Source organism: Lissotriton helveticus, chromosome 4_2, assembly GCF_964261635.1.
Source record: "Lissotriton helveticus chromosome 4_2, aLisHel1.1, whole genome shotgun sequence".
NCBI classification, from domain to species: Eukaryota; Metazoa; Chordata; class Amphibia; order Caudata; family Salamandridae; genus Lissotriton; species Lissotriton helveticus.
In genome coordinates this window covers 116,495,169-116,639,347 of record NC_136064.1, presented here as the reverse complement: position 1 = coordinate 116,639,347, position 144,179 = coordinate 116,495,169, and the positions used below count along the sequence as shown (strand labels likewise).

At 44.3% G+C, this 144,179-nt stretch overlaps 1 protein-coding gene across 1 annotated transcript; it reads left to right on the top strand.

Moving 5' to 3' along the window:
- The first annotated feature begins 38,096 nt into the window (after positions 1 to 38,096).
- LOC144752068 (nicotinamide N-methyltransferase-like) lies at positions 38,097 to 123,440 on the top strand. The gene is made up of 3 exons (XM_078640019.1): positions 38,097 to 38,244; positions 74,523 to 74,730; positions 122,083 to 123,440. The coding sequence occupies exons 1-3, from the start codon at positions 38,097 to 38,099 to the stop codon at positions 122,516 to 122,518; spliced, it is 792 nt and encodes a 263-aa protein (XP_078496145.1). The 3' UTR covers positions 122,519 to 123,440.
- Positions 123,441 to 144,179: the final 20,739 nt, after the last annotated feature.

Genomic DNA, 144,179 nt, shown 5'->3' with positions numbered 1-144,179 from the left:
AGAGTCCCAGGGAGCATTTTGCTTCAGAATTGTCTGAGGTGAGCGTCAGGCAGTTGGTTCTCATCCGTTCTCCTACACCTGTAAGGTAGGATCAGAACAACCCAGAGGGATGGGTGCAATATATTTAGAATTTAGAATATCCACTTTCATAGTTTAATAAGTCCTAGTGGTGATAAACCCTTAAATTAATGCTTCTGGCCTACTTGCCACGTCAGATAAAATTGGGGATTCCTTAGTACATGTATTAAGCTGTAACTACCAAATGGGATCAAGGAGCTATGTCATGTTTGGTGTCTTTGAAATGGTAGACAAAAGCATATTCAATTGCAAAGTCAGGTGTTTTATTACAATTTTGAAACTACCACTTGGCATTTCTATACCTTTAGCCCTTTGTGCCTGCAACCTATCTTGGAAAAACAACAGTTAATGGACAGAATGCAGAACAATGTCATACATTCACCCCAGCATAGAGACTCGGTCTAAATCCATCATTTTTTTGCTCACCATGCCATTCCAGTTTGTACCCAGCCATATGCAAATCAGTCTTGACCCTGTGCCCCGGGGAGGGTATGCCCAGACGTGGGTACCTTGCTCACTAAGCCACTGGAGTCAAGCTATTCTGCTGAAGACGGCTGATAGCCAGAAACCGGTCCTAGGATGCTTGATTCAGGTCCAGGAAAGACATGGCTTGGCAGTTCGGGCTGGACTGTTCCCATAGGCACAAGGTCAAGACTGATTTGCATATGGCCATGTCTGAACTGGGGTGGATTGGTGAGCAAAATAATGATGGATTAAACCCAGATCTCTGCCTGGGGGTGAAGTTTTGCCATTGTGCAACATTCCGTCCATCATCTTGTGTGTTTTGCTGTTCACCCTATGTGGGAAGGGTATGCCCAGACGTGGGTCCCTTGCTCATTAAGCCACTGGAGTCAAGCTATCCTGGCTGCAGACAGCTGATCGCCAGAAACCGGTCCTAGGATGCTTGATTCCGGTCCAGGAGAGACATGGCTTGGCAGTTCAGACTAGACTGTTCCCATGAGGCACATGGTTAAGACTGATTTGCATATGGCCATGTCTGGACTGGGGTGGCTTGGTAAGCAAAATGACAATGGATTAAACCCAGATCTGTGACTGGGGGTGAATGTTCTGCCATTGTGCAACATTCCGTCCATCATCTTGTGTGTTTTGCTGTTCACCCTATGTCGGAAGGGTATGCCCAGACGTGGGTCCGTGGGTCCCGTGCTCACTATGCCCCTGGAGTCAAGTTATTGTGGCTGAAGATGGCTGATGCAAAATAGCATTTGTACATGCTATTACCCTGTTTTTGCTGCCGCAACGGGAGGATATCTGGTTTGTGGCCAAAAAAAGGGTCATACATCTTCCCCAAAGTGTTTAATTGGCTTTATACCATAAAAGTAGCCCCATAAAATAAGAAGAGCATGGGGTTTCACTTAGAAGATTTCACTGTTTACATGGAGAAGGGGATTCTCTGGTGAATTCCTTGTCTTTATGACCTAAACCAGTTTCTCTTCATATAGACATTTTACAGGGCTGTGGAGTTTAGAAACTCTATGACATTGGCCCCCACAGCAACCAACAAAAGCATCAATGTTTAAAGAGATATGTCAACCCTTCTTTCATTGGGCACAAAGGATCTCTCAGATTTTTTGGCCCATCTTTTTTTTTAATCTATATTTTTTAATATTTAGAGGACTGGCTGGCCTCAGCTCATACTCTAAATGCTTGCCACGAGAATTTCTTTCTCATCTCCATCTCGCCTTTCAAGCAATCAAAGTCTCATTTAAGACACTTTGGTTTATGAGGGCAAATTCCTGTATGGGTCTTGACTTTCCACAACTGAAGACAATAATTGAATCAAACTGTAGAACATTGTTTCAAGTAGTCTAATACTACATTATGGTGGCTTTGGAATTGTATATAATGTTTCCTGCCTTAAAACGGTCCTGATGTAAGCGCTGATGAATTTTTTTCAGTATTGTTTTTCCATCAATCGTAGCTGGTCTGTCAACATTGAATCCAAAAAGATTTCATTTCCCACTAAGGCCTACATTGTGAGATTCTTCGTTAGGTGCAATATTTATCAGATCTAATAAATAAAAATACTGTGTTAATGCACTATTTATTGAGTGCAATTTGTAACACCAATTATGGGGTTCACCTAAAATTGAACACCAAATGTAAATGATGATGCTTACTGCATCAAAGTCTGTTTGTTCCAGTATATTCCAGGCCATGTTATTCCCATAAAATTCCATTAGCCTTCATTTAAAAACATTCCGTAGGGGCTGAATGTTTTTATTGTAGCCAATTTGTACCATAAGTTAAAAAACACAAACCTTATGATAGGCCATTCAAAATGAGACGAATGCTAGAGTGCTTTCATATGTTCATTTTATGGGGAAATCTTGTTAGAGATCCGGCCTCAGAGACTATTTCTCTCACAGCCTCCTTAGGCCATCAGACTCACTGGCCTCTGTATACCATCAGATCCAAAGCCAGTGGAAACCATAAGACCCATGGCCTGTGGACTCTAAGGGAGGGCATTCAGACATCAATCACTTAGGAATTACGCCATATTTCTTGATCTCAATTCCTTTCCTGCAGTACTCCGGGGCAAGCATGTTAACGCTCTCATATGCAAAACTGCTGCATTGATTTGTTTAAATAACAAGGCATGAACTCTTTTTGCAGCCAAGCAGGTATGCACTTTGAATTGTGGCTAGACCCCTGAAAGCATCCATTCCTAAGGACATCTGTTTACATATTCAGCATTTGTTTTGTATGCTCTGCGCTGAGTGTCATGAGATGGCCCATCAGCTGGAAAACATCAGGTGATAGAAAAGAAATTCAAAACACATTCTGTACTACAGTGCCAAGCAGGAACTTTTACCCAGCCCCCATGAGCTCTGTGTACTTATCTGAAGAGTTTTCACACACAATTAGATACACTGTAGATATTGAGGGCCTCAGGATATCCTGGTAACTAATATCTCTTTTATCAGCAATGATGTCATTTGAGATGTCATCAGTGATATCATAAATTATGTCATGTAACATGTTGTGAGTGATTTATTATGTGAGGTCATATGCATGCACGGGAAGGGTGCTAGTTATAGTTAGCTTCTCCAACTATGACTGGTGAATGTTTGCTTTTTACTTTATAATGCTAATGTTGTCACTGACATATCCACCTATTCACCTAACTTTGCTCATTTTTAGTGAGTATTTATATATATATATTTGTTCATATTTATATATATATATATTCAATGAAAAAACCATAGGTTTCAGGCCTTATATAGTTAGGAATTAGCATTTAAAAAACCTTTAAAATTCACTCAAAAAAATATAAGTTTTAGGGGTGTTATAGTTAGCTGGGCATTTCACTCATACAAAACCATTGAAATTGCTCATATATAGTTAGTTGTACTAACTATATTTCGCGCACCCGCAATCCACTGCTGATGATGTCACATATTACATCATTCATGACATGGTCAGTGACATCACTGATGACATCTCAAATGACATCACTGATGACATCACTGTGTACTCCAGTGGTACAAGTAGTCAGAAGCAACTGGAGACTGTCCCCACAGCCGCATCTTCTGGTCCTGGTTATAGTAACTGTGATGTGTAGGGAATTTTAGCCGGGGACATTGTATGTACCAATCAGTTTGTCCCTCTCATTGATAGTAATAAAGCTACTGCCAATAAGACCACCACTTAAACTCCACCTGCTCCTGTGGTCCATAAGGCAGAGCCTAGGAGAAGGAATAGACCTATAAATGCAGATACCAGTGCACTTTATACCAAACTGAGAGAACTCAAAACAACTGTTAAGGAACTAACACTGGGAGTGCTCTCACTGAGAAAACTATAGGGTCTCTTACAGATCAGCTTAGTAATGTAGGCCCAAACACAAGCATAGGGAATCGGAATGGGTAACATCTATTAGCAGAGCAAAGATTGGGAGGTTATGAATGACGGAGTCAGGAGCTTAGGGATCAATACACAACCAATGATTTTAGCACCCCAAAATTAACCTGACATTTACTGCACCCAGCAGCATTTCTTTCAAACATTAATGACCCCTTGGTCCATCTAAGGGAAGGTTGCTGAGAAGACCACCACACAGCCTATGTGATCAAGGTTGGGTGTTAGGAGAAATCAATCGAGAGTTAGCACTTCCCTCTGCAAAAGATCTGACAGAGGCCCCCGAACTCAATCCACTCCTTGAAAGACCACAGTATGTTGGTGAAACCCGCAGGCCCTGGGAATTGTACAGAAGGCCTAGAAATAGAGTGTTCATGTCAATTGTACCTAAACTGACAAGCACCTCAGGAGAACCCATCAAAGTCCTGATCAACAAAGTTATTCTCTGGATAAAGCAGGTGAAGCAATGCCGTTCAATCATAAGTTAAGATCTAATAAATGCAAAATGCTGCTCCACAGATAAGGAATTAGATTACATTAAACTGGATCTGGCCCTACCAAATCCTGAGCCCACCAAGAAATGTAGTCTTTTGTCTTTAAATCTAGCAGGCCTCAGGTTTAAAGATGCAAAAAGAACAATTGATGGACAAAATGTAAAACAATGCCATACATTCCCCCATTACAGAGATCTCAGCCTGCTAACCATGCCATTCCAGTTTGAACCCAGCCATATGCAAATCAGTCTTGTCCCTGTGCCCAATGGGAACTATCCAGCCCAAACTGCCAGGCCAGGACCTCCAAAGACTGGAAACAAGCATCCTAGGACTGGTTTCAGGATTTCACACCTCATCAGCCTGGATAGCTGAACTCCAGTGGCATGGATAGCATGGGACCCAAGTCTGTGCATACCCATGCCACTTTATGGAAAGAATGTAGAACAATGCCAGTGCAGAATGTTTTGTTTTGTTCTGCATTCCATCCATCAATTGTGAGTCTTTTTCTTCCTCGCCCTAAGTGCACTGGGTATGCCCAGATGTGGGTCCCGGGCTCACTGTGCCACTGGAATCAAGCTATCCTGCTGGGTCTCCCACTGTATGGATCAGTGTTGACTACATTTGTTATTGTGTACATCAGTGTGTGTCGGGTTGAGTCAATGTATGCATTGATATTCATGTGGCAGTGTCTCTACATGGATTAGTGTGGCCCTGGGTGGATTAGCGAATGCATAAGTGTGTATCTGGGTATGTTAGTATATGAATGGGTGTATGTCTGGGTGTATCAGTGTATGCATCAGTTTGTGACTGGATGTGTTAATGCATACGTCAGTGGTTGAGGGAGACTGACTATATAACTTAATGCATTGATTGGTTATTTCAAAGTACATCTCTTACTTTCTAAGCACATTTTACCCTGCCCTATGGCATACACACATCCTACCATAAAAGTGACATATGTAGTTGAAGGGAAGTTCAAGACTTGGCATGGGTGTTTTCAATGCCAACTTGACCTCACTTTAAAACTGCACACACAGGCTGTGCAGTAGAAGGCTGGAGACATGTTTAAAGGATGCTTGCATGTATAGGTGCCTAAGGGTGTCAGTACTTGAGTAGATAAGTGTATCAGTCCCTCTTTGATTGTGTCCCTAGATATGTAAGTAACTATGTCACTACATGGCTAGCTGTCTTTGTAACTCTAGGGGTCTGTAATTGTGTATGTAAGTAGCGGTATGGATTGCTTACTGACTATGTATGAGAGTACAGGTGTATGTACCTATGTGTGCAACTGGGTCTGTTTCAAATTAGATTTCTTACTTTCTTAGTATATTACATCCTGCCCTATGACATATCTACATCCTACCTTAGTAGTGACGTATATGTAGTAAAGTGGATGTTTAAGGCAGTGAAGGAGTTTTAAACTCTGTCTGTGTCTGACTGGTGTATGAGTTGCTCTATCCTTTTGTAAATAGGGATATTTTCCAGACTGGATGTTTAGCTGTACATATGGTTTTAGAAGTACACATATGACTTACTGAAACCTTAAAGCACATCTTACATGTTTAGCACATAACACCTTGCCCAATGGCCTACCAACAGCCTGCATTAGCAGTGATTTATTTGCACTAGAAGAAAAGTTTAAAGTTTGGCAAAGAGATTTTAAAAGTAAAATTAGCACAGCAGTAAAAGTGCATACACAGGCTCTGCAGGCAGTAGCAGGCCTGTGATGTGGGAAGAGGGCAACTTGTCTGACTCGCTCCGTAGGTTTTGTCTGTACTTGAAAACATATCTAAATGAGTGTCCTCTGCTCAAGTGTCAATGGATATGTAAGTAACTATGTCACTTTATCACTTACAGGCTTATTAACCACTTGCATCTCAAAATGTGTCTGTAAGTAGCTGTCAGGATTGGATCCTTACTATGTTAGTGACTCTTTAGGTATGTATCTGTATCTGGAAGTTACCACTGGATATATAAGTGCTGTATTGGTGAGTGGATGTGTGTGTAAATGTCTCTATCCTGGTGTGACTGGGTGTATGAGCGAGTATATCCTTTTCTAAATTTGTAACTTGCAGTATGGGTTGTAGACTGGCTGCACACATGGGACTGGAAGTGTGCATATGATTCACATGTCTTACCTTCTAAATGCATAGAACCCTGCCCTATAGCCTACCTTACAGGCGACTTTTATGCTTGGCAAAGTATTTTAAATAGAGGTTAGACTGTCAGAAAAACCCCACACACAGTCTCTGCAGTAGTAGGCCCAACACCTGTTTAAAGGGCTACTTATCTGCATGGGTGACTTCCTTGTCTCAGTGCCTGAGTACAAATGTGAGTGAGTGTATCAAATATGGAATCAACTATGCCATTATATGACTGACTCTCTTAATATCTTTATGGTCCTGTAAATGTGCATATAAGTATCTGTATAGATTGCTTACTGTCCCTGTTAGTGAGTGTTGGGGTATGTAACTGTGTGTATAACTGTCTCTGTTAGTGCTCAATACATAAATGTTGTATTGTTACATAACTGAATGTGTAGGGGCCTCTGTCACTACCTGGCAGGGTGTGTGAGTGGCTGTATGGTTTTTATAAATAGGTATCTCAGTGAGAGCATAGACATATGAGTAGTTGTATAACTGGTTATGTTGGTATGTAAGTGTGAATCTAACTCGTTAACTTCAAACTACATGTTTTACCTTTTAAACCCAAACCTTTGCGACCCTATTGGCTACATACAGTTTACACTATTTGAAATGAAATTAAATCACAAGACATTGCATGGAATTACAAATCACAGTTCAACATAGCAGTATAAACTTCAGATACAAAATGAAAAATGATAAGAACCACTCTCATATGGATTGCTTCTTGGGTGTTTTAGTGAGTGTACAGGTATGTAACTGTGTGTGCATTAGTGTTTGCTTTGGTGTCTCACTTCCTCTATTCATGTTTGTTGGGTGTGGTGGTAACTGCATCAGTGTATACCTGGGTATGTCACTATCTGCATAAATTTATGTGTGCGTTATTGTGTTAGTGAATGCATCAGTGAAAGCCTGAGTGTGTCAGTGTATGTACAACTGTGTACCTGGATTTGTAAGTTTGTATAGGTTTGTGTCTATGTGTGTTACTGTATGAATCAGTGTGCCTCCGAGTGTGTCATTGTCAGCATCAGAGGGTGTGTGGGTGTCAACGGCTTTACATGAGTGTGTGCATGGGTCTGTTAGTACATGCATAGTTATGTGTCTGTGTGTTAATGTATGCATCAGTGTGTGCCTTGATGTCTCAGTGTTTGTAACAGTGTGTACCTGAGTGTGTCAGTATATACATGATGGAATGCCTGGGTGTATTATTGGATGCACTAGTGTTTGAGTGGTTATGTCAGTGTATCCATTGGTGTATGCTGGGTGTTGTTACTATTAAACATTTTAACCCTCCTTTGGTGATCTCTGACCTTCTCCTAACTGTCATCACATGTCCTCCAGTTATATTTTCTTCTACTTGTTGTAAACATTATTCTCAGTTTTATCTACCTTATATACAGTGTTTTATTTTACAAACATGTTAACTAAACCTCAATTCACATACCTGTTAAATGTAGTTTTTGATCTCCATTTGTGGGTCTCAGGTCTTATATAAAGGAATCAATAATGGCAACCTTTACAACTTTGCTTTCAAGGTAACGCAGTCAGAAAACAAATCTCAGCATCCCTGTTATATTTAACTTATGGTATATCATGGCTGAATGGTCAGCATTGTTAACTTTTTCTAAAACTCCTCTAAAGAAAGGCAAGTTTGGTAAATGTTTTGGGCAGATTCGTAGATCCTCAGCAGGGCTCAGAGTAACCCCATGTAACTTCACAGTGGATTTGTGAACCTGCGCTGGAGTCCATTAAACCATTTAACCATTTAATATTTACTAGCCACACGACTTCCCCCGCAAATGACGACCCTCAACCATCAGGACCAGGCAAGGTTTATACCAGGTCGTAGCACAGAATTTCATGTTCAGAGGCTGCTGCAAGTTCTGCCTGCGGATTCCTACTGTAAAGAGGAGGCTGCCATATTTGTAGGAGATATAGAAACAGGTTTTGACCAGGCTGAGTTTTGCTTTGCTGAATTCTGCAAAGAGACAAACTCTGCAGAGTTTTGCAAGTGGTGGAGCGCAGTGAGAACTGCTGCTTGTGCTGATTGTCTTGCAACTCAGGTAGAAATTGTACCCAAGCAGCATCTTGCTCTTGCCAACTTACTGTTCGCGAGAGGGAAGCAAACTCTGCGTCACTATGTGGAGTGGAGTTTTCTGCACTCCGTGAGCTCTGTGGAGTGAAGAACACTCTGCAAACTCTGTGAACAGAGTGGAGTTCAATGCCCAGGCCTACCTTTGACATTCTGAAATAGGGATGTCTTTTTAAGGTGATGCAGCTGTTTGGCTTGGGGTTGGGCTTTGTGAGCTGGATGACTCCATTGTATACAGAATCCAGGGCTAGGGTGTCAACTGGGGAAATTATCTTGCACAGCTACCAGGTGGGCAGAGGAAGTAAACAGAGATGCCCCTTATCCCACCTCCTATTCACCCTGGCTTTGGAACCTCTAGCTGCTCAAGCCAGTACAGGTATCCCATCTTGGGGCCTGGAGGTAACTGGTAGACATCACCATATTGCATAACATGATGACAACCTCTTACTTTGATGGGGCAAGGGTTCTATTGGTACAGCTTGGATGGGTATCGGGCATTGTAGTTAATTGGAGAAAATCGTGGCTGTTCCCTACCAAGTTAGATAGAGAAAGGTCAGCAGCAATGGAGGAAGTGATATGGGAACTTAGTTGTCTCCTGCACTTAGGGCTAAAATATACCACAAACTGGGAGACCTATTAGAAGGTAACATAGGGAAAGCCATCCGAGGTGCAAAATCGAACATAGCATTTTCAGTGGTGGGCAGAACCACCTTGTGGAAAATGGTGACCCTTCCACAGTTACTATATTTCTTTGCAGTGCTCCCAGTAAGGATCCCAGAGGTGGTATTCTAAAACTTGAAATCAATCATAATGATCTTTATCTGGGGTACGGGCAGGTGTAGATTGGCACTAGCCATACTTCAGAGACCTAAACACCTAACGCCTAACACTCCTGGACTTTGGGAGTTTCTATTTAGCTGCACAACTACAGTGGCACACACAGTGGGTGGCTGAGATGGTGTGCAGAACAGACCATCTGGACCTTGGTGCACTGAACCTGGGCCTTCTGTTCCGCATAGTGCTGCTGTTGCCCATCACAGAGTGGAAGACACCCCTGAATTGAGAGTGCTGCACAAGTGTTGGGTTAGGAGTTTGCAAAAGCTGAAAATAAGACACCCATATGCCCCAGACATTCCACTGGAATTCCTTATGGAACTGCCACATGGAGGGACTGGAGAGGTTTGAGGGAATAGACTTCAGCCGGAGCATCCATTATCGGTGCACTCTTTGAAGATGGCTCACTATTGCCCTTCAAAGATTTCTGAGTATGCTATGATTTACAACAGGGCCACTTCTTGTTACACAGAGCCCTCACTGCAGCAATATGCAAACACTGGGAGGCAGGGCTCTCTGAAACATCTTTATCGAGCAGGTGTCAATATATAGTGTCCTCCTCTGGGAGGTACAAAGCACTCACTTGCTTATACGGCTGGTTTTGGAATGAGACATCACCCACACTAGGCAATTTGCAATTACATTAGGAGGAGGTTCTGGGGGTTCTCTTTGAAGAGAAAATCTGGATTGATCTGGTGGAATGTTTCCCAAAGTATCTAGGATTGCACGGTTCCAGTTGATAAACTTGTATGTACTTCACAAAGCATACCTCACACCTCATGGATAAATAGATACTTTCTGAGAGAAACCGCAAAGTTTCTGTAGTGCAGGGAAATATGGGACGACTTCTTGCATATGTTTTGGACCTGCTCCGAGTTTGGGAACTTCTGGGGGTCGATGATTGACACATTTGCTGAAGTGACTGAGAGCGAGGTTCATTGTACACTGGGACACTGTTTGTAACACTGTTTCCTGCACACCTCTAAAACTAAAGTGACCAGTAAATTTCATAACTTAGCACTACTTATGGTCAAAAGAGAGATAGCCAGAGAGTGGAAATGCCAGAGAGGGCCATCTGTAGAGGGATGGAAAAAGGAAGTATTACGATGGGCAGATTATGAAGGGGCTCCAATTTGCACTGAGAGAAGCCGGAAGGGGCAGGTGTTCCTTGAAAGAGGCCATGGTGTGGGAGATGCTTGTAACATTGTTGAAGCACCCAGACCCCCCTCTAAGGGGGAGCCCCTAGACACCACCTAATAGAGCGCGACACATGGCTGGCACTTAGCTCAAACCATACTTTTTACCAAAGTTGTTAGCCCCCAGCCAACGAGGTCGAGAAGCAGTGCCCAAGATTAGCAAATATAAATAAACACGGGTCACCACCCCACACCATTAAAATGTTGCAATGTACACAGAAACTGTAGGCTCAGCCAGGACATGCCCAAAGGGACGAGGAGGGAAAGGAATGAGGGTTAGTTGGACCACTGTAGGTTGATTTAAAACGTAAGCCCAGACAATATTAACCTAGATCTGACCAGATAGCCACCCACATTTGTATGGATATGTTGTTGCTAAGAATATGCATTCAGAAAATGATCGACACCTTCTATATCCAGCGTGATTTAAAGGCAGCTTTATCAAGGATAATGAATTTTTAAACCTATATCACAGCAATAAAGATCTCCTTACCTACATTGCTGTCTTTGGTAAACTAGCTACGGAAACCCAGTGGCCAGGGAAAAAAAGATACTCCCTCTATAAATAGAGGATTACGGGATAAATTAAAGGATCCCCTGGCTGACATTGCAGATTTACCATCAGATTGTCCTGAGTTTGTTGACTTAGTTGTCAGGCTTAAATGAACGAAAGGGAGAACAACCCTGAGGGGAACCTTAACTGCTAGTTGGGCAGTCTCAGCAGAAAGATGCAGAGTCTAAGGATCAGGACATACATTTATGTAAAAAAAGGGTGACAAATTGATGAACGCCTATCAAACTAAGTTCAGACTTTTTGAATAGACAGTTATGCCATTTGGATGAATTGCTTGACATTTGCTTTGTCATATATCATTAGTGTAGAAAAGAAAAATAATAGACAATAACAAATTAAAATTTATATTTTGCAGGTTTATCAATCACTTGGCTAATAATATCACTTGTGAATATTTGTCACTTGAGAAAATTGTTATAAAAGGGACCATTTTGTTAGAGTTTTTATGGACAATTATACATTGTTTTTCAAGTACAGGGTGATGTGACTAAATGTAACCAACTATGTTATCCTGAATGCAAAGTCTGCCTCAATGGTGTCTCATAATACATATACAGAATGATAACCTTATAAACCACAATGATTTTAAAGTGATATAAAATAAAATGTCTGCAGCAATAGCAATACCAACTATATATCCCAGTGGATAGAATAGAGATCTGATTCCTTTAATTGGGATGATGAGATCACATATTTCATTGAAAGATAGATTCATAGTGGGAACACTTTACAAAGTTGAGAAGGAATCATACCTGCTGGGGTGGAAACACCAACCAAAAGTGGGAATAACACTGGATTCCAACACTCCAGAGCAAGTCTTAAGTAAACAGGTCTATAATGCAGGACAATTTATCTTGTGAATTCCTGTAACTATTTTGGAAAACCTTGCTTTGTTAAAAAAAACTTCCAACACACATGCATGCCAATAGTACATGAAGCATAGAATGCTCTGTATTTCATGAGACAACCCCTCCAAATGGAATTAAACCATTTCATGGCATTAGGAATAATACAGCAAATTGATTGTGCTGAGTGACTTCCTCCGGTGATTCTGGTCAATCAATCAATCAATCAGAGCATTTATATAGCGCACTACTCACCCGGAGGGTCTCAAGGCGCTGGGGGGAGGGGGTCCGCTACTGCTCGAACAGCCAGGTCTTGAGCTGCTTCCTGAAGGCGAGGTGGTCCTGGGTCAGGCGGAGGTGGGTCGGAAGGGAGTTCCAAGTCTTGGCGGCCAGGTAGGAGAAGGACCTTCCTCCTGTGGTGGCTCTTCGGATGCGGGGGACGGCGGCGAGGGCGTGGCTGGTCGATCGAAGCTGGCGTTTGTGAGCGTAGAAGTTGAGGCGGCTGTTGAGGTATCCTGGTCCTTGGTTGTGTAGGGCTTTGTGTGTGTGGGTGAGGAGCCGGAAGGTGATTCTCTTGTTGACCGGGAGCCAGTGCAGGTCTCTCAGGTGTCCGGAGATGTGGCTGCGGCGGGGGATGTCCAGGATGAGTCGTGCTGAGGTGTTCTGGATCCGCTGGAGTCTCTTCTGGAGTTTGGCGGTGGTTCCGGCGTAGAGGGAGTTGCCGTAGTCCAGACGGCTGGTGACGAGGGCCTGGGGGACCGTCTTCCTGGTCTCGGTGGGGATCCATCGGAAGATCTTACGTAGCATGAGCAGGATGTTGAAGCACGACGAGGAGACGGCGTTGACTTGTCTGGTCATGGAGAGGGAGGAGTCCAGGATGAAGCCCAGGTTGCGTGCGTGGTCTGTTGGTTTGGGTGCGCTGCCCAGGGCGGGGGGCCACCAGGAGTCGTCCCAGGCGGAGGGTGAGGATCCCAGGATGAGGACTTCCGTCTTGTCCGAGTTCAGTTTCAGGCGGCTGTTCGACATCCATTTGGCTACGTCTGTCATCCCTTCGTGCAGGTTGGCTCTGGCGGTGGCGGGGTCGTTAGTGAGGGAGAGGATCAGCTGGGTGTCGTCCGCGTAGGAGATGATGTTCAGGTTGTGCTGGCGTGCGATGGCTGCGAGGGGGCTCATGTAGACGTTGAAGAGTGTTGGGCTGAGTGAGGAGCCTTGAGGAATGCCGCAGATGACTTCGGTGGCCTCCAATCTGAACGGGGGAGGCGGACTCTCTGTGTCCTTCCGGCGAATAAGGAGGTGATCCACTCCAGTGTCTTCTCCTGGATTCCGACGTTGCTGAGGCGCTGTACTAGGGTACGGTGGCAGACAGTGTCGAAGGCCGCGGAGAGGTCCGGGAGGATGAGGGCCGCTGTTTCTCCGTTGTCGAGCAGGGCTCGCATGTCATCGGTAGCTGCGATCAGGGCGGTCTCGGTGCTGTGGTTGGCCCGGAACCAGACTACGAGAGGTCGAGGGAGCCGTTCGTCTCGAGGAAGGCGGCCAGTTGCTTGTTGACGGTCTTCTCGATGACTTTGGCCGGAAACGGGAGCAGCGAGATGGGGCGGTAGTTCTTGAGGTCGGTTGGGTCTGCTGATGGTTTCTTGAGTAGAGCGCTGAGTTCGGCGTGCTTCCAGCTCTCCGGGAAGGTGGCGATGTCGAAGGAGGTGTTGATGATGTCCCGCAGGTGGGGTGCGATGACAGCGTCGGCCTTGTTGAAGACGTGGTGAGGGCAGGGGTCTGTCGGAGATCCGGAGTGGATGGAGTTCATCGTGCGGATGGTGTCTTCGGTGCTGATCGGGGTCCAGGCGCGGAGGGTGGTGGTGGGGGGCGGTGGTTCGGTCGTGGCGTGCGTCGGTTGAGTGCTGAAGCTGTTGTGTATGTCCGCGATCTTGTTGTAGAAGTAGGAGGCGAGGGAGTTGCAGAGGTCTTGCGAAGGGGTGATGTCGTTGTTTCCGGCGTTGGGGTTGGAGAGCTCTTTCACGATGTTGAAGAGTTCCTTGCTGTTGTGTGCGTTGTTGTCCAGTCGTTCCTTGAATGCGGTTTTCTTGGTGGCGTGGATCAGCTGGTGGTGTTTTCGGGTGGCGAGCTTGAGGGCAGTCATGTTGTCCGGTGTTGGGTCTCTGCGCCAGGTTTTCTCGAGTGCTCTGCAGTTCTTCTTGGAGCTCTTGAGTTCGTTGTTAAACCATGGGGCTTTCTTGCTGCCGGGTCTGCTCGGCGGGGTCTTCAGCGGGGCGAGGTCGTCTGCGCAGTCGCTGATCCATTTCGTGAGGTTGGTGGCTGCTTGGCTGGGGTTTGTTGTGCTGGTGGGAGGGTTCTTGCTCAGGGAAGTAGCGAGCTGTTCTGCAGTGATCTTGTTCCAGCTTCTGCGGGGAGCCTGTTGCTGGTGATGGTGGAGCGTGGTCCTTCTGAAGCTGAAGTGGACGCAGCTGTGGTCCGTCCAGTGGAGTCCCGTGGCGTGGCTGAAGGCGATGTCCTTGCTGGATGAGAAGACGGGGTCGAGTGTGTGTCCGGCGTAGTGGGTGGGGGTGGTCACCAGTTGCTTGAGTCCGAGGTTGGCGAGGTTGTCCAGCAGGGTGGTGGTGTTGCGGTCGTTGTTGTTCTCCAGGTGGAAGTTGAGGTCCCCGAGGAGGATGGAATCGGCGGAGGGGAGGGCGTGTGGGATGATGAAGTCGGTGATGTCCTCGCTGAATTGTGTGCGTGGTCCCGGGGGTCTGTAGATGAGGGTGCCTCTGAGGGTGGTCTTGGGGTTGACGTGGATCTGGAAGTGCAGGTGTTCGGCGGGTGCGAGGGTGTCGTCGGTGTTGGTCGTGATGCGGATGGTGTTCCTGTGGATGATGGCGATGCCTCCTCCTGTCTGGTTGGCGCGGTCTCTCCGGGTGATCTTGTAGCCCTCTGGGATGGCGATGGCGATGTCGGGCGCTGAGGAGGCGTTCATCCAGGTTTCCGTGAGGAAGGCGACGTCTGGGTCTGTGGTGTCGAGCAGGTTCCAGAGCTCGACGGCGTGTCTGTGGACAGAGCGGGTGTTGAGCAGGATGCACTTCAGGTGGGTGCTGCTGGAGTTCGGCTTGGTGGGTGCTGGTGTGGCGTGGGTCTGGTTGCAGGTGAACTTGCAGGAGTGGCAGCTGAAGGGTCCGTGGGTGCGTCTCGGTGTGGCTCGGTAGCAGCCCGGGGTTCGGCCGGTGTTGAGTGCGTCGAGTTCGGTGGCGTCGTAGGTCCGTCGGGTCAGCTTCCGGCGGTGGGGGCCAGGGGTCCTGGCACTGGGCGCCGTCCAGGCACGGACGGGCGTAGACGGGCTTACCTTTGGCGCACCTTCGGCGCTCAATCGGTGCTCCCGCTGCGCGGTCGCTCTGGGGGCGTCATAAGAAGGGAGCCGGGAGGGAGGGTCCGCTGGGAGGCGGGGAGCGCGTGGGCCAATCGGCATGCGGGGGGGCGGGGTCGCGGCAGGAACGGCGGGAAAAAACGGCGGGCTTGGTGGGCGGCCCTGCGGCGGCTGGGGCGCTGGATCGGCGTCTGGCAGGCAGCAGGTAGAGGTAGGCAGGCAGAGCAGGCGGGGAGCGTGGGGGCGACCCGGCCGTGGAGAGCGCAAGAAAGACTTTTAGGCAGTGTGTGAATTATCAGGATCTAAATAATCATACTTGGGTAGAAAGGCATAACCTCCCTCATATTAGTGATATGCTTGGTATCATAGGATAGGCATCCTGTTTTAGTGTCATTGATCTATCTATGGCAAATCATTAAGTAGAATTCAACCCTGACTTTAAACCACTCTTGTAAAGAGTTGTGGTTAGTGCAGATCTCCCAGTTGAATTTGTGTTGGGCAATGACCTGGAGAGCTCTCTATGGTCAGAAGTAGAGTACAGGACTCATGCAGAGATGTTAGGGATATCATCACATGTCCTTGATGTGACCAGGTCACAGGCCAAAAAGTGCCTCTCTGGTCTTGGATCCTGGAACAATGGACCAAGCACCTACCAAGAAGAAGAACAGGAGGGTTAAGGCAGTGCCTTCCCACCTGCCTACAAGTGAGGATCAGCCTTCCCAGGAAGATCATCTTGAGACCCCTGAAGGAACTGTCCCTGAAGAACTTGAACCTGAACAGGTTGAGTTTCTGGGGACAGGGGGACCTTCTAGGGCAGACTTGGGGCAGGCCCAGTTAACCTGTCCTTCTCTTGAACCCCTCAGACAGCAGGCTGCTGCTGAGGCTGCTGGGAATGCTCAAGGCACCCATAAAGTGTATTGGGATGATGGGCTCCTTTATTCAGAGGATAGAGACCCCAAGCCTGGTACAACCAGGAGGTTGGTTTTACCTCTGCAATTTAGGGGCTTCCTTCTAATCTTGGCCCATGATAGTCCCTTAGCAGGACACCTAGGCCAGAACAAGACTTGGGACAGGCTTGTCCCTCACTGTCACTTGCCTCACATGTCTGAAGATACCAAGGAGTTTCGCCGCTCCTGTGTAACCTGCCAAGCCAGTGGCAAAGCAGGTGGCACAACAAAGGCCCCCCTAATACCACTACCTGTGGTGGGGGTTCCCTTTGAAAGAGTGGAGATTGATATTGTAGGTCCAATGGATCCCCCTACAGCACCTGGGCACAGATTCATACTGGTGGTGGCGGACCATGCCACCAGGTACCCAGAGGCAATTCCCCTTAGGACCACAACAGCTCCTGCTGTGGCCAGGGCCTTACTAGGAGTTTTCTCCAGAGTGGGGTTTCCTAAGGAGGTAGTATCTGATAGAGGTGGACACTTCATGTCAGGATACTTGACAGCTATGTGGAAGGAATGTGGTGTCAACTACAAGTTCACCACTCCTTATCACCCACAATGTAATGGGCTTGTTGAAAGATTTAACAAGACCCTAAAGGGTATGATCAAAGGATTACCTGAAAAGCTCAGGCGAAGATGGGACATCCTTCTACCCTGCCTTCTGTTTGCTTACAGAGAGGTCCCACAAAAGGGGGTTGGCTTCAGCCCCTTTGAATTGTTGTTTGGGCACCCTGTAATAGGATCCCTATGTCTAGTAAGGGAAGGATGGGAGTTACCTCTCAGAAAGCCCAAGCAAGACATAGTGGACTATGTACTTGGTCTCCGCTCCAGGATGGCTGAGTATATGGAGAAGGCGTCCAAAAACCTTGAGGCCAGCCAAGAATTACAAAAAGCTTGGCATGACCAAATGGCTGTCTTGACTGAGTATCAGCCTGGACAGAAAGTATGGGTGTTGGTGCCAGTGGCCCCAGCAGCACTCCAGGACAAATGGTCTGGACCCCATACCATTGTTGAAAAGAAGGGAGAGGTTACCTACTTGGTGGACCTAGGAACTCCCAGGAGCCCCCACAGGGTGCTCCATGTCAACAGATTGAAGGCCTATGTTGACAGGGCAGACATGGGCTTGCTCATGGCTACAGATGAGGGGTGGGAGGAAGAGAGTGACCCTCTCCCAGACCTGTTGAGACACTTGATGCCTTCCTGGTGAGGGCTGAGTCTGTTCTTGTTCGAGAAATTCAACTTACCGAACGCAGGTTGTCATTAGAACCGTCCTGCCCCCAGAGCAGACTCTCCCTGACTCCTAATCTTATGGCCCGAGCACAGATTCTAATAACGTATCTTCCTTATCCCCCGAACCTATTACCTGTCGTCCACCATTAATCGTAACAGATTCACCTGAGAACTCCGTTTCCTTAATATCTCCGGAACATAGTCTGATTAGACATGCTGTCACAATGAGAGGCCAAAAGGCTAAATATAAACGTCAACACAATCACAATTCAAAATGTCCTTCTACTTATGCCAAGGTTAAAAGAAAAAATAGCCCTAAGCAGAGCAAGAATGCTAACTGCTCGAAGGGGAAAAAAAGGAAACTGGCAGAGGGGGCATGTGAGTTGGGCAGTCCAATTAAGCAGAAAGAAACAGCTAACCCTGCAAATTTAATACAGGACGATGCTTTTTGGGACAAATTGATGTTTATTTTGGTAACTGCTTTGGAACCTATCCACTTAAAAATCTCCAACATAGAATCCCGGCTAACAAAAATGGAGGAGCTAAACCAGTAGTTCACACTCTACCCAATATAGGGATAGAGCTTATCGCGGGCTCATCCTCTAATGTGGTAATTCCAGAGCAAACGAGGAATAAGGCCGTGAATTCTATTATTACCACCAATCGGCCTGACCGCTCTGAGAGTAGGGTAATTGTAGGGGGGAAGGAAGGGGGACGTACTGATGCTGCCACTACTGACAAAAATCAGCAGGGATATTACGAAACTTCTTACGATTCCTCACAAAACTTAAATTTACCCCCAGAAGCAACCCTGTATATGGTGGTTTTGACTAATGTCCCGCAAATGGCTACTAACGTGTTCGAACATTGGTCAACCTTAAGGAATGAGGCTCTCCACTTTTTGACTTCCAGGACAGGCCGGAATGAATGCCTCTTTATGGAATTCAAAATGGTCCGCAGGATTGGCTGGGGCGGCCCCTCCCCTAAATTGTTAAGAGGAGATTGCGTAGTTATAACCTTTAGGGCCCCACACCTGGTACACACCATTATAGAGAGGGGGCGGAATGGGCCTGTTACCTCACGCGACATAAATATTCTACCTTTAGGATATTTTTATCGCCTTTTAGAACCTGTATTAAATCCTGGCCCCAAGCGTGCTCCTGAGAGTCACTGGGAAATAAGACAGCCTAGCCACTACCTACCTACTCATAATCGTTTTGAGGTTTTTAGTGTTCTGGAGGATAACGATTGACTTAACCATGTGCTTTGTCTTAAATCTAAAGAATGGTGCGGAAGTGGTGATTTACAGAGTCTGAACGGCAATAAGGCCATATTGACCCATGACCCTGGTAACGAGCCCGCACATAGTGAATGCGACAGCTGTAACGTTCCAGCTCAATACGCACTTGTTACCAAGTCTCCAACTGAGGACTTAATCTCCCTTGCACCCCTTGAATCTGTGGACGAACACCAGGTCTGTCGTATTGTATCTTGGAAAATCGCTGGTATTGTCTCCAAACTAAGGGGTCCATTACGATGTCGGGCGGATTGCCTCCGCCAGGCTGGCGGTGGCCACCGCCGGCCTGGCGGTGGCAATCCGCCCGACATCGCAAGCCCAAATGCCCCCGCCATATTAGGATGGCGGGGGGGATGGCGGCAGTGGAAAACACCGCCCGCCTGTTTTCCGCCCCGGTCGCCTTGCGACCGCGGCGGAAGGGGAATAATATGGTGGCGGTGTCCAATGGACACCGCCAGCCATATTACGATGCAGAGCTATAGGTGCCTTTCCGCGGCGGCAATGCCGCCACGGAAAGGCAGGCGCTGTTTGCTGCGGGGGGCCCCCTGCGGGCCCCCCTGGTGTAGGCAGAGGTGGGGGTGGACAGGGGGGGACCTATGGTAACCCCCCCATATTTGCATATGCAAAGCGCCAGGCACCGCGCGGTGCCTGCCGCTTTGCATATGCAAATGCGAAAAAGCATTTTTAGCATTGTGGCGGGCGGTGCAGAGTGCACCGCCCGCCACAATGCTAAAACTACAGGATGTGCCCGCCACTGTGGCGGGCACATCCTAATTCCCCCCACGGGACCCCCGCCCTTATAGCGGGCAGTCCCGTTCTCCGATAGGGTGGCGGGCGAACAATGTCCGCCAGTCATCCTAATGGGGACCTAAATGTTCAATTATGATGGGACTTTGTTCGACATTATGAAGTCCTATGTTTTCAGGAGACCTGGGTTGAGGAAGCCATTCATTTAAACGGGTATAGGACGTACCACATTCCTGCTGTTGAATCCCAGAGTGGCAGGGCAAAGGGTGGTTTGTGTGTGTATGTGTCGAACACTCTAAGTTTGAAAATGCTCACTGAGCTTGCTAGTGATTCTTATCATCAATTGCTCGTTCTGGACTTAGACTCAACATTTTCTCTAGCTATGGTGAACTTTTATAATAATATCTCCCCAGGCTGACAACGCGCCGTATTTGAGAATATGCATAAATCATTGAGTCGTTTAAGCAAAAATAATAGGAAAGATATCATGGTACTCCTGTTGGAAGATTTTAATCGTACTGTGCATGTTAATGCTGGGACCAATCTTGGTGGGGCTTTATGTGAAGATGGCGTTTCTCCCCTACACTTTAATCATTCTGTTCTAGGGGACCTACTGAATGAATGTATTTACAGTTTTGATCTTGGTTTTGTTAACAAATTATGTTCACCACCTGTCCCCATGACAACAACTTTTAGCGGTCGGGGTTGCTGCTCCACTACAGATTTCATGTTGGCCTCTAGTAGTCAAGCTCCTAGACTTCACTCCTTGTACGCCTCTGACAATTCCCTTAGCGAACATTTCCCGCTCTGTCTATCAGTCACATTGCCGTTTAAGAATGTTGTAGTTATTAATAACAGAGACCGACTGTTAAAGAATATATCTATTGCCAGCACTAATGGTTACTCTCTGCGTTGGGCAATGGTGAACCAGACAGAGATCCTTAAACAAATTATCGTTAAATCCTTTAGAGATATATAGACATGCCTTAATGAAGATACTCCTCCCACGGTCTTACTAGCATCATTTCAGGAGATAACCAAGGCAACTAGGGAATGTCTTAGCAGACAACACAAGGCCAAGAGGGCACAGGGGGGTGGTTTGATTCAAAGTGCACTAAACTACACTCGTTGTTAAAAAAAGAACTTCACAGGAAACCAAGGATCGCCTCAGAAGTCAAGAGAGCTAGACAAGCCTATAATCAAGTCCTGAAAGACAGGAAGAATATACTCAGGGATGAGGCCTGGGAGGCTCTTCATTTAGCCTCAGTAAATAACGACAGTTCAGGTTTTTGGAAGGTAATCAGAACACCCTTCTTATCTAGTTACATCAACCCTACTATAGAGTCAGCCATACCGGAAACCCGGTGGATAGAGCATTTTACCCAGGTATAATAGGGAGCTGAACCCTCAGTAATGATTCAAGTTTTAAGTGATCCTTTCCATTCTATGCCCTTAGCTTTTACCCTGGAGCAGGTTGAAAGGGTTTTATGCGCCAGACGGGGCGGAAAGGCTCCTGGACCAGACGGGGTCCCCATCGATTTGTTTAAATCAATTACATCTTTGTGGGGGCCTCTTCTTGTCCAGGTCCTCAATGCGAGTTGTATTGTCGGTCCCCTATTGACCTGGGTTGAGTCTGTAATCGTTCCTATATTTCAAAAAAGGAGATAGGAACGACCCGAGTTGTGTCAGACCAATCACGAAGGTTGCAGGTCGGGTTGTGCTAGAGCGTTTTTTTGACTTGACTTTATATAATTGTCAACTATACAATACATACCCAATATATGCTGTGCTTGCAAAGTAAACTACTGTACTGTTACTTTAGGAAAGGGAGAGTTTCTGAACAATCACAACTTGTAGTATTTGGATTTCCTCCGCTTTGCTACTCTGGCACGGACATGCTGTTCGAACAAAGTAACACTCTTCATGCACTGAGCGTCTGCTCTACACATACACCTCTGCTATGTATGATGAAGAAGATACCGTCCAGGCTTCCAAAGTAAACGTCTATCATTCCTCTTAATGTCTCAACTGTAACAACTTTACGTTTTCTCAGCAACCAAATAACACCCTTTTCATTTTATTTGGTAAACCACCGTCTTGACTTGCATTTGAGTTTCACCAAAATTATATATTACAATGCACACCACACATGAATTTTCTGAGTGACACACACAGGCAGGCATTTTTTCTTTCTCCTCCAACCATCCTTGCTTCAAGCAGCCATGCATCTGATTCCTTCCTATCAGCCACCTCTGCCTGCTTTCAGAAACACGTATCATTCGTTAGTCATAAATGTTACGACTCGCTCGTCCTTCCATTAATCCTAAATTCTTTCCCTTTTCATTCATCACATCCCTTAAGTACATCTGATATGAGTTGGCTTCACGATAAAAGTTTCCCAGCTGATTTGAAGTCAAATAGAGGGGGCCATTGCTTACTCGAGAACTACCGCCGCCACTAATGTAATTGCTAAGTCAAGGGTGATTGTCTTCTCCGTGATTGGCTAAAAAAATGTAGTTCTAAATCAGTAACTGTTCTTAACAGTACAGTGTACTTGTAGTAGTGTTTGAGAAAACGCCAGTGTACCTCCAAGTTAGTTACTTTACTCCCTTCGCTATTATAGCATTCCACATATAGTCCATATCCTTGGTCAGTAGCTACTTCCACAAAATCAGTCGGTGTAGACAATTAAAGCTTTTATTTTTGCAAACTTTATGATCCACAGCCGACGCGCGTTTCGCCCGCTTTGGGCTTTCTCAAGGCTAATTGTAGTGCGATCATACATCTCTATTCCTGTATTTACAGGTAGTGTACTGTCAGTGTAGTGTCAGTGTTACTAAGGACTAGACTTTTAATCAAGTGGGTTTGAATACGGGAGCACAAAACTGTAGATGGGAGGCTCGGCATAGTTGCACGAATGAGGGTAACTGTTATGTGCCAAGAACGTATAACTAATGGATATGTACACAGGGGTTGACACATGGGTAATAATAGAGATAACGCTATATGTGTAAATGTTTTTAACTAGCAGACAGGGATGACAAGGAGTGATATATTGTCTAAATCGACAGTTGGGGTGTGGAAAAGTAAATTCTGCCATGTTCTGTGTCCCTACGCGTCCTCCATCATATGTTATGTGTGCATGATTAATATGCATATGTATTCCCCATGTTCGATTAAAGACGCAATTATAGTTGTGTCCACCTCTAGTATGCCAGTTTCCAGTTCTCGTGAATACTACGAATATCAGGCCTATGTAAAGTTACGTTGCCACGTTTCTCAGTGTGCACGTTATTTCATTGTAAAGTTCCCGTTTCTAGGCCTCAAAAGGGCCTGGACACCAGATTTCAGCTTCTGTCTCCTGAGTCCTCGCTGAGGAGCGACACGGCCCCCACCTGTGTTCCTGACCCTTCACTTACTTCCTGCCTCACAGTGCCCGGTTCAGCCTGGCTCTGTCTCTGAGTCTGCCAAGAGTATGTTATGATTCCAGTTATCAGTTCAGCCCTCCTTCTCTGCATTCCTCAGCTACTGAACTGCATCAATAGTTTCCGTCATTGTCTAGCCTTTACGTCTCCATGTAAGAGAAATACTGTATTAAATGGTCCTTTACTATTCTTCATCACGCACTACATGTAGAATAATGCATGCTCCAGTCTTAGAGTCTGTTAGCCTTTACCCTGATAACTTTTGGATTCTATCAACATGTTCTCTAAACATCAGATACTAGATACTGTTTAGGTACATGTCGCCCTGACTCTCCAGACTCCAGTCTCTGCTCCTAGCACAGAGTTCATAGCCCCAGCTTCTCTTAGTAACACGTCATTGCCAACTTGCGCGCACCACTAGGTTAGAGGTCCCGGCTCCTTAGGTAGCCCCCTCCATGTCTCCACCCCATTCATGACATATTCTGTTACGTTTACATCACATGTCTATGTATACGCCTCTGTTACACCTACTTTCACCCTTATCTTTCGCGACTGCTATTGACCACACCCACTGCTCCGCCCATTGTATGTACTGTAATGCAACTGTAATGCAACTGTTTTCGTATATATGCTTGTGTACTGTTATTAAATGTTACGCCAGTCCTTTCCCCAGGCAGCTGCCATCCTATTCCTGTGCAGGTTGTCCTGTTCCTGTCCTTTATGCTGTATTAAACCTGCAAACTCCTACTACCTCGAATCTTGACTCTTATTTATTGAGCTATCTGTTATTACTATGCCTAGACAAAAATAGATCCGGTATTATTTATTTATATACCACATAATGGCGCCCGAATAGGGACTTGCCCTTTCCCCACGCGTCGGTGAAGCCACGCCGACCCCCTGACCCTCTGCAGTCGTGACGGAACTCTTCTGCGCACCGGCAGATATTTCTGCTTCAAGTATCCCTCAGGCCCACGGAGGAGACGGAGGAGGCGGTCCAGCATCCAGACGAGACGGTGGAGGAACGCGGCGAGTCCCGACCAGAGCCCAAGCCGAGAGTCCAAGGTCCGAGGTATCCGGAGGTCCACCCGTAACAGAAGTCCGAAGTCCGTCCGTCCGGCGTCGAAGCAGTCCAGTCTAGTCCGAGGCCTTCCGTTCTTGCTGCCCGGTGAGTACCGTTGCTGGGGTAGTATCTAGACAGGGTCAATTTAATTGACTCTGGTCCGTGGGGTTTGGTGGTACACATATCCCAAACGAAGTGTCCACTTCGGTAGATGCGGGTCCTGACGTGTCTCTTTATGAGACCGGTAAGTTTAGTACTGTTTTAGCAGTGCATCTAGTTCCTGTTCTAGTCAGTTTTGTTCTCGAGAAAATTCATGTATTCTGTTTTCCGTATTCCAGGTAGTATTCTGTTCGAACTGTTATTTTAAATGTTATTCATGTATTTTAATGTCGTGGTATGAGTGTGAAGTAATTATCGTGTTCATTGTGTATTGTATTGTGTCCAGATTATAGTGCAGTCATGCCGCTCTTTTCAAAACTGCGTCAGTTAAAAACCAGAAAAGGTCTGCTGGAAGCAGCAGTTCCTGTCCCTCCTAGGGACAGTCCAGGTCATTTTATGTATCAGAAGCATGGCATAAACGCCATATTATATCTAGATTTATGGGTAGAGTATACCAAGGTGTTAGAAGAAAAGTATAGATGGCCCGTATCAGGTACGTGGGATGCCGAGTGCATCATGAGAGTAGAAGAGGCATTATGGAAAAAGAAAGCCAGACAGTCACAGAAAGATGCCATCGAGTTATGGCGCAAAGAATCTCATAAAAGAACCGAAAAAGAAATCAGAAAGTCTGAATTAAGTAGAGAATCCTTAGAACGAGCACAAGAAAAATAATTAATCGAGATAGGTGAACGAGTTAAAACCGAACAATCAGACAGACAGAGGAACGCCCTCATTAAGGGTATGTATCCTCTTCTTGCCGAGGGCTTGCCAAAAGCGACCCCGGAGGCATCCAGTAACTTTCCGCCACCATTAGTTCCGACCAAGCTACGTCACAAACCGACCGCAGCTGATATTTTCATTTCGTCCTATTTGGACGACACAGTCCCGGAATATGCAAATCCTGTTCCTGCTCCGCCAGTCCCTGTAAATCAGGCACTTCCCGCTCCTCCAGATACTGCAGTACCTGCACCGGCACCCCCGGTCCAGCCCGTCCTACAAGTTCAGCCCGCATTTCAATTTACCACTCTGCCAGCACGAAGAGTATCAGTCGACGATTCTAGTTTAGGGGCCGCAGGGGGAGGTCCTCCAGGAACCCCGCCGCCACACAAGCGTTTAACGTTAGCCGAATTACATGCACAAGCGTCACAGCGTACGCCCAGATATCAGTCTGTTGCAGAAATAAGAAAAGCCCTTACCGAATGTGGCTATGATCCAGTCCCAGGCGAGGATAATATGGTTTTATATTCATTACGCGTAAGAAAGGTGACCGAGTATCTAGTCACCCTACCAGATATGAAAGAAGATCTAGACAGAATATATTGTTTCATCCGTACAGGGAATGATCCAGAAAGTATTAGTGACGTCATGTGCCAAAGAAAAGTTGAAGTCCAGCTCATGCTATTAAAGTTTCTGATTAATTGTCTAATAAGGGAACAAGATTATCCGACCAAAGATCAAGTCGAAATGAGAACCCTGACAAGGTGGAGTGATAATATAGCCGAGGGTAAGCATAAGACCATCAGTAGTATAGAGAGTATGTACAAGAAGATTCGTAAAGAAATAATAAGGATACATGAACAACGCAAAGAAGCACGAGTAAGCGAGAAAGAAAGTAACTCTGATACTGAAGAGGTAGACGACGAGAATCCCGCCAGAATAGCGTATGTAGGAAAATCTAGATTTCCAGATCGCCATTTACGTCTAGAACACAAGCCAGTTTTTCACCATCCAGCACCAGAACAAGGTTCTCTAGAACAAGTATTCCAAGCTACCGATCATATTCTGAAATCACGAATCGGTTATAGCGAGTTAAGTACCGTGCATGAACAAGAACTAGTCCGATCAGCAGTCCGATGGATTACTGATTCTACCACTTTTCCAGACGAAATAGTGGCACAAATGTTTCTGAAATTGCCCCCAGCCGAGCAGCGACTGGTGGGTATGTATATGATCCAGCACCTCATTACATTGTATGAGGGTCAACATTCTGATCCAGGTCCGTTACACGATGTTCTGAACGAGTTACTCCAGTATAAATGGAAAGGTTTAGGTACCGATTTAATTAGTGTCATTCTAGAACAGCGCCACAAATATAGAACGTTCTTGAACCCGCATTTTGTTCATGTCTCACCCCCAGAAAGTAAACCCTTTTATATAGATAGACAAAATCCGTTACGAGAAGTGCATCCAATTAAGACAGACGGTGGTGAAATGCAACGAGTGTTTGTTTACACCCCGATTACAAAGATGGAACTCTTAGAGATGAAAAAGTTAATTCCCTGTCATGATAAAGATCCAGCAGGGTTCCACCGAGAATTAAAAGACATGCTCCGTATGGGAGAATACACGTATCCAGATATTATTAAAATGCTAAAGGTCCTGTTGCCCGCAGGGGTATATGAGAAACTCAAAGAAAAAGAATGGGAGGTGGGAGAGAAAAAGATCGATTGGGCAGTTCTAGAAGCCGAAGATAAGGCACGAGTACCAGGTACCGGTCTTGGAGATAAATGTAAAGAATTACCTGAATTATTGATTCAAGTTTTACCCAGATTATTAACAACTAAAAAGGAAGACTGGGATGCAATCTCAGCCTGTAAACAGAAACAAGATGAAGATATTAGTGATTTTTATTCTAGATTTGAGAAATGTTTTAGCATAAACAGTGGCCTCAAGACAAGTAGTGAATCATACCCTCATCTTTTTGTTACTAAATTAGTCGAGAATTCAAATCCACAAATTAAAAACCGAGTTTTGAAAGTCGAAAGTACCTGGCAAGCTAATACCCCGTCCCAAATGCTCCAGATGCTTCAATATCACCAGAATAGAATCAGAGAAGAACAAGAACATGAAAGGAGACGTATGAAAGACACGAAAATGAAAGTGCTAGTTGCACAATCCGTTCCTCAAGACAGTCAGAAGAGGGGTCCGAATCAAGCCAGTCATCCTGCAGCTCCCGTTAAAGGAAATTGCAATTATTGTAAACAGCCAGGTCATTTTATAAACGAGTGTGCAGTTCTGAAACACAACATAGCTACCGGTAAGACTAAAGAAAGACCACGTCCGCCTAGACAAGAGCAAGTTTCACAGACTCCTCAGCCACAGAATGCACAACAGACAGTTACTGTACCGCAGCCCATCGCTGCAACACAGCATGTTACACAGCAGATGTACCAGTATGCTCAGTCAGAGTATCCAGAGTATCAACCGTATTCATGAAACAGCCTAGAGAGGGAGGTAGGCTTGCCTCTCATCGAGATACCTGTAGATCAAGAAGGTCCCTATGTTCACAGTCAAGTATTAGGGAAAGATAGAAAGTTTCTGATTGATACAGGGGCAAGTAGGACCACTATAAGTCACGCCGAAGTTCCAGGGGCTCCGCTCTCAGGCTCTAGAAATGTTTCCCTTGGATTTTCAGGAAAGCCTATTGTAAATGAAATATCAAAGCCAGTTACTCTAGAAGTAGGTCCATTGTCCCGCACTACTGATCTGTTACTTACTAAGTCATGTCCAGAAAACCTATTAGGCATTAAGACACTGAAAGAGTTAGGTGCAGTTATATGTTGTTCCCCAGAAGGAATACGATTGTTTCTTCGTGACTTCAAGGGTCACTATGTATTACGAGATTTTGATCCTAGATTGTCTAATGTTCCGCAGCATCTATGGGCGCAAGGTCCAACTGATGTTGGCTATATGCAAATCACACCTCATCGTGTGACTCTCAAGCCAGGTGTAGTCCTGCCACGTATCAGACAGTACAGATTGCCACCGGAGGCTGTAGCAGCCCTATCCAAAATTATTGACGAGCTCATGGCTCAAGGAGTAATTGTAGAAACTGACTCCAATGTATGTAATTCTCCGATCATTCCAGTCATGAAACGTACCGATCCAAATGCATCTCCAGTATATCGATTGGTGATTGACCTTCGAGAACTTAATAAATGTATTATTCCCCAGTACCCAGTTGTCCCAGATATCTCTGCCCTATTGACAGCCATTGATTCCGAAGCTTCATTTTTTACAGTCATAGACCTCAAGAATGCGTTTTTCAGTGTCCCCATTCATCCAGACAGCCAGTTTCTTTTCGGATTTTGTTTAAATGGAAGGAGCTATATGTTCACACGCGCTCCTCAAGGTTTCACAGAAAGTCCTAGTATTTACAGTCAAGCACTCAAGAGACAACTAGACAACATTCACATGCCAACTGACACTGCCCTGCTCCAGTATGTCGATGATCTACTGATCACAGCCCGTTCTGAACGTGCTTGCGAGCGAGCATCCCTTACAGTCTTGTATTTCTTAGCCGAGATGGGGCACAAGGTGTCCCCTTCGAAGCTTCAATTCTGTGTCCAGCAAGTGATCTATTTAGGCCGCTTACTGTCCAAGTGGGGTAGGCAGTTGACACCAGACCGTATCCAGCTAATAGCGAGTCTTCCTCAGCCCAAGACCCAGAAGGAGGTACGTGCTTTTATCGGCCTTACTTCTTATTGTAGACAATGGATTCCTCAGTATGCATTTCTAGCTAAGCCACTGATACAGTTAACGACACAGGAGGCAGCCGTATCGACTGTCCTCCCTTGGACATCTGAACATACACTTAGTTTCAATGAGTTAAAGAAAGCCCTATGTCAAGCTCCAGTTCTAGCTACACCGAATTACAGTAAGCCACAGCACTAGCTATCAGACAAAGTGATTCCATAGTATTAGGACACTCCCTGACAGTACAAGTTCCACACTCAGTGGAAGTTCTTTTAAACCGAACACAAACTCAGCACTTGACAATTGCACGTTTAACAGGTTATGAATTGACACTGTTCCAGCCACACATAGAGATCAGACGCTGCAACGTCCTAAATCCTGCTACACTGTTACCATCAGTTACTTCGAATCCTACCACACACGATTGTGTGGAAGTAGTCAACATTATGACAAAACCAAGACAAGATCTGACAGATATCCCATTACCAGATCCCGACCTGACACTTTATGTGGATGGTTCATGTATGAGAACAAGTACAGGAGAACTAGTCGCCGCGTATGCAGTGACTACTGACACCGAAGTTATAGAGACACACCGCATTGACACTCTGTCTGCTCAAGCAGCAGAGCTAGTTGCCCTGACTCAAGCCTGCATACACGCTAAGAACCTGAAAGTTAATATTTACACAGATTCACGCTACGCATTTGGAGTCGTACACGACTTTGGAGTGCTCTGGCAGGAGAGAGGTTTCATGACTTCTCATGGAACCAAGATTCAGCATGGTCTCCTTATTCAAGCTCTGTTAGATGCCATACACTTACCGACATCCATTGCTATCATGAAATGCAAAGCACATACGAAAGTTACTGACATTATTTCTCAAGGTAATGATCTAGCAGATCGCACAGCCAAGCTTACAGCTCAGACTCCAGACATTCCAGTTAATTCGACACAGACACATACTCCAGATCCGACTACATGTATGACAGTTAAGGACCCTACTCAAGATGTCATAGATATCCAGTTACATGCTACTCCCGATGAAATCAAGAAATGGTCTGAACAAGGAGGGGTCCAGACAGATCAGGGATGGGTAACGAAGGGTAGAGCCACATGGTTTCTCCCCGACTCTATGGTTCAAGTCATTGTTAATACCGCACATAGTCCAGCACATTTAGGAGAAAAAGCAATGTTAGACAGTATCCAGAACATTTGGTTCAACAAGCATTTACGAGCTGCAGCCAAGCAGAAAGTCCGTACCTGTATGATATGTTGTCAGTTTAATCCAGGTAAAAGTGTCCCGGTGGAACAAGGTGGATTCCAGCCCCCTGACCACCCTTTTGAAGTCCTCCAGATGGATTATATTCAGATGGAGCGATGTCGAGGTTTCAAGTATGTCCTTGTAGTTGTATGCGCTTTGTCCAGGTGGACGGAGGCATATCCAGTCCCAGATTACACAGCCACGACCACTGCCAAGCAGTTGGTTTGTGAGTTCTTCCCCCGTTACGGACTCCCTAGAGTCGTATATTCTGATAACGGCCAGCCATTCTCATCTGAACTCATGAAGCATGTTTCCCTTCTGTTAGGGTACCAGTGGAAGTTCCATTGTGTACGCCATCCTGAAGCAGCCGGTCTCGTAGAGAGACATAACCAGACTTTGAAAATCCGTATTGCAAAAGTTTGTCAAGAGAAAGGTGTGGACTGGCTAATAGCTCTGCCAGTTGCCCTGTTCTATATGCGCATGGTCGCACATTCCAGATCAGGTCTGTCCCCGTACGAGGTCGTTTTCGGCCGCCCCCCTAACATGTGGGGTACTCCTAGACCTCGAAGTATTACCGATGTTTCAAGTAATACGCTGACAGATTACCTAGCTTCCTTGATGTCTGCCCTCAACTCTTGTCGTTCACAGGTTGCCGCCGCTTTTCCAGACAATACCGAGGTGGCACCGCATGAAATTGTTCCCGGATCCATGGTCCTAGTGCGAAATTTCGATCGTTCAAGTCCGCTGGAGCCTCGCTGGAAGGAGCCCCGACAGGTCCTCCTCGCCACCCGTACAGCCGTGAAGTTGGAGGGACGCAAAGGCTGGGTGCATCTTTCGCACATCAAAACATTTTATGGATTGAAGCCAGTCTCAAAGAACATTTCCGAGCATTTTAAGGACTGCCAAAGTACTATTCTTAAGGACTGTCCCGCAAAGAACAATGATACTGCACCCTCCCTGTTAGAGAAAACTCCGCAACAGGAGTATAAATTAAAACTAAGGTCTAGTAAAATAAGTCAGCCAGTTTGATTGTCTAAGTCCTCCCCTAGGTGAAACGGTTAGACCGGTTTCTGACATGTATAAAATAGACCCCCATAGTGAGAGAGTTAGTCAAAACTCAATCCGATGTATCGTTTTTCTAAGTTTCGTTTTGTTTCTCAGCATTATGATTTCCTGCACTAGTTACGCATTTTACCTGTATTTTCCAGTTTCTCATGTAAATAATTCTTCTAATGTTACAGTAGAGCACACGTTTAGTGATCTGCCTCCTCATGAACTCTCTTACCGCCTCGCTATGCGTAACAATTCTTTTATCCGCATGTTACATTATTCACACCAGACCAGCAATGCCACTAATTGTTGGGTGTGTGGTCGACTCCCCCCTTTCCAGACACCGAAGGGAGTTCTGCCACTCTTTCCTTATCCATTTTCACATAATGGTTCGTGTGGAGCATGGTCCACGTTAACGTCATCCTCAACAGATATGTCTTTTCTTAACAGTACATGTTTCCCAGACAAGCAAGGTCTTCCCCACAGAACAGGGTTAGATCTAGAAAATGAAGTTTACAATTTAGGTAATTATTCTTCAAATTTTATGGTCCTGAATGTTCAGTCTGATTCCACTCCAGACTTACCTGCTATTTCAGTACTACCAGTCAAAGGCGAATTATGTGTTAGAAATTATGGTTCCGTACATGTAGGACATAGTGATTGTACTACTATTGTGAAGTATAGTGACAGTAGGAAATCTATTTTCAAAGCTTCACGTCATTCTTATTTTATTTGTGGTCAGACCGCATATGTTCGTCTGCCCCTCGATTGGGAGGGAACCTGTTACATTGCCTTCCTACTGCCACCAGTTTTCCTAGCCCCATCTGATTATCACAGAAACACACATCTAGTACACATTAGACATAAAAGGGAGATCGAGTCCCCAATTGTCGATTATACTGAAACCACTCTAGAACAGTATACATATTTTAATAAAGGTTTCTTCTTCTTTATAGGACCTGTTCAGAATAGTAAGCTAATCCGTAGGTTAACCAGAACCCTTGAAGCTGTAGTAAATGAGACTGCCTCTGCTCTAGGTAACTTAACCGAAGAGCAATCTGCTATGAGATTTGTCGTTTTGCAGAATCGTCTCGTCCTTGACGTCATACTGGCCGATAGGGGCGGGGCATGTAGAGTCATCGGATCTAGTTGCTGCATTTTCATTCCAAATAACGCGCCGTCTGTTTATTCAGCTATAACCAGACTTCATAAAATTGCCCATCTGTTACACCAAGATCCAGGCACCTGGACATGGTCCGGTTGGTTCTGGAATATAATTTCCGCCTGGGGATGGAAAGTCTTGTCTTTTCTGGGTATTGCAGTAGCGATCATATTCAGCTGCTGCCTCTGTATACAATGTGGCCCTGCGATTTGCGGCATTTGTGCTACCTCTTGTATTCCTAGTCCCCAGTCCCGTTCTAAATCCCGTTCCAAGAAAATTCGAGACGAGCAATTGATGCTGTATGAAATGATAGATGGTATCATGAATATTGATGTTTCCTGATGGAAACGTAGTGACAAGGAGGGAATGTGGAAAAGTAAATTCTGCCATGTTCTGTGTCCCTACGCGTCCTCCATCATATGTTATGTGTGCATGATTAATATGCATATGTATTCCCCATGTTCGATTAAAGACGCAATTATAGTTGTGTCCACCTCTAGTATGCCAGTTTCCAGTTCTCGTGAATACTACGAATATCAGGCCTATGTAAAGTTACGTTGCCACGTTTCTCAGTGTGCACGTTATTTCATTGTAAAGTTCCCGTTTCTAGGCCTCAAAAGGGCCTGGACACCAGATTTCAGCTTCTGTCTCCTGAGCCCTCGCTGAGGAGCGACACGGCCCCCACATGTGTTCCTGACCCTTCACTTACTTCCTGCCTCACAGTGCCCGGTTCAGCCTGGCTCTGTCTCTGAGTCTGCCAAGAGTATGTTATGATTCCAGTTATCAGTTCAGCCCTCCTTCTCTGCATTCCTCAGCTACTGAACTGCATCAATAGTTTCCGTCATTGTCTAGCCTTTACGTCTCCATGTAAGAGAAATACTGTATTAAATGGTCCTTTACTATTCTTCATCACGCACTACATGTAGAATAATGCATGCTCCAGTCTTAGAGTCTGTTAGCCTTTACCCTGATAACTTTTGGATTCTATCAACATGTTCTCTAAACATCAGATACTAGATACTGTTTAGGTACATGTCGCCCTGACTCTCCAGACTCCAGTCTCTGCTCCTAGCACAGAGTTCATAGCCCCAGCTTCTCTTAGTAACACGTCATTGCCAACTTGCGCGCACCACTAGGTTAGAGGTCCCGGCTCCTTAGGTAGCCCCCTCCATGTCTCCACCCCATTCATGACATATTCTGTTACGTTTACATCACATGTCTATGTATACGCCTCTGTTACACCTACTTTCACCCTTATCTTTCGCGACTGCTATTGACCACACCCACTGCTCCGCCCATTGTATGTACTGTAATGCAACTGTAATGCAACTGTTTTCGTATATATGCTTGTGTACTGTTATTAAATGTTACGCCAGTCCTTTCCCCAGGCAGCTGCCATCCTATTCCTGTGCAGGTTGTCCTGTTCCTGTCCTTTATGCTGTATTAAACCTGCAAAACTCCTACTACCTCGAATCTTGACTCTTATTTATTGAGCTATCTGTTATTACTATGCCTAGACAAAAATAGATCCGGTATTATTTATTTATATACCACAGGTGGAGCGTAATATGGTTTCATATGGTGTTTGATACTGAGAAGATCGACTCGATATAACACGTGACTAACATAAATCAAGTTATCCTGCAATAACACAACGTCTGTGCATTTTAAGATTAACGGGACAAGGACACATACAGTATATTTTTTACACTACCTGTGGAAGTAGCTACTGACCAAGGATATGGACTATATGTGGAACGCTATAATAGCGAAGGGAGTAAAGTAAAGTAACTAACTTGGAGGTGCACTGGCGTTTTCTCAAATGTTGTATTGACCTACAGCCCGAATTGAGGTTTGGGCAGGAGGCGATTAATCTGATGCCCTCGGTGGATGTGCACTAATGCCAAAGTAGCACTCCATATTGTTTATTGTGTGTATAATTTGATCGACTTTGGATTTATGAGAACTAATGCTGATGTGCGAGTCAAAATAGCAAATCCACCGTTCTTTTTTCTTTACTTGTAGTAGTGTACTGTCTACTCTACAGTACATCATACACTCATTTGCGACATAGCAAGGCCCTCATTCTGAGTGGATGGAAACAGTGGCGGTTCTTTTATATGGGCGGAGGAGCTACGCCCTCGTCCTTTTTCTGCCCCCTAGTTGTGCTTCTTATTCTACAATTAGCTACGAGTGAAAAATAATTTCTGCGAGTAAACTTCTGACTGTCTGGTACGCAGACATGCACTTCAGGCAGCAGTTCTCAAGTCCGGTTTATGGCAGGCACAAATCATGCTCTCTGAGCATGCGCCAGCAATCCGAGATTTGCCGGGCTGATGAGCTCAGAGCCCTGAGGCTCGTAACGTCACCAGCTCGGCAAAACCATTGTATTACTTGCTGAAGGACCTCCCCCGCAAATAGAGGTATCCCTGGGCGCTGTCTGCTTCAGCTCTGCAGAGGCCAGGGCTAGACGTCAATCACTCTTCAGCAAGCCTCACTGTTAACCCCACCCTACCATGCCCTGTGACCAATCAAACAAGGGCGGGTTAAAGTGAAAATAAAGAAGCTGCGCCATGATTCCTCGCACCTCTGGTAAGTGAAAATTAAAAAGAATATATTTCTAGAATAAAGTGTTCAAAATGCATGTGCCTGTTTCAGCTCTCAGCAAGCCATGAAATCGATTAGCAGTGTTTAACTGTGTTTGTGCCCTCCTGTCAGGCATTAGTTTGTGGCTGGAATCCCGAAGTGCATGATAGCACCGTTCAACCTTAAGGGGCTGTAAACTGTAGCTAGTATTTCTGTATGGCGACTCTTTCGGTAACTGCTCAACACTGGAACCGAGCATTAATTAACAACAGACCGCTAGGGCCTGCTGCGAACTCGGAGGGCACTTTGCTGCCCCACAGCCCTTGCGCCGAGTCCTACCTTTTCTTCATGCAGCTAGACTCCCTGAACTCTGGAAAGTCGTCCGAGGGCTTGCAGTCTTTGGACATTCGTCCCACTTGTAATTGCCCTCACTTCTCGAGTAACTGATACCACCCCAGCTCCCCTAACCCCCCCTTATTGGTAACTGCGAGGGTGGGGGAAATCCAGCGTCATGAGGGCCCGAAGCCTGGCTCAATTTGACAAGTTTTCTTTGAGGTATTTGAAATGTGACATTGATTCACAACTGTGCAAAGAAACAATTAGTCAAAATATTGTTTACTTGAAACGTGACGGGCCAGAATAAAAAGAAGGATCGCTCGCACAGCAAGGCATTAGAGTTAGGTATTAATCATGTATTGAGGTGCTCAACCTTGGACATATGGAGTGGCATATGTTATCCACTTTTCGCAATCTCCTCTCTCTGGGAAGCTAATGTGAATGAAGCTGGCCTCATAAATAGCACTGGTGGTTGTGGATCCGGGGAGGAAGGGGAGAAGTGAATTAATTAGATTTTCACAAGTGGAAATGAATCTTATGCAGGGAAGTTAATCAAAACCGTGCATTAAAACACTAATTAAAATATGTATTACGCATTTCTACAAAGTGCGTCATACGCAGATTACCAAAAATGCTGAAATCCAAATCAGTCTTGGGAAAAAAACTGAATTCGACCACATACTGGAGGCTGCTGCGAATACAGGGTGGCACAGCGGCTTTTGTGGTGGGGTCACTGTGAACTCCAGAGTTTGTGCAGTCAGCTTTGCCCAAAAAGCCTTTTACATTTGAAAGTTTGAATTGAGGTGAAATGTAGGTTTTGTAGCCCTTCTTTGCCGTTATCAAATTCAGATGAATTAATACCACATCACTGCTACTGTATGGCGTAGTAGATTGTAGTTTATTTGTGCTAGCCCCTCTCTAGCACACTTATGTCACTCCAAACCCCCTTTCTGTTCCCATGCTTCCCTGTCTCCAAATGTTCTGCTTTCTTGCTCTATTGGCCCATCTACACTAACTACCGCTTTGAAATGCTGAACATTGGTATTTGAACACATCCACATTCGCAGGATGGTACTGTCCCGTACTTCTTCACAGACAAAAACAGAGGGCATGCGTGATCACATTATTACTACCAATAGGAATTAATCGTGCAATGCACTTCACTTGTGTTTGCATTCAGGGAGTGAATGTCTCCGGTAATGAAATGTTTGAGGCTTCGTGTTGGAGTTTGGCGCCTCTTCCATCCCCTTAAAGTCAGACTGCGGAATAAATAGGATGCTATTCTGCTTTTTCTTGTAAATTACTTGTCCTTACAAATATTGAAATCGTGCAGCACATCTGAAGTGTTTTCTTCTCCAGCATTTCCCTTTTGTGCCACATTTGTTTATTTTTATCACAATCTGTTAAGGTGAATAGGGTGAAATCTGAGCATTTAATTTCTGTCTACAGATGACCAATGTATTTTGCACTTCTTAATAAGCATTCCTTGAGATCTGCCCCCCAAAGGTAGCTTTTCAGCCTCCTGCTCTTTCAAAGCGAATGATCAAGTTAGTAGTTCAATACTTTCTGCATTTCTGAAGGTTTGAGGGGTCTTTGGCAGCAAATGGTCCTCTTCGTACTATTTCTATGATAAAGCAGGTTTATACTGCTCATACAAAATACAAAAAGATGTACTATTCACATGCAGAAGGTAAGAGCCATTCAAGTAACTACAACAGGAACATATACTAGGCATATCCTCTGTTTTACTTGGTAATTTGCGTCCGAAGTGAATTAAGGGCTCAGAGTGTTTCATTATCTGCAGGAATTGTATTCGTGAAAGTCAAGGAATACTAGCTCAGTTTAGTATAAACCACCACTTGTGAAAGAATAGCACACAGTGGCACAGATGGACAGAACATGTGGTAGGCCGGCATCTGATATGCATCAGATTAGACTGACAGTTTTGCCAGTCACTATCTTTGTTAGAGCAGATTCACAATTGCTTTATTAACCTTCCTGCTTTTTCAAATTTGCTTGAAAATGCACCATTTGTACACTCTTTATTCAAAATGTTCTCATCGGGGAGAAACCCCCAAACCCACCCCCCGTAGGTGGAGTACCACAATTATTTTACGCCCTCCCTCTTTCAAATGTCACCAGCCGCCACTGGATGGAAATCTTCCGGGTAAACCTGCCCCCAAAATTACCTTTACCAGGAGTATCATTAATGCCAGGGGACAAAATTACTGGAGGATTGTAAATGGGACCCATATTGGGACCTTATAACTGGAGAACTATTGGTGATTTAGTAATTCTCCATCAAATAGACATGGTAGTTCCTTATTTCTTTGCAGGTTTCAAGCAAAGATTTTGGATGCTCAGAGAAACTGACATCTCCAGGGGAACGTAAACAAATCTGGAGTGTTCCAGTGGATCTCATAATTCTGGTGAGTTTAGTAATTACAGTTACAGGCCCCACTGGATTTAAGAATCCACTGCTAAAGAGGGGCCGAAAAATTAATGGGACCAGGAAGCATTTACCAATCTGTAAGTGTCTTAAGAAATTGAGCCATTAGCTGCTTTCCCTGAGAACCAGGCAAACCACATTTGATGTCATGGTCATACCCTTCTAGACATGTGCTTCTGTCGTGGGTGAAAGTGTTGCACTTGGAAAAAGTAAAAACTCAAAAGCAGCCACAGGCTAAAAATATTAATTTAGCCCTGTGGCCATTGACTCTGACGATAACAGTGAAATTGAAGTTTGATAAATTGCATAAGTAAACATTTCCCTCTTTTTTGAAGATTATTTAAAAGTAACATTTCTGGCTATAAAGCATGACTGCAACTAACCCAGAATTGAGGCAGGAGGAAGCTACACCAGAGAACATGGCCTCTAATCTGAACCTCAATGAGCTCTATGAAAGGTTTTATGATCCACAAAAGATGAAGGAGAGATATTTCACACCTGAATCTGCCTTTTTCGATGATACAGTTGTTCAGATGTTTTCTAATTACATCAAACTCTTCTCATCAGGTAAGTCTTACTCATTTCCCTGCTCATCCACAGACAGTACCGTTTGTATAACTTTTTTGGCAGCAGAGAAACTCAGTGATGTTAATATTGCCTGACATAGATACGTAGTCCCACCCACTTGCTGGCTATACTTACTATTGTATGAGTGGTAAGAGTGTCTCTATGTCAAATACTTGTGTTGCAGCCACCACAAAGGAACAGTAGATACTGCCCCATCATGCTCTTCCTTCTCTTCTTCTCCTCTGTCTTTATTAAGCTAGGGTCATAATACTGAAAAATGACACAGGCCTATGTAAGATGTCTACTCACCAGCATTTAAAAAGAGTCCAGGTGTATTGTGTACAGATAGGCAAATTTAAACATGCCTTTTCTGATGGTTGAAGTACTTAAAATGTATGCATTCAACAATGTTATTGACTGTCATATATCTACCAATCCTTCCAAAGAAACTTTGTCCTGAGTTACATTTCCAAATGTTAATGATTTATTATGGAAGCTACTATTAAGACTAGTTGTAATTTTTAGCATTTTGACAAGAAAGGCATATTGATTAAATTATTTTGCATAGGTAATGAAAGTTACTACAAAAACTAATCATAATAATAGAAGAGTAAAATAACTTTTTACATGTCATGGTCCTAAAATAGAAATTTAAAAAAAGTCATGAACTAAGTATTCAGGTTATGATTCAATAACAATTATACAATTATTACAACAACATCAAATACATAATTGAATCATTTGACCAAGAAGCAGCTCCTTTGCATAATCCATATACATCACAGAGGAGCTTGCCCTTTCACACACCCTCTAAGAGCCAGTCCAATAATAAATGATTGCTGTAGTCCCAGGCCTGTTAACTCAGGGCAGAGGCAAACAGTATGAATCAGTGCTGGGTCATGCTGGTCCCAAGCAGCTTGAAACATAGCAGCTGCTATTTTCCTTTCAATTTGTCTAAAATTCCATAAAGAGAAACAAATGAAATCTAAGGTCCAGAAAATACAGTTCTGGCAAAAATGAATAGCGTAACCAAGTTAAGATTGAGGGATTTACTGAGGGGATGAGCCCTGGAACATCAGCATATGTCTGCTGTTTCTCATGACTTCAATATCATTATGATATGAAATATATCTGTCTTTTGTAGCCACCAGCTTTCTATGCTGAATATAAGATAATGTATTATCTTACAAGTAATTGATTAGAGGACTGTCCACATCAATTTCAGGATTTGGGCTCTATTAATCTTTTTAAAAAAACATATACACCTCAACTTTGAAAAACATATTAGCAAAACATGCTTGGTGCACAAGCGCTTATTTTAGAATACACACTCTGGACATTTTTATACCTAGGCTGTGAAATCAGATTTCCCAAATTAAAGCCTGAAAGTGGAACACTGTGCAGTCTCATCTGTGTCATCGCAATCTCCTGCCTCACCGCAAAAATGGAAAATAGGTTTTAGAGATCATTGTTCTAGAAATACAGTAGAAAACATGAGTTTGAAGTGAACAGTAATAAACCCTTAGTGTATAAAATACTGTAATATGTGGGCATATATGTGTTTTCGCTTTATGGCAAAGGCGCAATTGTATCAATTAACAATGTTGTTGCAACATCCAGAATAACAGCAACAAATGGAAACAAGGTCTAAAAGACATTTTTTAAAGACACTTAGTAAAACAATATGACTTTAAACATGCTTTGAAAGAATTATGTATGTAGTAATATGTGTTGGACAATGTTACATTTATTTTTTGATGTGTTGGTGGTCATTGAATGTTTGCTTTTGTTTTTTGTTTTCACCACGTGTCCGTGAAAATCGTGATGTTGTGGCAAAGATCCCCAAAAACTAAAGGAATTAATACTTGTAAGATATATATTGGGGCATGTTTGTCAATGTGTTTTTTACCTTATATGATCATTTAGCATATTTTTGCATGGTGAGATATAGTTCTTGTGGTTGCAGCTAGCTATGTATACTGTTAGACATTGTGTAGTTATATATCCAGTGATGAATGTGTTTTTGGAAAGATGGCTTGAAGGTATTCATCTATTAGGAAATTGCATATATGTGTACAAGGTGATCTATGTTCATTAAGACTGGGGAAAATGTCATGTCTATGGTGGGAGTGTGTTTTTTCTTTGAACATGGTTTGTTTAAAATTGAAAAGGATTAATAGTGCAGAATGCCTTTTGAGTTCTTGTGCTAGCTTCATTTGGAATATACCTTTTGTTTGGAAAATACTAAATATATGTTTTAGAGTCAGAAAAAGTTTTTGAGAAATGGTATTCAATAAAGGGTTTGCGCTTTGAAAGATTTTAAAATGTTGTATTCCATTTTAGACACCTACGGATGCATGTATGCTGCGAGAGAGTCATGTATGCAATTATATACCAAGTGTGATATCCAGACGTCAGTCAAAGATAGCTTAGTAGAAAAGCACATACATAGTAAATCTGGCAGTTTGATATTGACAGAAGGAGATAACCAATGAGTCAGATTTATAGTCACAACTGTCAGATATCTAACAGTAATGAAGATACTCTCATAATCAGTCAGGAAGTAGTCAGGTACATATGCAATCAGGCAAACACTAGTGAGGTTGTCATCAAATCAGTTATTGCGTATCCATGGAGTTATTCAATGACATAGACACAACACATGTACTCTGTCAATAATGCAGGCAGAAATTATGTAGCCATTCAACTATGTAGGAAATACAATACAATTATGGAATCACCCAGATTTAATTAAGTAAGAAGGCTGTAACTATGCAGGTAGTGTCTCACTTGTTCAGAAGCTATGCATTCATCTAAGCAAACATTCACAAACCATGCAGTCATTGAAATACTGAGGCACATGCATGAACCCAGGTACTAATCATGTACTCATCTAATTAAGCAGAGAGTAGTAAACGTGTTATTTATCCAGTAGCTATGTTCTCATCTAATTACTGAGGGAATACTCTTGAACTAATACAATCACCCCAGCAGTACACTTACTTTCATGCAATCTCTCAAGGTTTAAAAATGGAGTCGTGCAATCACTCAGTCATTAGTCACGCACCCATTGAATAAGCCAGACATTACTGATATACTCATTGAATTTTCCAGGCACTACCCATGTAGTTAGCTAAACATTCAGGCACTACCTTTTTACTGAACCAAAAACACATGGGCAACAGCCAAGTAGTCATGCAATCACTAAAACATTACTCATGCACTCATCTAGGTGCTATGCATGTACTTAAACAATTATTTATGAACTATCCATGCACTTTACAAATCATGTATATACTATCTATGTTATGTTATGTTAAGTTAATGAATTTGTAAAGCGTTTGGCTGCCCCAGCAACAGGGCATCCCAGCGCTAGTTTCAGGTCATATCTTGGGAGGAGAGACTGGGCTGAGTATTAGGTCGGAAATAGCCAAGTCTGCTCAGCCTTTCTGAAAGCCCAGTGTTTCTGGATGTTCCTGATGGTCACTGGGAGAGTGTTCCAAAGGGCCATGAGCTTAGCTCATGACGTGGGATGTATGGAAATATGTATTTGGATAAAATAGGGGGTGATTGGGAAGTAAGACGTCTGTGAGCAATGCATAGTGTCTTAAAGTGGATTATCTATAATGTGGGAACCAGTGCAATTTAAGAATGAATTTAGAGCCCTCTGAAGTCATTTGATCCCCGTTTTATAAGGGCCCAGATACAAAGAGTCTACGCAGGTACCACTGCCAAACTGCAGAAAAGACTCAGCGCATACAGAACGCCTCCGCACGACTCGTCCTGGACATCCCCCGCCACAACCACATCTCCGCCCACCTGAGAGACCTGCACTGACTCCCCGTCAGCAAGAGGATCACGTTCAGACTCCTCACCCACGCACACAAGGCTCTCCACGACCTGTGACCCAAGTACCTCAACAACCGCCTCACCTTCTGCACGCCCACCCGCCAGCTGCGATCGACCAGCCTTGCCCTCGCCACCGTACCACGCAGTTGCAGAACCACCGCCGGAGGAAGATCCTTCTCCTACCTGGCGGCCAAGACATGGAACTCCCTCCCCATCCACTTACGACTGACCCAGGACCATCTCTCCTCAGGAGGCAACTCAAGACCTGGCTTTCCGAGCAGTAACGGACCCCTTCCCCACCCCCAGAGCCTTGAGACCCTCCGGGTGAGTAGCGTGCTCTATAAATTGTTTGATTGATTGATTGATAGTCCAACCTAGAGTACATAGTGGACTGGATAATAATCTGGCATGTCTCTGAGTCAAAGAACCCAAGTAAAGGCTTAACTCCTCATAAAAGTCCAAAACAAACACCTGCCACTGATTTCATATGCACTTCAAAGGACAATGCACTATCTACACAGACATCTAGACTTTTTTACACCCTCCTTGGTCAGAGGCGGTGATCCTAGTGAGGCGGGACACCAATGATGGCCCCCTATATATGGGTATCTCTTCCTTAAAGAAGAATATGTGATTTGTTACCATTTAGCTGCAGACAATTGCTCGAAATCTAATCCGCAATGCTCATCATGTCATTGTGAAATCTGAACAGAGTCTCGTTAGAGTTGTTGGATAGGGAGATCAGGAAATCACAAGCTGAATATCATCCGCATTGCATATTAATGAGAGCCCCCTGTCTTTTGCTACCACTGAAAGAGGTTGTATATAAATGTTAAAAAGCGTGGAGCTCAGAGGCGATCCCTGGTATACCTCATGACATACTATGTGCACCTGAGAGCATTAAGGGGAAGAAACAACCTGAAATTATCTCTCGGAGAGAAATGACGGGAGCCAGGTTAGGATGGAAATTCCAATACCTATCTCCTGTTAATGCTGCTACAGTATCTCATGCAAGTCTGTGTCAAACGCGGCACTTAGATTGAGTAGGATCAGAGCTGAGGTGTTGCCTTCATCTAGGGAGCCCGGCAAATGTTCAGCAACTGCAAACGGGGCTGATTCCGTGCTGTGATATGATCTAAGACCATTCTGAGAACAGTCCAGGATTTCATTAGCCACTACAAATTTGGTTAATATAGAATTGATGTAGGAATCAGTAGTTTTAGCCAGGAAGGGAAGAAGGGAGATGGAATGAAAGTTTTTCTGGTTTAGATACATCCAGAGTAGGTATTTTCAGCAGAGTGTTAACTTTGGCATGTTTCCATGGGGTGGATACCAGCACCATCAACAGTGCCAAGTTTATTAGCTTTCAGCAAATAGTTAAGAGGTGTTCCTGAAATTCCTGGAACTGGTCAGGTATGAGTGGGTCAGCTGGTGAACCGGATTTGGTTTTACTGCTGAAGTTACGTAGTTCTGCATAAGATAGTAAAGGAAAAGAGTGAAGGGCCTGGGGAGCTCATCTGCACCTCTCGACTTACATAGCAAGTAGTGGTGGGAACATATTTGTAGGTATTCTCTACCTTACTAATAAAGTAGTTTTCCAGATCATCACACTACTGAAGTGGGTTTTCTCATTCCGGTAGCAGAATGTATAATACTTCTATCACTTCTTAATTCTTTGAGTACTCTACACAGTTGTAGAGACATTCTTTTTTCTACCTTTTCATTAATATAATTTGTAAAATGAGGCAAATTATATAGTCCATTTAACACTACCTCCACATAACAGTTCATTCCAGATTTATTATCAAAGTGATAGCCTCGTATTTCCTCATTGTGGTCTAGTTTTCTTTTCTTTCCTTCTTGTTGATTTTGTTTTTGTTTATCTTTCTATTAAACTGTTTTTCTGTTTTACACACAGTATTTATTTTTGAACCACAGAATACATGCCTGAATGAGGTGCATATTGTGCTCTTAAGCTATTACACTCCATTACACAGCTCACATCAGCACTTACTTTCTTTTCATCAAAATCAATCAGAAATAAACCAGATCATTTTCTATTTTGTGACAAATCAACATATGATATTCCTTCTTTGAATACACAACTAACAATATTAACAAGACCTCTATCTACACGTAAAACTCGCGATTTGTGAATAGCAATAGCATACACTAAAGACACTGGGAACTGCGTTCGCTGGGCATACGAGTCTTTCACAAGTAGGAAACGTACAACGCATCTACTAATCTGCCTAACTTTAGCAATATCACCAAATTTTATGGCTAACTATTCCAATTCAATTCTTTTTGGATAATAAACACATTTCATAACTTTACCCATTGCACCATTCACTAGCCCTTCTTCAACATTTAAATTACGACGTACGATTACATGACACTTTTTACAGATATGTAACTGTTTTGCTAGTCCTGCAGTTTTCAACACAGAATTTTCTAAACTATCCAATTTTCATTGCAGTTTTTCTATTAGTACCACTGTAACTCCTTGATGTTCTATTTTATCATTTGCTCTCCTATTTTTCCAGTTGCAATATTTGTTCATTGAATTTACTTCACACCTCAAGAATTGGAATTAAACAAACAATACACTTCTCTCCCTTAACACATGTGTACTTTACTCCATAGCTGAAACATTACTTGGAAACATATTTTTGATGAGATAGGTTTGCAATACTGTCTTTTCCTATTTTGTGAGGACTCCCACTCTTAAGTCCTTTACTATATCTGCATAATGCATATCTGATGTTTGCGCATAAATGGATTAACTCTTTGTACTGAAAGTTTTGTAAATGTGTACAATTCCATTACTTCCTAGTGAATTCCTTGTTTCAATATATAGTAGTTTCTTGAATGCAGGTTGTTCTTTTATGGGAGTTAGTTGTGGCAGATCTCCAAAGACTAGTAAGTGTTTTCCTTCAATAAGTAAATCGTAGTCAGTTTTTAATATTTGCTGCATTCCTAAATGTATAAAAGCTAGCATTAGGTTAGACACCATACAGACTTCATCAATAATTAGTAGCTTATATTTCTTTAATACGCTTGCCACTTCATGGTCATCATCACTAGATAATGTGTTGTATTGTAACTTGTTATCATGTTCAACAGGCAGCATTAACAATCATTCAAGGGTTACTCTTTTAACATTATGAGCAGCTAAGCCTATTGGTGCCTATTGGTGCAATGACTACACACAACAGATTGGAATCTGTTGTCAGTACTTTAATAAATAAGCTTTTTCCAGGTCCAGCATGACCACTTAGATTAAATAGAACAGGTGTATATGTATAATATGCACATTTTTTCTTCTCATGGACTAAACATCCTCTTCAATAATTTCTTTCTGATCTGTATTCAATTCCTTCTTTAGTATTTTCAGATCCACAATTCTCTGTATTACTTGCTTCATTGTATTCTCCACTTAGTTCATAGCTATTATAGTTTCATTTCAATGATTGCCTGTCCAGGAAAATCATGACTTCCAGGTGCTGCACTTTGACTGCTCTGAAAACTATCTCTTGCTTTCTCAGCAACAATGTTTTCTTCTTGTTCAATCTCTTCTCTCAACATTTGAAGATACACTTGAAACATAGTTTTCTCAATGCTGTCTTTCACAGCATTGAATGAGGCTTCATAAGAGTCAAATTCTCCATGTAGCTCACTTTTAGTTCACTGTGGCTTAAACGACTATAACAAGGCTAAATAGAAAAACTCTATTTTGTCTGGAGTTTGGCAACTTAGTTATGTCTCCCCAAACATAATTCAAAACCAACCACAGCAAATGTACCTTTATCTAAGTTTTCACTGATATTACTTCTGAACCAATAATGTTGAAGTATGCGGTCCTCTACGGTTAGTAGAATACCTTGCAAAATTAGAAACAGCACTACTGTTAACCCGAATGTTCTTATATAAAGGCTTATTCTATTCCAACAGGTGTGGGATTAACACCATTATTTGGAACGTTATTGACACTTCTTTGCACCAGTATTCTTCAACGAGTCCGTTCAGACCACCGAGCACGGTGAGATCAATTACACAAACGTAGCAGAATTTCTTTTGGTTTCTCCCCTGAAAGCAAAAACACCAGTAAAAGAAAGGATGACTAACCTACCTGTCCTGGTTGGCTGTCCATGTACTTACTGGATGTACTGGATTGAGCCTGCGTTCCGGAATCGGTTACTGTTGTGATGTTAATTTCATTTAAGTATTGCTTTCATACTCTGATTTTGCTTGCACTCAAAAGAAATTTGCCTCTCCACATTTTAATATGTTTTTGTGCCATCTCCGCATAGCAGCAGGGAAATGTTGGCTAGTCAGTGATTCTAAAACCTCCCAATGTCTCATCTGAGACTCAAATAGTTATGGCCTCCTTCGCTCTGCCTTAGTGGCATACTCACCTCCTTGGTGTCTTCCACTGCTCAGCACTTGATCGCCTGATTCATTTCACTTCCTTTCACAAGGGAACATGTGCATTACCTTCAATGTCTCTTAGATGTGGGTATAGCTAAGGCAGGATTTTTGTTCTGTCCCTACAAATGAGATTGGGAAAATATTCCTGTCTCCTCTCCGGGTGCTCGCTCTGTGCGGTCTGGTCACTACATCTATTAAATTATTAAAAACGCTCCCTGATCTCCGTCCTCATTCCAGAGTGCAAAAATAAGGAAACAAGCAACACGGATCCATTGAGGTAATGTTTTTTAACAATATATTCATCATTAACAAACAGAACAATGAAAGACCAACAGGTTTCAGCTGTAGCCTTCCACAGGGTCATGGAGTGTATGTGTACAACCTGTCTCTTTTAAAGAAGCTACCATTGTTTGTACACCATATTTAAAAACAGTTTTTCATCGGTGATGTCACTGACCATGTCATGAGTGATGTAATATGTGAAGTCATAAGCAGTGTATTGTGGGCACGAGTTCTGATTAACTCAGCTTACTATAACAGCTGAATTTCACTGGTTTTGTATGAGGGAAACCTGTGCCTAAACATAATGTCCCTGTAACCTTTGTTTTTCTAAGTGAATTTTTAAGGTTTTTTAAAATTCATATTCCTAACTATAACGTCCTTGTTTCCCTTAGATTTATTTAAGAAATAGTCCCGCTTGCAGAGTGGTGGAGAAGGGGGGTGGGGCTTCTGACAAACTTTCAGGAATCGTGCTGTGTAGGACTTACAAGAGGTACCAGGAGGACTTCCTGCCCCCAAGATCCCTCATGAGTAAAGCAGACTTCATCCCCCAAGCAGTATTGTGTGAGGATCCATGTTTGCAGAATGGTGAAGAAAGGGGGCATGCCTTTCAAAAAAATTCTAGCAATCACACTGTGTGGGACTTACTGGAGGTAACCGGAGAGGTATTTGGCCCCAACAGACATCCTTGGGAGCCAGCTACCCTTCCTGTTACCTCCAGTAAGTCCCACACAGCAGGATTGCTGAGATGTTAAATGTTTGGGTGCATAAGCTTCTTGTGAGAGTCAAACAAATACAGGGGTGGAGGTAGGTTGCAAGACTCTCACTGCAGTCAGTATATAAAAACAAGGAAGTAATTACATAAATGAATCACATAATGTTGCAATAGAGTGGCTCTGACACGATCCTTTGTGTTTATAGTGTGTAATGTTTAATTATACAGAGAACTGGATACCTTCCTTGCATTATTAAGGAAGATCATGTTCCCCACTGCAGTGAAGTGAAATCCATCTCATCTATCGATGTCGTTATGATATATGGAGCCCATGCTATGGTAAAACAAATAAATGCAGATTTTATTTTCATTAACATGGTTCCTGGACTTGCCAATCTTAGGACAAATGTCTTTGAACCACAGACATTTTTGCCTTTGACATATATTTAAATTTACAAAAGCAGTGTAAGAAAAGATAGGCATGGACAGCAATAGGATTATTGGATAGCAGACTCTCAGCTCACCTCAAGCCACCAAGAGTTGAGGTTACCTTCTCCCTCCATTTTGCAGATGGTGAGCTGAACACTAGAGGTCAGAGTGCTTCTGACTACCAGGCTGCCCTCTGGACGATTGTTCCAGGTGGGTACCGTCATCATCCATGCCCTCTTCATCAGTGGTGTCCGCATGAACCACGGACAGAAACATGGCAGCTGGGCCTCATGATGAAACTGACGGGCCACCTGACAACAAGCTGGCCTGCACCCCAGCTGCTCATTATCTCTCGAGGACTCCGATGAGCTGCCCCAGCCCATCTGCCTTTCATCGTCGCATCTGTATCACGCCCATCAACTATGTGGGACTTGACCCAAGAGGGGCTCCATCAGATCGCACAAGACATGGGGACTTGACCGTTTAGTCCCAGTAGCCTAATTCCTGGTACCATCTAGTGCTGCATCAGGCCGGCTAGCTACTGGCTGGACCAATAATGCAAACTTCAGGCAGCATCGGTAAATTTGGTCCAAGCCTACATGGAAAATCTCCGGTGAGGCAGAGGTTAGGCTGATCCTACCCTGAACACAGCCCCATGTGTGGTCTTCTCCCACTGGTGTCCTGCTGTCTGTTATGGCCTAGATGTGAGGGGGCTGAAGCTGCGACCCACAAGTCAGACTGTGGTATCCAGAGGCTAAGGGGAGGGAGGGCGCACATGGCTTCCTGGCAACAGGAAGCCCAGTCACTCTATCAATGACCCATTGCCAACTTCTAATGATATTTGTGTGAAATGAGGTAAAAAACTTACATGGAGGCTTTTGAGCCATGAGCACTACAAGAGAACATAGGCCAACTAGATACATAGCCACTTTCCAACAATCAAAGTTTATTAATGCCCGCACAAGAGCTGTTCTCCTTGGCAGCTCAAACAGTAATGGGCTTATGTGCAATACACCTCGCCAGGCCTTTACTAATACCAGTAGTAGGTGCTTCCCCCTACTAGTTCAATTTCTATGATTAATGTGCAGAAAATTCCTTCCTATATAAGGCATGCAGTGGAGGACTCTTTAAAAAACAAAGCCATTCACTGGATCTGATGCCTGAGGGCACACTGCTCAGTTATTTGTGATGACATCCTCCACCCCAAAAGACCCAAACCAAGAATTCTGAACTATGAACATATAGAACTGTCCTGTTCTAATAATTTAAACATTACTTTTAAGTATCAGTGGGCAGGCAACAGGTCCTCTAGCACCGCTTGTAAAATCTCATGCCCTGCCCTTGGATCTTCTCTATGCATGAATTAGATTGAATGTGCCCATATAGAATTCAATAATCAACTCCTTGCCCAATTTCACCAAAATCTGATATTAGCTTGTTGAACCCTCAGGCTAAGAGCCATCCCTAGGCCATCATACTGAGTATAGCGTTAAGAAAACCCATAGTGTGAATTCCCAACAACACAATGCTTTGGCATGCTCACTAGATACTAATGTTGTTATATCCACTCAAGGGACCCTGGTTCCGATAAGTCCTTTCAGCAAGATTACAATAGTGCACAAGTTGCCATTGGCAGCATTCATCTCATTGAATGTGGTTGGATTTCAGTCAAAAATAGCCCTACCTGATTGGAGCAAGTTCATTGACAAGCACACCATTTGTCTGTTTCAAGAAGAGTGATATAGGTGTCTTAAACTTCCACATCCAAGCAAAACCAATCTTGCTGGGGAGACCCTCTGGAGGGCTAACACTCTGGTTCAGAGCCTCTCTGGATTGTAAAATTCATCATCTCGACACCGAGATCCTAGCATTCAAAAAGAGAATGACAAGAAATTTAGTGTATCTATGCTGGAGGTGTCAAGGGTGATCTGGCATCGACAATTGTCCAATTTCTTGAGGATTACTTGGAATGGAACCAATGTTAATCCATTCTAATTCTTTCAAGGGACAACATCACCTTTGAGCCCCTGGATAGAGATGGTGTTAGATTAGCTTATAAGGCGGATGAGAAATGGTGGCCATAGGATGCTTTACAGTTGAAGACTCATTTACTACATTTTGACGCACAGCAGTGTGACAAGTCTTCCAGCTGCCCTGCCATACGTCAAAAAGAAAGGACAGGAATGTGCTGTATCCAATACTCCTGTCCTTCTTCCCTACGCCGGCATACATACAGCAACAATGCCGCAACAAAGACACCCTTGTGCCATGGTGCAAGTGTGCCTGCATTCCTAGTATGATTGTTGTTCTGCACTAAGGGGCACCTTCCTGCACGAAAAAAAATAACAATTTATGGTGTTTTGCTCCTTGCTATGTGTGCTGTATTCTGCAGCACATTTAAAAAGGGTAAAAAATGAGGAGAAATGAAAGTGTTTCTCCTTGTGGCACCAATCCTATGGGAGGCTTAGGATTCTGATGCATTCCCAGGTTTACCATACTCTGTAAATCTGGGAGTGTGTCAGGTTCCGTGGATGTTGCTTTGGAAAACCCACAGCAACAACCATGGAATTCCCCTTTCACACAGCGTAATGCATGAAAGAGGCCATGAAAAGTCACACAGGGTGGCCTTGAAAATATGGGCAAGCACTCTGATCCACCGGTGCATCTAAAATGTGACAAATCAGTGGTACAAAGGGCTTGTGAATGAGGGCCTTTATCTTTAGAACCAGTGGTCGGGCCCCTAATAGTTGGACTAATTCTGACACAAAGTGGATCTTTACATTCAACAAACCCTACCATATGAGTAGTATTGAGTTAATTTTAGTTGAGCTGAGCCTTAGACCCTATTTCAATTACATGATCATTATGGAAAGAACAGAGAGTGAACATAACCCATTGTGCCTCAGCATGTGGGCACTCAGTGGTAGGCATCCATCTGATCCCCTCCTGCTCTCCCTTATTGGGTATATCGATCTATCTACTGATACGTGCCATCTCAAATAAAGGCAAGCAGCTGCCCTCCCTGATATTTTAACTGTCATTAGCCCTGATTTACACATCATTAAGCGTTCCACGTATTCATTTTTCTAAGCGCATTTTGCCATATTATGTTGTTGTTATGTCCCTCACTCACTCAGCAGAATGCCCACATCCCTAGTACCTGGTTTAACAAGAAATGTAAACATCTGAGAAGACTCCTGAATTTTTGCCATTAAATCAAATGAAAACGCTCAAATCTGTTTTCTAGGAAGGTTTACAAGAGGTGGCCAGGGTGCCTAACTCCAGGCCACGGGGTTCACAGTTCACACCGTTATCCACGATCGGAATGTGGTAGGCATAGCGTACGCCATATGGAAAGTGCATTCCTTTTACCTCTGTTCAAATAATGGTGGACTGAGCATAGGCCACATTGCCACAGAGTACCCTGTTGGAAATTGTGTCTCTGGTTGGCCAAGTATCTACCCTGTCCAAATAAGGAACCATAATCCTATTGATGGTAAGTCATAAGTACACTCTAAATTAACCTAGGCTCACCCTATGGTCGCTTGGCACAGAGCAGGCAGGCTTAACTTTAGAGGGAATGTGTAAAGTATGTGTGCAACACTTGAAACAGTAAAACAGTAAAAAGATAGAAACACAAATTATCAACATCTGCTTAGAGAAATAGAACTTAATTTATTGAATGAAACAGCCAAAATCCAATAAGAAGAACTGAGGTTATGATTTTTAAAGAACTTTTTTAATTATAGTACTTAAAAGCTTAACCCCTTCGGTGCTCATGACGAGCTGAGCTCGTCATGGTATACACCTCTCAGTTGCTCATGACGAGCTGAGCTCGTCATGACCACACCCGTTTTTATTGCTGTCCAGCACAGGAGAAGAATCTCATCAGCAGCGATGTGGTTAAGGTGTCAACTGTGACTTCCTGGTCATGCTTGACCGGGTCAAATCTGAAATTTCAACCCCACTGTGATTGATTGCTGGATGAATACAGAGACCACCCTTGTTCAGCTGGAAAAGTCCCTTGGTTTGAGGATGCGTACGATTCAGAGGCAATGTGTCACACGCAACTCACAGATGCTTCATCGTCGAATCACATTGGATGTAGATGATGTGTCATCATTGAGCCGCACAGCCGATGCATAGTTTTTCAAGTCTAGCACAGAAAATACAACTTCCAAGGGCCCAGGGTTGAATTTGGCACCACTTGGCAGGGCAGGCCACACAGATGACCGAGTCCAGGTACTGTTGCTGGTGTGCTGGAAGTCTTTTGTGTCCCTGAGACTTCAGAATAGGAACCAAGCAGACAGACCAATGGAGTCACTCTGGGTTCAGGTGGTGTAGGCCCAGTCCTTCTCACCCAGGCAGAGAGGGAAGTATGCAGTTCAGCACATCAGGAAATGCAGTTCTTCCGAGGCAGCAGTCCAGCAGAGTGGCAGCCCTTCAGCGGCACAGCAGTCCTTCTTTCTGGGAGAGTATCCACATGTTCAGAAGTATACCTCATGGCATGGCAGTAGGTCTCTGTGCAGAACCGAGTAGGTCTCAGTGGGGGGTCGGATCTTTGATGACTGTTTGACTATAAGACCACCCTGTTTTTCTGCACTCATGAGAAGTTTGCACTCCACCAAGGTCTGGTTGGAAAATCTTAAATGTGAACACTTCCTGAAGGATAAATATATCCATATGGTGTATTCTTGCTGTTAAAACAATGTTTAAACTGACATACTGTTTTGATAACTCCAGGGAGGGATTAATCATTTACTTGTGCCCTGAAGAAAGCCGTGGACCCATTGGGCCGTTTACTGGCTGTTACATTTTGGCACCTATAGGGTCAGAGGAGCATTTTATCCTGGAATCACCCGTTTTCTATTTTGACATCCACCATCTCTCCATGTTAAAGGGATACCTGGAGTGTGTGGTTGTTTTTAATCTTTAACCCCCGTGGCTATTTCTCATAAGAACTCCGTGAAATACGGTTGAGCCACCCAGGCCTTTAGGAGCCAGGGTGAACCTGATGATGAAGCATGACCCAACTAGAGTGTGTGAGGGTTACTATACAAACATATATTGCTCCCAATAGTGGTAGAAAATTGCAAAAAACACAGTTGATGGACAGAGTGCCTGTGTTTTTTGCAATTTTCACCCCGAGTGGGCTGGGTATGCTCAGACGTGAGTCCCAGGCTCTCCACACCACTGGAGTCAAGCTATCCAGGCTGAATGAAGGCTGATAGCCATTAACCGGTCCTTGGATGCTCGATTCCGGTCTGGGAAAGACATGGCTTGGTAGTTCGGACTGGACTGTTCCCATGGGGCACAGGGTCAGAGCTGATTTGCATATAGCCAGTGTCTAACCCAGGGTGGTGTGGAGTGAAAAAAACGATGGATTTAGGCCCAGATCCTTGTACTAGGGTGAATGTATGACATTGTTCTACATTCTGTCCATCAACTGTGTTTTTTGCAATTTTCACCCCGAGTGGGCTGGGTATGCTCAGACGTGAGTCCCAGGCTCTCCACACCACTGGAGTCAAGCTATCCAGGCTGAATGAAGGCTGATAGCCAGAAACCGGTCCTTGGATGCTCGATTCCGGTCTGGGAAAGACATGGCTTGGTAGTTCGGACTGGACTATTCCCATGGGGCACAGGGTCAGAGCTGATTTGCATATAGCCAGTGTCTAACCCAGGGTGGTGTGGAGTGAAAAAAATGATGGATTTAGGCCCAGATCCTTGTACTGGGGTGAATGTATGACATTGTTCTACATTCTGTCCATCAACTGTGTTTTTTGCAATTTTCACCCCGAGTGGGCTTGGTATGCTCAGACGTGAGTCCCAGGCTCTCCACACCACTGGAGTCAAGCTATCCAGGCTGAATGAAGGCTGATAGCCAGAAACCGGTCCTTGGATGCTTGATTCCGGTCTGGGAAAGACATGGCTTGGTAGTTCGGACTGGACTGTTCCCATGGGGCACAGGGTCAGAGCTGATTTGCATATAGCCAGTGTCTAAGCCAGGGTGGTGTGGAGTGAAAAAAACGATGGATTTAGGCCCAGATCCTTGTACTGGGGTGAATGTATGACATTGTTCTACATTCTGTCCATCAACTGTGTTTTTTGCAATTTTCACCCCGAGTGGGCTGGGTATGCTCAGACGTAAGTCCCAGGCTCTCCACACCACTGGAGTCAAGCTATCCAGGCTGAATGAAGGCTGATAGCCAGAAACCGGTCCTTGGATGCTCGATTCCGGTCTGGGAAAGACATGGCTTGGTAGTTCGGACTGGACTGTTCCCATGGGGCACAGGGTCAGAGCTGATTTGCATATAGCCAGTGTCTAACCCAGGGTGATGTGGAGTGAAAAAAACGATGGATTTAGGCCCAGAGCCTTGTACTGGGGTGAATGTATGACATTGTTCTACATTCTGTCCATCAACTGTGTTTTTTGTAATTTTCACCCCGAGTGGGCTGGGTATGCTCAGACGTGAGTCCCAGGCTCTCCACACCACTGGAGTCAAGCTATCCAGGCTGAATGAAGGCTGATAGCCAGAAACCGGTCCTTGGATGCTCGATTCCGGTCTGGGAAAGACATGGCTTGGTAGTTCGGACTGGACTGTTCCCATGGGGCACAGGGTCAGAGCTGATTTGCATATAGCCAGTGTCTAACCCAGGGTGGTGTGGAGTGAAAAAAACGATGGATTTAGGCCCAGATCCTTGTACTGGGGTGAATGTATGACATTGTTCTACATTCTGTCCATCAACTGTGTTTTTTGCAATTTTCACCCCGAGTGGGCTGGGTATGCTCAGACGTGAGTCCCAGGCTCTCCACACCACTGGAGTCAAGCTATCCAGGCTGAATGAAGGCTGATAGCCAGAAACCGGACCTTGGATGCTCGATTCCTGTCTGGGAAAGACATGGCTTGGTAGTTCGGACTGGACTGTTCCCATGGGGCACAGGGTCAGAGCTGATTTGCATATAGCCAGTGTCTAACACAGGGTGGTGTGGAGTGAAAAAAATGATGGATTTAGGCCCAGATCCTTGTACTGGGGTGAATGTATGACATTGTTCTACATTCTGTCCATCAACTGTGTTTTTTGCAATTTTCACCCCGAGTGGGCTGGGTATGCTCAGACGTGAGTCCCAGGCTCTCCACACCACTGGAGTCAAGCTATCCAGGCTGAATGAAGGCTGATAGCCAGAAACCGGTCCTTGGATGCTCGATTCCGGTCTGGGAAAGACATGGCTTGGTAGTTCGGACTGGACTGTTCCCATGGGGCACAGGGTCAGAGCTGATTTGCATATAGCCAGTGTCTAACCCAGGGTGGTGTGGAGTGAAAAAAACGATGGATTTAGGCCCAGATCCTTGTACTGGGGTGAATGTATGACATTGTTCTACATTCTGTCCATCAACTGTGTTTTTTTCCCAATAGTGGTAGAAGCAACTGATCCTCCCTCAGACAGACCCGTTTATACTCCTGAGGCGGAAGCCGGGAGACACACACTGCCCCTGCACAAGCTAAACTCTATTTCAGCATCATTTTAAAATATTGTTAAAAATTTGTGTTATACTATTTCTTTGGCCTTGGTGGCATTTTTAATCACTTATTCCTCACTCGAGTGACTGTGCCGATTTAGGGCTCAGTCCGGCCTCGATCTTGGGAGGCGAAGTGGAAGGAACGCGATGGCCATCTTAGGCAGGTATCTCCCAGGTTGGGTGCAGTCTAGCTGCTCAGGCGCAAGGCACTCGGCGCTAGTATTTAACCAGGGAAACTAATCTGCTCGCGAGACCCGTTTATTCTCCTGAGGCGGAAGCCGGGAGACACACACTGCCCCTGCACAAGCTAAACTCTATTTCAGCATAATTTTAAAATATTGTTAAAAATTTGTGTTATACTATTTCTTTGGCCTTGGTGGTATTTTTAATCACTTATTCCTCACTCGAGTGACTGTGCCGATTTAGGGCTCAGTCCGGCCTCGATCTTGGGAGGCGAAGTGGAAGGAACGCGGCGGCCATCTTAGGGAGGTATCTCCCAGGTTGGGTGCAGTCTAGCTGCTCAGGCGCAAGGCACTCTGCGCTAGTATTTAACCAGGGAAACTAATCTGCTCGCGAGACCCGTTTATTCTCCTGAGGCGGAAGCCGGGAGACACACACTGCCCCTGCACAAGCTAAACTCTATTTCAGCATCATTTTAAAATATTGTTAAAAATTTGTGTTATACTATTTCTTTGGCCTTGGTGGCATTTTTAATCACTTATTCCTCACTCGAGTGACTGTGCCGATTTAGGGCTCAGTCCGGCCTCGGTCTTGGGAGGCGAAGTGGAAGGAACGCGGCGGCCATCTTAGGGAGGTATCTCCCAGGTTGGGTGCAGTCTAGCTGCTCAGGCGCAAGGCACTCGGCGCTAGTATTTAACCAGGTAAACTAATCTGCTCGCGAGACCCGTTTATTCTCCTGAGGCGGAAGCCGGGAGACACACACTGCCCTGCACAAGCTAAACTCTATTTCAGCATCATTTTAAAATATTGTAAAAAATTTGTGTTATACTATTTCTTTGGCCTTGGTGGCATTTTTAATCACTTATTCCTCACTCGGGTGACTGTGCCGATTTAGGGCTCAGTCCAGCCTCAATCTTGGGAGGCGAAGTGGAAGGAACGCGGCGGCCATCTTAGGGAGGTATCTCCCAGGTTGGGTGCAGTCTAGCTGCTCAGGCGCAAGGCACTCGGCGCTAGTATTTAACCAGGGAAACTAATCTGCTCGCGAGACCCGTTTATTCTCCTGAGGCGGAAGCCGGGAGACACACACTGCCCCTGCACAAGCTAAACTCTATTTCAGCATCATTTTAAAATATTTTTAAAAATTTGTGTTATACTATTTCTTTGGCCTTGGTGGCATTTTTAATCACTTATTCCTCACTCGAGTGACTGTGCCGATTTAGGGCTCAGTCCGGCCTCGATCTTGGGAGGCAAAGTGGAAGGAACGCGGCGGCCATCTTAGGGAGGTATCTCCCAGGTTGGGTGCAGTCTAGCTGCTCTGGCGCAAGGCACTCGGCGCTAGTATTTAACCATACGTCCATTCGTCCGTGCAGCGGACGCGCTATGCGGATGCGCCAACATCGTGCCAAAGGAGCGTCTAAGGAAAGCCCGTCTTTGCCCGTCCGGGCCAGACCGGGACCAGGGGCCACGGAGCTAACCTCTGCGTCACAAGTGGGACCCGCTCTCACGTACAGCCGTAATGACCTGTTTAATCTAAACAAGGGTGTAACTCCTAATTGTATCACATTGGGTGCTCTTATTTGCGCCCCTAAATCCTGTACTGGATGTAGATACAATCTCTTTCTCGATAAACCATGTCGCATGGGGGATGGTGTTGATAAATACCGACTGGCGTTACTTGATTGTCGCTCCTTACCAAAACATGCGACTGAGCTCGCGTTGCTTCTGGAGGAACGAGATTTAGATGTACTTTTCCTTACAGAAACTTGGACAAATGAGGGCTCCAGTCGGACATTGTACGCGCTTTACCCTCCAATTATGCCATACTTAGACAAGACCGACCTGACGGTTGGGGAGGAGGGATTGCCATCATATTTAGAAATATCCTAGGATGTCGAACAGAAAACTTCTCTATCTCTGGAGCTGAAAGCCTTAGATTTGCTATCTCCTTTTCTCCCATCTGCACCTTCTCTGGAGTTTTGCTCTATAGACCCCGGGTCCCTACGGCCAATTTTGCGAAGACCTCTCTTGTACAGCAATAAACTACTCTAGCACTATCTCCAACTTTACCATTTTAGGAGATTTTAACATTCATGCAGATGAAACTGATTCGCCGGCCTGCATTAATTTGACTACCGGTCTGGAAATTCTTCATTTGAAGCAGCTAGTTACAGACTCTACACACACTGCAGGACATATCCTGGATCATTGCTATACCAATGTAAACACCCTTAGTTATGACAACGCTATTAGGGTCCCCTGGTCTGATCACTCACTACTACTGTTTTCTATGCCTTTACAGAAGCAAGCTGAACATGCTACATTCGCGAAAAAAAATTGTCGCGTCTGGTCCAAACTTCCAGTAGAAACCTGGGACATTAATCTCAAAAATACCTCATCTAAAATTACTAATGACCCTCTGCAAGCCGATATGTCTTTCACTCAGTGGGTAGAGGCCTCTTTGGACCTCACTCTCCCTAAGACTGAACTATCTCATAGAAGTGGGGACAATAAGAAAGCCTGGTACACGCCCGATTTGAAACTATTGAAGCTAGCATGTAAACAACAGGAAAGACAGTGGAGAAAACATTATTCTGAAACTGATAAGGCCAGCTATAAACTCGCTTTAAAAAAGTATAAAAAGGAGATCAAAATCACTCAATCCAATTACTTTCAGACAAAAATTAGTACAGCCGCTAATTCTCCTAGAGAAATTTTCAAAATTTTTAAATCCTTGGTCACCCCTCCTTCCCCTATTGATGATCCAGGACGCGCACAGGTGCGATGTGAGGAACTGGCAAAATTATTTATCACTAAAGTGGCCATTATATATGGGGGCGTGGCCAAGATGGCGGTGTGAGCGGACGTGTCCTGCTGAGCTCCCGCCGCCGAACGCCGATTTATCGCTTCTAAAGCACCCTCCCGGGTACCGAGAGGCCTCATTGGGACCCCAGACCAGTTGCCAGCTTGGTGCGGACATCTGCGAGGCGGCGCTGAGGTCCAGCTGTGTTGGGCTCGGACCGTTTCTAGGCCGGGACACTGCGGCCTACGGGGACCTGTGGCGGACGGAGCAGCGAAAACGAGGCCGAGAGGGGCGGAGCCATAAAGCCGACGCTGAGGCATCCCTGACGGGAAACGGCAGGTCTGACCCACGCGATTGAGTGCGAGGCCTCCCGCGGCTCCTCCGTGGAGGCTTCTGCGGACCTGCCGGGAAACTACACCAGCATATCCAGGGTCCCTGGCTACACATGCGACTGCTGGATGGCGGAAACGGAGATTGCAGCGGCGACGGTCGAGCCCGGGAAGCGGCCTGAGGTGAGGAGAGGGGGGAGACAGAGACGAACCCCCCCCCCGGGAGACTCGACGCTCCGGGCTGCGGCTCTGGGTCAGCAGTGAGCAGCTAAACACAGCGCCGACCCCCCCGGCTGCGGACTGCCACCCTTGGAGCCTCCCCTGGCACTGGAGGTGATCTATGCACTGAGCGCCGCCATTTTAGGGCCGCGTGATTGCAGTCAGAGCTCCGCTCGAGCGGGAAGCACCCTTCGCCACGTCTGACCGGGGCACACGTGCCTTCACTACAGTCACACGTCTGCCCCCCCACACATAAGGGGGTGCGGGTTGGAACTTGCGTGTACCGCAGCCTTAGACATTGGAGAGGAGCAGGGGTCCCTCCACCCTACGCAGCAGGAAACGAGAGACGGCCGGGGGGAGGTGTGGAGACCCAGGTGTGGTGTCGCTGGTGCAGAGGCCCCCAGTGTGTGCCGCCCCAATCGTGACCTGGAGTGCCCGCTGGGGTGAGGTGCCCCGGGGACTGCCATATTGAGACATCACCCTGCCCAGTTACTGGCTCTCCCACACGGACTGCAACGTCTGGGTTAACGCCCCGAGCACTATCTGAGGGGGGCACGCAGGCAATCAGGACCTAGCAGCGACAGCAATTGGAGCCGAGGAGACCGACAGCGGTGCGAGGGAGGTGGACTTTTAGCACCGGACCGTCTGGTGCCCATCTACAGGTGCTACGACGGGCTTCTGGCCCGGTCCACGCCGGACTATTCAGCTGACAGGCCTGGGAAGTATGGCGAATGGCAGGGTGCGAAAAGACAGGACCATTAAAGACTTGCTTACACCCATCTCCGTGGGGGAGAAAAAAACGGACCCTCACAGCGCTGGAAACCATGCGGCGTCCGCTAAGTCAACGACCGGCACACCGGGCACCAGCCCCCCAAGCAATGACGAGCCGGTCACGAGATCTTTCTTGGAATCACTATTTGGTGGCCTACGGGAAGATCTCCAGCTACTTAAGACTGAATTGAAGGGAGAGATTCGAGAGCTGAGGCGAGACACGGACGCCATCGGCGAGCGGGTAGCGGATCTAGAGTCGAAGAGCAACGGCCGAGACGTCGAGATGGAAGCGCTCCAGCAAGAAATTATCCGCATCCATGACCAGCAAGTCGACTTACAATCCCATGTGGAGGACTTGGAAAACAGGTCTCGGAGGCATAACATACGAATTAGAGGAGTAAAACCCACCCCGGACACGGCGGATCTCTTCAAGTTCACGCAAGGCCTTTTCAACCACATTTTGGGCCGATCGGCTGACTCCATTATCACGATAGACAGAGCACATCGGACTGGACCGCCTAGAGCCTCGGGTGCCTTGCCAGCGGATATCCTGGTCTGCGTCCAGGACTATCGCACCAAAGAAGAGATTCTCACTAAAGCGCGACAGCTGGGCTCCGTCTCCTATGGCGAACACTCGCCGACACTCTATCAGGACCTGGCGGCCATCACCCTGGAAAAGCGTAGATCATTCAGACCGATTACTGCTGAACTGCGACGCCTCGGTGTCACATATAGCTGGGGACACCCGTTCAGGATTGTATTTAAATTGAACAACAAAGTGCACCAGATTCGATCTCTCACTGAAGCTTGCCGGCTGTTAGGCATCGAGGAACCTGAACTAGCGGGAGACTCGCAACCGGGGAACCCCTCGGAGACCAGCACCGCAGGACAATGGCGACAGCAGAAACGACGGCGCAGGCCGCGTCGCCCTCCACAGGAGGAGATACAGGAAGGTCAAAGGGCGGCAGTCGAGACGGCGGCACTGGAACTGGCAGAAACGGCTGATGGCTGACGGATAAACGCTGAGCTGATCTTAATTCGCTTTGGCGGTCGGCGGCGGGAGAGGACTTGAAAAGACTGGACACGTACCCCTGTCTTCTCAGTGACCCTACTTCTTCTGAGCGTTGTGCAAATGGGAACATTCTACTTGTTGCTGGGGGGGTGGGGGGGATGGGATTCTGCAAGGCCAAATTGGGGTGGGTCTGCTGTGGGAGGTGGGGGGACTGTTGGGGTTTGTTATTGAGTGCCAGTTGTTATTGGGTTTGAACGCCGAGGTGCTGCCATCCGAGAATTGGGGGAGTCCCACTAGGTCTGGGATAGGCAAATATCTGTTGTGTCACCTGCCAACTCTCGCTCCTAGGGACCGACGGATAACACTACTGGGCAGCCTTATCGCACACTCTATATATAATGGCAGGTGTTGAGAAAATTACACCACGGTCCGAAACGGCGCGGGCCCCCTTGAGAGCACTGACATGGAATGTCAGGGGCCTCAATGACTATAGGAAGCTGAGAAAGGTCCTTAGTTACCTACGCAGGCATAACATAGACCTCGCTCTCCTCCAGGAGACACATTTGCCTCTCACTAGCAGGATGTTACAGCACAAGGGGTTGACGGGAAATAGTATTGCAGCGGGCTTCACCACACACTCGAGAGGGACACTAATATGGGTGAACCCGCGTTCCAAACTCACTTTACAGTCACTGGAGTCGGACCCAGAGGGGAGATATGTCGTTTGCAGATGCAGGGGGCAGGGGCATGATATGCTGCTTGTGAATGTCTACGGGCCCAACTACGATTCACCTGAGTTCTACACAGACCTGGCCCGGAGATGCAAAATGTATGATTGTGCGTATATGCTTTGGGGCGGGGACTTTAACCTGGTCCTAAACCCGGATCTGGACAGGTCCGCGGGACCGAGCAGGAGCCCGTCGGCGGCTGCCACGGCGCTCCGCACTGAGATGGTGCACCTGGATCTCTTGGATGTGTGGCGCAGTAGACATCACTCCAGAGGGGGGTACACACACTATTCAGCGTATCATGCCCTGCACACTAGAATAGGCTACTGGTTTGTTTCACAACAGCTATCCAATAACATTAGGGACTGTCTCATACTGCCACGCACACTGTCTGATCACTCTCCTCTCCTCCTGCTCCTGGAGTCGCCGGTGCGCGGAATCCCCCCTTTTACGTGGCGCTTCCCCCCGTACTCTTTACTGGACGAGGTGTACCGAGGGGAGCTTGCGGAAGAAATCGAAAGCTTTTTTGTGACGAATACGGGCTCTGTGGAAAGTTTTCAGACGCTGTGGGAGACCTTTAAGGTCTACATACGCGGGATAGCCATGGCCAAACACTCCAGTGTCCTGAAATCCATTAGACAGCGGCTCACGTATTTAGAGGGTAGGCTGAAGGACCTTGAAGGGAGACACCAGGCGGAACCAGAGGGAGACGCACTAGAACAGATAAAACAACTGTTGAAAGAATATCACACAGAGGCAGACAGAGAGGTACAGCACATGGGCAAATATGCCACGGCCCGCGTGTATGGCGAGGGTGAAAGGCCTGGTTCTCTCCTGGCTAAGATGATCAAACATGAGCGGCAATTGCAAAAACAACAAGTGATGGACTGAATGTGGATCAATGTCACACACTCCCCCAGTCAAAAGATCTGGGCCCAAATCCATCGTTTTTTTGCACTCCACACCACCCTGGGTTAGACAATGGCGATATGCAAATCAGCTCTGACCCTGTTGCCCCATGGGAACAGTCCAGTCCGAACTACAAAAGCCATGTCCTTCCCAGAACGGAATCAAGCATCCGAGGACCGGACCGGTTTCGAGGTAACACCTCTCTTCAGCCCGGCTAGCTTGACTCCAAGTGGTGTGGAGTGCCTGGGACCCACGTCTGGGCATCCCCAGCGCACTTAGGGCGGCAATTGCAAAAACAACAAGTGATGGACTGAATGTGGATCAATGTCACACACTCCCCCAGTCAAAAGATCTGGGCCCAAATCCATCGTCAAACATGAGCGGCGGCCACTGCTGATTGGCGAGTTAGTCTCGAGCACGGGAGAGACCCTCACAGATGAGGAGCAGATTGTGGGGGAATTCAGGCGGTACTACTCCGCTCTATACGAATCAAAATCGATGGGGCTGGATGGGGCAATAGACGACTACCTGAGTTATATCCAGATGCCACAACTGTCTGATTCGCAAAGAGAATTCCTTATGATGCCCATCCAGAGGGAGGAAATAGAGGAGGCATTAGATAGTATGAGGGTGGGCAGCGCACCGGGCGCTGACGGACTTACTGTCGGCTTCTACAAATCGTTTAAAGAACTCCTGGTCCCCTACCTCTCAGCATTATTTGATGACATATGCTTAGAAGGATCCATGCCCCTGACGATGCGAGAGGCACTCATCATAACGATACTCAAACCTGGGAAACCTCCCACGGAATGCGGTTCGTACAGACCCCTCTCCTTGATTAACGTGGATGCTAAGTTGTATGCGAAGGTGCTGGCAATGCGTCTCGCTCTCCTCGCCCCTAAACTGGTGGCCCCGGAACAGGCAGGTTTTATCCCATCTAGGAACCTCACATACAACATTCGTACAGTCCTGGGGACGATGCAGCACGTGAAGCCGGAGAATAAGGCATTAGCGATATTCCTGGATATGGAGAAAGCCTTCGACTCTGTAGAGTGGCCTTTCATGTCCAGAGAACTTAGGAAACTGGGACTAGGTGAGACCTTTTTACAAATGATAGGCGCCTTGTACTACAAACCAAAGGCCAGGCTACGAATTGGTGATACGGTCACGGAGTGGTTTGGGATTGGCAGGGGCACTCGACAGGGCTGCCCGCTCTCCCCGTTGTTATACGCTCTAGTAGCGGAACCCCTAGCGTGTGCGCTCCGAGAGTACCACAGCCATGAAGGTATTAATTTCCCTACATACAGGATATGCATATCCACGTACGCCGACGACACGCTTTTGTATGTCCGGGACCCGGAGCTTAACCTCGCGCCTGTACTAAGGGAGGTAGTACAGTTTGGAGCCCTATCTGGTCTAAAGGTAAACTGGTCTAAATCGGTGGCATTCCCGCTGACGCCGGTGACAAAGGAATTTGTCATGGACTACCCACTGCAGTGGTCGGAGGATCCGGTCAGGTATTTAGGCATAAAACTACACCCGGACCCGGAGGTATTGATCAGGGAAAATTACGGAGTGGCTTACATGAAACTGGTTGACGATGTAGACAGATGGTGTAGGCTGCCGCTGTCCCTTGAGGGTCGTATTGCGCTCATGAAAATGCTGGTGCTTCCGAGGTTCTTGTTTCTCTTTTGCAACCTCCCGGTGGTACTATCTAAGGCGTTTTTTAAAACACTGATTCAGACCCTCACGAGACTGGCATGGGGAGGTAAGCAACCGAGGGTTAAGTGGCAAATCCTGACTCTCCCATGTGACCAAGGTGGTTTGGGGGCCCCAGACGTGGAACAGTACTACAGGGTCACGCAAGCGATGCACCTGCACACTTGGATACATGGGGATGGTAATATTCCTCATGTAATTCTAGAGACGCTCTTCACAAAACCCCTCCACCCAGCGGCTACGGTGTTCGAACCGGCCACGCGACGGGTTGGCACTCTGGACTCTATTACGAGTACGAATCACGCATGGCACTCTTTGGCCAGAAGCCATGACTGCACACTGCTGTATTCCCCCCTGGTCCCGATTGAATGGGCCTTGTGGCTTCCACCGCTGAGAGAAAAGGGAGTCACGTGTGCCCTCAATCAGCTAGGCATACTCAAGTTGGGGGACATGTTCAGGGACGGGAAGGTGGTCACCTGGGAACAGGTGGCTCTACCACAGGTCGCTACGACGCTGCTGCATCGTTTCCATCTGCATAGAGTCCGCGCAGCGCTACAGGTGCTGCTGGGGCCGGATATGGAGGAACCCGCAGAATTACCAGAACTGTCTTTCGTCATAAAAACACAGTCGAGCAGCAAGATGATAACGCGACTGTACAGGATGGGGCAGTGTCACCGAAAGCAAGAACCCTCGAAGGCCCGACAGGCGTGGCAGCGAGACTTACAGATGGAGATAAGCGACGAAATGTGGCAATATTGCTGTCAGAACACGAAACGGGTGTCGCTGAATGCTAGACATAGGCTTGTTCATTTTAAGTTTTTACAGAGAGTGTATTACACTCCGGAACGCTTGCACAGGTATGGGCTACGGCAGACGCCGGAATGTGAGCGCTGCAGTGCGTCAGTGGCGGACTTCGTGCACTTGGCCTGGACCTGCCCGGGGATAAACACCTTCTGGGAAGAAGTCTTCCTTGAGTTGGGGCGGATTCTGGAGATGGAGCTCCCGGTGGACCCGGCACTAGCTCTGCTGGGGCATACCAGAGCCTTGCCCCCAGCTACACGTCGCCTGGCTGGCATAGGGTTACTTCTGGCTCGGAGAGCGATAGCAATGAGCTGGATGCGCGGCCCGCTTCCAACTAAAAAAGGATGGGAAAGGGCTCTGTTGTACAGTTGCACACAATCCCAGCTGTATAGTGAATTACTGCCACCTGTGAGCAGACCACGGAACTTCTGGGACCAGTACCTGACATACGTCTCGAATAGGAACGACACGGTGGAGGATCGGGAGGAGACAGAGGAGCAGCAGGAAGGGGGGGGACACCGGGGACTAGGCTATCTCAGGTTACATGGAGGCACCATGCGGGAGGGACATCAGGGTAATGCAGACACCAGAGACCTAGGGCACATAGGTGCATGCATGTGGGGTCCTTCAGGACAGGAACATAGAGTGTATGAATAAATGGAGGGGTGGAGTGGGGGCGAGAGGATTCGGCTGAGGCTAGTGACACGTAACTTTGAGTAGGCAGTTGCACACGGGAAGAGGCACACAGGCAGTTGAGGGGGGAGGGGAGGGACGTTGTGGGCAAGTTGGGTTAAGGGAGTTAGATTTCGACCACGTAGATGAATGCGCGCACTGAAAGAGACTACCAATACAGCGCTAGAGAAAGCAGAGGTTGCCCTCCTGTAGTGCTGGAGGGTATTGACTTGGGACATTTGCGTCAATGCATGAAACTGTTGTAATGGTATTTGAAGCCCAGGTAACTGGAACGGGTGACGCCGGTAACACTTTTAGCATAATTTATAACTTTCTCCCAGTCAGGAACACTGGAACAGCATATTGTATTGACGAGATCCTAGATTGCTGCCGGCCCCAGGGTTGTAGGCGGAAAGCTGTGTGCATGCATGGATAGTGAATAAAAGTTTATAAAAAAAAAAAGAAAAAAAAAGTGGCCATTATATACTCATCCTTTCAAAATACACCTATTGAATTTCCTTCCTCATCCCACATGGCTCTGACCCAACTGAAGGTATTTGATCCAGTAGACCTTCCTACTACTCAGCGTCTTCTAAGCAATTTAAAGTCAGGCTCGCCGAATGATCCTGCACCCCCTACCATATTAAACCTGGTATCAGACACTGTTGCCCCAGTTATTCAGGAGGTGAATAATGCTTCTCTGACCTCAGGCCTGGTTCCGCCTACTTGGAAACAGGCTAAAGTTAAGGCTCTGTTGAAGAAACCTAACCTTAACCCTGAAGACTGGGCAAACTACCGCCCCATCTCCCTTCTGCCCACTATTAGCAAACTCACGGAGAAATATGTTAATTCTCTATTGGCTACTTTTCTGGAGGATAACCATTCCTTCCATACCACACAGACAGGGTTTAGGAGAAACCAGGGCACTGAAACAGCTCTCATATCAGAGGTTGAGGAAGCAAGGAAGATCGTAGACAATGGAAACCATGCGGCCATATTACTATTAGATCTTAGCGCGGCCTTCGACACCGTGAACCACTCCATCCTGTTACACAGGCTGGAGGAAGTTGGTGTCTCGGGCCGCGCTCTACAGTGGGTGCATTCTTTCCTGTCTGATAGGACCTTTGTGGTCTTTGAAAACGAGGCTTCCTTCCCCCAAATGTGTCTTAATTGCGGTGTTCCCCAGGGATCGTCCCTCAGCCCTACCTTATTTAATATTTACATGAGGCCTTTGGCTGAGGTGGTGCTTCCCTGGGGAGTACAACTCGTAACATACGCAGATGACACACAACTGATTATTTCATTAACCACACATGATGCCCCTTTTGCAAACCTCTCCATCTGCCTTAATAGAGTCCGGGAATGGATGGATGAATCCTTCCTAAAACTTAATGGGGCAAAAACAGAGGTGATGATGCTGGGACACAAGGCACCTACCACAGTGGAGGAATGGTGGTCGGATAGCTTGGGCCAACCACCCAAGCCCAAGACTCAAATCAAGAGCCTTGGGGTGTGGATGGACCCAGCTCTTAACTTTTCAGTACAGGCCCGGAAGGTAGCTGCTACAACCTATGCACTCATGAGGCTTCTGAGGAAAATTATCATCCTTCTCCCCTTCGAAGCCAGAAGGATTCTAGTTCAGGCGTTGATATTATCACGCCTAGATTACTCAAATGCACTATATCTAGGGGCCCCTCAAGGGACAATTAAGATACTGCAGACTGCGCAGAACTGCGCTGCACGTATGTTGATGAACGTCCCACGGAGAACATCTGCCAAACCTGCACTCCGCCAGCTGCATTGGCTTCCAGTGCAACAGAGGATCGAATTTAAAGCTCTGGTCACGGTCCATAAAGTAGTTCATAAAACAGGACCTCCATTGATGCAATCATTATTCTGCCCGTATTCCCCTGGTCGGGAATTAAGATCCCATAACAAAAATCTCTTGACAGTCCCTAAAACAAGGAAAGTGCGTATGGGTGGTCGACGCTTCTCCCTACAGGCCTCAAAACTCTGGAACAATCTTCCACTCTCCATCAGAATGGAAAGTAACCATCTTAGTTTCAGGAAAATGCTAAAAACCCTCCTGTTTGTTTAGCCTTGGTGAATGAACGTTGGTCTAAAGCGCTGGGATACCTTCGGGTAGCCATGAGCGATACAAATACGTAATCATTCATTCATTCATTCATTCATTCATTCATCATTCATTCATTCAGAACTGTGCCTACACATTAAGCTTTAGTTCTATTTTATGGGTTGGATACGTATTGATTGTGGATATTAGATAAGAGGATTTATCCCTTCCCCCTTCCCCCTCTTTACCCTTGAGGCCCGTGAGCCAGTGTTGTATATAGACACTATTTCTATAACTTTCCCATGTTCTTAAAAGCCTGTAGCATATATGTACCTGTTTGGAATGGGTCAATACGATGTCAATGAGTACCATGATATGTGCTTGCCCAACAACGGCAATACCAATAAATGCAATGTCAACGTTTGCCATCATCTCAGCCTGCACAACCTTGCTGATACCAAAAGTAGCAATATCAATGTATGCCATAATCCATGTATGAATGAAAATATTATTACCAGTAAAAGGGTTGTCAATGTACGTCACCTAGAAATAAACAACCATGTCAATGTTGGTCAAAACAACACCAATTGACACTATGACAACTATACACAAATTATTGAGAACGTTGATAAAAATGACACCAGTGACTGCCATGTTATTTTCAGGAGTTCCAGTAAACTTGCATCATTGCCGTAGAATTAACCCAATGTGATCTCACCATCAACCCAGAATCATAGATAGGTCATCACAGGCCCTGCGACCCACACCCAAGCCTCTCGAATAACAGTTCACAGGTCGGATTTCTCAGAACCCAAAAGACAAATGCTCACCCAACAGAAACTTTAATCAATCCTACAGGTGGATAGTTGCACCACAAACAGGTCCGCTGAAATTGTCCCCAAACAAACACATTAGGCCAAAGGCTCTCATTCCCCAAAATACCGCAAAGGCAGATACCACATATAGATAGAAACACTCAGCCAATCAGGACATGCGATGCACACCACACATGGTGATCACTTGTTCCTCATGTGGTACCTGCCATGCCTGCGATCAAATCATCCCAGGCAACTCATGGACTTATAGAAATAAAACTGGCCAGTTCAGAGAGATGACAAATTGCAAAACATCTAATGCAATTTACTTAATTCTATGCCCTTGCAACCTTGGCTACATAGGAGAGACTGCGAGAGAATTTCGCGTGAGATTCTCGGAGCATAAATCAGCTGTTAGAACTAAAAAAAACAACGCTCCTATGGTAGCACACTATACCCAATTTGGTCACACAGAAAAGGATATGCGTTGGCAGATCTTAGAACGGGTTCAGTACCACCCTGGGAAAGACATGACCAAACTAAGGAAACAGCGGGAAACCTTCTGGATATTCCATCTAGACACGGTACGCCATGGGCATAATGAAGAAATCTGCTGGATTATCACAGAGTAGGCGCATCAATTCCAGCCCGACCCTTTTAAAATATCAGTGGGCAATGCCAATATGCATAGATTTTTTGGATGTAGATTAAAAATATGCTGTGATGAGTCCAATTTCTTACATCATCGAAACTATGCCATATAGATACATGCCTAGGGTCTGCATATTTCCATTTAGATGGTCCACAGACAACCAGTTGACTGTATTATACTACAACTTTGTAGTTGCTTGATGTAAGGCTTTTTGCCTGGCTAGGCACTAACTGCCTACATCAACAATAACCTAAAACGATGAAAAGACATCGAATTCAATATAATAATCAAATCAGTGGTTAAACCGATCAGACTGGGCATTCAGCTCAATTAAACTCCTAAAAACAAACTACAATTTATAACATAAGGCATGGATATTTAAATCAATAGAGGTATTCTCCATTGTCCAGCGCCATGTTAAAAACTCTACTTCCACACTTACTATGAGTCCCCTCTTTGTGTCGATCAGGTTTCCTGAAAACACACTTGCGCATAGTCCTACAGCTATGTCTATGCTTTAGGAACCGATCCGGCTGTAAACAATTAAGCTTGAGTTACCGCCATAAAAACGAACAGCGCACCAGTGATCGATGTCAGTGGCAGTGACATCGGCCGGAGGCGCCCCTCGGAAGACGTGATTCCATAGGTCCACAGGTAAGCATTACACCCCAGCGCTGCTCCCTCATGTTATGTGATGCCGTTTTTTCAACCCATTTTAAAGTAGAACTCCGTCCTGAGTAATCGCCCTGTCTCCTGCGTTTTAGATAAACATTGCCGGAAAGGAATATGAACAGCTTCACAATAATGGGCTTGGAAAGTTAACATATAGGTAAGAAAAAGAAATGTTGTCGTTTTACGACACAGAGCTCCCTAAACCTAATTAATACAGACATGTGGTAGCCAGTAACATCCTAGTAGGTCTGACGGACCAAAAGGGAGCCTCAGGGGGAATGCAGATCTATTAAACAACACGAGCAATTAGTTGCTCTAACAATAAGAAAGCCAACTGGGGCCTATCGTCTCATAACACTAAGCTAAAAATAATATTACAGCAAAAGAAACTTCATTGCATATATATCCTTGCAGTTTGACAGTCTGCAGGCAATTATGCCAATCTAACTTATCTATTTCACGTAGACAGATGGAAAGGCTTTGTTCAAGATACCAGACCCATTTCCCGCGTGTCTTTATTTATTTCAGGACCACAAATTACCAGCGTCGAGATGGGTAAAAGCCCCTTGAAGTGAACAAAATAGCTAAATAAACAGTCAGTCTGCACAGGATCCAGACTCAAACCGGTAAAACTGCTATAATGATAAACCCGGATACTTTTGTATGGTAAATTATCAAGTCGCATACCGTATTGGGGTATATACATATATATATTTCCTCTGCAGGAAAACGAATCTGCCACCTTTGTCATTATTTTTGAAACCAGTGGAGATTTTCTGCTTGGCCATACTGAAAATATAAAACAAGTCACAGGTAGTTTTACATCTGTTTCTAAACCGCTCTATGACAGCATGTTGCATGAAAGTCAAGCTCATATAAGTCAGTAAAAGAGAAGGGACACAAACCTTTTCTCTTTTTTCCTTTTAAAACTCTGGGATCACCCTATTCTTCGTTAAATAAGGTTTTCTTTAAACTTTGGGATATAAGGTACCATTTGCTTTAGGCACCTGATCTCCCGTCTATGTCTGCGATTTCATCACATACAAGCACATGGCATGTACAGTTTATCGAATCAGAAATGTATATTAAGGATGCACAGACACTAATGATGGAATTTATGTTCTCATTTCAGACAAATGTGAACCCCCTGTTTTTAATAGTATGTTGTCCAGTTTACATGTTGGCCCTGAGGAAGGTGATGTAAAGCAATGATACCACCGAAACGTACGTAGGCCGTACGCACCAGAGACCCTCACACAAACCACAACTATAATTTTGGAGAAAGAAAGAAATATAGTGCGAAAAGACTATTTATCCCTAGTACTAAATTAATATCTTGAGGAGTCTACAAAAGGACACAACATATGTATTCGCCTTTTTCACTGTGTTTGTTATGATAGTTTTGTCAGGATAGTGAGTATGAGAGATTGAGTATGTATGACTGATGGTGTGAAAGATAGAAACAATGCTTTGGGGTTCCGGATAAGAAAAGTATTAACTTTGTATTTTTACATTTATCTGTATATATGTCTTCATGTCACTGTATAAAATATAATCTTGAAAAGATTGTCACTAAAAAATGAGAAAAACAAAAATGAAATAAGAATGATATAAAATAAAAGTAATGAAGAAACTGAACATCAAATATAAGTGAATGATTTCAGTATTATGTTTGCATCCTTTGTAAATTGTAAATGAGCAGTAATGCCTAGTTGTAAATGAATATAGGTCAATATAGAGGTTTTCTAGTTTGCTGCTGGTTTGCCACTCCCTCCTCTAGACCTGAAAGTATTACTGGGAGTACCCTTGTTACCCAAGCAATATCAATGTATGCCATAATCCATGTATGAATGAAAATATTATTACCAGTAAAAGGGTTGTCAATGTACGTCACCTAGAAATAAACAACCATGTCAATGTTGGTCAAAACAACACCAATTGACACTATGACAACTATACACAAATTATTGAGAACGTTGATAAAAATGACACCAGTGACTGCCATGTTATTTTCAGGAGTTCCAGTAAACTTGCATCATTGCCGTAGAATTAACCCAATGTGATCTCACCATCAACCCAGAATCATAGATAGGTCATCACAGGCCCTGCGACCCACACCCAAGCCTCTCGAATAACAGTTCACAGGTCGGATTTCTCAGAACCCAAAAGACAAATGCTCACCCAACAGAAACTTTAATCAATCCTACAGGTGGATAGTTGCACCACAAACAGGTCCGCTGAAATTGTCCCCAAACAAACACATTAGGCCAAAGGCTCTCATTCCCCAAAATACCGCAAAGGCAGATACCACATATAGATAGAAACACTCAGCCAATCAGGACATGCGATGCACACCACACATGGTGATCACTTGTTCCTCATGCTGGATAACTGAACACAGAAACGCTGGCCCACACCAGCTCTCCCCAAGTTTAAGAGCTATCTGCGTCCTTATCAGATGCCCAAAAATGTTAATTTATGACTGAAAAGCTTTTCAAGAATTCAGAAATGGGTTTAGTATACCTCACTAGATGTGAATAAAAAATAGCCAAAAACGCTGTACATAGAGAGACTTTCCTCAGGTGCATTTTGTCGAGACTGCCTGGGCCGCTGTGTTAAATGAAAAGAACTTGTTCCTGTTTTGCCAAACGCCTCTTATTTCATATCTTTAAGGTACATTCATAACCATGCAACATTTTGGTGAGCCAGATAGGAAAGATTGTTTTATCTAGCCCAACTGCTGCTAAAGGACAAGGACCCTGACCCATATGGATTAATCTTTACAAACAAAGACTGGTCAGCAGACACCATAGTTGATTAGAAGTTCTGCTGAATCCAGGAGGTGGAGGTCATCCGGAAGCAGCCATCACAGTGTATTAGACTACATCTGATCCTTAGTCCCAGTAAGTGGTGTATGGAAAACTAGGACAAGTGTAGATAATTTTTTGCTTTTTGTCTAGTCAGCATGCTAGTGAGGGTGAAAGTGGCTACTACTGTTTTGGGACCAAGGGGATGCTTCTTCTCTAGGTGGCATTAGGGGATTGCAAGGACCTTTAGGCATGGATCAGAGGTACGCTTCATCCCAGGTTGTTAGCACGAGGCTACTTTGGTTATGCTACAGAGGTACACATGGGCCCAGAGTGTTATATAGGGCTACCACCGTGATATTACTTTTTTGCCAATTTGTTTTCTTAGGGACTGCTTGTTTTACAACTGGCCGCATCTTAAAGAAGTTAAAAACATTTTATTGTTCTTTTCTGCTTGCACTGCTCATCATTAGGCAGTCAGTACACACTGTCCCTAGGTGGGATATAGGGTATAATTCGGACTCTAGGGAAGATTCAGACTTTGGTGAGTAGGGCATAGCTTGTGTCTGGAATAGAAGGTCAATAATTGACAGGATACTCCTTTTTCTCCACACAAATAGTAACAAACTATCAGGCTCACTGAGCTCTGAGTGTTACACATAGCTTCCTCTGGCCTGAGGCTATAGGGAAAACCTTGATCAATCCCAGTGATAGACAATTGTACCACAAACAGGTCAGCGGTAATTAGCCCCAATAAAACAAGTTTGGACAAAGGATTACATTCTCCAAAAATACCACAAACTACTGATCAGGACACAATATGCACACCACACGGAGTTATCACGCTTTTTTCATGCTGGACATCTGGACACACACAAACCGGCCCACACTAGCCCTCTCTGAGGTCAAGAGTCATCTGTGTCCTTATCAGATCCCCAAACATGTTAATTTATGACTGAGATGCTTTGCAAGAAAACAGAAATGGGTTTATTGTGCCTCACCAGATGTGTATAAAACCACCCACAAACAGTGTACACCAAGAGACTTTCCTCAGTTGCATTCTGTCAAGACTATCCTATCTCCTGTTGTTAATTAAACAAACTTGTTCCTGTTTTGCCAAATTCCTCTTGTCCTTTTATTACTTTATGGTAAATTTATATCTGAGCAACAGGTTGAGTCTGTTAATATGAAAGACACAAGAAGCAATGCGTGAGACCGTTTCAGGGAAAGGTTGTGAATGAGAGGTACAGAGGGAAAGAGAGTGGAGCAGCACAACTGCATAAAATGAGAGGTGAAAAAAGCAAGTGAAGAAGGAGAGAGAATTGAAATGAAAGAGACAGAAACAGGGAAACATTAAATAGAGAGTGAGGGGGAAAAAGGAAACATATCTCAGAAGTAAATAATGTTGTCTGCCCACCTTTTCATAACAGCACCATAGCTGTTTTGATAAATATTTTGCATATTCACTGCAAGAATACTTTAGAATTGGGATGCTGTAGTGTTGCTGATAATTGTCTTGACAATAGAGGCAACTCCATCTACAAGCTCAAAATCCTCCAATCCTCACTGAAGACCAAGAATGAAATGTATAAAAGTAAATGATACCCTTCACACTTTCCCACCACCCAGATACTGCAGCTGCATCCCAAATGACAGGCAGTAGGGCATTGACCATAAGGTGGTAGATCAGGGAAGTTATGAAGGTTAAATCAGAGCCTAAGAGGGTATGTTGTAGATGTATCTGTTCTGAGTAGACCGCAATACGTAACATATTAATATTAATGATGAGTAAAATGGACATACCCATTTACTTTCACTTGCTGATGAGGAAATGACATGTAACACATTATCGATTTCTGTTCACTCAAGTATAAAAGTTCTTTCTTTCTAAACAGGTTGTGTTAAAGGAGACTCCCTGATTGGATTATCCTATGGGCCTCACATTTATTACACTCTCCCAGCCTGTGAGTACTTCAACAAGATCACCTTTGCTTGCTCAGAGGATAAATCGATCCAGGAGATACAGAAATGGCTGAAGAATGAACCTGATGCTTTGGACTCGAGTCGTATAATAAAGAAGATTTGTGAGCTTCAGGGCAGTGGGTAAGGATCCAATTGTCTTACCTTATTGTCCTCTTCAGACTCTCACCTTATAAGCCTTAGAAAGAATGTGAGGATGATAAAGTAAAGTAAACATGCTAAGGGAGAATTTAAGAATGTGCTGATGTCGCTGATTAGGTAGAGGTCTGAAGAAGGGTAATCTTCGTTGTGCTATACGTGGTCTTCAATGATACCTTGACTCAGTTACTCACAATTCTATGTTCTGGCAGTCGCTGACACGATATATAATCTGGTTGCACAAGATGGTATAAAGCTACTTAAGGATGCCTGACCTGTGGCTTCATCTTTTCAATTGGGACAAGTGACGGTCAGTGACCTAAGATGTCTCTAGATGTCCATTCTGATGGACCAAGTTTAGCAAGAGGCCACCTTATAAGGACAGGTTGCAGCTGATCTTTATAAACAAAATTGTAACATCAAACAAACCCACCTCACTAATGCAAAGCCAATCTAGCCCCTCAATTCCTCAAGCCTCCCCTCCAATGTGTACACGCTCCCAACCAAAGATCCCAGCAACCAACCCACCCCCCTTTAATTTCATTTACTGTCCTTTCACAACTGACCCCAGCATCACTCTGATGGCCTCCTTCTGCCCAGGACCCCCAGCAAGGCCACAACCCTCAACTTAATCAAACCTAAACCTGACTGCTGCACTAAATCTTTCTCACCCTGGTGAATTGTTAACAGATCTGGACAGGGTCTTACTCTCACCAACGAGGTTGGCCCATTTCAGACCCCCTTTTCCTCACCATTCAATTTTGAATTCAGTTGGACGAGAACCCAAATGAGCTCCACAGCGACAAATCTTCACCTGCTTCACAGCCCATTCAACAAATGAATGCTCAACGAGCCATATGGAGAGTAATCCCATAATCGGTCTAGTAACACATCCTGAAACAAAAAGGTGGTGACTTTTCATTAGTGCATTACTGCATGCTCTCTTTGTGCGTAATTTAGCACAGACCACAGTCTGAAGATCATCACCCCGATTGCATAACCTCTCTCAGACAGCAGCCAGTTTGTTAGCTTCTGATGAAGTCCCTAATCTAACGGAGTGTGTTCCAAAATATTCTTCCTTGTTTTCATCCTCTTATGCCAGTGTTTTCTCCACCTGCCAATTTGAAATCCTCACAGGCCCCGACTCGCCTCAACTCACCCCCTATTGAAGGCAACAAAACACAGCCACCGCTCCCCGTCTGAGCCATCTTAGATTTGCACAAGGTTAAAGTCAATGATGTTCCTGACCATTCCACTTCATCTGTCTCAACACCATTTTACCTGCCAACCCTCAAAACCTCAGAAATTTCAAAGGCACTAAACACAACCACAAAATACCCAAATGTATCAGCAGAAATTCAAAACTGCTACATCATAGTCCACCCGCCATCCTAACGACCCCCTGAGATTTCTCATATCATAAGTAAATCTTGGTTTGGTTAGCTCCCAGTAACGCATCTAAACCCCTAAACTTCCAGAGTTATATATGTTGAGGGTAACCTCAAACATGACCACTCTGATTCCCAAGGAATAATGAAAATGGATCTAACAATTTTGTTTTTCACTATTGCACACTAAGGTATCACAAAGAAAAGATACAAGAATGCATTTTTTTTTATTTAATTTTTTTTATTGAGATTCTTAAGTGCTGTGCTTAGTCATGAAACAGAAAACAGAGTCCATATTATAGTTTTCACAATATACACTATACAATCGTGTCTAAAATTTTAATCAAAATTGTTCCCCCATATTTTATCAAATTTTCTCATCCCCCCAATTCTTAATGCATACATTTGCTCGCTTTTCTTGACTCTTTTCATTTTCTGCAGCCATTCCTGAATACAAGGAATCTGAACTGAAAGCTAATTCTGCTAAAGCAAGGATCAGGCAACCGCCATTACAATATACATTAATTTGGCCAACTGATCAGGAAGCGCAAGATCTAAATCAATACCATAAAGCATTAGTTTAATATTCAGAGGAGTTACAATCTTCAGTTAGTTTTGACAATATGAAAAAATATCGTCCCAGAATGGCTTAATTTTGGAACAATAAACAATAATATGAGACCAATTGGCCGGGGCATAATGCAAACATCTAAAACAATTAGCAGAGGTATTAGGATACATTTTAAATAACGCTGCAGGAGTACGATATAATAACCATTTTCCAAAATATAACATTCTGCGCCAATTGGCTCCTTTTAATACACTAAAATTAAGTTTATTTATACTCCTCCATGTACTCAAAGTTAACACATGATTCTCTTGGTTTAGCCATTTATCAATCGCTTTTGAATTAGTGCCGGTTTCCCGGCTCTGCGCTATGCATGTTTTCCACGCCCCAGGTTTCCTTGGCTGGTCGTCAAAGAAGATATCATTGGTCAATTGGGTAGGGAAGCTAGTTTGTTCGAGATCTAATTGCTCCAGGACTATATAAATTATATTGTATGAGCCAACCAATAAAAAATCTCCAGGAATCCGCGCCATCATCTCTGACGAAGTTATCCATAGACCGTTGTATACGAAATCCATGAATGTAATAAAACCTGCCCTAGCCTAATTGGCGACTATCTCAGGTCCTATTTTGATCCCTAAAAACGGAAACGCGCGTATTAGGGGCGTTGTTAAATTAAATAGGGAAAGAGCATATCTTTTAAGCATAATAGAGCGTTTTTTATGAAACCAAACCAGCATCTTATAGCGAGCATATTTTGGAAGTTTGAAAACCTGCAGGGGGGAGGGTATCTGAAATTCCGACCAAATTAAATTAAAAAAAAATTGATGAGCAATCCTTGACTGTTACTATAATTTTTGAATCTTGATATATATTGTGCAAAATTTGCGTTATAGTAGTCCCTTAAATTGGGCAGAGAAAGGCCTCCTAGATCTAGCTCCTCATAAGGAGTTTCGTTTGCAATCCGGGGTGTCTTTTTAGCCCAGACAAAGGCCGAAAATAAAGATTCCACCTTAGAAAAAAAAGGGCCTGGCAAAAAACAGGGAATGGTGGAAAATAAAAAATTACATAAAGGAAGGATGGACATTTTAATTAGAGCGACTCGCCCAAGAATGGAAAATGGGAGCGTATTCCACCGTGTAAGCATTGTACGTATTTTCTGAAGAAGGGGATCAAAATTAAGCCTATACAAATCATTCACTGAAGAGGAAAAAAAAAACAAGGTATCTTTTAGATTTATTATTAATACAAGAAGTGAGATCGGGATGTATGTCTGGAATTATTCCCCCACACACCAGAATTTCGGTCTTCTTTTTATTAATTTGGTATCCCCCAGAGCCTCAAATTCTTCGAAGATCTGAAGAGCCTGCATTTGGGATTGTGCATTAGGCTTAATTATCAACATAATATCATCCGCATAAAACGTAATCTTCGCCATGGACGGAATAGGAGGAACGATATACATACAATTCCTAATTGCTACTGCTAGAGGTTCGATAAAAAATGCAAACAGGGCAGGTGACAATGGGCAGCCTTGCCTCGGGCCCCGCTTGACTACCACTGTACCTACCATGGCGGTGTTGATAATGATATTGGCTTTCGCATCAGAGTATAAGTTTCGAATCAGATTGATGATTCCCCCAAGGATCCCAAAATTATGTAAAATAATAAAAAGAGTCTCCCATACTACCAAATCAAACGTTTTTCCGCATCTAAAAATAAAAACAATGCTGGAACCCCACGTGTTTCAAAATAATCTAAAGCCTCAATTAAGTAGTGTGTGTTGTAATCAGCTGTCGTCCTGCGATAAAGCCATTTTGATCTGGATGTATCAGATTTGTTTCAATAACATTGCAATTGAGAGTAATTTTGTAATGATTTTGTAGTCGGAGTTTAGTAGTGTGATAGGCCGATAAGAATTGGGGTCTTTAGCTACCTTCCCCTTCTTCAAAAGACTCACCACCGTACCCTCTCGAATGCCTCTGGGATTGGACCCCCTTCCAACATAGAATTAACTAATTGCAAAAAAAGAGCAGAAAAAACACTAAAGCAGGCCTTAAAAAACTCAGCGGGAAGCCCATCTGTGCCACAGGCCTTTCCATTTGGGAGGTTTTTTACTACGAGCTCCAATTCTTCCATCGAGAATGGGGTAATCATCGCCAAATAATCTGTATGGGAGAGCATAGGCAAAAAAAAATCCCAAAAATTCGGTTAATTTAGAGTGATCAATCTTATGTTGCTGACTGTAAATATTATTATAATGAGCAAACATTATTTCCCCTATATCCGCTAAATCTGAAACATCAACCTGAGTCACAGGGCATTGTCGCACCCAAATGAAATTTGCCGCAGCTTGTTCTCTAGCTTGCCAGGCAAGGAACTTCCCCGTGAAGTTGCTTTCCTCATAGATTTTTTGAGAATGCCTTCTAAACCTTTCCTCGCTCTGGGCGTAAAAATATGCTCACATTTAGCTTCATTTAACTGATTTTGAATATCGGGAGAGGAATTCTGTAGTCTTAGATCCGTCACCGTCTGAATTTTATGCTGCAACAAATTCTTAATAGACCTAGAAATAGCCAATGTAGCAGTATCCTTCCCAATAGCTATACCGCGAATAAACGCTTTCAATGAGTCCCAAAAAATGTTCAGTGGGGCTGTACCCATATTTCGCGCAATAAAATCTGTGATCTCTGATTTTAGCGAAGCAGCCCATAACTCCTCATTCAAATATGCTTTATTAAACACCCAGCGTTTAGGTATTTTCGTGACTATCCCCAAAATGAATTCAGCCACTAACATAGCGTGGTCGGAAAATCCATTATGTAAAAATTTCAAAAAACTTAAATTCAGCTGTCTTTAAACAAGAAAAAAATCGATATGAGAGGAAGGCTTGAACCTTCCTGACCAACACGAATACTCTTTTTTAAATGGATTTGGATTACGCCAGGGGTCACCTAAATCAAGTGTTATTATATAATTGCATATAGATTTCAGTGATTTGGATTTAGCTTGTTTACGTGAATGTGAGGTGGAGTCTAGCTTGGGATCCATAACAATTTTAAAATCACCTCCAATAACAATATCCCCTCCAACCATCAGTAATGATTGAAATACATCTTCATACATTCTAGAATTATCATCAACCGGGGCATAGAAACTTATAAAAGTGATGGGTCTTGGTCTGTTTAAGATTTTACATGTTACCCAACACCAACGACCCGGGCCGCCCTCACCTATTTGCAAAACTTCAGCTTGTATGTTCTTATTTAAGAAGACAGCAACACCCCGCTGTGATTAAGAAAATGACGAAAAGCCCTGATACGATGCCCATGTTTTAAACATAGACAATTCTTCAATTTTTGACAAGGAAATATGTGTTTCCTGTAGCAATATTTTAATCCATAATTCAATAGCACGCACTTTTTAAAATTATTTAACCCATTCACGTTAAAAGAAACTATTTTCAAACTTTCTCTAGTAGTCATTTTCATTTTTTTCATTTCATAAAAGCTTTATTCGATCATTAAAAACAATCATAAAAGCACACACAAAAAACATTTCATAAACAATTCATGGACAATTCTACCAGTAAAATATAACCAAGTGGGAGCGTTCATTAGAGGACAGAATACTCGTTATTATAACATCATTCAGGGACAATATCAGTTAAAGAAAAGACCATACTTTTCCTAGCAGCCATAGATTTCAGGATAAATGTTGCCGTAAAAAAACATATATCGGGCTCATCTAGCACAAATAGTAGGCTCATAGCAGTTTTGACAGTTGATACAGAGTATTTTATAAAAAGCGGCTTAAGATAGGCAATACAGAAATTTATATACAAATTACAGATAAGTAAAAAGTGCATAGTGCTCTGCTTTGAGACCCCATCACATGGACAAAATACGGAGGGGTGTTTTTTTATCAAGGGGAAAGCCACCAAGTTATGTACAATACCTAGTCTTAGTCTGGTAAGGACAAACTGGTGGGAGGGCCTAGTAACCACCCTTAGATATTTTTGGAAGCCAGGGCTAACCATATTTGAGTGATAAAATTGATTGGTTATAAGCTGCCTATCAGAGTCACTACGTACTTTAGCTTTTTTCCCCAAATAAATAATATCTTTGAGTTCCTTCTTTGGAATATCATTAGCACTAGCTGGGTTATCTAATACATTCAAATTGAATGTTTCGCTAAATGACATTACAACATAATTAAGCCATGGGATCAAAGAGCGTTTGTCCAGAACAAGGCAGTCACTGATAATGGTTCTTTTGAGACCAGTTTCCTCCTTCGTCCAAATGGATCTCCAGGCCATTAATGGTCTTAACCCAATAAGATCTGTCAAATGCTCCATCCCTACTTCCTGGTGGGATAGCCCAGTAGAGGCTGATGTTGGGAGGCAAAGGAGTTTTTTTAGGAATTTATTTTCCTCTCGTTGCAAATCCCCATGACGACAGTGGCCCCAAACACCTGATCCATATATTGATAAGCATCTGTGGCGGTAAATATGCAGCATATCACATATGCGCCGGTCCCCCAATTTAGAAGCAAATTTAATTACACCAAAGGCACTTTTAGCCATCTTTCCTTTGACATTTAAAATCTCCTTTGCCCACATGCCACTACTACTAAAAGTAATGCCTAGGTAACAGAATTTGTCTACCACTTGTATTTTATGTTCCTCTATGTGGAAGGGTCTCAGTTTCCTCACTTTTTTCCCGCATGACATAATGAAAGTTTTCGAGTTATTGATCTTCAGTTTCCTACCCTTGATGAAATCTGAGAATCTATCCATTAGTCTATTTATACCAACGGGTGTTCTTGATAAAAGGACCGTGTCATCTGCATAAAGCAGCACAGGAATATCTTGACCCTCGGCTTGCGGTGTATCGGAGTTGACCAATTTTAACTCTGCATCAATGGCATTAATAAAAAGGGGAAAATGGAGCGGGGCAAGGACACAGCCTTGCCTAATGCCTGATTTAACCTTGATGTTGTTGGTTTGACCAAATCCTATATGGGCAGATGGTTTGATATAAAGTCTGGCCAAGAAGTTAATGATTGCTACAGGGGCGCCCAGATCTAATAAGGTAGGCCACAATAGAGCATGATCGACCATGTCGAATGCGCTGGTTAAATCTGCAAAGCAGAGAAACAACAACGAGCCCTGCTTTGCACGCGTGTATTTCCCTATAATAAGGTCCAGGTTGATACACTGCTCAATGGTGCCGAGGCCCTTTCCGAACCCAAATTGCGATTGCGCAAGGATTCCATTATCCTCTGCCCACTCTTCCAATCTAAGCAGCAGCACCCTACTTATTTTCAGGGATGAGTCTAAAAGGGAAATAGGTCGATAGTTATTTGCTGCAGATCTATCTCCATTTTTAAAGATTGGAATAATAGTGGACTCTCCCCAAGTTGAAGGCGCACTTTCCACTGCTGCCGCATTGAAAACCTTAGTCAGGAAAGGGCCCCAAAGTAAAATGTCTGCTTTATACATATCAATCGGCACCCCATCTGGTCCCGGGGCTTTCCCTCCCTTGCTACTCCGAATGGCGTTTTCCACCTCTAGGGCTGTAATCTTAAGGGGGATCATTGGCCAACAGACATAAATCCCATAACTTAGAGAGGTTACTCCCCCCGGGTCAAAAATCCTGGTAAAATGCAAAACCCAGCTTTCCTCTCTGACTTGGGCAGTTAAAACGGGAACCTCCTCTCTCCTGAGGAAGGGACAGTTAACTGTGTCCCAGAAGAGCTTACTATTAGATAGCTCTACCGCCTTGGAGAGATTATCCCAGGCTTCCTCTTGCAACTCTCGCTTCCTACATTTCAACTGGTCTTTATATTCTGCCCTAAGGATTGTAATAATACCCCTATCCCTGGGGCTGTTTCATAAGGCTTTTTTACATTTCCATGGGGACTTGGTACAAGCACTATCAAACCACCCGATATTGTCCTTCTTTCTGCCAAACTTGGTAATCGTTAGAATATTATTAGTTAAATCATTAATCTTCTTAAAACCTATAAGAATGCTTACAGCGTCTGTATTCCCATCCAAACATCTGTACAACTCAGGGAGACAGGCAGCCACTATTTTTGTCATCAGCTACTCTGAATTGTCCCCACTCCATTTAATCCTAAAGCCATTGGGCCTACAAGGGACTGTGTCTTCTACAATATTTGGAGTCACATAGTCCTTCTGACCCCAGATGAAAAGGGCCGTGGTGATACAATTATGGTCACTAATAGCTAGATCTAGAATTATCGGAGTGACACAGAAAACACTAATATCCTCTGAAATCAACAGATGGTCGATGACTGAGGTAGAATTTCTACCTGTGAAGCTGGGAACAGAGTTACCCTCACTGTCTTTTGCGGTCTGAAATATAGACAATTCATATTTAATCAAAAGAGAATTCAACGACTCTCCATATGGGCTGTGGGTAAAATGGGCACAGTCCTCACCTCTGTCCCCGTCAAATCCACAGGCGTTAGTAAATGAAAAGGGACACATAGAAATATTAAAATCACCACCCCATATAAAAACAAAATTAGCACGATTGTCCCCACATAGCTTATCAAGGGCATGCTCCAGTTCGTTAACTACGTTAAGACGGGAAGAATCGACCAGATTGTTGTAATAGTTGATCAGCAGGACATTACGGCCACTAGTATGCTGCAACCAAAGCACTTGTGAATGGTACCCAATCTTTATATGAGTTTTAACTTGCACCGAGAATTTTACAGAAAACAGTATGAGAAGACCACCTTTAGCTCTGCCCATGGCTGAACCCTGTGCTGGGAGATTAAAGGAGGCATACCCATCATAAGTCTCTTGCAGACATAGTATATCATAGTTGTCTACAAACTCCCGCCATCCAAGTGACTCTTCCTTCTTATTCCATCCAGCAATATTCCAACTCACAAGGTTATACCCTTTACCAATATTTCCTACGCCTATTCCTAAAACCTCATTAAATAATGCATGAGAGGCACCAGGTTTCATAGGAGACCTTTTATTTTGAGTTTGTGTGCCGCCTGTGGCTGTGGAGGGGTTGGGCTGGGAATTTGTCCTTAAAAGGTCTATATTCTTTTGTGCCATCCTGGCTGGTTCATGATCTGACCGGTCGAGGGTCCCTAAAAGTGGGGCACTATCCCCCATCAGCTCAGTGCCACCTCCTGGCATCAAATTGGCAGGGGTAGTCAGTCTACTGCATCTAGGCAATTAAAACAATTGTAATCACATAAGGTATCGGGGATAGGCGTAAAGCCTAATCTACCGTAATGTCCCCTGTTTCTTCCCCTACGCTCCACCCTTACCCAGTCATCATTCCTTCCCTCAATCCCTCCCATGCAGATCGGGGGGTAAAAAAAGGACAAAGGTAGTGTCTGAATAGTGGAATCAGGTGCCCTGTAAAAACCAGCGCATATATGAGAGAAGGTTCTAGGGTCTCTGAAATTTACTGTTATGCAGCCCCCATTTATTGATTTGGCCATTTTACCCAGCCAGGGTAGCCTTCTTACCATAATGATCTTGCTAGAGAATTGGCGCGGCAGGGGTCTATTCCAATGTAACCATCTAACAACCTTATTTTTAAGTGAGGTAAAAGATTCTCTATCCTCCTCCTCTAGAACTGGGACTCCTGCCAAAACAACCGTGCTTCGGGAGGAAGATCAGGTAGTAGGGATTTGCTGACCCTGTGCACCTTATCCGTTATTGGTGGGACGGTCTTACTAGCATCTATTCTATTGTTGCAAGCATCTGCTCTATTATTAGACAGGGGATCAATAATCAAGCTTGGAGGTTGCTGTGTGACCGGATTAGCTAGGGTATCCACAGTGGATGGTGTCCCCCCATTCTGGCATACAACATTCCTGCCTGCTTCCAACTTGTTATTATCCTTGCTTAAATTCAATATTAGCCAATTTAATTTCTAGGGTGTATAGTAGAAATTTGAAGAAAGCACGCAGGCTTTCAATCGACAACTCTGTGCCTGGCTGAACCTGCGTATGGATACCTGAAGCAGTGGCAGCTAGGTCGCCCAACCCATTCAAAGTTTCTATTGTACCGGTGGTGGGCCTACCTTATGGGACGATACCACTCTGCAGCTTTGGTAATTTGGCCTTCCTCCCATCTTGTTTTTGGTTCACGCGTTTCCTTTTGGGAATTGCCCCTTCCTTATTCCCTTGGTTCTGCGTGTTATTTACAATTCCCTTGGTATCGAAAGAGGTTGAACCATGGGCATCAATCAATAAATTAATCTCGGGCAGGATATCATTAACCAAAATTTCTAGATCCTGCGAGTCATGCTCATTCACTCGAGATAAATCATCCTGTTCCGAGGTAGTTGGTACGAGTGTTGTTGGGATCACTCGCCTCTCAGGTGTTTTAGCGTTCCCAATCACTCCCAGAGAACATCTCTTGGCTGCGGAGATTTCTTGTGATAATCGCTTTTCCATGGCCATTATTTCAGTTGCAATGAGGGAATTGGCTCTAACAAGAAATTTTTCCATACTTCCCGCTGTGGAGCCTGCTGCCAAGGTTGACTTACTTCTTAGCTCTCGGCCAGACATAATTCTTGAGAACAAATCCTGGGTATTCACTTTGATCCAGGGCCGTAAAGGTCAGGGGGTAGCCCGGTCCGGTCTAGTCCGGTCTGGAACGGGCAGAAACGGGCCCGCGTGTGTCCCGCGTGTGCGGTTGGAGAGGAGATTAAATAGCGGGGGCGGGAAGAGGACCAGCTGCGGCAGATCACAAGCCGCACTGCACGCTGGTCCTCGCAGTCCCACGGGGAGCCTGTAAGTGAGACGCCGACTCCAAATCCCGTGCCCTATCACAGTTCAGCAGCACCAGAGCACTTCCTCAGTTCCCGGCACGAGCGGCGCCCGCGAAGCGGTGGCCGCGAGAGGTAGTGTCCTTAGGCGAAGGAGTACTTCTATGTCCGACAATCTCCGTTGTCTCCAGCTTTCCCTCTAAAGCACAATACAAGCACTCTCTAGTAGTCATTCAGCTAGATATTGCATACCAAAAGGAAAAGGGAAAAAAGAAACACGTTTTCTATTCGCCCAGCCTCTTTGTAAATGATCCCCCCTTTTTTACATAGCTCCCACGGGACTTACTGACATTTTGAACCAGCATTGCACCAAGGACCTCATTTTCGAAACCTCTGCGACGGTGCCGCTACGGATGGAGATCCATGCCTCCACGTAGCACCTGGATGCCCTACCTGTGACCCCTCCCCCTTCTCTCGTGCATGATGGCGGCGCACCGCAGCTGCGGCAGGCAGGCTGGCGTTCTCGTACTCTCCGACTTTGATGGAGCACCAGGAGCCGTGAGCCGTTGTTTTTGAAATGCTGGGACGACGCTGTCAGTAAGCGGTATATCCGAGGTTGCAGCGCTGTAATCCGGACAGGTGATTTTTCCCGCGGTTCCGGTGAGCAACGGGGTATTTGCGGCGGTTGATCTGGCAGGCGAGTGGCCTCTGTAGTAGAGTACAAAGCCGCGAGCTGGAAAGGCGGTTGCGGATAATTACATGGCCGTTTTCTGAGGTATGAAGGACCAATTTATCTACAGTGTGCACACGTCAAAGTTCGTATTTGGGGAGGAGAAGGAGACCGAATAGAAAGCGAATAGGATAGAAAACTTTATTACTGCTGTGGTGTCCTTTCTCTCCATTAAACCTCCTCGACCCTTTTTCTGCCAGATATCGGTGTAAAGGATTGGAGCATTGTGTCTTTGATACTAAGGTTGGAAAGGAAAGGAGAGGAAAAAGCCAATCGAAGATTATTCAAATACTGTGACTCTATTTTTACTGAGTGGTCATAGGGGATATTAACATAGTTAATACAGACACAAAATGTTTTCTCTATTATCCCCCTGCTATCACAGTTATCCAAAACCAAGATGGGAAAACTTCTGAATAAGGCGAAAGCTCGCCATCAAAAGGCCAAGGATGCAGAGAATGCTGCAAAGTCGATGGATAAAGGAAAAGATGATGTTTCTGGTGGGAGCTCGGATGAATTGGAGGGATCCCTTACTGAGCAACCTTCTCAGATCACCCCTGCTGGTTAAATAGGCCTACCTAAGTTACAGAAATTGAACGGGGGTCACGACGGTTTACTGCCTGGTCAGCCTATTTTGAGTGGGAAAACTTCAACGCTGGCTCCGAAACAGTTCCCTCTGTTTGAGAAAAACGCAACCACAAATCCTACTAATCCCATATTTACCTGGCTTGCACCTGGTGTTCCCTCAGGCAATTCAGAAATGGGAGAGCCTTCTCGGGGCCCGGGTCTCATAATTAATAATGGGATTGCTACCAGTTTGGGCCCTTCCTTGACTTTACCGCAAGTGGAGAGTCCCCCAGATCTTTCTGGCATGGAAGGGAGGAAGGTGCAGAGTCTTTACCACTCCAAATGTCACAAGACACAGTCAAGCCAATGAACTCCTCTGTCCCATTCAGTCCTTTGTTAGTGCACACACTGAGACCATGGGAGAGATGCAAATGACGGTAAAGGACATGCTAAACCTAATTCTGGACGAAGTAAGGGAGGTGAAGCGGTCCCAAAAGGTAGAACTGTTTTCAATTCAACAATGTCTGGATAAAATTGAAGACACAATCTCCACCCTTCCGGCTCGTCTTCAGGAAGCAGAGAGTCGAATTTCCAGCCTGGAAGACCAGATGACAGAGACAAAAAAAAATGTTAAAATTGTTTCTAAATCCACACGAACATTGGAGCCAAAGTTAGACGATCTTGAAAATTATAATAGGAGATCTAACCTGCGAATAGTGGGAGTCCCTGAAGGTATTGAGGGGGCCGATATGATTCAGTGGGTTACGTCTTTCCTACAACAGAGAGTTGTTCCAGGGCATGAAGGAGATTTAATGATAACAAGAGCACATTGGGTCCCTGCTCAACCATTACCTAATTCAACACTGCCTCGCACTATCTTGTTGAATTTCGCTGATGTTCGAATAAAAGAAACTATTTTGTCTAAAGCTAATCAACAAAGACAATTTGTGGTGACTGAGTCAAGTAAATGTCGGATATTCTCAGACATGTCCGCTGCGGCAGCGCGCAGAAGAAAATAATTCGTAAAGCTTCTTCACCTTTTTAAAGCCAAGGTCGCTCAAGCTATGATTGCCCAACAATCTAAGCTTAAAGTCCTGGTCAAAGGCAAATTTTATATCTTGTCAGATGTGGATGAGGCACAGGAGGTAGATTTAGCCAGGCTGCGCAATTTGTTCGCAAACCTACTTTTTAGTTAGTTTGAGGAATCCACCAATTTTTTTTCATTTATTTTTGTTTTTGTCTATACTGCCATACTGGTATTATCGAGAGAGGTGAGGGGGGTGGGCAGGGGGTCTCTGGAGGAGTTAGGGGGTGTAATTACCGGACACCCCAAGGTTAGGGGGTAGTGTTCTGAGGCTAGCATGGGTAATATACTAGGGCATTGGCCACAGCTCGGGGGAGGGGGGTGGTTACAGGTGTGGGGGGTAAAAAAAGTATCGGAAGAATACATTTTCAAATGTATTCCTGAAAAAATATAATCTGTGTAAATAAAACATGAGCTGAGATTATTAAGCAGAAGAAACAAATTGTTATATGCATTATTAGAATGGTGAAAAAAATAAACAATTCAATCATGGTAATTGTTCTTAATGTTCTTAATGTTACTCCTATCTAGGACTAAAGCCTCTACATTCGCAAGAGCATATTGAGAATACCCTTCTGCCACACCTATTGAAATTATCTAAACTCATACCTCGGTATAATGTGTAAGGAAACCAGCCTTACTGCATTAAATAAAGCACCCGGGCTGATGGTGCATGCCTGCACACTTCTCTTGCATGGCAGTCTTACTTCTCATTATCACGGTCAGGGCCTGCAGAGCTGAATCACAGTCAAAGCTCTTAACAGCTTCCATAATGACTCCAGGGTGAAGTGCGTCTCGCCGAATTAAGCATGGATGCTGTCTAAAAATTAAACACTAGCCTTATCGTAGTGAACCAGAGGTGCAGAGCAGTGTCTTAAGTTAGTCTGTAGAGAAAGAGTCATCTCCGATGACCACAAAAATAAAACAAGGGCATTACGTTCTAATAGTTGTGACTTTGGAACTAATGGTGCAGAGCACAAGGCAACCATGTCTTCCATGAATAAATGCATGCATGGCAGTTCTTCAAATTAGGGGAAATAATGTGAAAAGTACCACCAGAAATAGATGCAAAGTTAAAAAGGAAAGATACATGGAGACTAAATGTAATCCTTACAAAGCTCAATGGCCAGAAAACTAAAGGATATACTTAGATCCTCTGTTTTCACTGGGGCTAAGGGAACCCCCAAATAAAATGGCCCCACCTGAAAGTGCTGTTGTGCTCTTCTGAACTCTCTGATGCCTCTTGATCCAATTACCCCAAAATCATCCAAATGATCTGTCAACATTTCATGCCCTGGTCTTACTAGTAAACACCATTGCAAAAAAGAGCTGAATGTCTCAAAATGTGTACACAGTATTGCACAGCCCATTGGCTATACCTTATTCACATACATGTCTCCATCACACTGTATACCCAATAAGGAAAAAAAATCCTAGGATGTGCTGGCAGAAGTATAAATGTTGCCTTTAAGTCACATTTAGCCAATTCCATGCCTAATCTACACTGCCCAATCAATTATATTGCCACATCTAATGACACAAACTGCACAATCATGTCTTCTTCAGCAATAAAATAATTAAATGATCCACTCTCAGGCCATGAAAGGTGATGGATCACTCTGCATTTCCTTGATCCTTTTTTAGGACCCACTGCCAAAAAGAGATACCATTAGGTCATGTAAAGGCCAATTATCAAATGGACTGACCCTTTGCCACATCTTTGCTCAACTTAGCTCTTACCACCTGTGGCATGTCTTTATCAGATTGTAGAATATCTGCAAATCTTCTTTGTCTAGACCCTTGTTGTCTGAAACCTACCTGAACACCCATTCAAGCAAGCTAGCCCTCTCCATATCCGGGTTAAAAGCTAGTCCTTATTGCCTGAGGGTTGTTGCCCTCTCCTGCCCTGTGCCTACTACCCAAAACTGTGCCGCACCGCTGCACCGCATATCTCCCTTCACATTTAGCGAATTGTGTTTATACTTGCAAGTGTTCTGAGCACAAAATCCCCTGTTAAAACTCCAGCAGGCTCTAGAATTAATCACATGCCCTCTTACCGAGACTCCAACCCCCACCCCCCCAATAGTGGGATGCCCCAGAAAGGGGTGAAATCGAACTTCCAAACCACTTGTTGTGTGCAGTGCTGGTGGTGGTCTTGCTGGATATATCCATTTAAGCCGCAATTCATTGTCTAATTATCCCCATGGCTTATCTGGCTTTGCCCCAACCTCGCTCTAAAGCTATACCCCGAAAATCACTTTTGGCTTTTCTTAAAGTGTGCATATATTTGAAAACCGACACAGAAACGCTCTGGACGTTTTTCACCATAGACACTTGCATATATAAGAAAGGTTGATAGCCAAGTGTCACTGTTAGTAGGCACAGTAGGGCACCAAGCCAATTCCAAGCTTCTTCTTCTATAGAACCCTCTTTTGATTACACCTCCCTCTGTAGAAGCTTGTATACATCAATAAATTACCCTTTCCATATCTTCCCTTTTGTTCTGGTAACCAAGTGTGCCCCTAGAGGCATGGAAACTCCCAAGTATGGTCATTTTCCTCAAGCCTTCTCATTTCTAGCTAATCTCCTCTTCTTTCTTTTGTCTGTCACTAACAACTGCAACCTGATCTCTGTCTACCTTACCCTCTTACCTCCACCCTCAATTACCTCTGCTTCCAGTTCATCCCCATTGCCCATGCTTGGCTTTGTCTATGAAAACAGGGGCAACCCATTTTTCGACCCATCCCCAGTGCTCCAACAGTGCCACCACCTCTCCTTACCTGTTTTTAACTGTTGACGCTCTGCCTTTCTCTTCCTGGTAGCTTATACTTCTAAGTTCAACTTCTGCTCTATGCTTCCGGGGGTCAGCCATCTGTAATCCAATATTTAGTTAGTCAACCCACCCCCATTTTAACCCTTCTTGAGCCTTTTGAATTATCTTGGCAATTCATGTGACTATCGGAAAAAAATCTTATCTTTTTCTTCTTTCATGTCAACTCCTGGAACACTGCCTTTGAATTGGACACAGTGGTGTGAGGCATTAAAAGCATACTTTGACACTATTGATGGAATCCCTTTTAACACTAAAAGAAAAAGACCCAGCCCTTCCAAATGCCTCACATTGGGGTTTAGACTATTTCAAGTTTGGTATAGGAAAGTAGGTTTCTGTTGCAGTAACCCCCTCCCCACTTTTGGCAGATTTCTGATGCACTTTGAATTGTTGTGCCATGGGTGCAAACCAATTAGGTTCCCAGGGCCTGTGTTCCTTCCAAAACTGTATATTTGTAGCCACAATTGGCTCCTCTCTGGCCCCATGAAAGTCCCTTATAAAAGGTACCATGTTTACCAAGGGCACTGTGACCAGGGAAGGCCTCTTAGGGATGCAACACATATTGTGCTACCCTTAGAGGTCATGTACCTGAACACACACACACTTCCATTGAAGGCTGCATGTTTTGGTGCAGAGAAAAGTGAATAGTTGACATGGCACACATATGTGTGGGCCGTGCCTGCAACCCACTGCCTATGGTATAAGTAAGTCACCCCCATAGCTGGCTGCTAATATACTACTGGTAAGGGTATCGTTGCACGAGCACTGTACCCCTACATTATCTAAGTCTATTCTTAGACAAGTGTAGCAAAGCTGTAATGAATATATGGTCTGGGAGTTTGTAATTATGAACTTCACAGCACCATAATGGCTTTTCTGAATTCAGGGAAGTTTGGTAGCAAACGTCTCATCATAGCAAACCCACACTGATGCCAGTGTGGTGTTTATTATACAATGCACTCAGAGGACACCATAGCGATGCCTCCTGAAAAACAACCCTCTGGGGGGTCCCTGACTGGTAAACACCAGACTGCCACCACAAGACAGGTTTCTGGACCCCTGGGGTAGGAGCCTTCACTCCCTGAACCCAGAAAAAAATGCCTTTTCATAGGCAGAGGTGTTCATGCCTCCCCCAGGTCAGGAAGAGCTATTGGTGGTAGTAAGCCTAAAAACCTTGCATCCTTTGTAGCATAAACCCCAGCCTCTCTTGCTATCAGGAGCAAAGCCCCTTCCTGTCTCACACCCTTTTCAGCAAGATAATGGGTGGGGAAAATTAGAACAGCCCAGAAGTTGTGCCCATCTCTGTCAACCCCACCCCTCATGTGGGAGAGGTGAGGTGTAGCACACTCTTCAGTGCTTGCCATCTTGCAGATAGCAGGCACTCTCTAATAAGGATTAGAGAGTGTACCCACACTCCTAAATGGGGTGAGCACTCCAAAGGTGTAGTCACCTTAAGGTCAGTAGCCCATTTTTTACTACCCCAACACCCTCTAAAATGCCCCCTGAATGCAGTGTTTAGGGGGCAACCCTGAACCCACAAAGCATATTCCTGCAACCTATGAAGAAGAAGGATGGAAGAAGTTGCACAGCAGAGGAGACTACAGAGAACAATTGACTTGGCCCCAGCCCTATCGGCCCATCTGCAGTTTCCAGAGATCCTGTGCCAAAAGTTGACTTATCCTTCAGCCGTACAAAAGGGGGGTGGTGATGGACGGAGCATCTGAATCGATCAAACACTCACACCCAGTCAAACGATCTGGGTATAATCCATCACCGTTCTTTAGCCCACTCTGCCCCCCCCTTTTGTACCGCTTTTATCCTACAGCCAGCAACTTCTAAATCCCCGGGGAGGACTTACTGCCTTCAATAAAGACTGGATCTCTTGCAAACAGAAGCTCAGTTCAAACAAAACTCCAAAGACAGACTTTGTGCCTGCTGAGGACAAAGAAACTTGATGCCTAGAACCAGCACTGTACCTGTCACCTATGGCCCGAGTCCAAGTGGCCCACCAGTCCCGGTGAGGTCCCCCAGTGCTCCAGAGTCTGAGTCCACCATGGGTTGACCCCTCCAGGACTCCCTGATGTTGCCAGCAGTCTCTGAACGGAGACCTCCTAGGTACCCTGCAACTGCCCCCCCTGCAGTGCTGGTGGTGTGGACTTGGTGCTGACCGGAGACCCCCTTTGCCCTGACCTTGACCGTAGGAGCTTGGCTCCCGAGAGCAAGTTGCCTGTCCGCGAGCAGCCCCCAATCGAGGTAGCCCTTAGCCCTATTGGCTAGCATTGGCATCCTATACCCTGCCCCTGCACCAAGCCACCCTAATGCTGCTGGTGTTACAATATGAGCACCTACCTGGACTTTGGGGCACCTGGGTCCTAACACCCCAAAACTCTCACTTGTAAGACATTTATTTACCTGTCACACCGATAACCATTTTTCTCCTAAAAGAACCCATATTATGAGATGGGCAGATTAAGTGTACCTCATTGTCTTTAATAAACAAACAGCCGAGCCCTCATGTGGATCCAGGCAAGGTGCCTGACCAATTTCAAGCATATGTCACCTCACTGTTTCCCATGCAAAGCCCATCCCACTAGTGCCTCCCCTTGGCAAAAAATATGAGGTATTTGTAAGCTGGTAAAAGCCATCTATTGCACAAAGATGGTAGGACCTTTCAGCATAAAGTGGGTGTACAAAAGAGGGGTTATTTGGCCTCTTTCATCCTTAACATGAATTAAGAATGGTCTGAGTCATATGGACACTAAGGGAAAGGGAAAATAAGCTAAATACTGATGCCAGGGATATCAGAGATAGCAAACGAGTGGGAACTGAATCCATTGATTTGATTTAATCAAAGGCAGGAGAGAAGAGGCACGTCTTCAAAATATGACAGAACATCTGTAAGTTTGACTCCTGCAGGTCCCCACCTTAGTAACCCTAGTCCCTAGTCAACATTGCTACCACCCAGATGAGGCCCATGATGATGAACAACTCATCTGCCTCCACGTCTGAGGAGAGGGCATCAGGGTCACAGGTTTGTATCTGGTCACAAACGTTGCACTGCTGCTGTCTTAGAAAGCGTGGCTGACAAGTGTAACAGACTCAGTTCACCATTGGCTACAGCATCATCATCTGAACTTTCCCCTGAGTCCAGCAAGAGGGGCTCAGAGCATTTCAAAGTGCAATGCCAGCAGGGCCAGCGAGCACAGCACTGTGCAGCCTTGAGGCAAATTCAATTTAGCAGACCACAGCAGTCCACCTCTGCTGGAGATCACCACAGCTGAGCTCCAGCATTTCCCAGTAACGAGTAGGTGGCACATTAGTTAGAGAGTGATGTCTCTTCGGAGAGGTATATTCTGGTATATACGTATGAAAGAAAGAGTTTGAATATAAGGATCAGCCTTGTGGTAAAGTACATTTTGTCAAACATGGTCTGGTACTTTTACACTGGGAACATCCATGGTTCTGCAAGCAGGTGCATTGGAGCGGTCTAAAATGTAGGATGTGTGGAGATTGTGCAACCATGTGAGAGTGTTTTAGAGAAAAGTATTTTGGTTCATTTTCTCACGGTGCAGTAGATTAGTTATAATCCATTCCAGGTGTTTTAGAACAGCTATAAATCATTGTAACTACGTATTGCTCATAACAGTATTATTTCTGACATTTGTTAATTTAAAAGAACCAAAAATTATTTTTACTGTTGAAAGTTCTTGCTTTCCTACAAGGAAAACTAGGGTACAAGTTATATTATTCATTCTGCTGTCGCTGTGTTGGGATCAGCTAGAAAAATCATTTAAACACTATCATTAATATTTATTAGAAGCGCAATTAAATTGTGAAGTTAGATTATTGGATTAATAATAGCTATTTAGGAAAAGTAACCTCTAGATTCTAGAGGTTACTTTTCCTAAATAGCTATTATTAATCCAAGAAAGGTACCTTTTTGGAGTCTGGAGGTCCTTTAAACTAATTTACTTTAACTCTTCAGCAAATGTCCAGACAGTTGAGCTTAATGAATTATGAAAACTGCTCCCAGAGCAGAAGCAATGGCCTGGGTATTGTGAGGTGTTTTTCTTCCTCTTGCAGGATGGCAGTTAAGGAAGGCCCAGGACCTTAATTAACTTGTAAAGAAGCCTGCCCTTTCATAAAGGAATATAAAGTGATGCCTGGAGAAGAAAAACAATTGTTCTCACAGCCAGTCTGGCACCAAACCCTGTGGGAGGGGATGTTTGAGTGACCATAAAAGAGGGGATGGTCAAACTTCCTGGACACACCTCTGAAAAGGCACAGAGACTCTACATAAGGGATGATGAGTTACCCTATTGTGTTTTTTGGGAGTAAAGTGTACTGTGGGATTGTTTACAGTAAAGACAAACAGATTAGTGACTTTTCTATTTTTGGTGGAGTTCCATCCACCCCTAGTAATAATTAATTTTGTCACAAAGATAATATAGCTAAAATATTCAATTACTCTTGGAAGCTTATATTCAACCTCTCAGCGCACACATCATACGGCACTCTGAAAATTCCACTTGACGAGTCTTGAAAGGGACGAGCAAAACTAGTAAAAATAATATTTAAAATGTAATCTTATATCATTTAAATATTCTTTGCTCATACATATGTATACAAAATCACAATACTGTAGTTAAAAACAATTCTAATAATTATTAAACACAATATTAAAAACCATTGAAGAGAGATACAGTACCAGACGTATACATTTGTCATTAATAAAGGTTAATTTTAAGGAATCAATCAAAGTATTGGTATAATTTCATTATCTAGATGCAGCACCTCGTTCCTCAAATTTAACCATAAGCAACAAGTGTTAACGACGAAGCCACCATTCTCAGGACAACATAATTTCTATCCCTTTTAAATGAATGACCTAGGAGATTTGCCTGTATGAAGACATAGAGCAGCGGTCAACTTAAATCCACTTAGTTACAATCACGACGTCTCTTAAATTATACTGAACAAAGTATATACCTGAGCCATATCCATACAACAGATAAATAAAAGAGGAGCACAGTTCATTAACCCACCTCATTATGTAGAGATTATACATTCATCACTATGGACGTGGGACCACTGCCTGCTCTTAAAAACATATTTTCTCATCCATTCACAAAGGGGAAGTGGTCCCCTTGTGAGTGGGTTACCACCTATTTAAAATAGGTGGTAAACTGTGAGTGTTGCGTTTGTAAAACAATGGTACATACCTTTGGGACTCACTTTTAGGATGGGACGCACTTGGCACACCCCTTCCTAATAGCGATTCACAAACCCTATTTTGCGAGGTTATGACTCCCAAAATAAGGTGTGTACATGTGCCGCTTTCCCATTTGTGACTGCAAAAAATGGTCATACATCTGGCCCTAAAATTATAAAAATTAGACAATGTAATAATTAAGTATCAATTAAAAATGGTAATTATTAATTACTTGATTACCTTTCAGAACAATACCACCAAAACATAGCAGCCCATATTTAAAAATATAACTAAAATACATAAGTATAACACAATTGAGATACTAATAGCCAAATTACATACGTTTTTTATAAATCAGTAAATAATAGTTAACTAATTATTACTTAATTAACTTCCCAGCCTATACCCCACAAATCCCAACAGCCCACACCTAATATATAACTTAAAAAATATAAATATTACACAATTAACATAATTACAAATTATATTATTAATTAATTGGTAATTAATTATCACTTTATTATCTGCTCACCCTATAACTCTACAAACCCAGCATCACTCATCTATATTTAAAACTTAAATAAATATAATCATTACACAATTTACATGAATAATAAATGATTAATATTAAATTAATTATTACTTAATCATTACTAAGTTAACTTCCCACCCTTGAACCCTACAAAACCAACAGCCCAAACCTAATATATAGTTGAAATATAAAAATAGTACATCATTTACAAAATTAATAATCAATGAATTAATTAGTAATTAATTAAATAGTCTATTCTTAATTGAGTATTTATTAATTATTTCCCCAAACTATTTCCTTACAAAACCAGCAGCCCACAAAATATATGAGTTAAAAAATATAATTATGGCACCATTTAATTAGTGTGAGGAGGGCCTCTCTGGCTTCTATAAATAAACGTGAAAGTAAGGAGCTCGAGACTTGAGGCCAGCAGGCCATTGAACTGCCATTTAACTGCCGCTGATTAGAACTGTGCAGAGCTGGGCAGAGTTATGGTTGAGCCGCTGAAGTGCCTCTGTAAGTGTCTCTGCAAGTGACTCTGTAAGGTAGTCCCGGTACAGTGTCATCTGTCTGTTGGATATTACTCTGCCACTTGTACTGTGCTGTGCTGTGCCACCCTTGGCTACGGTTCTGGACGGTCTGGTGATAGCGGCATTGGCACTGGAATAGGCCTTGGGAACAAATCTTGTGACGGGATCCGGGCTCGCAGAGGAAACGAGCATACAGGCTGGGGCAAGTGGAGGCAACCTATTGGGGGTGTGCTACGGCGCTGCGGGTCCAGGGGGCAACCGGAGTCAACTGTAGATTTGCACCCTGTTAGAAGCGGCTGTCTCTAGTTGGCAGAGGTATACACTTCTGACAAATAGGGACACACCTTTTCTAGTCAGGGCAAGGAGATCACACACTTAGATAACCCCTGCTCACCCCCTTGGTAGCTTGGCAAAGCAGACAGGCTTATCTCAGAGGCAGTGCGTTAAGCATTTATGACCACATACAGTAATAAAGTGAATACACTACAAATGGACACGACACAGTAGTATTATAAAAATAAGTATTTTTATATAAGGCTTAGCACAAGACCAAATAACGACAAAAATATACCACAGTCTCAATAAATACTCTTGGAAGGAAAAATAATAGTTCAAGCACGGTTTCTTCTTAGCACAAAAGTCTTTAGTATCAAAAGCAACTCTTCTTCTCTAAAACACAGTTCTTGGCAACAATGTAACCCACACGGGAGTCACACGACGTCGAAGCAAAGTTAATCCAAAGGTTCGGCGTCGACCGCGAGGAGCGCTACGTCGAGCCCGGAGTCGCACAGACCCCAACAACACAGTACCTTGGAAAAGTGAAGCACTCGATGATCAGCGGCGTCGAGATGTCCTGCGTCGCGTCTTCGGCGTCGATCGGGCCTCGGAGTCGGGGCGATCTGCAGCGGCGTCGACCGAAGTCAGGCGGGAGCAGCGCTCACGGGATGAAGCAGGATACGACGTCGTCGATGTCGATGTTGCAAGAGTGAGCAGCGCTCACGGCGTCGAGAGGGCTCGAAGTCGATGCGATCAGCGGCGGTGCAGACACGGGGTCACTTGGAGCTGGAGCCGAACTCACTACTCACTGGCGTTGCTGCTGGCGTCGATCGGGCCCGGCGGCCGGCGTCGAGGAAGCGGGACACTGGAGCCGTTACTCACGATGTCGAGCTGGATTCGGCGGCGTCCGTCGGCGTCGAGATTGCTGGATTCTTTCAGAGGTGCTGGATTCACAAATCCCAGCAAATAGCACTTTAAGCAGATGAAGTCCTTTAGCCCTGTGACTTCAACAGGAGACTGGCACTCTTCCAGCCCTTGGAGATTTTCTCAGCAAAGAGTGAGAGTACACACAAAGTTCCTCTCTCCTGGTTCCTTGGCAAAAATAAAGAAGCAATGCAGGATTCCCCCAACAAACAGCACTCTGGCAGAAGGGGTAGGCAGTCCTTAGATCAGCAGGCTTCTTGTCCTTGGTTCAGGTTTCCTTGTCAGAAGTGATCTAAATTCTTGGTTCAGGGGTCCTTCTCTTATACCCCTTTTTGGCTTTGATCCCTTTGTCCATGCAGGGGAATTTCCCCCCATCCTGGGTTTGTTGTGGGTGTTGCCAGGCCAGAGCACCTGGCCTATTCACTGGGCAGGGCAGAGTCCTCAGCCGCTCAGCAGGAGCGGAGCCAGCATTGTCACTGGCAGGGGCAGGGCCATCAGCTGCCCGGCAGGAGGCGGGCCAGGAAAGTCCCAGGCAAGCACAGAGTCATCAGTCGCCTGGCAGGGGGGCGGAGCCAACATTGTATCAGGCAGGGCAGGCTATCAAGAGCTACTCTCTCCTACTCTCAATGCAAATGCCCCACTCATCCCACACTGACTCATTCAGACTCTCTGGAGCCACCCAGCTCCTGTCACACGCACACCAGAACCAGCAGAGACCGGTAGACAGTTAGACAAGAAAATAGCTACTTTCTAAAAGTGCTATTTTCAAACACAGAGTCCAAAAACCATCCACACAAACGGATGCGTTATTAAACCCTGAGTTCAGGGATACCAAACTCGACATTGCACCATGCTCTCCGAGCCCGCTAGGATTATAGCATTAATAATCCTGGCAGCCCATTCTAACTGATGGAGAGCAGGTTACCTTACAATAGTGAAAAACGACTATGGCTGTAATTCACTATTAGGACATGCCAACCTTGTCAGGCTTGTCCTACCTTATGCTTACAATGCACCCTGCCCGTGGGCCTACCATAGGGGTGACTAACATGAAGTTAAGGGAAGGTTTAGGGACTGGCAAGTAGGTGTACTTGCGCAGTCCTCGTGACAGTCAGACTGCACGTGGTCTGGCAATGGCAGACCTTCAGACATACTTTTACTAGGCCGCTCTTGTGGGTGGCACAACATGTGCTGCAAGCCCACTAGCAGCATTTGTATTTACAAGCCCTGGCACTCCTGGTGCACTCTACTAGGGACTGATAGTAAACCAAATAAGCCAAACATGGAAGTCAATCAATACAGCAATTTCACATAGGGAGCACTTGCACTGTGGCACTGATCAGCAGTGGCACAGTGCCCAAAGCATATACCAGCAAAAAACATCGTAAACAGAGGAGGCAAACAGAAAAAATGGAGGAGAGACTCATGCCAATGATGCCAGGTCTAACACGTGTCCCCTCCAGCTGAAATGTGGGGAGAACTACCCTTACCCTAGGGAGTCCTCATCACTAAGGTGGAAAAATCTGGACAGACCATCAGCATTGGCGTGATCTGTGCCAGGGCGGTGTTCCACCGTGAAGTCCATCCCCTGTAGGGAAATGGACCACCTCAACAGCTTTGGATTCTCACCCCTCATCTGCATCAACCATCTGAGGGGCCTGTGGTCTGTCTGCACCCGGAAGTGAGTCCCAAACAGGTAGGGTCTCAGCTTTTTCAGTGCCCAGACCACAGCAAATGCTTCTCTTTCTATCGCACTCCACCTCTGTTCCCTGGGAAGTAACCTCCTGCTGATGAAGGCTACAGGTAAGTCTCGGCCCTCTTCATTCACCTGAGCTAGAACAGCCCCCACGCCATGCTCTGAAGCGTCCGTCTGAACAACAAATTCTTTAGAAAAGTCGGGTGCCTGGAGTATGGGTGCTGTGCACATTGCAGTTTTCAGGGTGTCAAAGGCCGTCTGACAGGCGTCAGTCCAGTTCACAAGTCGTGGCTGCTTCCTGGAAGTCAGCGAAGTCAAGGGGTGCACAATGTTACCATAATCCTTGACAAACCTCCTGTAGTAACCCGTGAGACCCAGGAAGGCTCTCACCTGAGTCTGGGTTTTGGGCGGTGCCCATGCCAGGATGGTATCAATCTTGGGTTGCAGGGGGGCCACCTTGCCGCTCCCTACTTGGTGCCCCAAGTACACCACTGAACCCTGCCCAATCTGGCACTTACTGGCTTTGATTGTGAGGCCTGCTCTGCGCAGGGCCAACAACACTTCCTGGAGGTGGCACAAGTGTTCCTCCCAGCTGGCGCTGAACACTGCGATGTCGTCCAGGTAGGCGGCACTGAAATCCTCCAGTCCAGCCAAGACCTGGTTGACCAACCTCTGGAAGGTGGCAGGGGCATTCTTCATCCCGAAGGGCATAACCCGGAACTGGTAGTGCCCATCTGGTGTGGAGAATGCTGACCTCTCTTTTGCCCCATCGGTCAAGGCGATCTGCCAGTACCCAGACGTTAGATCAAACGTACTAAGGTACCGGGCAGCCCCTAACCGATCGATGAGCTCATCAGCTCTGGGGATGGGGTGCACGTCAGTCTTGGTGACTGAATTGAGTCCTCGGTAATCCACACAGAACCGAAGTTCCGGTGAAGCACCAGGCGCTGCAGCCTTTGGAACCAAGACCACGGGACTGGCCCAAGGACTGCTAGAGGACTCAACCACCCCTAGGGCAAACATCTTGGAGACCTCCTCCTTGATGTATGCCCTGACCTTGTCAGTCACTCTGTAAGCCTTGTGCTTGACAGGAGTGCTGTCCCCGGTGTCTACATCATGGACACACCACTGAGTAACACCAGGAATCAAGGAAAACAGATCAGGGAATTGCCCCAACAAATGGCGACAATCCTGCTGCTGTTCAGGGGTCAGTGTGTCAGAGAGGACAACACCATCCACTGACCCATCTTGCTCTTTTGCATACAGGAGGTCAGGAAGAGGCTCACTCTCCTCCTCCATTCCAGCATCTGTAGCTAGGAGCATGCCCACTTCGGACCTTTCTAAGTGGGGCTTCAAACGGTTGACATGCAGGACCCGCAAGGGGTTCCTGGGAGACTTTAAATCCACCAGGTAGGTGACATCGCTCTTCTTCTCCACAACCTCGAATGGCCCAGTCCACCTGTCCTTGAGCGCACAAGGTTCCACAGGGGACATGACCCAAACTTTCTGTCCAGGCTGAAGCTCTACCAGAGTGGCCCTCTGGTCGTACCACCGCTTCATCTCCTCCTGGCTGGCCTCCAGATTTGCCTGAGCAAGATCCCTGAAGCGCCTAGTCTGGTTCCTAAAGGCCAGCATGTAACTGTATACATCCTGGGGAGGTTTCCTGGGAGATTGCTCCCAGCCTTCTTTGACCAGACTTAAAGGTCCTCTCACCGGGTGACCATACAAAAGCTCAAAGGGGCTGAACCCTAGAGACTTCTGCGGCACCTCACGGTAAGCAAACAACAGGCATGGCAAGAGGACGTCCCATTTACGCCTCATTGGTTCTTCAAGACCCATAATCATGCCTTTAAGGGTACGGTTGAATCTTTCAACCAACCCATTACCTTGAGGGTGGTAAGGAGTGGTGAACTTATAAGTTACCCCACACTCCTTCCACAGAGACTTCATATAGTTGGAAATGAAGTTGGTGCCCCGGTCTGACACCACCTCTCTGGGGAACCCCATTCGGGAGAAAACACCCATCAGCGCCCGTCCCACCACGGGGGCAGTCACTGTTCTGAGAGGGATGGCTTCCGGGTACCGTGTGGCATGGTCCACCAAGACCAGGATGAACCTGTTGCCCAGGGCTGTCTTGGGGTCCAGTGGCCCAACAATGTCAATCCCCACCCGGTCAAAGGGGGTACTGACCACGGGAAAAGGTTGGAGGGGAGCCTTCTGCTTCCGCCCGCTTTTCCCACTTGCCTGGCAAGTTTGACAGGTCTTGCACTGGATGTCTACATCCCTTCGCATCTGAGGCCAATAGAAATGGGTGACAAGCCTGTCATAGGTCTTGTCCTGCCCCAGATGTCCAGCTAAAGGAACGTCATGAGCCAAACCCAGTAGGAAGGCTCTGAAGCGCTGGGGTACCACCAGCACACGGGCTGACCCAGGCTCAGCAGCCTTAGGCTCGCTATACAGGAGGTCGTTCTCCCAGTAAACAAAATGTGACCCCGACTGATCACCTGAGGTTTGGGCTGAGGCCTGCTGCCTCATACCCACAAGAGAAGGGCACACTTTCTGTTCTGCACAGAATTCCTCCCTGGAGGGACCACCATCCTGCTGCCAATGGGTCAGCTCGGGCAGGTCTCCCAGTTCGGCAACTTGTTCACCTGTGGGTTCCAGGGCATCCCCCTCGAGGTCTGCCTCCTCCTGGACCACGGGAACTACGGGGGACGGTTTCCCGCGCCCCCTGCCTCTTCTCTTCACAGCTGGGTCCTGGGCCATACTTTCAGGCTCCAGAACCCCATCAACACCCTTACTTGCTGTCATGGATCGAGTGGTTGCACACACCCACTCTGGCACACCCAACATTTTCAAATGTGTCTCCCTCTCCACCTTAGCCCAAGGGGAGTCTTCTAAATCATTGCCCAGGAGACAATCAACAGGCATGGCGGGCCTTACAGCAACTTGAAGAGTACCTGAAACTCCCCCCCATTCAAAGGAAACTTGAGCTACCTCACACTCTTTCTGGGAGTTGTCAGCAGCTATCACAGGGTAGAATGCGTGGGGAACAACCTGCTCTCTGGACACCAAGTGACACTTGACAGCTGTCACACTCGCTCCGGTGTCTCTGAGAGCTTCCACTCTATGGCCATTAATGGTCACCCACTGCCTATATTTCTTAGTGTTACTAGGCAGAGGGGGTGGAGGGACCAATTCCATGTCTCCTAGAGAGACCAGGGACATCTCCGCGGGACCCTCCCCACCATGGGCAACCATCTCCTCCCCTCCCAGAGCTACACTAGCCAACTGACGGGGTGGTGCACTGGGTAGTGCACCAGACTTCTTCAAGGGACACTGAGGGTCATAAAAACGGTGTCCCACCTGCTTACAAACGAAGCAGGTCAGTGGGCCCCTATGACCAGGTTTACCTGGCGGGGCCTCTGATTTCTTCACAGGGGGAGGCTGGGAACCTTTCCCTTGGTTCCCTTGGGGATTACTTTGGGGCCCTTTCTGGAACTCCCTCTGTTTACCCTTGTCCCCCCCACTCTTCTGCTGGGGACCCTGCCCACCTTTGGCTGAGTCTCCCACTGGCCCCTTGTGGACCCTGGTACTGACCCAGCGGTCCGCCTCTTCAGCAAGTTTTCTAGGGTTAGATATCTTGCTATCAATAAGGTGCTGGCGCAGCTCTGGAAAACAGTTATTAGACAAGTGCTCCCAAGCAAACAAATCATAAAGAGCATCATAACTTTCCACTTTGCTGCCCTTTACCCAACCATCCATGGCTCTGCAAAAATATGACACATACTCCACCCACGTGGTACCAGGCAACTTCTTACATTCTCTAAAGGCCTGTCTGTACTTTTCTGGGGTTAGGCCATACCTTAACATTAAAGCATCTTTCATATGAGCATAAGACGTCCTATTCTCAACAGGCATGTCTAACAGGGTATCTCTTCCCTCATTCACAAAGCGACCCCACAACCCCGCTCCCCAATCCTTCTCAGGGACCCGGTGGGCCAACAATGCTAACTCATATGCTTTAAACCACTGACCAATATCCTCATTCTTCTGAAAATCTTTGATCACATCTTTGGGAAAATAAAACCTACTTTCTGCAGGCACAGATGGGACGCTGCCACCAGAGGGATTCAATTCTAACTTTTTAGCTTGGAGCTCCAACTCCCTCAACTTGGTATCACGCTCAAAAGCCAACTTCTCTCTTTCAAACTCTAATCTTTTGATCTCCAAATCAGCTTCTCTCCTGCCTCTTGCATTCTCTATCTCCAACTGCCCATTTATCTTAAGTTTTGCCATTTCCACGTTGTAGGCTCGCTCCTTCGCCCTTTCTTCTCTTTCTTCAGGGGAAAGACCTTTGGAGGAAACACTGCTGCCAGGAGGAGATACAGGCCCAGTCACGGGCACTTCCTCCTCCCCTTCCTCTGTCGGTACCACCACCGGGGCAGAGGGATTTCTGGCCTCTAACCAGGCCTCCAATGCTTTGCGAAATTCTGGTTTGTTTTTGCAGCCTGTGGTAGGAACTTTAAATTGCTTGCAAAAGGATTTCAGCTCCCTTAAGGAATAATCATTTATCTTACTCCTATCAAATTCCTCCTCAACAACAACAAGGGGAGTGACTCCGGTATCACTCATGGTTAAAACTGGCAGTGTTCAAAAAATCAAGCTTCAGGAAAAGCGGAGAACAAAAATAGAATATCCAACCAAAACAGATTGTGGCTGCGCTATGGTCTGCTTTCACTATGTAGCGCACACTAATCACTGTACATGGGTCATAAATGCAAAGTTCAAAATCCCACCGCTGACCCACCAATGTTAGAAGTGGCTGTCTCTAGTTGGCAGAGGTATACACTTCTGACAAATAGGGACACACCTTTTCTAGTCAGGGCAAGGAGATCACACACTTAGATAACCCCTGCTCACCCCCTTGGTAGCTTGGCAAAGCAGACAGGCTTATCTCAGAGGCAGTGCGTTAAGCATTTATGACCACATACAGTAATAAAGTGAATACACTACAAATGGACACGACACAGTAGTATTATAAAAATAAGTATTTTTATATAAGGCTTAGCACAAGACCAAATAACGACAAAAATATACCACAGTCTCAATAAATACTCTTGGAAGGAAAAATAATAGTTCAAGCACGGTTTCTTCTTAGCACAAAAGTCTTTAGTATCAAAAGCAACTCTTCTTCTCTAAAACACAGTTCTTGGCAACAATGTAACCCACACGGGAGTCACACGACGTCGAAGCAAAGTTAATCCAAAGGTTCGGCGTCGACCGCGAGGAGCGCTACGTCGAGCCCGGAGTCGCACAGACCCCAACAACACAGTACCTTGGAAAAGTGAAGCACTCGATGATCAGCGGCGTCGAGATGTCCGGCGTCGCGTCTTCGGCGTCGATCGGGCCTCGGAGTCGGGGCGATCTGCAGCGGCGTCGACCGAAGTCAGGCGGGAGCAGCGCTCACGGGATGAAGCAGGATACGACGTCGTCGATGTCGATGTTGCAAGAGTGAGCAGCGCTCACGGCGTCGAGAGGGCTCGAAGTCGATGCGATCAGCGGCGGTGCAGACACGGGGTCACTTGGAGCTGGAGCCGAACTCACTACTCACTGGCGTTGCTGCTGGCGTCGATCGGGCCCGGCGGCCGGCGTCGAGGAAGCGGGACACTGGAGCCGTTACTCACGATGTCGAGCTGGATTCGGCGGCGTCCGTCGGCGTCGAGATTGCTGGATTCTTTCAGAGGTGCTGGATTCACAAATCCCAGCAAATAGCACTTTAAGCAGATGAAGTCCTTTAGCCCTGTGACTTCAACAGGAGACTGGCACTCTTCCAGCCCTTGGAGATTTTCTCAGCAAAGAGTGAGAGTACACACAAAGTTCCTCTCTCCTGGTTCCTTGGCAAAAATAAAGAAGCAATGCAGGATTCCCCCAACAAACAGCACTCTGGCAGAAGGGGTAGGCAGTCCTTAGATCAGCAGGCTTCTTGTCCTTGGTTCAGGTTTCCTTGTCAGAAGTGATCTAAATTCTTGGTTCAGGGGTCCTTCTCTTATACCCCTTTTTGGCTTTGATCCCTTTGTCCATGCAGGGGAATTTCCCCCCATCCTGGGTTTGTTGTGGGTGTTGCCAGGCCAGAGCACCTGGCCTATTCACTGGGCAGGGCAGAGTCCTCAGCCGCTCAGCAGGAGCGGAGCCAGCATTGTCACTGGCAGGGGCAGGGCCATCAGCTGCCCGGCAGGAGGCGGGCCAGGAAAGTCCCAGGCAAGCACAGAGTCATCAGTCGCCTGGCAGGGGGGCGGAGCCAACATTGTATCAGGCAGGGCAGGCTATCAAGAGCTACTCTCCCCTACTCTCAATGCAAATGCCCCACTCATCCCACACTGACTCATTCAGACTCTCTGGAGCCACCCAGCTCCTGTCACACGCACACCAGAACCAGCAGAGACCGGTAGACAGTTAGACAAGAAAATAGCTACTTTCTAAAAGTGCTATTTTCAAACACAGAGTCCAAAAACCATCCACACAAACGGATGCGTTATTAAACCCTGAGTTCAGGGATACCAAACTCGACATTGCACCATGCTCTCCGAGCCCGCTAGGATTATAGCATTAATAATCCTGGCAGCCCATTCTAACTGATGGAGAGCAGGTTACCTTACAATAGTGAAAAACGACTATGGCTGTAATTCACTATTAGGACATGCCAACCTTGTCAGGCTTGTCCTACCTTATGCTTACAATGCACCCTGCCCGTGGGCCTACCATAGGGGTGACTAACATGAAGTTAAGGGAAGGTTTAGGGACTGGCAAGTAGGTGTACTTGCGCAGTCCTCGTGACAGTCAGACTGCACGTGGTCTGGCAATGGCAGACCTTCAGACATACTTTTACTAGGCCGCTCTTGTGGGTGGCACAACATGTGCTGCAAGCCCACTAGCAGCATTTGTATTTACAAGCCCTGGCACTCCTGGTGCACTCTACTAGGGACTGATAGTAAACCAAATAAGCCAAACATGGAAGTCAATCAATACAGCAATTTCACATAGGGAGCACTTGCACTGTGGCACTGATCAGCAGTGGCACAGTGCCCAAAGCATATACCAGCAAAAAACATCGTAAACAGAGGAGGCAAACAGAAAAAATGGAGGAGAGACTCATGCCAATGATGCCAGGTCTAACACACCCTCTGGATAACTCCCTCCCTCCTGAGCTCCAATGCGTTCAGGGAAGGAAAGAACAGTAGGCCCCCAGACGAGACGGGCACGAAAATCCCAAGCACCTAAGGTGCAAAAAAAATCAAAAGCACAGATAAATGGACCAAACCAACCTTTAATCTCGCCAATAGCAGGGATGTTCGAAAGATCGACAAAAATGCCACAGAAATTCGATTTTTTTGTAGACCCAGCACGAGCACTTATGTCAATTGAATCAGATATAGCCAAAAACCGATTACAGGTTCCAATTAAACCAAGAAACATTTTTGATGGAAAAAAAAAAAAAAATATTCAAATCGGACCAGGAATATAATAATATTAGCAATACGCAACATAAGGACTTATTGTGCGAAATTATGGATCTAAGAGGGAACTAAAAGATCATAGCCCAGTTAAGCTAACGCAAATGGAAGGAATTAGTATGGATGAAAATGAGATGAAAGTGTCAATACAAAATTCACAACTACCTGAAAACTTTATAGGATCAATAAGTGCAGAAATTCCAATACCACTAGAAGTTAAAGTTGAAATAAAGAAAAAGCAGGAACCAGTAAATGCAATTAATATGGACATAATAATGAATACGGTCGTAGTGACAACCACACCAATAAAAAGATCCGGAAAAAAAGACAGTGAACTAATATATGAAAATCAGGACTGTGTCACTCCAACATTTTTCAATATCAAGGAAAAAGACGGGGATGTGAATTATGTAAATTCAGATTGTGCCAACTCAAAAGGAATAAATGCGGAAAGTAGAGACCAAGGTGAGCTTAAAGCAGATTGTACAGGTAATTATGACAACTTGGCTAAAACTAAAAAGTTGGAAGGAGATCATCTCACTGATGAAACTGATATTAAAAACCATCCTACTAATAGTAATATACAATTCGACCAAAATCCAAAAAATACAGAAAATCAAGATCTAGGATCTACATGGGATATATTTTATCAAACATCAACATTAACATTAGAGTCATTGACATACCAGTCAAACAAAATGGATACCCAAATTTAAATACTTGGAGTAATGGCCAGCGCAGTCACCGGAATAGATCGAAAACTGGCCGAGTTAAACAACTTAATTAACAAAGCCCAAAAAGATGCAGCTTCCAACTACCTCGTATGTACTTGTGAACCTATCATAAATAAACTTTCGAGTATCCCAGACGTAGTAAACACCATATTGGAAGATGTTAAAGACTTAGTACACAAAAAATATGACAACAAAAGAGAGGAGATATGTTACTCTCTATGTAATAAACACGAAGATCATAATACCGAAATGGGAAATTCGGGAAAAAAGCTATTGGAACCCGTGGAAGGAGCAAATTGAACCAAACGGAAAAAGGAATAGATCAGAATGTGGAAATTGAATTGGTAACAGACACTAAACAAGAGCCACATGAAAGGATAAATACAGACATGGAAAATCATCAAGTTTACAAGATAACAAAGAGACAAAGGAAAAAAATACGCAAGGCGAGAAATAAGGCAAAGAATGAAAATACAGTAGAAGTATATTTTAATTTAGAAAGACCTATAGAAATGAAACATGAAGGACCGACTCAGAAGGAATCAGAAATACAAAATATTGGGGTACTGAGGACTCTGGAAAATACTAGGATATATTTACAAAGCCGGGAAAATTCCTGACGGACTACAAACTACATACAACTAACACAACTACGTTAGCGGACACTATGGATCAACAATTGGTCCCAAAGCAAACTAAGGGTAAGAAAGACCAAGGTCAAGATGAAAAAGTAAGATGTGGTCAAAAAGGAAATGGAAGTGTTATTAGGAGCCACTTAAGTGATATCCTAAGTAACCCGATGGAAGAAAATAATAATTTGACTTTGGTAGAGTCCAAGACTTTATTAAATGGAGATGAAAATCGCTCAGGTCAAAGACTACAGAGAACAATTCAACAAGATCAAAATAACCCTCTAAGATTAAGCGGGAGTCTGTCACAACAAAATAAAATCCATATTTCAAAGAACAGCGGATAGATGAATCTGTGGCTAACACTGTAACATCAAAAAAAGAGATCAACGATAAAGATTATGAACGTCGTAAGGAAGATCTAATTATTACAAAAGACGGTCAAGATAAGCATATTATTTATAAAGACCACCAAACTTGTGATAACAAAAAGAAAGATTAGTTGCCTTTGAAGAAGACTGCTCAAATAATTCTTACACCATTATACGACTCATGAGGTAACAACGATATTTTGAATGAAGGTAATATTCTTCAGCTGATGAAATCAATACCCTCACTAGAAAAAGTGACAACAAAAGATATTGAATCTATTGAGTTTGTACAAAACCCGGAAGGCAGCCAACTGCGAACACTCCTAACCGTAAATACAGTTTCCTTAGTGGGCCAAATCCTGCAGGAACAAGAAGTTTTTCAAGGCTGGGGGATAAAAATTACACAGCCTGCCTCCAAGCCTTATCCGACTCCATTTACAATTGAAGAATTCCCTACAAAAAACTCTAAAGTGAGAAAGAACAATTCAGTGTATTCAATACTAAAAAAAACCTTGGGTAATACACATCGGGATGATGAAAAAGCTATGGAGGAAATAAAATTTGTAGAAACAAAACAAATTAATGAAAATTGGATTAGGACAGCATTACATGAACAGTGACAGGATAGATCGCAATATAAATTAGAAACACTGAATGAGGATTAGCTATCGATAGGAATATGTTCATGGAACATAAACGGATTATGTAAAAAAAAAAAAAAGCTCGAATAGATACTTTGTCAAACCTCTATCAAATCATATTTCTGCAGGAGACATGGGAGACAGACCCATTTATGCTACAAGGGTACAAAGGATACTATGAGCCTGCAATTAGATATTGTAAATTTGTTCATCCATGTGGAGGCTTGGCAACATTTATTTTGATTAATTTGAGAATTTAACATGAACAGCTGGTCACGAATAATTCGAACATTCAAGCAGTCAAGTTAAAATATGTAACTAGTGAGGAAAAAAACATGAAAACTCTAATATTAATCAATATATATATATCCCACGAAAGTACTCATCAAGGAAGAATATAAGTGCCGCTCTAACAGGATTTTTATTGGAACAAATAATAGATGACCATTAACTTTATCGTTACAGGTGACTTTAATATAAAACTGTTAATACAATTAACACGGGATGATTTTATACAGTCCTAAAATCACCAATGGTCAATTCCCGAACAAACACTGGATCTCGACATAAATACTAAGCATAATCCAATGGGAAAAAAATGATTGATGGATGTGGAAGCACTGGGACTAAGAGTATTAAATGGCAGGTTCTCAACTGACACACACTCATGTTGATCATTCCAAACACAGAAATCAAAATCAAGAATAGACTATACAATGATATCTATAAACATTTTTGATAAAATTGTTTCCTATCGTTTAAAGAAAGTCCAAGATAGTGATCATAGCCAACAAATAGTAGAAATAAAACTAGCATGTTCGAAACATCAAAATTATCTAACTACACAAGGCTGGACCTGTAATATCAACAATAGGAAACTCATACGGAAGACTGATAATAAAGATGACATGAAAAAAAGGCACAAGAATTAATTAAAGATTGCTTCAAAGAACATATTATGCAGTCTGCAATTAAGCAGTGGGAACATTTCACGCAGAAATTAGTAAATGATGTTACTTCTTGCAGTAGAAAAACTCAACAAATTAAAAAGGAAAAAAGAGATACTAATATTAATCTCCCACACACGATTAAAAAACTCAGGCGGACCCGTAATAGACTGAGGAAGCAGTTAACCAGGATCCCGAATAAAGAGGAAATTCAAATCCAACTTAAAAGTACCAACAATAATTTGAGGAAATTATTGTGGAACAAACAAAATAATAACCAGCAAGAGTTATGGGCAAAAAGCTTTCATACTTGTAATCAAGTAAACTCGAGGGAGATTTGGAAAATTATCAACGGTCTTAGACCCAACAAATCGGTGGTAGCTTCCTCCTAACTGAAGATGATTGGTAGGAATTCCTCAAAAAGACCTTAGACCCTGTATCAGAACTTAACACTGAGAAAGACAACCAGATAATAATGATAGAAAAAGAACAAGAAACTGATCTGGAAACTGCCTTCACAGAAAGTGAAGTAACAAATTTAATAAAGAAACAAAAAGATGGAGCACCAGTACCTAATGGAATCCCGTTTGCTCTCTACAAGGAAGATCCAGATTTATGGGCTACCTATTTGACAAAGGTTTTTAATGAATTTGTTCGGTCAGGGCAAATACCAAAATCTTGGAGAGGATCACTAACATCTCCTATCTACAAAAAAGGTAATTGGCAACTACCAGAGAACTATCGCTTGATTACCCTCCAAGACACTGACGCAAAACTATTTGCGGGTCTTTTACTATCAAGTTTATCAGATTGGGTTAAGGTAAAGCAAATATTACCCCCAAACCAAACTGGGTTTATCAAAGGGTTAGGAACTTCCACAAATATATAAATTTTATCTGCACTAATGGAAAGGGGCGACCGCTCGGTCCCCCCGAACGTATGGATGGGTGCCCGAACCTCCCGGGAAACCATTTTGGGCGGGGTGGGCGTTGCCCGGGTGGTATGCCCAAAGCGGCGTGGCCGGGGCGCGCCTTCCCCCGCCCGAGAGGGGTTGTCCTAGACACCTCGATGGAAGACCACGCCCAGTAGGCGTATCGGGGACGGGTACACGCCCTCCCGCAGAAGGATAAAGGAGCGGGAATCCAGAAGATCGTCCTCTTGTTCCTCGGATCGGAAGGCTGCACCCACTCGTTGCTCGTGAGCCCTCGACGGAACAAGCAGCAATTTTGAAACGTGGTAATCGTGTTTTTTCTCTTTCAGTTTCGACACAGATTTCAGGACCTCGTGGATCGACCAAAGGTGGAGGACTCGAAACCATGCCTCGCAAACAAGCAGGAAAGGGTTCCGAGATGGAGAAGATGTTACGCCTATTGTCGACCCGGATGGCGTGCCTGGACCGAAAGCTCGGTCAAGTCCAATCGCTCGGTAGAGGTTTGGCGGAGGTGAAGAAGCAATTGGCCGCATTGAAAGACCCAGGTCAGACGAAAAAGGTAATAGGCCCGGCCTTGCCGGGAGTTGCCCCCAAGGTTGGAGGAAAGAGGGTAAAAGAGAGGGCGGTTTCGGGGGGGGTCCCAGTTCCAGAGGTACCTCTCATCGCCCCCCTCGTACCGGTCGATAACCCGGTTCAGACCCCTGATGTAGGCCAGCCTATCCCGGTGGTGATCACCTCTGTCGAGGACGATGCAATACCCCCAGAATTGGCCGCACAATTGACGGCATGGCTCAAAACAAAGGTGGGGGGCACAGCGACCCTGGGAGATCCGGCTGAAGAAGCCAGAGTGTTAATGAAGCAGTTGCGGCAATCGAGAGATGGTGCGAAGGCGAGTGTTCCTCTTGTTCCCCCACAGGTGGCGCCGGGAGTACCAGCAGCTGGTCAAGAGAAGACGGCGGCAACAACAGCCGATCCGGGTAAGCTCGCATTGCCGATGGTGGGGGAGGGCTCGATACCCTCAAGGCGGGAAAAGGTTGCACAGCACATTCCCTTGGCCACGAAAGAGTTAATATGGGGAGACAAGTATGTCAAAATGTTTTCATTGTTAACGGACCATCGTGAGATGGAGTATGCCAAAACGCAGAAAGATTTGTGGCACCCTAGTGTCTGGCGCGCCAAGATGGCCGAGTTCAGGGTGGAAGAGACAGTGACGAACTGGGTTAAGGCCTTCTCTATATTTACCGCAGTTATGGGGGAACGTAAACCTGAGGTTATGACTGAGTTGGTTTGCTATCAGAATCGCATTATGGATTTTTATTCAATGTATGAGGGGGAAGAATGGAAAGGCTATGACATGAAGTTCCGCAAAGCAAAAGAATATGATGCTTCCTTGTCTTGGGATTGTTTGGACTCGGTGTCATGGCACAAGCAACTCCTGCCAGGGGCGACAGGTAGGTCCTCGCCAGGCGGGAGCGGGTCCGTAGTGGTCCGCCAAAAGCCCGGGGTGCCCTTTCGAGCAGGCACAGGTGGGGGCTATCAGCCCAGAGTTGGCGGGAATGGCGGAAAAGGAGGGGTCTGTTGGGGCTTCAATCGAGGCAATTGTAACAGACAACAGGGGGCATGCAAGTTTAAGCATGTGTGTGCCGGCTGTGGGAATTCCTCACACCCGGAAAGTGCATGTAGATCAAAAAATGGCGGGACGGGAGGAAAAGGTGGACCTAAGCACGAGTGAGGTGGACCTTTGTGACCGATTGCCTACACCCGTTGATCTCATGGTTATGATTCCGTGGTTAAACAAATATCCTGATCATGTATCCGCTGGGGTGTTGAGGAAGGGATTCTTACATGGCTTCCACATCCCGGCGGGGGAGGTTCGGGGGAACTCCTTTTGTAGAAACCAATTATCGATACGGCACAACCCAGGCGTGGCAGAAAAGAAAATAGCAAAAGAGGTCGGGATGGGGCGAGTGGCTGGCCCCTTTTCTTGCCCGCCGGTGGCCGAGTTCATCTGTTCCCCGTTAGGGGTTGTCCCGAAGAAAGATCCGGGGGAGTTTAGACTCATACATAACCTTTCTGCTCCTAGGGGTTCATCGGTAAATGATGCCATTGACCCAGAAGTTTGTTCAGTACGATACGCATCGTTCGACGATGCCGTGGCCATGTTGAACCACCTAGGCCCTGGGGCGCTGATGGCGAAATGTGATATCGAATCAGTGTTCCGGTTGCTTCCGGTGCACCCGCAGGATCAGCGCCTGCTAGGTTTTGCATTTCAGGGAAGTTATTACATGGATAAATGCATGCCCATGGGTTGTTCCATTTCATGTGCATATTTTGAGATGTTTAGCTGTTTTTTGGAATGGACATTTACTGAGGCTACAGGGCATAGACATGTTATGCATTATCTGGATGACTTTTTGTTTTTGGGGGCAGCCGGGGATATGATGTGCGCACAGGCGCTGTATGATTTCTGCATCCTCATGAATGAATTTGGTGTCCCATTGGCACCAGGTAAGACGGTCGGACCATCTACTTCACTGGAGTTTCTGGGAATTGAGCTTGATTCTGTGGAGGGGTGTTTCCGACTACCAGTAGACAAAGTGATCAAGTTCCAGGCTTCCTTGATGCAATGCCTTGGGGGGGAGAAAGTAACCCTGCACCAGTTACAACAAACAGTGGGTCAGCTTAATTTTGCCTTGAGGGTGATTCCTATGGCCCGCCCGTTTTCGCGCTCTATCGCGCAAGCTATGGGGGGTCTCAAAGAGGCTCACCACCGTACGAGACTGTCTGGAGAGGTTCGCCAGGATATGCGTATTTGGTTGGCATTTCTGGCGGACTTCAACAGTCGAGTCGTCTGGACCTCCCCGCCAGAGTCTTCGGAGGAATTAGGTCTATGGACCGACTCGGCAGGGAGCGTGGGTTTTGGCGCCATCTTAGGTGATCGATGGTCAGCGCAAACATGGCCAACATGGTGGCACTCCAACGGTCTCACAGGTAACATTGGGTTCCTGGAGTTATTCCTAATTTGGGTTGCTCTGATGACATGGGCTGACGACTTCAGGGGCCGCTCAGTGGTGTTTTGGTCCGACAATATGACGGTTGTTGATTGCATTAACCAACAGGCAGCACGCTGCAAATTGATCCTGAGGTTGTTGAAAGAGATTGTGCTGCTGTGCATGAGACTGGATGTACTGTTCAGGGCAAGACATGTGCCAGGTGTACTGAACCATGCGGCTGATGCACTCTCTCGTTCACATATGCAGGCATTCAGGGGTTATCTGCCCACAGCAGACCCAGAGGCAGCTCCATTCCCAGAAGAAATGTGGTTAATCGGTGCCTCGGATTACAAGACCTCGTGGCAGCGAGTCTAGCCCCCAGGACAAGGAAAGCATACGAAGGAGCGTTTCGTTCCTATTGCACATATTTGGGTCCGGCAGGGAGTCAGAATTGGGGTCAGGAGGAATCCGTCCTGGGGTACCTGGTAGCACTACACAGGGAGGGCCGATCAGTTGCAACGGCCGGTAGGCATAGGGCGGCCATTTCCTTCATGGCCCAGGTACACAGCATAAAAGACCCTACAGGTTCTTTTTTGGTGAAGAAAGCCCTTCGCGGCTGGCAGCGCCTTGAGGGTTGCAAGAAAGATACGAGGCACCCGATTGGCTTAGACAGACTGTCTCTGCTTTTAGCAAAGCTGGACGAGACGTGTTCCTCCCATTACGAAACAGTTCTGTTCCGGGCAGCGTTCACATTGGCATTCCATGGGGCCATGAGGGTGAGCGAGCTTGTCGCGAAGAACAAGAGAGATATGGAGGGAGGTTTGTGCAGGGATCACATCCAGATAAGGGGTGATTCGATGGTAATCATGATAGCCAGGTCCAAGACTGACCAGGGGGCTATGGGAGATAGTGTGGTCGTACAGCGCAAGCGTGGGTCCCCCGTCTGCCCGTTGAAATGTGTGGAAGACTATTTGGCGCTAAGAGCGGCCACTTGGGGGGGGAGCTTGCTCCGACACAAGGATGGCACCCCACTGACGAGATTTCAGTTTCAGAGGGTGCTGGCACTGGCAATCGCTGACGCGGGCATGGACCCGTGCGAATTTGGGACCCACTCCTTTAGGATAGGGGCTGCTACCGAGGCTACAGCCAGGGGTCAGAGTGCTGAGGAAGTGAAACAATTGGGCCGTTGGTCCTCGAATTGCTTCAAGAGGTATGTGCGTTTGCACATGTTGTAAGTGATCAATTGACATGCACTCACGTTTTCTGTCTTTTGTTTACTTTGCAGTTTCGCGGGCCTGCCATGCAGGGCGGAATTGGAGGTCGACCCTGCATCAAGAGACCAGCGGTCAGAGATCACCGACTGGAAAGAGGATGGTATGGGTCGTGGGCCACTCATACGTGAGGCGCGCCGGTGACGTATTCAAGGAAGGTGACCCGATTCACGTACCTGGGGAATACGGGTTCAGAGTGGCTTTCCATGGGAAAGGAGGGCTCGTTTTTGACAAATTTGAGTCATTTGTCGAGGGACTTTTAGGGCGGCATAGGTCACCGCCATCTGTAGTCATAGTACACCTGGGAGGCAACGATTTGGTGACACTGGGTAGACGAGTGTTACTTGAACGAATCTTGTTGGCTGTTAGCTGGTTGGCTAAAAGAGTCCCGGGCTGCACGATTGCCTGGTCCCACATGATTCCTAGAAGGAGGTGGCAGGGGGGCCTTTTGGTGTCAGCTCTGAACCATTCAGTTAAACGGGTCAATAATAAGATTGGTAGATTGTTCCGTTCTGCACAGTTGCATGTTATTCCACATGGGTGTATCCGGGGTGACCAGATGTATCTGAACGATGGGGTTTACCTGTCCAGGGAGGGGAATGATTTACTCATAGGAGACTTGGTTGCATGGCTGAGAAGTTTGAGGAAGCATGACCTATAGGAGGAGTTGGGGGGGACCGGATGGTCGGTCAACCATCCGGTCTGTGGCGGTAAGGTCATGATCGGTGAGCAGTAATTTAAAGGTCCCTAGAGTGGGGCGCCACCCACAATGGATGGGAGCGCCTGGGGGAAGACGGCCATTGGCCCCTTCCACGGGGAGGCGGCACCCACTAAGGATGGGGCGCCTAGGGGGAGATGGCCATGGGCCCCTCCCAGGGGGGGAGGCGGTTACATGCCCCTCCTTACTAATTTCCCGGGGGCCGGATATCCGCGACAGCGGATAGAGAGTGTGGGGTTGGGGGGGAGAGTCCACGCTGTCCTTCCTACAGAGACCTCATACGGGAACTCGGACGACCCTTAAGATGGCGTCGAGTAGAAAGGGGGCCCCCACCACGACAAGGGAAGTTACAGTTGGCAATGAGGGTAGAGCCCTCTGCGCATGCGCCGCTCACACAGTGAGGGCGGGAGTTTGGTAGTAGGGATCTGACACCGGTTAAGACCTTGCCGTTGGCCCTTAATGCTAGGATGTACAATTTGAATTAGAGTGTATGCATTTTCAGGATGTTAGCCAAAAGTACAGGACTGCATCGAAATGTAATAAATGACAAATTGTACATAATGCATAATGATGAAACTTTTATTTAATGTTTTAAATTTTGTTTCATATTTTAATAAATACGGCCGGGAGGGTGACTCCCTCCCGTCTTCCAAAAGTTCAACTATTGTCCGACTTCCCATCCTTGGGGATATGTGTTGGGAGGGGGTGGCGGCATCCCGGCCATATGGAAAGGGGCGACCGCTCGGTCCCCCCGAACGTATGGATGGGTGCCCGAACCTCCCGGGAAACCATTTTGGGCGGGGTGGGCGTTGCCCGGCTGGTATGCCCAAAGCGGCGTGGCCGGGGCGCGCCTTCCCCCGCCCGAGAGGGGTTGTCCTAGACACCTCGATGGAAGACCACGCCCAGTAGGCGTATCAGGGACGGGTACACGCCCTCCCGCAGAAGAATAAAGGAGTGGGAATCCAGAAGATCGTCCTCTTGTTCCTCGGATCGGAAGGCTGCACCCACTCGTTGCTCGTGAGCCCTCGACGGAACAAGCAGCAATTTTGACCCACCCACCAGCCCCTGATAGCAAAAGTTTGGAGGAAAATAAAGGTTTTCTGAGTGATGAAAGTATAGGCCTTTTTTCCGTGGTAGAGTGTATGAAGGAACTTTGAGAATAAAGATTTGGTTTGCATTGGAGAAATTTCTTCTTGCAGGAAGTCCAGTGATAACAGTAAGATGATGTGAAATTTTTCTTTTTAGTAGGTAAACAACTGTCGTATTTATTTGTCGGGCGGTAAGGTCATGATCGGTGAGCAGTAATTTAAAGGTCCCTAGAGTGGGGCGCCACCCACAATGGATGGGAGTGCCCGGGGGAAGACGGCCATTGGCCCCTTCCACGGGGAGGCGGCACCCACTAAGGATGGGGCGCCTAGGGGGAGATGGCCATGGGCCCCTCCCAGGGGGGGAGACGGTTATATGCCCCTCCTTACTAATTTCCCGGGGGCCGGATATCCGCGACGGCGGATAGAGAGTGTGGGGTTGGGGGGGAGAGTCCACGCTGTCCTTCCTACAGAGACCTCATACGGGAACTCGGACGACCCTTAAGATGGCGTCGAGTAGAAAGGGGGCCCCCACCACGACAAGGGAAGTTACAGTTGGCAATGAGGGTAGAGCCCTCTGCGCATGCGCCGCTCACACAGTGAGGGCGGGAGTTTGGTAATAGGGATCTGACACCGGTTAAGACCTTGCCGTTGGCCCTTAATGCTAGGATGTACAATTTGAATTAGAGTGTATGCATTTTCAGGATGTTAGCCAAAAGTACAGGACTGCATCGAAATGTAATAAATGACAAATTGTACATAATGCATAATGATGAAACTTTTATTTAATGTTTTAAATTTTGTTTCATATTTTAATAAATACGGCCGGGAGGGTGACTCCCTCCCGTCTTCCAAAAGTTCAACTATTGTCCGACTTCCCATCCTTGGGGATATGTGTTGGGAGGGGGTGGCGGCATCCCGGCCATATGGATAAGGCGCTTTTAGCTAAACAGCCTCTCTACTTTTGTTTCGTCGATTTTAAATCGTCATTTAACCGTGTAAACAGGTACCTTCTATGGAAAAAACTTAAAAACCAAGGAATTCAGGACCAACTACTAAAACTTTTACAAATATTGTATTCTGAAAATTGGTTCAGGGTGAGAATCGGTGATGGCCGAACATTATCTAATAAAATACCCACGACACGAGGATTAAAGCAAGGTTGTGTCCTTGCTCCACCACTTTTTAATCTATTTATAGCCGACCTTACCATTGCATTGAATTAAGTTAATGCACACCCACCAAAGCTAGCAGGAAAACAAATATCATATCTGCTGTACGCAGACGACGTTGTACTTCTAAGTCAAACTAAGGTGGGCCTGCAGAGACTAATTGATCGCATATCAATGTACGCACAAGAGAACCAAATGGTAATAAATGAATCAAAGACGAAAATAATGGTAGTCACAAAGAACAGACGACAAAAAAATAAATGCAAATGGATGCTGGAACAAACTCAACTAGAGCAGGTTGATTATTACCGGTATCTCAATGATAGTGGAAATTTTCTCCCACAAAAAAAATACATTACTAGGAAAGCTAATAGTTTGGTGGCTGCATTCAGGATTATACAAAAAAAAAACTAACAGCACTGTCCTATGGCCCGTTATTAAAGATCATATCAGCTAAAATATTACCAACCTTGACATGTGGCTCTGAATTTTTAAATGGTAAGGACGCAGAGATAATCAATAATGCAGTTGCTAAAACTTAGATTTTATTCCATCTACCATATAATGCCTCGCAAGCTCAGGTGAGGTTGGAGTTTGGGATAAATAACCAGCAACACGCACGAAAAGGTCGAATCCTGAAAGTATCGAATCGTGTAAAAAATGACCTAGACAATCAAATGTCCCGGATACTATGGCAAGAAGTGAAAGACAACCGGAAACTGCAAGCTTGGGCATATTTAAAGGAAGCGAAGGAAGAATTCGGAGTAATATCAATATGGGAGAATACGATTACCCAGGAAAGTTTCAAAAGAACAATTAATAAACTCACTAATCACCTTTCGCTGATAAAAGACAAAGAGGTACTTGTAAAAAGAAGACACGCATGACCAATTATAAATGGATTTTTAAAAAAAGCAAGTCCAAGAATACCTTGAAACATTATGGTCACAGCAAACTAAGCAAATTTTCATAAAAGCAAGTTTTGGACTTTGGCCAGGTTTGTGTCATCTCCCGTCATGGAAGATTAGTGAGGACAATACTATATGTAGGCTATGTAAATGTGGACAAGAGGATATCATACACCTACTATGTCTTTGTCCTGCAATAGAAGCTGAAAGGAAAATTATTCCTAAGAGACTATTTAATGCTGGTGGAGTAAGGACATGTAGACAAGCACTAATGGCACGCCTAAACCCGAATAACATCTTTATGAATTCTCAATTTGTAAAATGTTTATCTGTGATTGGTAAAAAACTTGAAGAAAACATGTTTTAACTTTACAAATTATGTGATAATAGAATAATTATGTACATGGTCTTTTAAACTTTTTATTCTCTGATGATATTTTAAAAGCATTATTGTAAGATTTTAATTAATCAAACAAATAAACTTGACTTTGACCCACTCTATTTCCTTACAAAACCAGCAGCCCACAAAATATATGAGTTAAAAAATATAATTATGGCACAATTTAATTAATTAATAATCAATTACATATTTGATAATTAATTAATATTTAATCGTTAATTAATTATACTTGTATATTTTCCTACCCTATACCTGCTACAACACAATAAATTACTGTTAGAAATTAAATTAAAGAGTATCTATTACGTACAATTACAAACTATATTCAAAAATATTGTTAACAACTATTCAAATAATAATATACATTTAATATATGAACTAAAACGCGTAAAGATAATTAAAAAACAATGCTTTTTTCAAATATGTTATTGAAAATGATATTCACAACAGTATTCTTCACAACCAAAACAAAATGTTATTCTTGACAAAGAAATTTCGGCATCACAATATTTTTGTATCACAATATTCTTCTCCGATATTTTTGTAGCCTCAAATTTATATCTCAATATTTTGTCCAAGTACCATCTAAAAATAGGTAGTTGGAGCTGGAGATGAAATTGTACCAATCTTTGACATCTGATTTGGAATTTTTCTTATAGAGGTAAGATCCGACCAATTTTTTAGTAGTCTGATACTTTCCCCAGGGCTAGGGATTTATGTTTTGGGATGGTCAAGAGAAAGAAAATAGATGTGTTAATACCTTTTATAGGTATCGGGATTGGGAAGAGGGTTTCATCTTCAAATCAGTATGCATTAATTCAGAATAGGGGATTTCTTTAAAAGATTGTCAGGTGACACCTGATTTCAGAATTGCATGATATTATGACTAGTTAAACACCTGAACACATTTTCAGAGCTGTTGATTGATTTTTTCTGACACAGTTGATAACTTGCAATTACTTTTTTTAGGATATTTTTAACACAGTCATTTTCCCTTATATTTAATGCAGCCTTGCTTTCAAATATGTTTTGTTATTTTTCAGTCATACTCTATAATGCTTGAAGTTTAACCTATAAAGGGATTTGAATTATTTTGTTCAGATCGCTTGAGTACTGTGTTGTCTCTTTAGTTTAGAGGGTGTCAATTCTTTTATGATCTCTTGAATTGTTTCTTGTATTGGCCATGTGGATGTTTATCTCATGCTCGCTGGTGTCATGCTGTGGTTGGAAGAGGCAGGAGAACAAAGGATAAGGATGACTCTGACCCATAATGTTGCTTGTTTTGGTTGTTACCATTTTTTAGAGGAGGAAGGTGAAAGAAATTAAATGGTGGTCTGACCAATCTACTGTGACCTGGGCCTAGGCTTGCAGGATGGCTGCCTTGAAGAATGTCAGACCAAGCTTTCATGGGAGTTTGTGAGGAGCACAGTTGAGTAGGTGTCACATGAAGTGTTGATAGATGGTAAGGGGGAAGAGAGCTCCCACTTAATGTATGATATTGAGGACAGAATCACTAATTGCAAATATATTAGCAAATGACGACATTTCACAAAACATTCATTGTATTAACATTGCCAAGGTTTTGCAATCTCTGAGAATGCCTATTCCTAAATATACACAATGGTCTTTCTTGTCTTCCTACAACTATTTTCAGAAAGCAAAACAGATGTAAGAATGTTTATGGTAGAAATGTAATGATATTTGTATAGCCTTATGGTTTATACACAAGAGATTGCTGCAGAGAAGTGTGTGATATAAAGTGGCGAGCAGTGCCTGAGGGGCCAGCCATCTTGAAACCATCTATACATTTTTATACAACTGGCTTGAAAATCATCATCTTCACATCACAAAACATGTGTTAGTCAACAAATAAAAGTGTGTTAATCAGGTTGTATCTCTTTGCTTTCAGTGACACATGGGTTGAGAAGGAGCACATGTTAAAACGAAAAGTCCAACAACTTCTAAAACATGATGTCATGAGCAGTAACCCTCTGTCTCCCATCATCCACCCCCAGGCTGACTGTTTGGTCTTGGCGCACTGTTTGGAGCACTTTGTCACAGACAAGAAAACCTACTGTGAAGCTCTGAAAAATGTCTCCTCCCTGTTAAAGCCCGGAGGAACTCTGATTATGAGTGCACTGCTGGAAGCAACGTTTTACACGTGCGGTGACTTCAAGTTTCCTGTTCTCTGCCTAGATGACGATTTTCTGAAGGATGCCATCAAGGGGGCTGGTTATGTCATCCAGGAAAATTACATTTATCTTCGTGTAGCAGAAAGTTTATACGATGTAGTAGATCATAAATATATTTTCCATTTAAAAGCATGTAAAGAAAGAGAAACTTAGACTTCAAATAAAAAAAGAGAAAACTGTCAGAAGGACACTGGTGTAAAAGTGAGATCGGACGAACATCATAATTCCTTCTATTCCAGTTTTACAGGATGTCTTACGCCCTTTCATAAAATTACAGTCAAATGTTGGCAAAACCTTTTTCCATCAAGCCGAGCATACAATGTTGAGTAGCAATAGCGAGTAGTTGATACATAAATGTGAATAGTTGAAGTAATGAGTAGTTGATGCATACATGTGAGTAGTTGCAGTAGTAGTAAGTAGTTGATGCATATATATAAGTAGTTGTAGTGGTAGAGAGTAGTTGATGCATACATGAGGGTAGTTGTAGTATTAGTGAGTAGTTGATTCACAAAACCAGTCAGTAAACAGCAATGTCATCTTACCACCTGGTTATGACTTTCTTGTTGTGATCTACTAACTGTTTTGTTTTTAATTCTAATGCCAACGATGTGGATCCTCATTCTCACAACTCTAGCCATGACCCAGAGGACTAACTTGATTACTTCAATTTACAGAATAGATGAGTCAGTAACCCTATCATCTCTATTTCATCTCTGAGAATATACTTCCATTAGACCAGGCTGAGCAGGCACTCACCCTTTCTTTCTACATATTTCTGAAAAGAGGAGGTTACTGTATCTTACTGTGGTAGGTCAGGAAATTAGAATTTTGTAAGCAACAAGAAAGAAATAGAATATTTCTCAAAGCTGCTCTCATCAGAGAAAATCATGCACAATGTAGCAGAAACCCACCTCTTTCCCATAAAAAAATTTATTTTTGTAATGTACTGGACAATGGAAACACAGTATTCCAAAGCATTATTGTGATGTATTCCTATAGGTTCTGTATCGATCCCCCTATTCCTGACCCTATTCTGGTTAACAAGTTAACTAGCAGCCATCCCATGATGCAGAAAACCCCCATGATGCAGAAACCGTTATCTGATTAAGCCACACTACGGCACAGGAACGTGTTATCTGATTAGGTCATAACGCTTGCCATCTAATTAGACAAGCGATATTCCTCCAGACCCCTGATAAGGCATACGGAGTTCTCAAAACAAATCAAACCTATGACAAACTGGGAAAAACCCTGCGGCCATTGTTTTGATTTCACCGAGAACTTCAGCAAAAGAATGTGCTAACGACCAGGTCGTATGACATCCTTATTGACGTATCTATGTCCATCCTTACGTCAATCTCGGCACCTTAAAGGTATAAATATTACCGATATTGCCCTATGCAAACACACGCGGTGGTGACGAGATCGGAGCAGCCAGACTTGCCGAAGCCCAGAGCAGAGCAGACCCCGCTGGCGCAGCCCCGCCTTCCTGACGCGCTGAGAACGAGACGCTGCTTTCTCCTGCCGAGAAATCCTGCTCCGGCGCTTCCGGGTAGCCCTCGCAGGCAGCCTGGAATACCGAGACCAGAGACGAGAGATACCATCCCTCATTAATCCTAGATTCCAGGTACAGAACTGAATAACCCCTTGCAGAGAATTCTTGAGTCAGTCACTTGGCAAAACAAACTTAACTGCTACTTTTTATTCCCGCCCACGTATTAGGCTTAGGTCAGGTACATTTGGGGTAGGCGTAGTTAGAAACACCAGTTGAGTACGATTAGTCAAATGTATATGTGTATGTATCTATTTTATCCATTTTAAACCATCATATGGCTTAGAAACCATATCAATGTTTTTACAGTATTATTTTATACTTCTGCTTTTAATGTATGCACTTTACTTAACCATAAGTATTGCGATAATATCGATCCATTTCTCTTGTATGAGAAAAGAGACTGATCAATAAATAACATCTTTTATTGAACACGCCCGTCTCTTCCTTTTCTCTACAATCTGGTGAGACTAAGAATGCACGTACTGACTGAGTAAAATAAGTCGTCTTTTGTTTTCACACGACTCTAGAGATACACTCTTGATTAGGGGAGAGCAAAGTTGTCATGTTCTATGGTTGTCAGAAACTAAATCCCTTCTTGTCTATCCAGGGAGGTTCAACTCCTCCTTGCCTATTCGAGAATGTTTCTAGTGAACTCTGAGCTAGCTGGCAAACCCAAAACTTTAAGTCTAATATCGACAGTAGTAGACCTAGTTAACGTCTGGTCTAGGCCTATACTATTGAAGGTATTATTCCAATGCGCAGAGCCTATTGGGATAATAGGAACTACACTACATGGCGCCCAACGTGTTTGGATAGGCGATAAAACTAACGTAAGACATTTAGAGTAACTCAGTCGTGCTTTTTCACTCAGACCCCTTTTTTCCCATAATACTCCAAAGACGTCTGAAGTGGGTGAAAGGTAATATCCGCCAGACCTCGCAGGAGGAAACTCCTATGTATGGTTCTTGGTTTAGTCAACGTTGAAGGATACACTGTTCCAAAATATTGTGCATCTAATCTTTTTTTCTATAAGAACCTGATCTGCAAACAAACAAAATAACCTTCCTGTCGGTAAAATGGTAGACAGTGATGAAGAAAGAGGGACAGCTAGATTAGCAGCTGAACTAGTAGCAGCTGATAATACTATGCAAGACGCAGACCCGGATATAATACTCATCCCGGTCAACGTAAGAAAATCTATAACTTTAAAACTTATAGAAAATGGACTGACACCTAGAGGTGGCACAGTCATATTCGTAATTGAGGCACACGAATATCGGCAGACAGAGGTATTCTATTCATGGATACACTTTCCAGCAGCGAACGCTGTAACAAAGCACTTCCACTATTACAAAACAGAGGATCCTCCTAATGAATACACTCCTTTCGAGGAGGTGTAAGTACCACTTAAATTTCAAGAGCACCTGCTCTTGTTTAATGGCGCCCTAAAACATAACAATCACATCACCAGGCTCGGTCCCTTAGGTAGACCAGGAGCAACGTGGCCGGTCCTAGCCGGATACACACCACATCCAGACATCGAAAGAATGTCTGCAGCAGATCTTTTAATACAACTAAAACAATTAATAAAAGTACATAGACAATTAGTCCAATATGTAATGCGGACTTCAACAATCCAACCAGCAATTAAAATTCCACAGCTGACCCCTCATCAGGGGAACACAAATAAAATTACACCACAGAACATACAATCCTGCCTAGGTAAAGTACCAGCTAAACGGGAACAAATACCATTCTGGTTAGCACAAAAAATCACCCAAATAGAGGCGGTGTTTCCAGACACCACCCCGTTAGAAAAACACAGGATTCTGACTATCTGTCTTCCAATGGGAATCGCATCACACGTGGAGGACTGTGACACTTGGGGTACAGTCTTTGCTTCCATCTACACAAAAACGCACGGTGTTCCATCCATTTCGGTAATACCAGATGTGCTAAAACAAATTCAAGACGAATACGGTCCAGAACCCGCTTTAACTCTTGGTATGAAATTACTAAAAGACTTCAAGCAGGTCTTGGCTATATTATTAGCCAACATAAAGGGAGAAGCAGCAAACGTGGCGATCCGCCAGAGGTTAAGAGAGACAGATATAGCAGACCAACCAGCTGAAATTGCCAGAATTATAGAAAAGTCCTATGAGGAACTAGGTAGAGATAGTTTAGGTGGAATACCAGTAAAACCACAACTGATTGAAAGTCCTGAAAAAATATTTTTTAATAATAATTCAACATCACAAAAAAAGAGCTGGGATGGAAACAAACAATCCAATCCTAAAGAAAAGAAATTCCAGTCCAGAGGAAGGTCTCCTCGGCGGAGAGAAAAATCTCCGAACCAAAGACACAGGTCACCCCAAAGTGACCCCTCTGGGAAAAGATATAACCTTAGAAATAGGGATAATATAAAGAAGCCTGATAGATATCAAGACATTGATACACGTCCCTCTCAATCTTTTCAGACTTCCTCGCAGAAATCGGAAAGAAGAGGACGATCAGAACAAAGAGAAGAGCACGCCAAGTCCAAAGACAAGGAACCTGCTCATCTAAAAAAGAAATTACAATTTCCAAAAAAGAAGGTAGCCAGTATTAAAGTAGTTAACAATGCCGAGAATACTGAGGACACAACTGAAAAACGGAGAATGGGCTCAGACAATGCTAGACAGCGCAGCAGAAGTGAGCATAGCTCGCAAAGTCCTTATGAATCTTCTGGAGACAGTGGACACGAATGAATATCTTCAAGTGGAAACTGCAGACACCAGAGTTAGCAAACCTCACAAAATATATGAAATAACATTACGTATAGAGGGGGATAAGACTAGAAAAATAAGGGGACTATTTTGGGATAATCTCTCCAAGGGCTATGACATCCTTCTAGCTGAAAAAGACTGGCCACCAGAGTTTGTCAGGGACTGCCCTCATGGCGAAGAAATAATTATGCCTGCCTTCTCAAATCATATCCCAATTCATAAAAAATACACACTTGCCAGAAAGTGGGCAGTAGCTCAAGCTCCTGCTTTATATAAAAATCATGTAGGATGGGATGAGGACTCTCCTCCTCACAAAATCCAGTTAAAATCACAACCTACTGCACAAAGACAGTACCCAATTAAGCAAGAAGCTAAAAAACAGGTAAAAGAAATCCTAGATCAATTAGAATACCAGGGGGTGATTGAAACTTGCACTTCACAAATGAACAACCCTTTGTTTCCTGTCTCCAAACCAGACAATTCATATCGTCTAGTTTTGGATTACCGACACCTTAACTCATGTTGCAAAACTTTTGCAGTACAAAACTCGCATAGTGCTGCACTAATGAATAACATAGTGCGCAAAAAATACAAAACAACATTAGACATCTCTAATGGATTCTTTTGTCAAAATATAGCACAAGAGAGCAGATATTTGTCTGCGTTCTCAATAAATGGCACTCAAAAACAATTCTGTCGGTTAGCCCAGGGATACAAGAACAGCCCTGGAGTATTCTCAGCGAGAGTAACAGAATTACTACAAACATACGATGACGAGACATTATCATATGTCGACGACATTTACCTAACAGATGATGACTTGGATACTCACTTGAAGAGAGTGAACACCATAATACTTGGGTTCGCAGCAGAGGGTTACAAATTCAACTTTAAAAAATCTAGAATTGCCCATCTGACAGTCCTGTTCTTAGGATATGAATTATCAAGTGAAGGCAAAAGCCTGGCTGACAATTTCCTAGAGAAATGTGCCGTACTCCAAGCACCTAGAACACTAAATAACCTACAGTCAATTCTAGGCTTCCTAAATTTCGGAAGAACATACATTGCAAATTACGCAGAAAGGGTCAAACCCCTTTATGATCTAATAAAACCAGATTTTAAAAGAACCAATTGGACTCAAATACACACAGAAATTCTGAGATCCTTACAAACAGACATGTTAATTAAAACAAAATTAGAGACACGTGATAACACACGCAATCTTGTGATTCGAGTCATCCCAGGAAGATGCGGATTCACATACCTGACCTCTAATGAGGGAGAAAAGGTACCAATTGCATTCAAATCACACTTGTACACTAAAGCTGAAATGAAATTTAGCCCAACGGAAAAAATTCTTACTGCAACACAGACAGCTATAGCAAAAGAACGAGCCCTGGCACAAGGTAAACGAATAATAATCGTGACACCGATACCAGCCCTAGAGGCGGTAACAAAGGCAAGCATTCCGAATGCTAAAGCACTACATCCAAGGTGGATACAGTGGGCTAATTCTCTTGCTGCAACAGACGTGGCATACGAATTTGATCCTAACTTAAAAACACAAGAATTTCTCCAATATGAATTTGAATGTCCTCCACCGACCAAAATGCTGCCTCTAGAACATTACGGCTGTATAATATATACAGACGGATCAGCACAACCCGCAGTAGGGGGTAAACAAGCTTACAGTGCTGCGTGCGCGATTGTTAAAGGTCGCTGGCACGAAGGGAAATTTAAACCAGCTATCACTAAAACACAATCTCTAGGAGATTGTACAGCTCAGCGAGCTGAACTACTGGCGTTCAAGATGGCGCTTGAAAATACCGATCGAGAATTCCCCACACTCATAGTGTGCGATTCGTATTATTGCGTTCAGTCTTACAATGAATACTTGCAGATCTGGCTTCTGAATGGTTTTAAGGATGCAAAAGGAGGCACAATCAAGCATAAAATGCTCTGGTAACAAGTAGTTCTATTACTAAAAGAACTACCAAAGACTCACGTGATACATACGCTGAGTCATCAACGTGATGGCGTTCACGTTGCAGGGAATTCATTGGCTGATGAGGCCGCGAAGGCAGCTGTGCAAACGGCTTCCGTAGCTGCCATCACACGGTCAAAAAAAAAAAATAGACAGCGAAATATTACAGGCTGTCAGCGCTACAGAAAAGGATTCGATAGAAACACTCCCGAAAGGCTTTCCAGTAAAATACTCATACATAACTGATGCAAACAATGTTCCTTTTGCCCGAATCCCTGGAGTGGGGGATAGGGTAATTCCAAACATGGAACATAGGTTAGGACTGATAATAGCGGCACACGAAGGGCTTGCTTCTGTACATGCTGGCGTCTCAGCCACAGTATCATTATTAAAACAGAGATACTGGTGGCCACAAATGAGAAGACAAACAAGGAACTATGTTTTAGAATGTGAAATATGTCAAAGAATGAAAGTATCAACGGTGAGACGACCAGCGCAGACGCCCCTTCTAATCTCGGATAAACCATTAGCCTGTGTTTACCTGGACCACTGTGGTCCCTTACAAAGGGATGGTAACTATAAATATATCTTGGTTGCAGTGGACTCATGCACGAGATTCATATGGATGTGGCCCCAGCGATCGGCTGACGCCAGAACTGTTATAAAAGATTTGCGAGTCTTTATCGGCACATACGCAATTGGGATGCTGCATTCTGACCAGGGTCCTGCTTTTAGCTCTCGAGCTTATAAGGAGGCCATGACCAGCATGGGCATTGCATTGCGGTATTCTTGTCCATTTCACCCTGAGGGGAACGGAATTGTTGAAAGAAAAAACCGTGACATAAAGCAATCTATAACAGCAAAGGTATTAGGTTCGGGAGCTGGGTGGGTCAAACATCTAATAAGTGTCCAACGTAGTCTAAATAACCTGCCAAGAAATTCTCTGAAGGGATTCAGTCCGTAAGAATTATTGTTTGGAACTAGGATGTTAGTCTTAGATCTCGACAGTCAGACTTCAGTGGTGAAGGAAAAAAGCTTTGATATCAAAGATCGTTTGGCTATTTTGCAGGACTTAAACGAAACAAGAAAAGACCTGAGCAACATAAAGTTGAAACAGCAGCCAACAACCACTGAAGAACCACCACCTGTCCCAGCAAGACCTGTCTGGATTCCAAAAGTCGGGGATCTAGTCAGAGAAAAGATCGCGGTAAAGAAGAAATTTGGGCCTTCTTACAGAAAAGCAGTTCCTGTCTTGTCCATCAACGGGACAAGATCAGTTGTACTACCGCCGCTTGCTGGTAAAAAGGAGAACCGAGTTGTATCCATCGACCTGGTAAAACCACAATCATGTGGCCGATAACAAACAGTAGGCCAAGTGGACTCCCGATAAGTAGTAGAACACCAAGGTTTGCTACCAATACAGAGGTCCCTACTAAGAGGCTAATCACATTCGAAACGCCTACAGAAGAACAACAAGGACTGTGCAATAATGCAATGGAACTTAAACCTCTGAAAACCCAAATAAAAACATTTAGCAGAGACACACCAACCTACAATGAAGTAACAAACAAATATGCAAGAAACAGTAATCCTGAAGCAATTGGAACAATTGACAGAACTGCATCCGGCTACTTCATAAACTTCGATGATTCCTCTGAAGGCTTCAGTGAATCAAAACACAGCCATCAACAAAAACCTTTAAAGATAAAGTTAAAGAACTTTTGAAACAACTGAAAGAAACATATCTGATTTCTCCATGGATTGCATTTTGGGTGGGTTTTGGTGCATTTATCCTCATACTTTGGCTCATCATTGTACTAACTTTGGGACGCTTCATTGAGGGAAAATATGCTAAAATGGACACAGCAAGTCAGAAAATCAACTTGATCCTCAAACCACACACATCTTCACACGTCGAGAAAAGAGAACTTTCTTCAGTCAACTTCACAGCCAATCCTATACCGGGTGGGGTAGCATGGGACAACACTGACTACGAAATTTATGGTCCGGTTGAAATCCTGAAATATCCACACCAAATTAAGATCTCGTTGAGTGACTTTGTAAAACCAAGCTCATTTGCTGATGATTGGGACTTTGAAAGTATAAATAATATGATGTCTGACTTAGTGATGTCTGCTAAATTTACCAAACATGATTATTTGCAGGGTTCGACTAATTATGATAGTATGTACTGTTACAACCACTATGGTAACCATTTTCTACATAAATCTGCACAACCTAGAAATGTTTTAAATTATAATCAATGGGAACATTGTGCAACCCCTCCAAAAGAAAGCTCAAGAACCTTTTTTGACAAATATTCATACTTCTCAGGTTTTAACACAAGTAATGCTGAAACATTTTATTTCAAATTGTCAAATAAGACAGGGACAAAGACCATGATAACAAACACGAAATTGATATATTCAGACTCATTCTTTGAACAAATGAATACTTTTGGTTTTGATTATTGGGACAAACATGTTGAAGTAAAAAGTGTTTGGGGTACGAAAGAATGGCAAGTACAAGGTATAGAATCTTTGTTTAGAGCCTGCATGATCCCAGAACAAATTATATTTTTAAATGACACTGTTCAACAAACTACCTGTCTTGGCCTAGCCAAAATCAAAGACTTAAATAAACCGTCTATTCCAAAACCAACAATGAACAGCAATAGCTCTACAGATGAAGAGATAGACGTAAATTATGTATTAAACCAAAACAGAACACATCCAGATTGGAAACAGTGGTTGATCTGGCCCACAGATACTAATAACTGTCAAGACAGATTCCTGACAAAACACAGGGGTTCAAATTGACCAGGCCAGACCCTAGATATTCCCAAAGACAACACCCAGGGATAATAACCACCTACAGTGTGGGCAAACTCTGCCTTCAATGGCTAGAAACTTCCACACTGGCAGAAATTAAGCAACACCTAACTTTACTTACTGATGGTGCTGACTTGCGTGATTTCATTATGGGACCGCGCAAACAGCGTCAAAAATGTTTCATAGCAGCCTCTGTATATGCAGCATACAACGAGGCCTGGAAGGTAACTCAAATTGAGACAGCAGAAAGAATACGGGAAATTGACCGTATTAATTAGGAAAAATCACTTTCTGTAGTGGACAATGGGTTAATGACTCTGTCCTCCAGAATTTTTTCTTTGGACAGCATTGTGTCTTCAGCAATCGACATAATATCGCAAGACTTACTGTTGCTACAACACGGTCAGTCTCAATTGCGTTCTATTGTACAGCTTGGCTGGACGTTACAAAATCTGCGTTCAGGTTATGTGCCTTGGCGTTTAATCAACACAACGTCACTATTCAATATCTTTAACCTTACTGATAAACAAATCAGTATGGCACAAAAGGGTGCTGATTATACAATCCTGAGCATTGAGAAACTCGAGAGATTACCAGTGACAATGTCAGAACGACCTGTCAGTGAATGGATAATACATGGGATAATTAATATTCCAATATCAACCTTCAGGTTTCAATACTGCCAAAAATATATACAGGCTGGCATGTACGAAAAATTGGGAAAAGGGTATATTAAAACAACATGGAACTTGCCCTATTCACATGCATGTGTCAGTAATAAAGGACAGAAAGTGTTTCTTAGTGGCAATAATTGTGCAATGTCACTGAGCGGTACACTTCTGTGTAATGGAATTAGTTTGCATGGAGCCTGTGAAGGGAACTCAAATAACCTTTCATGTCACCAGCTAGGCGCACCTGCAACAGAGATAGAACCATTCTTTCAAAGACTCTATAATGGGAGTTACATTCTAATTGTGGATCGCAGATGTTGTAGTCTTATGCCCGGGACTCCTTATCTCGTAACTACGACTGCGAAGGTCAAGTGCTGTGGACACTCATTGTTCCCCAGCTCCTTTCCAGACAGGGAGGCAAGAGCATGGCCCAACTTGAAAATTACTTCTATTCGAATAGATACTTTAAGCAGAATGAAAACACTGCTTCTTCAGACGCCGACAAGGCTCACGTCATCAAAAGAAACGTATGATCTCCTAGTCGCAAGGACGACTGCAGAGATTCACTCATTGTTATCAACTAATTCCCCCATACATTTCGCAGAAATCCTGAATGAAATCATAAATATTTCTGATACCAGTGGAGTCTCAAAAGTATTTAAGACAGTATTTTCGATGGCATTAACACCATTCAAAGCCATACTGGGTGTTTTTCCAGATTTCGTCCATTCGATTTTTGGCGGACTTCCCCTCATTTTGGGACTAATTGCAGGAATCCTATTCTTGGTCCTAATATTTCGTTATGGCAAACCGTGTCACAGACAAAACACCTGCGACAAGGGAAGAAACAATCCGAGCCATTGGATACCGGGACCGGATATCAAAAATCGTGGGACTATCCCGGCTTAGAGACCTGAACATGACTTGGTTTCTATCATGTCGACCAATGTGGCATCGATGTGTTTTACCTGTATTAAGGTGCTTGCTATGCGGAGGAGAATGCGTGTTAGACACCTGTCTGACGCTACAATCGGATGCGCCAATGGATGCAGAAACATTGTTGAGTCCAATAAAGGCTCATGCTTTGTGCTGCCCTCAACGGCTACCAATCCTGATGACGGCATTCGTGGAAGCTTCACCACTACGATTAAGGGGTAGTGAAGTTCAAGATGAAAGCAGCATTGATCAGGTACGACCTTCTGTCAGCAATACTAATCAAAACGTCAATGGAGACAATCATGCGCAAGAATGCATGGTTACACCTTTTTCCGAGTTAGTGGAACTCTCCCAGGAAGCTGTTGACAGCTTTTTCGACAGTCTAAATGATATGATGTTCTCACCAGAGCAGAAATAGAGACTTTTGAGCAAGCTCGCACACGGCGTTCCCTGAATTTGGCCTTCAACTAGAATAATAAAATACCATGAACAAATTTTCCCTCCAGTTCACGGACAGCAATTTTTTTCAGCAGCCCCAAAATATTTTTACGAATTTTTCGGGACACTTATCCTCTGCTTAAAGTAAAAACTATTCTTAGAGAACTAAAATTTCTATTTTTAGATACTTTATAGACATTAGCTGCCCGCTGGTATGTTCATAATTATTTTATTCTGTGATGGAATGTTCTCGAACCTTTTTTCTGTATTAAGAGCCATTTCATGTGTAAATTCTCATATACAAATTAGTGATAATGTATAGATATGCGTGATTACTTTAGCAATGTTCTACAGCTTGAGTGCATATAATACATGTGACTGTTTTTTCCGTATATTTGATCATTTCAAAATGCATTTTATGTATTTTGGGGTGGTAAGGTATACACAATACTCTACAGTATGTTTTACTATGCCTAGATTCGTAAATATGTCCATAGTTAGCGTGGAGTGGGTGTGATGTATTCCTATAGGTTCTGTATCGATCCCCCTATTCCTGACCCTATTCTGGTTAACAAGTTAACTAGCAGCCATCCCATGATGCAGAAAACCCCCATGATGCAGAAACCGTTATCTGATTAAGCCACACTACGGCACAGGAACGTGTTATCTGATTAGGTCATAACGCTTGCCATCTAATTAGACAAGCGATATTCCTCCAGCTCCTGATAAGGCATACGGAGTTCTCAAAACAAATCAAACCTATGACAAACTGGGAAAAACCCTGCGGCCATTGTTTTGATTTCACCGAGAACTTCAGCAAAAGAATGTGCTAACGACCAGGTCGTATGACATCCTTATTGACGTATCTATGTCCATCCTTACGTCAATCTCGGCACCTTAAAGGTATAAATATTACCGATATTGCCCTATGCAAACACACGCGGTGGTGACGAGATCGGAGCAGCCAGACTTGCCGAAGCCCAGAGCAGAGCAGACCCCGCTGGCGCAGCCCCGCCTTCCTGACGCGCTGAGAACGAGACGCTGCTTTCTCCTGCCGAGAAATCCAGCTCCGGCGCTTCTGGGTAGCCCTCGCAGGCAGCCTGGAATACCGAGACCAGAGACGAGAGATACCATCCCTCATTAATCCTAGATTCCAGGTACAGAACTGAATAACCCCTTGCAGAGAATTCTTGAGTCAGTCACTTGGCAAAACAAACTTAACTTAAACTGCTACTTTCTATTCCCGCCCACGTATTAGGCTTAGGTCAGGTACATTTGGGGTAGGCGTAGTTAGAAACACCAGTTGAGTACGATTAGTCAAATGTATATGTGTATGTATCTATTTTATCCATTTTAAACCATCATATGGCTTAGAAACCATATCAATGTTTTTACAGTATTATTTTATACTTCTGCTTTTAATGTATGCACTTTACTTAACCATAAGTATTGCGATAATATCGATCCATTTCTCTTGTATGAGAAAAGAGACTGATCAATAAATAACATCTTTTATTGAACACGCCCGTCTCTTCCTTTTCTCTACAATCTGGTGAGACTAAGAATGCACGTACTGACTGAGTAAAATAAGTCGTCTTTTGTTTTCACACGACTCTAGAGATACACTCTTGATTAGGGGAGAGCAAAGTTGTCATGTTCTATGGTTGTCAGAAACTAAATCCCTTCTTGTCTATCCAGGGAGGTTCAACTCCTCCTTGCCTATTCGAGAAAGTTTCTAGTGAACTCTGAGCTAGCTGGCAAACCCAAAACTTTAAGTCTAATATCGACAGTAGTAGACCTAGTTAACATCTGGTCTAGGCCTATACTATTGAAGGTATTATTCCAATGCGCAGAGCCTATTGGGATAATAGGAACTACACTACATTATATTATGTAAATGGGATGTGCTAAAATTATGTTTCGATATAAAACTCAAGATCAAACTATTAGTTCATGAAACACCTTAACTGTGCACATTTTCAATTGATTTTAATTGGTTATTGACCTGCATGATTTAGCTACAAAGATAAATAAACATGGAATTTAAATTTACATATTAAAAGAATATAATATAATAGTGGACTAACCTTTCTGTTTTGAAATACTTCTTTTAGTTAGGATACTAGAGAATTGTTGTTTCATTTTGTAAGAAAATACTGATCTTGCATCTTAAAATCTGTAATTTTCTTAATAAGAAATAAAATATGCACAGATGTGACTCATACACAGCAACATAAACATGCACTCATTACAATGTGGCCTAGTTATGCTAACTAAAGCTCACCTAATAAGAAACAGTTATTTTTATATACAATTATACTTCCCAGATAAACACATGCCTTGTTTTTTCAGTGCAGTTTTTAGAGAAGTGGGGTTGTTTACAAGGTTCTCCTAATTGTCCATAACCAGAATTCGTTTAGATCAAACTGCAGTCAGATACTCTGAGCATAGGTTCTTCCCATTAATGAAAATGTCCTTCAAGATATCTTTTGTGGTATTTGGAGATGAACAATGGACAAAACAAGCCTGTTGGCTTTGCTAATGCTTGTTTGATTATTTGGGGGTAATTTCACGAAGTGTAATATATATATATGACAGTGTTGCTTCATCAATTAAAGACCTGCTTAACCACAGAACTTTTGGGTGTCTGTTTCCCGCTTTCTTTGAGAGTCCGGCTGGAGCACAGGAGGCAGTGCGGGAGCATAACAAGTCCAATATATATAAAATGAAATGCCGGAAATTTGAGCAATTATGAAAACAAGAAAATAAAAAATAGCAAAAGTATACTTGGTGAGTGCGGCCCGTTTTTCTGGTATTACCCCATAGGGACCTTTAGCCACAGCTACAGCACGAACTGCTGAACGGAATAACACCAAATTTGGCAAAGAGGTAGTCCTCAGTTCAGACTCATGCCTTTCGCTTAAATGGTGTCAATCTGTTCAGTAGTTTTTTAGATATTAAAGGAAAAGTGTAGAAATATAGCTGGGCGGAGCCTAATGACACATCTCATTGTGAGATCTGATTGGCTGTCTGCACTTCATCCAAGAAGTGTTGGCAGCCATCTTGGAACCTATACACATGATAGCACCTCATTAAAAAGCACTGCAGTTCATAGACGGTTTTAAGACTTAAGTTACATTATAACCATTTGTTGATGGTACCATACTCATTTTAGGAATTGTGGTGTGTTCTAAGGTGATTTTACCATGTGAAAAAGCCTTCTGATGGGATATCATGAATCATGTTTGAGAGAAAACAACTTTCTCATGCTTGTCCCATAAAGGTTTGGAAGGTGCTCCAGAAGCTAAAATGAGAGCATCTTATCTGTAAATTCACATTATCTTTCTCAGTCATGTGAAAATGAAGTCTGACATTCTCAGTAAAACATGTACATCCAACAAGGGAAAAAACTGTCAGTTGATTCCTTTGTGTTCTACTGCAGCCTCCTAGAGTGTTCTAAAGAACAACTAGAGCGCTAACAGTCCTACTTATTACTAAGGTATGGCACTCCTGAAGCCATCTCGATTGGAATAAAGTGGTAACTCTTAAAACCTGTATTTAAAAAGTAATAACATGAGGGTGTTCATTTTGTCCTAGAAATTATGGTTAGTGCGTTAGAGAGAAAAATTAGGACATGGTTTAAGTGAGATTTCAAATATCTTCCTGTTATATTTCAACAGGAACAGTCTGGCAGTTGATTCATTTGTGTTCTACTGCAGCTTCCCAGAGTGTTCTAAAGACCAGCTAGAGCACTAACAGTCTTACTTGTGACAAATTTATGGCACAGCTGAAGCCATCTTGATTGGAATAAACTGTTAGCACTTAAAACATTTAATTTAAAACCGAACAAAATGAGGGGGTTCATTTTGTCATAGAAATTATGGTTAGTGTTGTAGAAAGAAAAATTAGGGCATGTTTTAAGAGAGATCTCAAATCCTCTTCTATTTAATTTGGAAATTCTGACATGCAGACTGAACAATCACTTTCATTACCAGCAGTAGACTTTCAGTTAACTTCCTTGTGAGCACTACCCCCTACACAATTGAATTCAATTCCCAAAAAGTCTTTACACTATCCAAACACCACTGCTCTACCCTAAACCGTAAAACACTACCCCAGGACGACCCCCTACACTACACAAATACCACTGCAACAAGCTAAACTGTACATCTACCCCATCACGACCCCCTATACTACACAAACACTACTGCACTACCCTAAACCCTTCATCTACCCCAGCACGACCCCCTACACGACACAAACACTGCTGCACTACCCTAAACCCTAAAACACTACCCCAGCACGACCCCCTATACTACCCAAACACCACTGCGCTACCCTAAACCCTAAAACACTACACCCTAAACTACACAAACACCACTGCACTTCCCATACCCTAAAACACTACCCCCAGCATGACCCCCTACACTACCCGAACACCACTGCGCTACCCTAAGCCCTGAAACACTACCCCAGCACGACTCTCTACACTACCCATACACCACTGCACTATCCTAAACCCTAAATCTACCTCCAGCACGGCCTCCTACACTACACAAACGCCACTGGGCTACCCTAAACCCTAAAACACTACTCTCTACACTACACGAACACCACTGTACTATACTTAAGCCTAAAATACTACCCCGACCACGACCCCCTACACTACACAAACACCACTGCACTGCCGAAGTTCTCTCTAATTGTTTTCCTCAGTGTGCGGCAGAGAAGGGTCTCTGTGCGCTGCAACCATGGCTATGTGCGCCAGGAACCAAACCGCCGTGTGTGTGGCGCCAAATGTCACTCAAAACGTTTACTTTAAAAAGTGAAAAGATGGTGCATTTTTGCACATACAGCGCAACAATAAGGGTCTTAAGGGCAGCTTGCAAATTGGATATGACATGAATTGGTTACACTGGCAAGTACACTTCAAGTTTAGAAAAGCACAAGACTTCAATGGTGGTACCATCATTAGATTTTAATAAATATTCATAACTGGAGCACAGTTCATTGGGTGGGGAAATGTTGCGAGCCTATACAATTTCACATATACACAATAAGGGAGAGGGCAGTTCAGACACGTCAAGTGGCATCACTAGATGGTTGACAGGGTTACTTCTCACTGCGATCCTTGTCATTTTTCCAGTGCTGATAAACTCGGTCTAGGTCAACTTTCCCATTCAGGAGGTAGGCCTTTGTCCTCATCAGCATATGTTATGTTATGTTATGTTATATTAGTTTGTAACCACTTGTAAAGCGCACGGCCACTGTGCAGCAGAGTTACTAGACATATGCTTGCTTAAACAGCCTTGTATTTGAGTGCTAGGGAGAGAGAATCCCAGAGTTTGGGGGCCAGGTGAGAAAAACGACATCCTCCCAGTCGTTTTCATCTAAAAGACAAAGTGATTAGCAGGAAGAGATGAGCTGAGCGGAGACTATGCAAAGGTGTGTACTTTGTTATCATACTGCTAATAAATCTGGGGCTGTTGCCATGCAATGCCTTAAAGGCTATACATCCGGTCTTCAAGGCTACTCGTTGGGCTATTGGGAGCCAGTGGAGTTTTACCAATGCAGGTCTGTATGACAGCCATTTAGGCAGTTTATGAATCCGTCTTGCTGCCTGATTCTGGACCATTTTTAGTCTTTTTTGTAGGCCAACAGGCAGACTGAGATAGATTGAATTAAAAAAATCAAGCCGTGAAAGTATGAGGGCTATCACCACCTGTATTAAAGCTGCGTGAGTCAGCAAGTGTGAAATTTTCTTGATTTTCCGTAGTTGGTGGAAACTGGAGGAGATCACTGCTCCCACCTGTCATCAAAGCAAGAGATCAGCGTTGACAATGACCCCTAGGCTTTTCACCGAGTCGGAGGGGGTGGGGAGAGGCCCAAGTTCCTCCGGCCAAAAATGCGGGCCCCAGCTAACCTCACTCTTCCCAGGCAATACCAACTCCGTCTTGCCTGGGTTGAGTTTCAGGTGGTTCACAACCATTCAGCGCTGGATGTGAAGCATAGTTGCCTGAAACTCAATCACGGCATCAGGGAAGCCAAGTGGAAATATGATCTGAAGATCATCAGCATAGTTAAAGATGGTAATGTTTCGGTTTCCCAATGAGTAGATCAATGGCCTTAGATATAAATTAAAAAGCAGCAGTGACAGAGAAGAAGCCTGTGGGACCCCACAAGTGGTGGTGAGCTTGGGGGTGGTGAGATTTCCAAGCTTTACTGCTTGAAGCGGTCGGCAAGGAAGGAATCGATCCAACCAAGTGTGGGTCAAAGTAGGCACGCCTGCTCGACATGGTTCAACAGGATGTTATGGTTGACCGTGTCAAATGCGGCTGACAAATCCAGGAGCACCAGAGCTTGATGGTCACCCCTGTCTACATTTGCTCTGAGGGTGTCCAGAACTGCAAGGATCACAGCCTCCGGTGAATGCGCCGGACGAAAGCCAGCTTGATTTGGCTCTAAATAGTTGGAGCGTTCAATGAAGCTAGACACACACCTGGCTACATGGGCCTCTAGTAATTTTGCCATGAAAAAGAGGAGAGAGATGTGGTGGTAGTTAATGGGATTGATGGGATCAGCCCCTGTTTTTTTAAAAGGGGGACTACCGTCGCATGCTTGAAGGCATTGTGAACCTTGCCTTGGGCGAGTGACTCATTTAGAAAAGGGAGCACGCTCTGAGGCAAGGCGGTAAAGATATCTTTTAAGACGTGCGGTGGACAGCAGTCATTAGGTCACCCCGATTTAACGCGGGTCATAAGTTCTGATAATGTTTTAGGACAGATGGGTTGGAGGGTATCTAATATGCATTGGTTGCTAGAAATATCATCCAGTAGTTCCCAGTTGATGGTGTTAGGGAGGCTGGCTTTGATGGAAGAAATTTTGTCCAGAAAAAAATTATTCAGGGAGTTACAGAGTTCCTGAGTAGGGGTCTGAATAGGCGAAGTTCTAGTATCATTACATAAGTCATTCACTATTTTAAAAATGTCTTTAGGTTTGTTGTGGGCTTTAAGTAATTTTGTAGAGAAGTAAGCCGCTTTAGTGGTCAGGATGGATTTTTTATACTCTCTACAGGCATTGGAGAATTGCTCCCTGTCTTCAGTGGAGTATCTTGATCTCCACTTTCTCTCGATTTGACACAACTCATGTTTTTGTTTTTTGAGGTCGGTGGTAAACCATTTGTGGGCATCTGAGTGGCGGTCATGGGAGAATTTAACAATTGGGGCATGACTGTTGCTAATTGATAATAGCCACTCAGTGACTTTTCCCTCTATGGAGTTGACGTCCCGACAGAAAATGGGTACAGAGTTCTCCAAAGTATTAGCAAAACGTGGTTTATTTAAGGATTTCCACTTCCTGGTTACACCCCCCGCCGAGGAGGTGGGCTTTTAATAGCCACTGGAAGTAATTGTGAATTGTATCAGGTGATGGTCTGACCAGATGCATGGGGAGATTAGCGGTGTGCAAAGTGAGATGTTGTGGGACCAAATGTGATCCAAAATATGTCCCTTTGTATGAGTGGGATTTTGTAGATGCTGGACTAAGTTCAAGTTGGATAACAGTTCGGATAGTTCGGAGACATCATTGAACCAGTAGTTCAGGTCCCCAGTAAGGTGCACCTTCGCATAATTTATTTATTTATTTATTTTAAATCTTTTTATTGGACAAACCAGCTCCGCAATAGTACACTTCAGGTAGCAGCAAAAAATCATTAGCAAGCATTGACACAGTCAACCATAGTCATATCAAGAAAATCAGTCCCACCCGCAATGGCAATTCCTCCCACCCAGCATCAACCCACCCCTAGAACAAACCAATTTCGATCCCCAAAACAGAGATGTAAGGATAGAACACCCCCCTTCCACCCCCCCACTCTCTATGCAGACCTTAGTGCCCTACCATAATACAGCTACGCCCCTGGGTAACTAGCACAGGACGGGCGCCCCAGACCCTGTTGTTGTTGGGTCATACCTAACAGCATGAGGCTTCACCCTGAGCCCTCCTCATGTTGGTTCCGCAGTCGACTGCGAATCCAGCCATTCCCCTCTATAGCGCCTCCAGGCCTCCCATATCTTTTCCCATTTCTTCTGGCAACCTCTACTCTTGTAGATCACCTTCTCCGCTCGCTGGCACCAATCTAGGTCTCTCTCCCACTCTTCCACCGTTGGCAATAGATCGCTACCCCCAGCCTCGCAATGTTCCTATTAGCTATCATACTCACCACAGCCAGCCAAATCTTGTCCCCTTTTGTCCAGGTGATGTCGCTAGTAACCCCCAACACATGCCATCGGGCCTCCAGAGGGACCTCTGCTCCCACCACCTCCGACATGATGCCTGTCAAGCTGGACCAGTAAGCCCTGATCTTCGCACAGTCCCACAGAATATGGAAGAAGGTCCCTTCCTCCCCGCACCCCCCGTGCACAGAAGCGAGAGTCTACATATCCCATGCTGTACTGTGTGGTTCTCAGGGTATATGACCTGTGCAGAATGCGGAGCTGGACCAGCCGGAACCAGCTGCGAATCGCCACCTCCCGGGGGCACTGTAGGGCCTCCCCCAGTCATCGTCCTCCAGCAGCCCCACATCTGACGTTGTGTTTTGAAACTGGCTTTACGGTTTTGTTAGTAAAGCGCGGGGACGATTGTGGCCATTTGTTTAAGTATTGATGTTAATCAGAGCCCCTTCACGCGCTCTGATTAACATCAATACTTAAACAAATGGGTAACTAGCCATAATATCGAAAAAATATATAGAATGGACATAATATAGAAGTAAAAAAAAAAAAATTGACAAATTATCGAATGAACACAATATAGTAGGTAAAAATATCAAATTGAAGGTAAGTAATATCGATTGTCAAAATATAGAAGTCAAAATATCGAAGTATATAATATAGGCATTAAAATATATCGAATTTTTAATAATATCAAATTTTTTAAAGTGTATTTTATGTTAGTATATGTGGGAAAAGTGTATTTTATTTTTGTAATGTATGTTCAATTTATTTTAAGTAATACATTTTATGTTATTTATTTTTTGCGTAATTTATTTCTGTAATTATATTAAATTAAATATTAATTTTGAGAAATTATTAATTCATTTTAATTTAATTTTGCTTTTTAGTTCTGTAGCGGGTAGTGGGTTTATAGGGGAATAGGGTGGGAAGTAATATCATTGCAATTAATTAGATATTTTTATTTCTTGATTGGTATTCATTTTGAATTTATTGTTAATTAATCTTTAATTTGTAATTTATTTTTATTAATTGATTAGTTGATAATTATGTTAATTTTATTAATTTATTTTGAGTAGCGGGTTGTGGGTTTATAGGGGAATATGGTGGAAAGTAATTTAATTGTCATTAAGTAAATATTTAGTTTTTATTTATCGGTATTGCTTTTGAATTATTTTTAATTAATTTTTAATTGGTAATTAAATTTTATTAATTGGTAATTAATTTGAATTAATTGATTAGTTGATAATTATGATAATTGTATTCATTTTCCGTAGCGGATTGTGGGTGTTTAGGGGAATAGGGTGGGAAGTAATTTAATTGTAATTAATTACATATTAAAAATAATTGTTGTGTATTGATAATTAATTTACTGAAAATGTATTATTGATTGGTATGAATTTTATTATTAATACATTTTTGTTATTGAAAATTAAATAGTTGTTACATAATTATGAATAGGTAATTCATTTTTATTAACTAAAATGTATTTGTATTTCTAATTGATTAGGTAGTACATAATACTACATTGGTCATTATTTTTCATGAAGTTTTTATTGGTATTGATATTTCATTTATTTTTATTCATATATATAATCATTACTTTCCCTACTGTTAAACTCACTGGACTGGAAGAGCAATGTTTACCCCTACGCTATCCAACGCTTTCCCTACTGTTGCACTCACTGGAGTGGGAATAGTAATTTTAACCCCTACTCTATCCAACGCTTTCCCTACTGTTGCACTCTCTAGAGTGGGAATAGTAATTTTTACTCTCCCGCTATCCAACGCTTTCCCTACTGTTGCACTCACTGGAGTGGGAATAGTAATGTTTACCACTACGCTATCCAACGCTTTCCCTACTGTTGCACTCTCTGGAGTGGGAATAGTAATGTTTAACCCTACGTTATCTAACACTCCCCCTACTCTAGCACTCCCTGGAGTGGGAAAAGTAATTTTTACCCCTACGCCATCCAACGCTTTCCCTACTGTTGCACTCTCTGGAGTGGGAATAGAAATGTTTACCCCTATGCTATCCAACGCTGTCCCTACTGTTGCACTCACTGGAGTGGGAATAGTAATGTTTACCCCTACGCTATCCAACGCTTTCCCAACTGTTGAACTCACTGGAGTGGGAATAGTAATGTTTACCCCTACGCTATCTAACACTCTCCCTACTCTAGCACTCCCTTGAGTGGGAATAGTAATTTTTATCCCTATGCTATCCAACGCTTTCCCTACTGTTGCACTCTCAGGAGTGGGAATAGTAATTTTTACCACTACGCTATCAAATGCTTTCCCTACTGTTGCACTCTCTTGAGTGAGAATAGTACTTTTTACCCCTACACTATCCAACGCTTTCCCTACTGTTGCACTCACCAGAGTGTTAATAGTAAATGTTAC

What these genes read in the sequence shown, in the direction of transcription:
- LOC144752068 (XM_078640019.1), top strand. Translation starts at nt 38,097, where the DNA reads ATGGCCTCTAATCTGAACCTCAATGAGCTCTATGAAAGGTTTTATGAT. An exon ending in CATCAAACTCTTCTCATCAG is followed by an intron (nt 38,245 to 74,522) that starts GTAAGTCTTACT and finishes CTTTCTAAACAG; the next exon opens with GTTGTGTTAAAGGAGACTCC. An exon ending in TGTGAGCTTCAGGGCAGTGG is followed by an intron (nt 74,731 to 122,082) that starts GTAAGGATCCAA and finishes CTTTGCTTTCAG; the next exon opens with TGACACATGGGTTGAGAAGG.